At 40.6% G+C, this 119,246-nt stretch overlaps 1 protein-coding gene across 7 annotated transcripts; it reads left to right on the top strand.

Moving 5' to 3' along the window:
* Positions 1 to 57,808: 57,808 nt before the first annotated feature.
* On the top strand, positions 57,809 to 118,788 carry chl1b (cell adhesion molecule L1-like b). 7 transcript variants are annotated; one of them, XM_046384784.1, is made up of 29 exons: positions 57,809 to 57,823; positions 58,724 to 58,899; positions 92,704 to 92,896; positions 94,304 to 94,321; positions 94,906 to 95,014; positions 95,210 to 95,400; positions 95,980 to 96,102; positions 96,473 to 96,643; positions 96,946 to 96,972; positions 97,174 to 97,285; positions 97,478 to 97,659; positions 98,303 to 98,434; positions 99,593 to 99,733; positions 100,636 to 100,747; positions 101,041 to 101,207; positions 101,287 to 101,452; positions 101,572 to 101,696; positions 102,063 to 102,164; positions 102,486 to 102,683; positions 102,904 to 102,974; positions 103,782 to 104,004; positions 105,601 to 105,716; positions 105,963 to 106,167; positions 106,303 to 106,425; positions 109,677 to 109,856; positions 111,993 to 112,064; positions 115,002 to 115,133; positions 116,178 to 116,250; positions 118,081 to 118,788. In XM_046384784.1, the coding sequence occupies exons 3-29, from the start codon at positions 92,782 to 92,784 to the stop codon at positions 118,283 to 118,285; spliced, it is 3,591 nt and encodes a 1,196-aa protein (XP_046240740.1). In that variant the 5' UTR covers positions 57,809 to 57,823; positions 58,724 to 58,899; positions 92,704 to 92,781; the 3' UTR covers positions 118,286 to 118,788. The 7 variants fall into 7 exon arrangements, with proteins under 7 accessions (XP_046240740.1, XP_046240746.1, XP_046240744.1 ...); XM_046384783.1 differs by lacking the exon at positions 57,809 to 57,823 and adding an exon at positions 58,302 to 58,432; XM_046384785.1 differs by lacking the exons at positions 57,809 to 57,823; positions 58,724 to 58,899 and adding an exon at positions 84,594 to 84,843.
* The last annotated feature ends 458 nt before the right edge of the window (positions 118,789 to 119,246 follow it).

Here is a 119,246-nt window from a genome sequence, read left to right on the forward strand (position 1 = left end):
TATCTTGTCATTGGAGGGAACTCACTCCAACGAAATTTGTTCTCTGCATTTAACCCACCCAAGTGACGTGCACACACACACAGCAAACCCGGGGCAGTGGGCGACCGCGTGCAGCGCCCGGGGAGCAGTGGGGGTTAGGTACCTTGCTCAAGGGTACCTCAGCCATGGACACCGGGACGGGGAATCGAACCAGCGATCCACCGGTTACGGGTCCGACACCCTAACCGCTGATCCACGACTATTTTAAGTTATATTAGAGCCTGCAACAGGCGAGACAAAATATTTTGAGAATTTTATAAATTGTTTAATTGCTTAAAATGAGACTTTTTAATATCTTCAAAATTTGCAGATATCCTGTGTAATGGCAGATGAAGGGTCTGTTCCAATTGCCACACTTAGATCTTAACAACATGCAGATTCACATTTGAAAAATGGCGAGGCACAGTACACTTTAGCTGACATTGGATTTACACTTACTGTATTCTCATAGCAGCAGTGTTCAGAGTTAAGCACATCACCGGTCCAGCTGTGAACCTTCCACCGTTTGGCTGGTTTAGGACTGGGAATAATCAGAAGACATAATCTAGTTCCAAAAACCATTAAACATAATATAATGTAGTCTTTTTGTGTTGATCCATGTGCTTCTAGTTACTTCAGTTTAATTATACTACTCCTTCAAGCTCCTGATAGAGCCTTTGTTTTCCATTCTAATCAAATGTGATATTGAATGATTGATTTCATCTCTTTTTTCTCTGTATGGAAATACTCAGAACCAACTCATCATCAGACCTAAAGGGACCCATGTATGTATTTGTGGGAGTGTGACAGGATGTCCCCATCAAGCTGCCCCCATGGGTGCTGATAAACTTCCTTGGCATTACAGGCAGTAACCATAAAGTGATGACTTCTATTTTGTCAAACATGGATTTAAACTGCAACTTGACTGGTGCATGGAGATGAACAATCTTGAATTCTAGTTCAGACTGACAAACAATATTATACTATATAGAGCTAGACAATGGAGGTACAATAATCACCCAGGTTACATTTGATACTCGATAGTACTATAAAAGTGGAGTACACATGGAGTGTCATTTTAAATGAATAACAGGATAACAGACTTTTATTCTTGATAGGCTCTTGAGAAACAGGGATGGCTGAAATAACTGATTCTGAACTATGAGTATGATGTGAGTCAGGGACTGACTGATTTATGATTCTGAAAAGGCAGCGTAAGAACTCCTGGGTTGATAGCAAGCAACTGCTGCAGCGAGTCTATGGATTCTTTCATATGTGCCATATGTTGGCAAAAACATATGCAAATCAGCTGAAAAAAACTCAAAAAGAGGTCATAAGATTTTTAAGCTCAGTGTTCTGAGACACAGCATGCAGGAAGTGCATATGGGAAGAAAACTGTCTATGTCTAATTATCAAATGCTCATGCTACTTTGCATGTTCTCCCTTTTCATGCTGAGGAATGAACTTGTTCTTCAGAAAACACACTGCAAGGGAAGAGAAGTTAGAGGAAAAGAAAACCAGTGGAAAGTGATCAGAAAGAAGAAATTCACCTGAAGGTGTGCACCGCTTCCCAGTGAGATATGCAGCTTTGACTGAGGGAATGGTGAGTTTTTTAAACTCCAGGCTTGGCAGCATGCAGTACTGCTCTCATTGTTGTTACTGCCAGTTCTCTAAAGTTGGAGGTATAACAACATCCACTGGCGAGGATAACACTTTATGTTTTATTGGTGCACTTTGGATCTGTGCTGCAAAGAAAAGCCAAAAGATGTTGGTAACACCTCACCATGAACTTGTCAAAGGTAGAACAAGTGGAACAAGTTGGGAAAAAAAATAGAATAAAAAGAATACAAACCAACATTGTCTTCAATACAAAGGATGCTAAGGAGGAAAATCTCAATGTTTACAATTTCCTCTAAAAGTAGAAAGAAATACCTGACGTAAATTGGCAAACTGAGCTTTTTTTAACTGTAAGAGAAAGATATTGGCACCAGCTGATATTAGCTTTGCTGTGCATTTTGAATAATTTTTTGAGCTTGTTCTTATAGTGACCGAGGAAAACAAAATCTTCAAATAGAGTGACAAACCAAAGGAGAACCAATTTACTCCGGCGAGCCAGTACATTTCAGATTTAAATCATTGCGTTACATGTATGACCTGTTCCTTCTTTGTGTGGACAGCTATTGTTTAAACCAGTACAGCATTTTGGCATTCTTAACATAAACTTTTGGCAATGTGCTGCCCACCTGCTCGGGATCTATCTGTTATTATTATGGAGCACTGGTCAGATTCAGCTCACTCTAGAGTTTGTTTGTTTGTTTTTGTTTTTGTTTTGTTTTTTTCTGTTAAATCAGTATATTCTTTTCCTTCCTGTTACTGTATGCATAAAATATTCCTTAAATCAGTTAGATCTTTACTTTGGAGCATTCGCTTTAGGGATTGTTTTATTCCTGGAGTTACATTGTATGTGTTTGTATGCGATGAAAAAGAGAGAGCGAGACTGCAGGTGCTCAGGTCTATCAGCTCAGGCAGCAAAAAAGAAAAACTTCACATTATTAGTTAGGCCACAGTAATCCTGAAACCCATGAGGAGTTTGTGTCTCTTCTACAAAAATGCTCCATGCAGTAAAGCAGCGAAAACTGTCAGGATGAGTGCTTAAAGTGTTGGAATAGTTGAGAGCGAGTCTCTTGTTTGAGTGCGCAACAACAGTCTGGGAGTTGTTTCATCACATTGTGCAATGCTCCTCACTGAATTTTTGTCTTTATTAGAAACCCCAGTCCCTCCCCCAGTTGCAACAGCCACATAGCCACATAGCCTACTGTATCGCATCCCCTGACCAATTGTTCCACTGACTATGTAGGTAGGAGAATGTGTGTGTTGTATTATTTGTGATTGTGCAAACAGTGGTGGTTAGTGCTTGCCGTTACACATTGTAACTATTTCATAGCTATTTGTTCTTCGAGTACAGTGAAATATTCTCATCTGTGCAAGTGGTGCTGTGAGACAGCTCCACTTTTTCTCTTAGCATAAAGGAAACATCCAGAGAGCCCGTGTATTGTGAACTTCCCCATTGTGGGACAATAAAGAAAATCTTATCTTATTGCTTAACCAAGTTAAAACCCACTATGATATCACCCACTGGTTTGTGGCGTTTGGCCGTCATCATGTTGGTGCACAGGTTTGGCCATATTTGAACAAGATGGTGAAGCTCGGGAGCATATATTGCTATGCCTCTTACCTGACCAGATCTGACGGAGAACCTGAGCACATGCCATGATAGTGATCACAGGTCAATCTGCCCTAAAGCGTCCCCTGCCATTTCATCTATTTTACTCTGAATGAGGCCATAATTTACAAAATTACCATCAGGATGTATTTAAGAGGACTTCAAACTAGCAATTGTGATCATAAACTCATCAGGAGAATGTTTGCTGAGGTCTCAAATCAAGTGATAAATAGGGTCATTTTCCCATACACTTACACACAAACAGACTTTAATGCCCAGTGACAACGGTAGATCCACTGTCATGATCATGAGCACTTAGAACAAGTTAATGTATGAAGCAAAGGAAGCTGCATACCAGCACCTCCAAAGCTCACCAATAAACACACTGCATTTTGTGTAGTTCGTACAAAAGTGTAAAAACAACAGTTTGTGGTTTTACAAGCACTGACGTTTTTTTTTTTTTGTTTTTTTTTCCACTGTTTCTCTCTGGGTGCAGTTGCCAGGTAACCAGCGGATACTTTAGGAATTCACTGCCCAAAGAAATAGTCCCCTCCTTCTAAATAAACACATTTAATTCTCTTTGTTAGATGCATTTTGAGGCAATTAACTGGGCAGCATATTTAAGGTAGAAACTACTCAGATCTTGGACATGAGGACACCACAGTCTCCGGATGAGATCATGTGATTATTGTTTGTTTTTTAACTGACTTGTAACCTCTGTATGAAATGTGACTGAGTCAAATCCACATCAGGATATGTGGTGTGGAATTGTATCTTCATCCTTTTGGAAAAAAAAAAAAAAGAGGCCAGACCAAACACTATGCTGTACAAACAACTTAATTCTTATTACTTATTCATCTCTACCAAGCCAACAATTGTTCACAATAGATGCTGGTACATGTCTTACATGTCGTGCAAAATTAATGTATTTTCATGTGTACAATACAGTAGTTAGCTTTAGGACTTCTAAGCATCTACAAGCAATAGACAGAGAACATGAATCAAGATACACGCAGCCACAGAATAAGATTTTTGAGAAGGGAACGCATAAACTGATTCACTGACATGGTTTCACTGAGCCCTGGGCCATTTTGAACCTTGTTAATTCATTTGTTTTTAATGCCCCTGGGCAGTTAATTATTTCTATTGTATTTTTTTCATTACATAATGCTTACTACATATAACAACCAGTTATTTGTTTAATTATGGAGCAAATATTACCCATTCATATAATGTTGTAGCTTCACCGATGGTTTCATAAATCATACAGTAGCATACTGTACAGCAAAGGCAGAAATAAGTACAAAACCAGTGACACTGAGAGGAAAAAAATGTTTCATATTTTCAGCTTGGCTTGTAACAAATAAGAAAAGATAAAAAGGTTGAAATATATATATATATATAGAGAGAGAGAGAGAGAATAATTACATGTAATTTTAATATTATATGTTATTTAATCTATCTGGTTTACAATTTAAGTCAAAAAGTCAACATTTGTCAAATTTGTTTCCATCAGTGTAGTCTATTTTGTCTGCAATTTGAAGTGGGTAAACAGATTTTTTTTGGATTCAGTTCCACATAAAAGTTTGAAGCTCGCTTGGGGTGTTTTTTGTCTTTATCAAAAGAGTTAACTTTGTATTGCTGAAGACCCAAGAAAGTGCAGTGTCCAGTGTGAAGCTGTCTGGACATGAAACATTTAACAATTTTACGACAAACAACTTAACAGCTCGCTCCTCAGTTCTGTGTTTGAGTACGGCGATGGCTGTTTGATATGATCCCCATCACGTCACAGTGTCGCGGGGCTTCAGGGCTCTGATTAGCTGAGCAGGGCAAAGGTAGGTGCCCTGCTCAGGTAAAAGCACCTACTGACTAAATTAGCCAGTGGTTGCACATACACATTTGACTGGCAGCAGAATCAACCAATGGAAGGCAGTAAACTGCTTTTACGGTACGACCTCAGTTTGGTATCACTGGTGAAGTTTGTCTGGATTTAAAATAGTCAGTTTGTGAATTGACTATACTTTATGATACCTTTGTCACTTGACACATTTAAACACACACACACACTCAAATAGCCCAGTGTTTACTACACTGAGCTGGTTGCAATTTACTGCTTAATATACTTGGGTTTTTTTTCCCTTTTTTTGAAATTCAATAACAATCTTTTTGTCATTTTCTTTAAAATCACACATTTTTATGGCATCATCAGTCATTATATGGTAAAACAGAACATTTTTCTTTGCCGAGAAACATATATTTTTGTAGATTTCTTTAAAAAGTTAGTACATTAGTATTGCACAGCAGTACAACAGAGACATTAAGCTGAGTTTCTCTCAACCTCATCCTCCAGGCAAAAATACATCTACACATGTTCGACTCTGATTCAGTAATACAGCTGCTTTCACTGACCTGTACATGAACTTCAGTAACATGTTGTGATCACTGACCTGATGAAGTGTTATAGTCATGCCGATCAAACACTGCATCCCAATTAAGAGCAGAAAGGAGAAAGAAAAGGGCTGGGAGGTTACAGAGGGAGGTTAGGGAGGCATATAGATGGAGATAAAATGTGGACAAATTGGACTGTCTGGAAAACATTAGCCATGATACACTTCCTTTGACAAACTAATGCACTGCAGGCAGATATTGGAATTAGAGGAGGGAGATTGTAGAAATGAAATGCAGAGAGAAGATATTACTGATGGATGAATACAAGGTGCTCCAGGTTACAGGGTGTAAGAAATCAGATGCCATACTTGGTAATAATTATCACATATTCAGGCTCTTTCCATATGCTTGCAAATTCTAACATTCATATTTTTTTATCACTTTAGGGGCTAATGGCTCATGTTGTCTTTCAAACACACTTGAAGGAAAAGAAACAAAGATAAATTTGTTTTATATTTTGTTAAATTGAAGTGTCTTCTGTTTTTGCTGCTTGCTGCAAATAGCCTGTTTCGTTTACTGGTGTGAGTCTTCGAGGAACATGGCGGCAGTGAGGAAAGCTATTCTCTCCTGCACAGACAGCACCTAACAACTGAGGTGCTAGTATGAGACTTAATTTTAACATGCAGGGATGTGGCTTCCCATGCTCAAATGAACGATGTACACGGTGTTTTTGTTCAATGTTTTTGATTCACATTCGCTTCATGTTTTTATTATTTACATTTCTCTCTGGTGATGTGAGCTGCAAAAGCTGTCAGCAAACCAGATTTCCTCCGCAGGCAATTAACTTTTAGGTGAATCAAAATTGAAATCTTGTCCCATATCTTCAGTCTTGTCATTTGTTGATAAAACTGTCTTGACTGCAGCATAGAGAAAACATAACAGTATGAACTGGTTGTTTATTTAAATGAATGGTGAGGAAGAGCTGAGACCTCTCAGGGAGAAATATAAATAGTGCGCAAAGCTGAGAGCCTCTCAGTGATCACACATGGCCTTTTCTGCCGATGTTGATAGACTGACATTCGGAGATGTACTGCAAGCGAGAGAACCGATGGTGGCATTTATCTAAATATGCCAGGAAGGAAGGATCATGAGGACATTAATTGGTATGATTCACTCCGCAACTGAGCACAATAAGCAGCTGAGTTTTCACATCTGAGTGAGACTGCGATCCTCCGCGGCTGCGGCTGTGCACAGATGTTTTTCTATACCTGTGCGATTTTGAAGGTTGAGCCGGGGATATGAAGATGTTCCTGTTGTTCCATCACATGGCCCTGCCATGCTGGGGCCTTTGTTCCTTGGCAGCATGCCACCCCACAAACCACTGCCAGAGGAACTGTGTCGTGCCCCACTCAGTTTGGTTTGTAGACAGGGAACGCAGGGAATAATCTATTCCATTTGATAGCTCTCTGGCATGAACTTGAGTGGCTGTCATGGCAACTTGAGAAGAGATTTGCTGTCAAAACTGAAATATTATGTATATCACTACCTATCTATCTATAAAGGCACATGCTCACCCCCGGGCCTCCATGCTGCCTGTAAGTTGAGAATAGCTATTTATCCACAATCTCGGCTCTGCTCTGTATGTGTAGCTTCAGCAAGAAAGTTTAAAAACAACACTTCAAATAGTAACTTGCAAGAATCCAATACATCACTCTCCTGTACAGAGAAGAAGCAGGCAGCCTTCAAACACAGTGGCAACTCAATTATCTTGTTTCTAATCAGTCACTGAAAGAAATTCTAATTAGAAGAATTTGGGTGCCCAAATGTAGAAAAGAGGAATTAGAAAAAACTAATCAGTCAGCCAATACACCAGCTCTCAAACATTTTGCTGTAGCAAAGCTGACTGATCAAGGCCAAAGTCAGCCAAGACAACATTGCACAGCTGGAGAAAGAACAGAACTAACTAATTATTCCTTCTATCACTGGCTTTTTCAGTGATGAGAAACGGAGCGACCTGACTCATGTGGGAAGACGCAAGGCAGGTGTCAGGGTTCAGCAACTGAGGGTTAACAAGTGAACAGTTAAAGTCTTGCAACAGCTTAGCAGTAAATTGTCACTTTGCCCTCCTGACTTTGGCCCTCCACCCTGGTCTGCACACAGCCTGTGGTACAGGTAATAACAATCACAACAACATTAATCTCAATAACAGTAGGCTAATGGAACATGCTGGAAACAGCACATTTATCAGTTAAGAAACCACACGGAACCAATAAGGACCAAAGGCATAGCTCAAACTGCTAAACGGTTTTGGTCTCAGCAGTAATTACTGAAATAAGCATGTTCAATTATATAATTCATCAAAAGATAACAGTCTTGGACAAAGGACAGCGTAACAGTGCTAAAACCAAACAAACAAATCCAACAAAAATCTTGTTCTAATTCCAAAAAATACTGTATACTGTCACAGACATATATAGTATATTTTTTCAAAACATCAATATATTTCGCTGACGTGTGCACATCTCTGTAACTCTTTGCTTGAATGAGCACCTGTCTTCCACGACTTCTCGCTCACGCCTTTGGAGGTCCACTGGTATTAATTAAAAGCAGAACGAGCTTCTCAACACAGCTCTGGCACAACCTCAGAGCTCCTCAATTAGCTGCCAAACAACCTTTCTTCTTGTTGGTTTCTGAGGTTACACAATTTCAGTAAAATAAACTCACTGGGGAGACCTTTTGAAGTCCAAAGGAATTGTTTGCAATGTCAACATGATCTTGTTGTTCACTTGTCTCGTAAGGCATCATGGTTTTTTTTGACTCCTTGTTGTGCCTCTTGAGCCATGACTGAGCCAGGAAGCATCAGTTGAAATAAAGTAAAATCAGCTCACTAGTAATAGTTCCCTTGTACAACTTGACAAGTAAAATCTCAAACTGCATACGCTACAATTGCACTGTTTAAATCTACCAGATTTGATGATGCCTGTGTGAAAAGACACTGTCAATTCCAAACAGATTAACATCAATCCTTTCAGTTGGTGCCCCAGAATAACATACCTGCTCATGTTATCATGATTGTCTCACCAGCGGCTGTAGTAATTTAGACTTCAGCAAAAGAGTTAAGTCAATTTTACTTATATAACTTATATATATAGCATTAATAAGCACAAGTTGCCTCAAGGAGTGATCTGAATGAGAGAAGACTTCCAAATAAACCTTTTAACAGATGAAAAAAAAGGTCTGTATTTGTAATTTGATTATTAATGTCTAACTATACTGGGAGGGTGAATTTTTATGTTAACTGCCTCATTTAAAATCACATTAAGGCTTTCAGTTATGCATAATTAAGGGTGTGGCCAGTCTTCACCTCAGCTAATTCAAGTCACAGACTTTGACCTCTCGGCTGTGTTTGGGGTGTTGGTAGATGGTTTCATGCAAATATCAGACATGTAGTGTGATTAGCTTTGTGGTTACTGTACTAACAGACCATGTGAGATGTCTGTGCTCAACTTCTTTGACCATGTTTTGATTAGCAGGGCTTTAAGCAAAGTCACGTGCTGCCAAGATAATGACAGCTGGAACCAACAGCTTCACAATGCCTCTTCAGAAACATACGGACGACATCACAGAGTGTCACGCCTGGGTTTTTGTTATGCTTTGTCTTTTGATTTCTGTCCATGTGTCATGTTCCATGTGTGTCTTGTGCTTCCATGTATTATGTTAAAGGTTTTTGTCATGTCCTGTTTTATTTTGAAAGTGTCTCTTCCCCTGTGTGCCCTGTTTTCATGTAGTTTTGCTTTGGTTTTCTTGATTGCTTTCTCCCTCCTGATGTGTGTCACCTGTGTCTTGTTGTCATGTCTATTTAGTCTTTGTCTTCCCAGTCACCTTTGTCTGAGCGTCTGCGTTTTTTTTGTTTTTTTTTTATCCATGTCATGCCAGGTTTCCTAAACCATGTCAAGTCTTGCCAGGAGTTTAGCCACAGATATTCTAAGATCCTAAGACACAGTAAGTTTGTGCCTTTTGAGTTAGGTTTTGTTATCATTAAATAAAGACTTTTGCTCGGACCTCTACCTCGCCTGCCTGCGCCTATTTGACTCTGCATTGGGGTTCAGCTCACCCCATTTTTGACACAGAGACTGCGTTCACATTTTATGCAGTCTACGCGTATTACTTTTACACACTGAAAAACGTTTATTTAACAAATCTGGTAGTTACATTTTAAAATGTGACATCTCAATATGTGAACATTGTGGGCTTGTCTTTGCCTTTTAGAATTCAGGAAATTCTGACTACTTATTTCTCTTCCATTACTGACAGCAGCACATTATTGATGGAGACAGCAGCACATTATTGATGGCAACAGTAGCCTACAGTGATTGGCTGTACTCTTAAAGACATCAGCCCATGGAAGGCTTAAAGTTCAGAGCATTTGAACTTCAAACTGCATGTAGAAATAAACACACAAGAAAAAAATGACTCCAGTGATGTGTAAGAAAAAAAAAAGTAGAAGTGTTAGAATAGAAGTGTAGGATAAATTAAAGTGTGAGCAGCATGAGGGTTCTACAGATTACAGTATGTGCTATAAGAACGGTATTTAAAGTAAGCACTATGTCACATAGAAGCACATAATCATACAAAGGTGAGAAATTCTTCCACAGTTAGTTATTGCACTTGTGGGTGAGTGCTATTTGATCAGAACACTCAGTAAACAGCAATTTTCATTGGAAATGTTTTCCTTTGAAATCGTTATTCCTACAATATTCATGCATGACATCTACAGTGAGATTAATTTTAGGAAAATCAAATCACTTGGTTCAGTTAAGGAAAAGCTGTATTAAAATTGGACAGCTGAGATTGGAGGTGAACCCTGGGATCAAATAGGTACATGTTACTTTTCTCTATGCTAAAAAAAACACCATTTTCCCCTTTAGTCCATTTATTCCATGGTTTGTGAACAAACTATTCTGGAAGACAGATTGCAAGGAAGAAAATTGGGGGGAAAAAGCTCAGATTCTGTTCAGAGGCACTGGCCACTTGAGAATTTAGAGGAGTTTGGAGGGTTTGATGAGTCAAAGATGATTTTACTCCATGGTCACAGAAATAAGATTTGTAGATGGCCAGAAAGGATTTTGTATAGCCTAGTGGTTGAACTGAACCAGAGTTGAATGGATAAGGTAACAACAGATGTTATGAGGAACTCTTCAGTAGCCTGCCACAGGTTGAATTTCTGCATCCAAAACACCTTGCTGTAGATCACAACAGGCCCAGTTACAGTTAAACCACTGAGGGGGCATCTGAAATGCGGGGGTGTGCTGCTAGATGTTACGGTGCTAAATGCTTATATGCTAAAATAGCATACTGCTGGTACAGTCTGAAGTCTGCAGTGTGTTACAAAAAGGCTTAAGAAAACAGGCGTAGGTGGCGTCACTGCAGCAGACCATACATAACCTTTCTTCACTAACAAATAGATAAGGGCAAGCATATAATTTTAACATAGTGTACTTAACATCAACATAATCCTTTCATTAAACAAAAGTATGAAGCAACATAACCAATGCAAACATAAGAAGAGAAATTGGCACCTGTTCGGGGACCAGTTAAGCTATATTGAAGCAGAGGTGTTGTTTTAGCACTTCCAGTATATCATCATCATCATCATCATCATCATCATCATCATTATCCAGCATTATCTGAGACATGTTGTGTGTATGTTGTATTGTTTGGCTTTTTGTTCCAAAGGCTTCAAGAACAAAGACTAAGTGGCTGGTTTGGGAAATGCATGTCTGACTGATTTCCTCACAAACAGCGGCTTCCTTGAGCTTGCCTATGGAAGCACCCTGGGATGTCTCCCACGCAGTGATGAGATTGTTCCAAATGGGGCTAAATGTTTCTATAGGAGTCTTAATACCCTCAAGCAACTCTCGTTCTACCTGGTTTCCTTACTTAAAAGGAAAAGAAGTTTAGTAATTAGACATTTGTCAGTTTGCAAGCTTAATCCCCGTTCAGATGAATAGAGAAATGCATTTTAACCGTCCTCCCAACAGGAATTTGGCTAATATGAACATAATATCTGACTGATTGTGCAAAGTGAAATAAAACGGCAATTCAGTGGGATTAACAGTCTACTGATGCCCTAAGACACAAGCAAAATGTAATCACTCAAGTAATGAAATTCTAACCACTGAGACAAATATTTAGTTTTTTAAAAAAGCCACAAAGCGACAAGTCAAGATATTATTTATATGCACTTCATGTGCAGCCAACCATGCAGAGCCTTAATGATGTTAATGCAGGTTACTGGGCAAGAAGCAGAAGAAACTGCTGCACTTTGGGTATACTTTCATTGGCTGCCACATTTTATTCACAGAGCATCTATTGTTTAACATCTCCGTGGCTAGAGTTAATATCTTTGCATAGATATTTCTACCCTGGCTGTAAAAAACTCAAACCTCTGCCTTTATGAAGAAGTTAGAAACACACTGGACTATGGCCAGGAATGCTAACTGCAGCAGCTTCCCTCCAGAGCTAATATATAAGCATTATAAAGTCCTATCTCTCACCACTTTCCATTTTAAAAACACTTGGAAATAAATGCTGTGCTAACTCCAGATAACACAAAGCTTCCATGAGTCAGATATTACAAACCCATCAAGTTGCTACAGTTTTTTTTCTTTAAAATCACTGCCAATGCAGTTGTTGAAATATGAAGGTATGTCCTCCCACCACATCTCTAATGCCCAGCGGGAAAGCTAACTTTTAAGTTCATAGTCTTGCCTTTGCATTTTTTCCGACATATTTCTCAGTTGAAGACTGAGTATCAGTATTGCAACATTCTGTGACACCCAGTGCTAATGCCTAGAGCAAGCTGAGACGTGAGGCTATAAACATATCATAATGTCTTAGATTTATCCTTTCAATGCAGGACGATTTACTGACATGTCTGGTAGGGTGACAATACAGGTGTCTTGATTTGTAAATCCTCTCTGCGAACTTCTGACATTTCCCTGCAAAGAAATGTTTGTTTCATTGGCCCCAAACAAACCCTTTGTGTTTTATTGAAAAACGCAAACATCCATCCTCTGTGAAAGATGTCAACATGCAAGTAGAGTCCCATTAGTCCCGAAGAGAGGAGGTGGATGAAACTTATCAGCACTGCGCCATTAACCTTTCATGAACTGGTGCTGCATTTTCAAGACAAAGCTGTTCTGAAACTCCCCTTCCCTGGAGGTCAATTTCCTCACTAGGCAGTTCTTGTCAACAAGAATTTTGTCTGACAGAGCATCAGTAATAGAAGTAAAGAGCTGCTTTTGGATACAGAAAGAAAGATTACACTGTTTGTTAAGTTCTATTCAGAACCATGTAGTATTCTCAGAACGCAGAAGCCAATTTAGAGTCTCAGAGGGATCATAGGGTGATTAAGCTATCACACAGCAGCAGGATCGATACGAGCGTCTCCGAATTGAATGAGTTACTACACACATTTACTCATTTATGTGGCAAAGCAGCGGTGAGTTCATTATTTTTTTTTAACAATTATTAATCATCCCTGCCACAGAGACAGAATGGGTGAGGGTCAAATGGCAAGCTGCAATCTGGGCTTAATTACTTTAGACAGGTAAGCTGTCTCACAGATTCTCAGTTTATAGTCTCCAGTCCAATCATTTGTTACATAGCAGCCATCCCAGCCTGAGCTCCATCAGACCTTGTATTACTTTTCTTTTACTTTTCTTTCCTGTCAGGTTAATTGTTACCAGGTCGATGTTGCTGCTGAAGTCAAATTCAGATTTGCAGTTGTGGTATTATTGTGCACATGGATGCATTCCCGTACAGAGGACACAATGTCTCCAATGATTTACGCTCTTTGTTAAGTTCTATTCAGAACCATGCAGTATTCTCAATAAAATGAAGGCCAATTTAAGCCTCAGAGAGATCATACAGTGATTTACGGCGCGCTCCGTGCTGGGCAGCGCTCATCGGTAGAAGCATTCCGTCATGTTGTAATAGCTGTTGTTGATGTTGATGAGGTATTATTTTGCTCATAAAACACCCCCACATGCTGACTATTTCGATGCTAATTATGTTTGGCTCATTTTTGATGTCTCTGTCACAGTTGGTCGGCTCCACTTGTAGTGCCACTGTCTCCTCGCAGCACGTTCTGACCCATACTTCAAGTTCAGCCTTGCAACAGCGAAAAGGCGTATTCACGCTTTGTTTTGCTCCAAAGGTAATGTCAAGACCTGACTCGAATGGACATGTTTGAAAACTAAACATCTGCAGCATTAGAAAAGATGTGAACTGAACATGCTGTGCTTAAAATATCCCTGCTGTCGTTGGATAAGTGTAGGATAAATACACTGACACACTAAATGTGTTTCAAAGCACTTGAATTGATCCCCGGATGTGTCATTAGAAAGCATTAGTACAATAATATTTTGACCTTTAGAAATTACAATAGCAACAAGCTGGGAAAAAATGGCAACCAACTCAGTATGCAATAGTCTTTTTTACCTACAGTACTGTGGATTCTCATTGGCTCTAAACAGGATTTAGAGCCAATGAGAATCCAGAAGCCAATAATATCCCTATACTTCACTGAACGTAATCCTGTTTTTTCCAAGACAATAGCAGGCCTACTGGAGTTTTGTTTGTTGCTTTGTGGGTTTTTTTCCTTGGAATTCATTAAATATGTGTCGCTATCACACACCAGCAGTATTGAAATAGGTGAGCGTCACCAAACATTTCCTTATAGAAGCAAAGCAGTGGTAATTTTGTCAGTTATTTTTTTTTAACATCTATTAATAACCCCAACACAGAGAGCACCCTGTGCTTATTTTCTTTAGGCAGTCTGACCTCTGGAAAGTCAACCATAGTTTCCTTTTCTGTCAAGTTTATTGCTGCCAACTCTAAGCTACTAACTTTAGCTGCTTAAATTCAACCTCTCAATTTGACGTTTACAGAAGTGGAATTATTGTACACATGTATGTATTTTGTGTCGCTTTACAAGTAAACTGAATTTTATTTGTCGAAAAAGTACTTCAATTGCACAACTCTGTTCAGAATCAGTGCCCAGTACAGTGCATCTGAATACATAATACAGAGAATTAACTGTCTACAATGTTCATTCAAATATCTTCTGCTGAAGAAACAGTCCATATGAACCTTTGTAGAGTGAGCTTTTGAAATTTGCATCTCCTCTGTGTCGAGACAAAACAGAATCTTAGTTCAATAACCCTGAGTTAACCTTAAACACCAGAAAGTGAGAATGTGCAGCACTGAAAAATTTAACACAGGCCACACAAGTTATCTCTCCAGGTAGAGACAAAGGTATTGGGACACTTGATCATTGCACCAACAGGGACTTTGTATTCTAAATACACAGACATCAATATGGAGTTGGTCCCCCCCTTTGCAGCTATAACGGCTTCCACTCTTCTGTGAAGGTTTTTCACAGGATATTGGAGTGTTTCTGTGGGAATTTTTGTCCATTCATGCAGTAGAGCATTTGTGAGGTCACACACTGATGTTGGACCAAAAGGCCTGGCTCACAATCTCCATTCCAGTTCATCCCAAAGGTGTTGGATGGGGTTGAGGTCAGGGCTCTGTGTGGGCCAGTCAAGTTCTTCCACACCAAACTCATCCAACCATGTCTTTATGGAGCTTTGCTTTGTGGGGCACAATCATGGTGGAATAGAAACTGTTACCACAGAGTTGGAAGCATAGCATTGTCCAAAATGTCTTGCTGAAGCATTAAGATTTCCCTTCACTGGAAATCAGGGGCCGAGCCCAAGCCCTGAAGAACAGCCCCATACCACAGCCCCATGCCCCAATACTTTTGTTCATAAAGTGTATGAGCAGTAAGTGTGACGAAGTGTCAGCTGGAAGCAAAAGTTAAAAGCCAAGCACCCCCCCCCTTAACAGAGAATTCTTGCTGTTTGCCTTCTGCACTAGCATGATGGCTTAGACAGTCCAGATATTCCAAAGGTATTAACATAGAAATTCACAGATGACTGCTGTGTACACACACAAAGCTTCCCTCTTAAGAAATTATGTCAACACAGGATTTAACAAATATTATTTTTCAGCCACACAGAAGAGAATCTTTTTTCCCTCTGCAAAACTTGAAGCATAAAGAAGTGATGCATTTTCCACCCAAAGTCACCAGTCTACACCTCTGTCAGCTGTCACCAATCCCACACCAAACACACTGATCACAGAGCCTGGCAAATGTTCGCACTCATCATAAAACATACAGTAACAGTGTGAGCTACCTTAAAATCTTCTTGAGATGTCAAACATTTTCCTTTTTTTTTTTTTTTTTTTTTTTGATTGGGCGACTTTGAAAAGGTATGGGGATGGAGGGGTTTTGGTGCTGTTTAATATTTCAACAACATCTGCCTGAAGCACACTGACCTCCTTAGCTAATAAATCCAATATTTGCCTCCACAAATGCATTTGAATGAAACTTTAGCGTTTTCTATGAAGCACATAACAATAACAAACAGCTACATAACAACCAACAAAAATGGGATCAGCATAAATTTAGCTGTTTGGATGCCATTTGTTTCAGTACATAACAGTGTACATAGTGGCACACTGCAGCATCAGGTCAGGCACTGTGTTGTTTTTGTCTGTTGCAGCCCCCTCAGTAGCTGCAGTGCACTGGTTAAGCTGAGGCTGATTCTCGTCTCTGTGAATGAGTAGATAGGGAGGTGAGTCTCATATCTCCATCCTGACAGGCTCAACACACCCCTGCCTCTCGGGACTCCACACCAACCATCCCTGATAGCACAGGACTCACTTCCATGCACACACACACACACACACGCACGCACGCTCCCACTCGGTGAGACCCGGCACTCGCCTTTTTATTTAAATGCGATAAATATTTAATTTGTGAACGTGTTGTGAAAGATCACACGAGCACGCACAAAGGACCCTCAGCTGAATATGCAACACTCTGATAAATATTTCAGTACTCCATTTCCCCAACCCCCAGTTGACTCACCAGGAACCTGGAGCTGATCCGGGCAAGAATTAAACATGTTTTCCTTGCAATATTTATTCTTTAAAAGGAGCCAGTGTCTTGCTGATTTGCTAATTTCAAGAGGTTACCGTGGCCGGGCTTGATCTAGTGTCCATTTAAAGATGCTCGCTTCAGTGACGTGTTGCCCCAACTCTCCCTCATGTAGGTTAGTAGCACAAGACTAATAACACCAATAATCTTCCCACTTACATTATATCCCTTCACTGACTTCCTGCACCTATAAATAGCATCACACACACACACACACCACAAACTTTCCCTCACTTAATTTCTCACTCACATACAACATCTACATCAAAGTGGCATTACTCCCTATAATTAATTAGAGTTTCCCACTGACAGAAATATAAAGGTCTGAGTTTACGCTTATAATGAACAATCTTGAGTCTCTAATGCTAATTCCAAAGGCTGTATTTGCTTAATGTCACAGCTTTACATTTATGCCGCCACAGGGAAGGTAATAAAAAAAAAACTTGGAACTTGCAAACAACATAAACCATGATTTCACCTCTCCATCTAAAGATGCATTTCATTTTTAGAGACCGGGAAAGAACAGTAAATAAAGAACACCAGTAAAACATTCTCAAGGGCAATCCTCACCGCCACAGCCACCCCGCAACTACCGGTTAAATAAATAAAAAGCCCAGCAATATTCATTTTGCTGTGGTGAATAGTACCATGCCAGCCTGGTGTGGTGCTCTTCCTTGTATGAGCAAAATTCATCAATAAAGCAATTGTTTAAGCTCCCAGTAGGTTCCAGCGCAGGCTGTAAAATTTATGAGCAGCAGTACAAACAGACAGTGGATGGATCGAAAAGGGTCCCGGAGGCAGCCGGAAGAGAGTCCTTAGCAATAACAACACAATCAATCACATCCAGTGCACGTCACATCCAACCCCAGGCTCCCCAGCAGTGCATTCAAAACATATTCCCACATTCACATGATCGCAGGCCTGTCATCACATCTTACCGTGGGAGCGGCTCATTTTATTATATGTACAAGGGTACACAGAGTCCTGCAATCTTGATATGATAATATCAGTCTGTCTGCAGTGTCTGCATAAGTGGGACAAGCTGTTGCTGTCAAGTAATTACATTTTGTGTGGCAGCCAGTCAATACTGTTTATTTTCTGTTTATTTGAATATCAAAAAACAATATGTTTTTTTTCACTGTATTATACTGAGATGTTGAGTGAGTATCTTAAAGCCCTTGAAAACTAACTGATAACCAAAATCGTGAGCATTTCTTTTTTAGTTAGTAGCCTAATCAACAATCAAAGCATACTTTATTTGAATTTACAACACAAAAACAGAGTTGATCTGCTTCTCCAGGACAGTGTAGCTGGTGTGTCATCAGTGGCTGATCAGCATGAATTTTGTGACATCACCTGTCTCCAGCGGAGTCCTGCCCACCTCCCTGTGAAAATAACCACAACTGTTCTCAGCGTGCCAGAAGATTGTGTGTTCAAGTGTGACCACATCGCTCCTAGAAACAACCTGCGACAGAAAATTTGTTTTTCGGGTTCTACAGAGGTGAACAGGTTTGTTAACATTCTGTGTTTTTCATTAAAATTCCTTATGTGTATCCTTGGGATCGAACAAACGTGTTGAATGGAGAGACCTTCCACACCAGGAAAACTACAGCATTGGGTCATTTCTTCTTCTTCTTCCTCTTGTGTTTCTGTTATCATATTTTTTTGATAACACATTTTTTATGGCGTAATAATTATATTACTGATATGTTCGCAGCCAAAGGTTAAACTGTTTTTTTGTTTGTTTTTTAACCCAAACTACTCATAGATTTTGTAGATCATAGATTTTTATCATAATGGTGATTTTGTCATGAGTTTGATGGGCGATTGCAGTGCATTTTTCCGACCTTTTTTTCCACATACTTTTCACATGCGTTTGATCAATTTTAACTGACATCTATCAGTTAAAATTATGTAACCTCAGCACACCTGTTCAAATTGTTTTTTCTTTATCCTAACCACAACCTTTTTGGCGCCTAAACCTAAGCAAACTGCAGCTGTTGGTCACATGACCAAGACAATCAATGTCAAATGACAAAAGTCACCTGACTTGGTGCTTTCCTGCACTTCTAAGGGGGTCCTATCATCAAAACGTTTCTCCATGGCATTGATAGTGGAAAACAAAAATGCACAAGACGCTTTTAAAGCAAGTCATTAGAACAAGTCAATCAAGTGTCTCCTGTGGGAGTTTTAATGTACATTTGAATGGCATTATCATTGCAGTATTAGGGGAAACAATGGATTACGAATCTGACAGAGACTGAATCGAGCACGACTAGACTTGGTTATCTGTCTTTGAAGATGTTTGGCCTCTCATCCATGAGCACCAAACGATGAAGCCTCTTGGATGAGAGGCAAAACGCCTTTAAAGACATAGACAAGTCTAGTTGCGTTCGATTCAATCTCTTTGAGATAGCTATGACCTGCATAAATGACAATATCTACAGACGACGTTTTAAGTCGAGTAGAAAATGTGGTACTTCTATTTTGTTTCAGCATTATCTTCACATTTTAAATGTTGCTATATGTTAGTCACACGGTTACTTAGTGCTCGGTCCTCCTCAGTTAAACGCTATATCTTATACTCACCCAAGAGCATTTTGTAATGCAGTAATATACTAGTTATAGCCTCTTACCGTGTCCTAAAATGTCTCAGACTGCATTTAAGTATCTTCCCTTATGTCCATAATCCCTCTGTGCACTTTTGAGAACTTCCTGTTCACAGTGTTCATGCTTGGAGAGACACATGGAGGGCAGATTTGCCTCTGGCATGCTCACAGCATCAGCCAAGAATCTGCTCATTATTCTTCCCATACAACAAGTATTGTGGACCGGATTAGATCGGCAGGCCTGGACAACAATCTTAGCCCACAGAGCCAAGGCCAGATAGCCTTCTGATCTATGCACATGAATTTACAGTGAAAACCGGAATACAGAAACAGCTCTACACATTCAAATGGATGGCAGGAAAATAAGTACTGGGTCACACCCAATGGTTCACTGCATCTGCTGCAGAGCTGTCTTCCTTTTCACAGGAAAAGTGAGGAGATGGAGCGAAGAAACAATAGAGAAAATGCACTGATGGATGTATAAGCACTTGTAAATGAAACCACATACCATGCCTACTTACACCACATTGCTTTGTCATTATTCATGTCATTTTTGAAAGATTAGCGTGGCACCATTCCTCTGTTCCTTTCACAAAATGTACAAATCACAGCTGACTCTGCTGTATTAATCATTTGACAGTATTCTTCAGATATGAATTGCATTATCACACATAGCCCATGCCCATGCAATATAAATGCTGCAGACCTGACACAACTGCTGAAAAATTTAACACCTGTGATTTTTTTTTTTTTTCCTGGAGCCAAATATCTTTCCCTGACACCATCATGATGGCTACATGCTGTTTTATGTTATCAAGGAAGATGTATTTTAGCATTTGAATGTGACTACCTCAATAGGCACATTTGAATATAAATGCCTGCCTGGAATGATTCACAAGCACAACACAAAACTCATTTTGCAGTGGGATTTTCAAATATCACACCCACACAAAACTCCAAATAAACATTTCAGAGCCTCCACACTTCTGATCAAATGTTGATATCTCACATCACAGTGGTGCCGGTGTTCGCGCCACTTTCACGGCAAGATGTTTCTGATGTAAATCACAGGGTGCTATAGTACTGTTGGCATTTTTAAATGATACAAATCATAGCCCACTCAAAGTACTATTCACGGTCACAGGATAAATTAGACTCTGGAGTTTCTACATTAAGCCACATAGAAGCAGCCTGTTAAAGAGTAACTTTAACAAGTAAGTTATGTTTTCAAAGGTTAATGTATGATTTTTATATTTAGATATTTTTATTATATATATATATATATATATATATATATATATATATATATATATATATATATATATATATATATATATGTATGTATATATACCGTATTTTCATTCAATCAGATGACATGAGGGAGTTAGTTTCCTCAAGGCTCACTGCAGCAGTAGGGCGTAGTGAGTCTGGACAGCTGTCATATATTCACTCTGTCTTTTTTCAGTTTTTCACTTGGATATTTCAGACGGTCCACCGTTTTCCTAACAGGGAAAGGAATGGTGCTAGTTTTAGTGCCTGGCTGCATTTTGTGCAGGTGAGGAGACAGGCCTTAACTGCTGCATCTGTACCTTGTGTGTACCACTTAGAAAAGTGCCTCCATCTCTCCCTCTCTGGCCCCTTTTACACAGTGTTTTCAATGTGTGAATGTTATACTGTTAAAAGTACACCTTGGACGGTTATTGTCACGGGCTTGGCCATCATTCCTAAATATTAATTTTATTGCAACCTGTATGTTCCAGATTTTAGTCATTTGTATCTTATAAGCCCTTTAATCTCCCTTAGTTGAACTATCTTTCTAGCCTCATGCTTTCAAGTTTTCACTATGTGCAGAGCACCTGCCTGTCAACCTTGCATTCACAGAGAGCCCAAGGCTTCCAGGCTGGGAATGAAACTCACCGAGGCAGTGGTTCTTTTCTAACATGACTGACACCTTGGAGACAAGCAAACAGCACTTCATGTCTCATCATTGCTGTTGAACAGACCAGAACCTGCAGGCTGCAGGTGGAGGCCTTGGCTGATTTCTTCAGAAAGTAGTGGGTTTGAAATGACTCCACTTTAGTTTGACATGAAGGCTATCTGTAGCAGAGGGGGAAAAAATTAAAAGTAAAACCAAAAAACCAAAAATAACAGCTTCAAAATCCTCAAGAGATGCTCGCAGATTACAAAAGCGCTTTGTTACAAATGCAATGGAACTATTGCAGTGTAAATTTAAATGAAATAGATACTGATTTGGATAGAAGTGCTCTTAAACAATTTGCATGCCAGTAGTGTTACTGGTAACACTTCTCATAATTTCAAATATTTATTATGTAAGTAGTCAGCAAATTTTTCCTCTTTTAAATTACATCTTAAATGACAAAAACAAAAGCAGTGTGCAGGGAAGCTTTTTGTCCCTCTGTGCTCTTAAAAGCATTAAGGGCTGCAACCAAAAGCTCTCATGAAAAATTGATCGCCCATGGGGAATAACCACACTTTAAACTGCAAAAAGCTGAAAAGTAGCCAGCACTGTATGTTCACTTAGCTTATAAATAGACTATTCACCATACAAGAAGACCAATGGCAAATTAAACCTGAATGCAAACTCTCAATGTTTTTCCTCTTTGATCGTACAATAGACGCATTCAGGAACACATAACCTGCTACATAACAGAAAATGTTGGGAAGGATGTCTCTTAGAGAGGGAAAAAAAAAAATCCTTGATACATTTCAATTAATTCTTTACTCTGAGTAATGATTTAGATGAAATAAATAATGAGAGGTGGGAATTGGAGCTCTCTATTGCAATTAGTCAGTTGATTTCTAAATATAATTTGGCTTAGTTGAAATGCCATGGCTGTAATTTCACAGTGTCTGTCTCCAAAGGTCAATCCAAAGGTTCCCTTCTCTTCTCTTCTCTTTTCTCACCTCTTCCCTTTGTTTCTTTCTATTGTATTTGAATTTCCAGAATTTCAAGGAACACATATTTCTCCCCGAGCAATAGCACCATACTGCCAGTGATCCTGGCGCTCTAACTGCAGCAGTGTTACAGTTGTATCTTTAAAGCAGCCCACACAGGACAAGACTGACTTGGTTGAGTAGAACATGCATAAGGAAATTCCCATATGGCACAGAAAGAATATGACAGAGGCAGAGAGCCGACAGGCAGTATACTAATGATAAATGCCAGCGGGACATGCAGTGTAGGACTACAAATGTGCATGATGCAATGACAGGACTTTGAAATAGTCGCAAAAGCAGAGTTGAGGTCCTAATTTAAGAATAAATTTGGCCTTTCATCCATTTCAAGTGACTACAGCAACTACAAAATCTGACAGATACAGTTCCATCCTTTCACAGAAAAATCCTTCTGGATCTAAAAAAAAAAATAAGTGCATCTGAAAAAAAAAAAAACACCTTATCTTTGTGAAAGTTCACTATGACTTTTAGTTCCTCTCTTAACAATAAACAATTCTCAAAAGCATTCCTTTTCAGAAACAAGCTCACAATGAGACCCTTAGATTTTCCAGCAGTCTCCAGCTATTGTAGCACCATCAGAGCAGCACTGGGGATTACATGGTTTTGCAGTCTCAAATGGTTGCTCTGAGAAACAATTATCTGATTGCGACTTGAGGCGAAGGGATAAAAGGGTGTTCAATCTCCAACAGGGGCCTGTTGTAAAGCAATACTAGGAGCAAAGTCCGCGCCACAGACACAGTGTACAACACTAACCAGTCATATTGTTGCAGATAAATACTGTGAAAATGACCAGTTATTTGCTATAAACAGCTAACGGCTGTTGGACGATGGCTGCAAAATGGCTTCGTCTAAAGGGAGGTCAACAGGAAATGCTGCAAATCCTTTCCCAGATTACAATGATTTTTCTTCCACAAGAAGAAAATCTTGTCACCTCTTAATGCCTGTATTGTCAGCGACTTTGAAATTATTGTTCCATCAAAGTAAATTGAAGTGGCACTCAACTGGTTTTTCACATGAAGATCAGGGGTGGCATTAAGGAGACAATATTATCATTAGGAGTCCTCCTACATGGCACTCAAAGGCCCCAGCTGTGTGCAGTTTTTCATGTTAAAAGCCACTCACAAAGCTACAGCAAGCAACTATGTGTTTTATAAACTGCTTTGTCAGTTTGTACTGAATAGTTATTTCATGTGAGAAATTTTAGATTTTGTGTTTTTTACTGGTTTGCGTGGCTCAGTTGGTACAAGTAACAAAATGCGAATTTAACAACATTTGAATGAAAATCTGACGGCAGTTGTTTTCTTATGTTGTCTCTTGGTTTCAATCAGACTTACACCCGCACAGTCCTGATGAAGAATTTTACTGAGTTTGAGTTTTAAATTCTAAAACATGAGATATTCTTTTTCCCAATTTTAATTTAATTTTTTTTTAATTTTAATTTAATTGGCAAGAGGGTTCCAGGTTCAAATCCCAGTGTAGGCCCTTCTGTGCAGAGTTTGCATGTGCTCCCTTTGATTTTCTCCAGGTACACTGGCTTCCTCCCACAATCCCAAAAACATGTACATTAGGTTAATTGGCTACTCTATATTACCCCTAGTGAGTTTGGTTGTCTATCTTTGTGTGTCAGTCCCACGACTGACTGGCAACCGGTTCATGGTGTACCCAGCGTACCCCTCTTCGGGACCCTGACAGATAAGCAGGTATAGAAAAAGCAAGGACGGATGGATGTTTGGAGGTTTCTCGAAACAGATGGATCAAATTCATCTGTGTTAGTTTCACTTTCTCTCTGCCTCAGCTTTGTATTTTTGTTAGTTTCAACAGCTGACAAGACATCAGCAAGTTTAAGGCCAACTCCAAGCTTCAGAAAGTCCCCACAGCCTATTGCTCAGTCTCGTATGTTTGTACGGTAGAGGCACAAAATAAAAACAGATTTTTTCAGTCCACGTTGCAGTTGGTGGAAGCAAAAATACAACATAGCATCTTTTATCAGAAACATATTCTCATTCAAAACATGGCACGCAGCAGCTATCGTTTCTTTATGTATTTGTTTTCATTTTGGCCTTAACCTTTGCATAAATTTTCAGTTTTGTTGCAGTTTGTAGTATCGAAAATTTAGTATTAAAAAAAGTTTATTTTTTGGTTAGAAGCGTGGTTACGGGGCCCATTGTGATTAGGGCTTTGGCAGCAAATTGATGCAAATGTGCAAAATTGAGATGCCAGTGTGCCAATGAACTGAGCCGGACACACGCAGAGCCAGACGTCACAGTGTTGTGACTGTCCTACACAACCTTCTGTCCAACATAACTGATAAAGTCTTACTTGGTACAGTAAGACGTGACAGCATAACTCGGTGACAAGCAACACACGTGCTGGAAATAAATGCATAAGTAAGAAGTAAGAACAGAGCAAATGACAAAACCTAGCACAAATGTGCCAGGATTGTGTGTGTGTGTGTGTGTGTGTGTGGGGGATTATGTGTGGCATTTCATTGTATGTGCAAAGACCTACTGTAAAGGTACCATCTGGGACAACAGTGTGTAGGAGGTTCTGTGCTCTTGAGTCATCTCGTCTTTGGGACACGCTTCACCATTTGCCTGCTACATGCTATTCTTCAGTCATTCCATTAATTATTTGCCATTAGGCTCTCATTTGGAGCCATATGTTTGTTTGGTTATACACAACTGATTACTTAAGGAATCAATCGCAATAGTGCAGGGCTTTCAAAGGTGTAGAGCTTGAAAGCAGTTTGATTCCAGGCATGAGAGAGTACATATAGCAATTACCAGGCTCACTGATTTGTGACAGACTTTAACAAGATTAAGGACGGAAAAGGACAGATCCAGCACTATTGTGATTTTCAAGTCTTTGTAAGCAACATCAAATACAACAGACAGCTCCCCATTGTTAATGCACAGTTAAAGTTATATTTCCAGCAAATAAAAATAGAGTGAATTTTGAATTATTGCATGATTCTAAATGTGTCTTTATTTACCCTACTGCTGTCAGTCCAATTTATGATGATATTTGTGAGGAGGAGGCAACCAAACACTAAACCTTATCTTGTCATTAATTAATGACTACCCTGTAATTAATTGACTTCTAAATTTTAATTCATTGGCCCCCCTCCCATTTGATAGTCACATTAATCATGGAAGTCAGTGTACCAATCACTCTCTTGGCAGTGTTAATTGTTGAACAGTAATGAAGCTACAGTGGTCTTATGAGAATAGCAGTGAGTTGTGATTGATTCACGGTTAAAGGATCATTGATTTACTGGCCTCTGGGTGCTGAATAAGCACCTCTGACACCATCAAACAGTGTTCTGGGTCCAACCCAGAACCCCCCAACACAAATCTACTATCCTACTTGAATTTATACTTTGAATAGAATTTAAAGCGTGTTTTAGTAGACTCATACTGCTACCATGATGTCCTCTTGCAATGACTTCAGTGCCTCCTTTGCCTAATTCACAGCTTGATTGTTCTCCTGACATTATGCTGTTATAAATAATAGAAATAAGGTGAATTGTACAATATTATGATTGCTTGCAGATTAAAACAGAGAACCAGCAGAGATTAACTTTATTGCCAGATGGAACACTGATGCAATTAACAACTTAAAAACACAGTTTTCCTTCGGTAATAATTTTAACATGCAATTCCAGTGTCACCACCAACATGAGTTATTACTAGAATTTCTGCATACAGCTTGTGCAGGATGGTTAAAGTTTCCACAGTCAGTATTTTTATATTAACAATGAACTGAATGATTACATGCATGTTAATTGGGTCATTCAATTCAATGAACTCACACATAATTATCCCCACAGTACCCCTCTGCATTTCAGCATCTTCTAATCAATTATTTGGCTTTACGGCTCACGATTTCATCTCATCAGCGTTGTTTCTGATTACATCAGGCAGTTGTTTCTAAAAACCGAATGTGTAATCTCGGCCTAGTACCAAACTACAAGAAAAGCTAGCGACTAGTTAGAGGGGACAGTTGATCATTTAGCAGCTAGAGAGCCAGATGTTAAACCGGAGCTAATAGTTGTGTTAGCTGTGGACTTTTATGCATGAAGTATAAAGAAACATAATAAATGCTAATGATGCTTCATTACTCTTGGTTACCTAAACAGGAAGCTGTTTGCTGACAGATACATCAACCTGAAATGTGATATATCAGTGTTGTGTTTCCAGCTTGTTTCTACTGTCCCACCGTGGCTAATGCAGCTTTATGGTTATTGGAATATTGTGTAAAGAACTATGATTACAATATGGTTAAACTAAAACAAATAATTGATTGAGGTTTAAAGATTGGCAGCAGTTTGGCAGCTGAATTAGCTTGGGCTTGTGAAACCTCAGGTTGTTGTTACTCTAATTCTAATGACTTTACTTGAAAGATTTTAATACAGTGTGATACTGGACTTCTTATAACAAGCAGTCAGAGTTCTGAAAGTTTTTCCAGTTTCTGATATTAGGTTGATCCACTCACATCAGCTGTGCAAGTGACAAAAACACTCTGAATCGACAGCACCTCAGAGGAAAATCCGACCATCGCAACTTTAACAGCAGGTGAAAAAAAACGAAAAGAGACGAGTACTCTGTCTCCATGGATACCATGAGAGATCTGATAGAACAACAGAAATGATTCTATGTGGAAAAGCTTAACAGACAAGAGATGAACCTCATGTCCTTCACCAAGATGATCCTGGATGAATCTGCAACTACTATTGGATGAACTGATGGAATTGTGAACGAGTTCAGGGGGTCATATCCAGGCTTCATTTCTTTGAAGCTTGAACTGAAGACTTGAGACAAATGGAGAAGCAAGTTTGTTCTTTTGACTCACAACTGCAGTCCCTTTTCTCTCATGTATGAACTCTTAAGTGAAGACATCATGTCAAAAACTTATTATTTAGAAATAGAGAGCTGACAACAGTGGTGTGATCGGGCAATGCTTCTTGGTCAGATACTGAACTAAAGGTCAGGGATAAATGGGAAAACCCAAAGCCCAAAGGACATTGAAACTGAAGAAGTCCACCCAGCCACCCATCTCACCAAATGATGTATGAATGACACGCCAGTTTCTTAAGTCATCCTGCGTGTTGTCATTTCATGCTTTTTGGGTGTCATTTAATGCTGTCCACATTTAGCTTTTGCTGTATTATTTTTGTTGTGGCAGGTGATGTGAAATAAAGAACAACAAAATCTACACATGGACGAGTCTGGAGTGGTGGACAGGTCAAACTCAGACTTTTCACCCAGGAAATCCTTTCCTGGTTGTCCAAAACTCATAAAATGCTGACATAGTCTTATAACTATGACTGATTCATTGACTTTACACTGGCTACACAAAGGAAATATCACTTCCTGCATTGATTGTAAATCATTCTCTGTCAAATTGTTCAATATCAACGAGATTCCTTTGAGCTGCAGAAATTCCCAAGGAGCAGTAATCTGAGCAGGAAGTGCATTTTTTAAAAGCAGAAGTTTCAGCATCTGACAAAGTATCCTTCAGTCAACTAGGACTGATCAGCAGTCCTGCAGTCAACTTCAAAACAAATACTGTGTATCCCGTTCAGTTTGTACAGTCGAGCAGCAGAACTGTATTATTGCAGTTTCACGAAAAACATCAGAAATGCCATTGTTTTAAATGAATGCGTCCACTGTCACCACCAACGTGAGTTCAGTTTGATTTTTGAACATTAAAAGAGCACAAAGGATTATGTTGTAACCTGCAGTATTTCATGGCACTGTGTATCTTCGTAATTATGATAAGTAGGCCACAGTATGCCAAGACATGGATGAAGAAAAGCTAATTAACAAAATCAAAAAATGTCCAGGGGTGCCACAGTATGGTTCAGTGGTTTGCACTGTTGCCTTGCAGCATTAAGGGCCTGGGCTCAACTCCCAACCCACTGGCCCTTTCTGTGTGTGTTTCTGAAGTTTCCTCTGGATTCTCCTGATTTCGCTGTGTACCCAGAGTCATATAATCCTGAACAGCAAGTGTGATGCAGAGAGAACACAATAACCATACAGGACAGTCCAGGTGTTCTACTGGCGGTTGACCTGAGAATATGAAACGGTAACACAAGGCATTTTCATATTGACAGAGATCTTGTGCCAGTTGCAGTGCGTCATGTCGGAAGCATCAAACAACAAGTCAAAAATTGCATCCGATGCAAAGTGTTAGTGAATATGAGCCATATTTTCCAAAACAGCCTATTTTAGAATTCATATGCAAATGTGTTTTCAAGTTTGTGCTTGTTGACTGTAAGTCTCTCCGTGTTACAGTTCTTCTGACAGCTCATGCCCTCTCCTATTCAGCCCTATGGCGTCAGTTGAACACACCACAGTATCAATCAATATCACATTTCACTCTGAGACATAAAGTGTTTTGTTGTACACTGTCATGCATTTGCTTCTGTAGAGCCCTCTGTGTAATACATCAACATTCCCTGGCAGCAGAAACCGAGAGCAAAACCAACAAAATAAATATTTTACCTGTTGTTTGACAGTATGCAATACATCAAATACTCCAATGTGCCCAAAGGATAATAAGTCAGAAGAGAATTATTAGTGAGTAGCCAGAGGGTGGGAGGTTCCTGGGACTGCTGGGTAATGATATTCCTCATCTGGCTTTTCAGTCCCTGGCCACATGAGCTGGGGCGCTACCCAAATCTTCCAGCACAACAATTTGGGCTTGCCTGGAACATTAACCTCTCTGTGTGAGAAAACCTAATTGATGAAAATAATAGACCTGTCTCACTGCAGTCATTTTGACTTGCCATTGGAAAAACACAGGTGCAACTACTAGAAAAAGATCAGTTCCCTCATGTGTCCCTGGTCCTGCGGGAGAGGTTCATTTGAAATTCTTAGTAATTTAAGCATGTTTATAACATGCAGATTGGTTGGCCTTCATACTGCTGCTTGCACCCTTCTCAAGGACTGTCCATCCAAACTACTTCGCCCTCAACACTGACTGCGTAGGGTTATGACAAAACATTAACAATTTCAAAATAAAAGTCTAGGGCTGCACTCAAAGATTTTTTTTAAAATATTAATGCACATCTGACTGATATACAACTGACATTTAGTTTTATAGGAAGATCTTCACGATATCAAGCCGTTTTTTGGAGCTATTTATTATTATATGGATTTTTTTTCTGCAACAACCAATCAATGTTTGTGCTGGACTCAAAACCAGCTGCTTGTCTTTCGTTGCATTTCTGTGAGAGTAACTGCTCATGATGTGTTTTCTGACCATAGTGGTCATTAAATGTCATTTCATCACTGATTCCTTTTTCCACTAGTGACCAATAACCAAATCAACTAGAATTTATGCTCTTATGCATTTAGATCCAATATACACTTCAGACCCCAAACAAAACACAAACTGTGCATTGATTGCTCCCCCATGCTGCAAATGTTTTCTCCATTTGATTGTGTCTTGTTCATTTGCATGTGTTTTCCTTAACTGCAGTACAATGAGCTCTAAGGTGACTACAGTTTTTGGGGTTTTTTACCTTATTCAGTCCCAACCTGGAATCACATCAGGGATGTGAGACCATCTACACACTTCTCATCTGACGTTGATTTTAGAGACTTCCTACACTGTAAGACCCAGCAAAGCTCTGCCGACTCTGAACACGAGCAGGCCTTAGAGAAGTCAAATTAGTCAGAATAACAGAAAATACCTCTGTGGGTGTCCTAAGCCTTTAATCTCAAATCTCTCTCAGGAGCATGACTAGTGCACTAGATTTAATGTTAAACTAATATTAAGGGCCAGCATACTCCTATAGCCAGAGGCATTGCACTTAGTAATACTTCATCTTCTTCATCTTTCTCTTTTGGTACTTTGTTTATGGCATCACATTGTGTGATGCCTGGTTTTAAAATCTTCGAGCTGGAATATGTGCGTTGTGATGACCTACTGCGTATATTCACATCATATCCTATAGTAAGCAGCACTGCATAACTGCATAACGCACATTCCATATGTCATAAGAATAACTGTTACTATCATGTTGTGAAAGCACACGTTCTTGATGAATCACCCAGAATCAGTGTAAACACAAAGCAAGATGAGTTTACATGAGAATATTTTTGAAGCTAAATGTGTAACTGTACAATGAAATTTGTATCCGTAACAGTCTGTCTGCCCACATGCTCAAAGTAAAGTATTCACACATGGATCATTAAGTTCGAGGCCACAGAACACTGTTTGAAGAGCTGTGATATATATATATTTTTAACACAAACTACAAAAAAAACTCTCAATCACACCTAAAATCTCATTGGAGCCTTTTAAAACTTGTGAAGTTCACACGCTCATTTTTTTTTTTTTTTCCACAAGGGGTGCAGTGAATGTGGGACAAAACATATTCACATGCCCAGATGGTTTGCTGCAAATACGGATTCCAATGTAGTCATGGGTGGTTTGTTACAAGAACACCTTTATCATCTTTGAAGGGTATTCTCAGATGAATAAAGTAGAGTGTGGCATATTGAGCTTATAGCACTTCAACTTCGATGAACTTTTTTAATAACAGACTGTGGCCATTGTGGCGTATATTTCATCTCAGGTTTTATGAAATTCCCTTTCTCTATGAAGAGACTTCCAGATGCTATTTAATTCAGTAAGTTGATATAATGATTGCTTGTTTGTTACAGAAACCCTCAAAGTGAAGATGAAAAAGCAAGTGCAGCCCATTTTTATGTAACTTGAACATTTAGATATCTAGACATTTAGATTCTAAACTTGGTTGAGACTGTGGCACAATGCCACAGTCACATGATGCTTACTGTCACCCTCATCACCTTTTTTTTTTCTTTTTCTTTTTTTAATGTGCATTTCAGATCAGAGCTGTCACACATGCCCAGTCAGGAACACAGCCTCTAATTGGTTGGCTGACAGCCTCTGACTGGTCGACATGGGACGTGGCACTGACAGTGGACGGCTAAAGACAAAGCATTTCAAGGCTGAATTACAAAGCTTCTGAAAGGCATACGGTTGCCCCAGAGCCCTCATTGGTTCAATGTTGTCCTCCTAATGGCAGAAAAGACTAGGTCACCAACGTCATGAAACGTGAAAAGCTTGCACCATTGAGACAGTCTCTTACCTGACCAGTTTCCCGTGTGTTAAATCATGCACTTATTAATATCAGTTCACAAAGGTAAAAATAACAGCTTTGCAGGGAGAGGAATGAATACTACTATGGAAGTTTTAGTGCTGTTCTTTTCTGCTGAGAGCACATTGTTCATATCAGAATAATGTTTTCATATTTGTTTATATCCTTACATATCGGCAGCTCGACTGTGACTCATTGATGTGTTTTAATAATATGGACTTGGATGACAGTGGAGGTCTGTGGCACAGAGGAATGAAATACACACACACAATTTTTTTTGTCATTTTAGCCTTCACAAAAATATTACTACATATGGTAATATTTATGGTCATATCTTTTTAAGGTGCCCATTCACTTAAAATTGTTTTCAAGAAAGGCTTTTTATTCTAATTCTGTTTAAATATTCCATTGCATAGACTTAATGCAGTCTTTCAAGACCCCAACTGCGCCTCACAGAGACTCAAGTGACCATAACGAAACATAGATTGTGAGTGAAGGGGTTTTTACTGTACAAGCAAGGAACAATCACTTTTAGCATTTCTTTATTTTACCGCATGTAAACCCTGATTAACCTAATAAACAGTTTCAAGACGGATAAAAGCTGGTGTGCTGTTCTTTTAAAGGACCTGTTTGACATTTTAGGAAATGTGCTTATTCATTTTCTTGTTGAGAACTAGATGACAAGAATACCATAGCTATACAATACATGCAACTACAGCTGACAGTTGGTAAGCTTAGCTTAGCTCCTCTCAAAGACTCTCAAAGTGCTAGCCTGACTTTGTCCAACAGACCCATCGCATCTCTGAAGCTTAGTGATAAACTAGTTAGATCTTGCATTAAATCCATACAAAAATCAAATCAGGAGTTTGGTGCCAGACTAGTTCTTGGCTGGGAGCAGTAACTTTCTGCAATGAGTTTCAAACTTGATGTGTGCAGATGCTCACACAGGGGCACACGCGATATCTGCAGTCTGCATACTGACACCCGTCTAGCCACCCACCAGATGCTTCAGTCTGGAAAAACAATAATACTTGAAGGATTCAAAGACATTTTCTTTTAGTCTGTGCTTCTTTTCAAAGGTTTACTGTTTCATTAAGACTTTAATTCAGGATTTAGTGAATCAGCTGCCCCTGTGTTGTTTACTGCTTGAGCAATAAAGACTTCACTCGTTTGGTTTTTAAACAAATGTGAGATATCATACATTATGTAGAAGTAACTGGATGTCTACAGCTGTTCGACATCACCCTGGACACTGAGACCTCCACCTAATTAATATGAAATCTGCCTTCCATTATGAATGAGGGCCAGGTGTGCCTCATTAAATCTGGGGCCTCTATTGCCAAAGTACACCCACCCACACGCACATACACACAGAGATACGCAGCATGTCAGGTATAGTGTGAAGTGCGTGCTGCCCTTGACTAGCTGGTGACAGGTACTGAGAGAGGGATGGAGGGGGCTCCATGGAATTCATAACATCAGCATCGTCACTGCACTCTCACAGTGGAGGACATTAATTATTGCTGTTCGCTAACTGCACACTTTAAGAGGCCAGTTTAATCCCGGCGTGTCTGTCGTGAGATATTTGTGGAAACGTTGTCAAATAAATCATGCTCTATGTGCTGACATATTACAGTAAAGTAATTACATTGGAATTAGATGCCAAGACAGTTAAAGGACCACCATGCTCAGCGCTGGTCTGTACCTGCAGTCTACTCCTGCAGCTTCATTTGCGGCAGGCACAAGTGTGTCACACTGAGTGCACCACGACATATTGTGCATTGTCTGTCTTTCCATCTGGAAGAGCAAGTTTTGATTTCACTGGTGGGACCTGCAGCAACAGAAGCCAGATGATTTGGGGATGATTCAAAGCCCAGCTGTTTGATTCCTCTGGAGTGGCTGACTGGGCTGTGGGAACGCAGCTCCGGCTGACATAGTCCTCCATCTGCCATCCTGGAGGAACCACTTCAGAGAGCTGGGCGAGGCCCAGCACAACCCCAGTGCCCTGCCCATCTCGGCCCATCCCTCCTGCCCCGGGCCTCGTCTGAAGTTGTCAGGCCGACCCCTCGGTGGCACGGCGCCATCCGCTCTGCTGGGATCACAGCTGAAAATAGCCCACCAATTTATCACGGTAACTTGCCAACAGCATTTGTGCTGCATAGGCACTTCTCTTCATTTTGGGATCTGTTTCAGAGTGACCGGGAGAGATCGCTGACAACTTCACTAATACCATTATTCAGGGCTTTAACTGTAGACCTCCATTAGGAAACTTAAAAGCCTCAGCATCAGTAGATACAGGTGGTATCTAACTAACAGATATATCACTGCAGAGCTATTAGCATCTGCAGCCTGAGTGATGGGCGACACCTGAGCAGGGTCAAATCTTTGGCTCAAGGTCATTACGTCAGGACTGAGCAGCCAGAACCACGACAGCCAGACTTCTCAGACATCTCAGACTGCATCAGCTTGACCCCAGTCTGTAGCTGCAGCTGTTGCTCCTCCTGCTCCACTTAGCCAGAGAAGCAGACTGCCAGGCCTCCTCTGAATCATCAGTAACTCATCAGGATTTTTTAGTACCCTGATTAAAGCCCTGCCCAGACTTCACATACCCCCCGTTTCAGTGCTGAAGGTAATCAAGCAGTTCACAGGGAATGTACCAGACAAAAAAAAAACAAAAAAAAAACAGAGGAAATATCAAAGAAAGAGAAGAAAGGTTTAGTTTTATAAAGCAGTGGTGTCTACTGATGTAGCAGCTGACTATTTCATTCTCATGATTTTATCTTTGTATCATTAATGGCTTTGTATAAGTGGTATCAATGAAATACTTAACAAACCTAAAGAAAAGGCCACAAAACCAAATTTAGCCTGTATTAGTGCGTTTTTGGACCACTCATCATCTTCTATTTGGAACAATAAAAATATCTAACATATATATATATATATATACTTATTTTAGCATGGTTGAAACTCACTGTGATTCTGTACATACATGCATACATCTCTTCTGTAACACAGCATTGTCTGATACTATTTTTGTAGAGCCTTTTCTTAGGAGAGGACACGTGTTGTTAGCCCTCCCTTCACCCACGGGTGGACAAGTTCCTGCCCCAATACTTCAGTCATGTTGATGAGCTGTCTGCCTTGAAACAATACAACTGGTCTACTGACGTCTGGAAAGAAAGCGATAAAGAACGGCTCTCTTGTTTCTTGCTGCTTTCTAAAATTGGTAATGTGTTTATGTCCTTGTTTTGACGTCTTAAAAGCCACAGAACTATCACTGTCTGACTACAACTGCAGCAAATGATATACAGAAAAATATCCCCATCACTACTGAAAAGCCCAAGATTGCTCTTATTATATTTATTGTGCTTTGCCACAGTACAATAATATCACTCTTGTGATTTGATTTTGCATAAAAAACATTTGACTGATCAGCATTGTCCACTCACAACATTCTAACAGTCTTTACAGTTTGTTTATTTTGCTGAAAGCCAATCAATACTTTAATCAGTAATCAGTTCAGCCCTTTCTATGCAGATGCACCTCCAGTGAGTCCGCCATCAGTCCTGTCTAGTCTTACCCAGCACTCGGCTGAAGAAGGTGGTGAGCAATATTTTGTTGGTAGTTGCTAGCTGGTTTTTAAATAATCTTTGGGTGACAGGAGGCATTTTCAACTCACGACACCCACTTTCTAGTCTGACACAAACATAATTTGAATTATTTCATCAGCCCTTGATTCCAAGGTACAGTCCTCACCTACAGAGCTCTGCATGGTCAGGCACCTGAATACATCAGACAGCTACACTGCACGAGGTCACTGCAGCAGGTCCATCCTCAGATTGGGGCTTGCTGGTTGTTCCTAGGCTTAAAACTAAAGACGACTGTGCTTTTGAGGTTGTGACACCTACATTTTGGATTTCTCTTCCAATGAACTGAAGGTGTGTGGACACCTTTAAAAAGCAGCTCAAGACTCATTTATTCAGACTTGCCTTAACATAATTTTTCTATTTTCTGTCTATTCCTGCTTTTATTGTCTTTTATGTCCACATTTATGTTCATACATTATTGCCTTTGTGAAGCACTTTTCATAATATGCTGTATTAATACATTTACTTACTTAAAAATGTATTGTAAGAAACAGAAGAGTGAAAAAATTCAGAATAAATCACAACAAGCTGTTGTCATTGCTGCCTTGCTGACAACAACACATACACTGATTGCATTATTGAAGAAATACTTAAAAACTGTGTCACATTTTGCTTGATTGTGCTACAGCTTCAAATATGGTTTTGAGTACAGGTCATGTTTCTCACAAGGGAAATAAAGAAATAATACTAAATAAAACAAAAGTCTGGACACACGTTGTCTTCCGAACTACAACGATTTAAAGTCACACCAGTGTGTACACATTTAATAAAAAACAGTCATGTTTCATCAAATATTTTTGATGGTATTTTAAATTTGTCCCTTTAAATGAAGACGTCTTGTTTACTCTCTACTATATCACAAACCTTTGCTCTGATATTAGATACTGAGAACCTGCTGAGCCAAGAACATTGTGGCTGAATTGATTCAGAATATGTGAATGTATCATGATAACTCTACTATGTGTATTTCTACCTACATCTGATCACATCTATGAATGTGTTTTGCATGCTAAAATCTTAATTTGTAAAGAAACTTGTAAAGTTGTCAGATAAATGCCTTGGAGTAAAAAAGTAAAATACTTCCCACTGAAATGTTATGGAGTAGAAGTAGAAAGTGACATAAAAATAAAATACTAAGTTAATACAATACAATCACCCCAAATTTGCCCTTAAATAAAATAATAAAATAACTGTATTTGTTTATGCTGTCAACGGTTTGCATTGGTGGAAGCGCAACACACCTGCAGGGGTGAGTTGTGCACTTGGGTTAAAACAGTCTAATGCATTTTCACGGATCCTTTGTTTTCCTGCTCAATCAGTGGTAAATGAAACATCCTCATAATAAGACAGACCAAAGCACGATGGGCCTCCATCGGATGGCCAGGTCAGGTGTGGATGCACGCAGTGAGGGAGAGGTCATATAGCCTTTATTTAGGTTGTCATCTAGATTGTATCAGGACGGACAACACGAAGGGCTGCCACACTGAAAAGACTAAACTGGATGGTGGAGGGACCGTCAGTAGGCGGCCTGGGTGAAAAATTGTACAATAGACACATCTTGTGAAAAGGATGGTGATGGTCAAGGCTGCGATAAGGGCACCTTCCATTTGTTGTTGCTAATAAAAATGATGGGGTAATGAAGGTTTGATAACATCAGAATGCCCATTCATTTATGAGGCCTTTGGTTAATCTCACAGCTTGCACACAATGAAATACAAAAGTTTGTGTTGCCCATTAATTTTCTACGACTGAACATACAGAATGACCTTATCTTTCTAGTCTCATTCAATCAAGGACACTCACTGTTTTGAGATGTGAAGTTGCTTTTGCTGAAGTGGCTCTGCTCTAGAGGATGGCAGCTGTTATTATTCTCTGTAAACCTGAGATAGCACAAAAGGAAACAGGAGCCAGAAAATTTGTCATCTGTAACATGAAGCCAAAATTTCAAAAAGTGGGAGAAAAGGGAACACTCTGCTCTGAAGCTCCTAAACAAAAAATAAAACAAAACATACTGTTAGAATAGCCTCACACGAGCACCCTCTGAAATGTACACGCTTCAGTACCTGATGTCACTGTGAAAGCTGAATTATATTGTAGAGCTGAACGAAGTCGAATCAGTGCAGAGTTTCAAGTCTTTTGCCCTGAAAGAAGTGCTCGCCGTTGCACTGTGGTTTTATCTTCCTTGTTAGTGAAGGATGGCTCGGTTCACTGTTGAGGTGACCACAATACCACAAAAGCTCCTGCATAAAATAACAGAATTTTAAAATGCTGGAAGAATACACAGAATATTTTTTAACCTGAGGTGATTGTGGGTAGTAGGCTATGGAACGAAAAGTCACAGCTATCACACTCCCTTTTAATCCGTGACAAGACAAGACTTCTGCTTATATCTTTTCATCCATCATAACAAGATACAGAACTTTCATGTTATAATGACATGTTTTTCTCATTATTAAGGCAAACCACAGTATTTCATCATAAAAGAAACTTTTCTTGTTATCATGACATTCAAACTTTTGAAAGAGATTTCTTATGAAAACAATATACTGCACTTTACAAGGTATGTTGTCATGGCAAGGGGATTGTAATGTAGAAATTGGTACCGTATGAATATCAAAAAAACTGAAAAGTAATGATTATGACTGTTGAGAGAGCATAATTCAAGCCATAATTTGAATGAGGGTGCAGGACCACAGACATGGATACACTCTTCAGTTCTTCCACTTTCAACATGAATGGTTTTATTTGATTTTTTAAATAAATCATATAACAATTATTTCCATTCATGAACTGGTCTTAAAACCTCGGAATATGTTACTTTTTTTATTGCTTTCAGTGTGCTTGCACAGAAATAGACATAACAGCCAAAATCAAGAACATAAAGCTGAACAAATCGTGGTAAATGTACATGTGAAAGTTCTTATCATGGCTAATGATACGAGCTAAAGCAACACAAAACACTTCAAAGCTACTGACAATATAGAAAAATGGACCAATAGAAAATGTTTCAAAGCCATGAAGGCAATTGCTAATTTCAAGGCTATCGTGTTTGCATTACAAGTGGAGAAATAAACTGATTTGGATGAGATCTTGTCATGAGAGACACAGTTTGCGTTGCTATAAGAAGAGAGAGAGCAGAAATAGCAGTAGTTTACAGCTCGGTCATACTGTACACACATCATTAACATCAAGACAAAATCCTGAGCTTTTTTTGTCAAACGTGTGAGCTAATTTATTATGTCATTAAATATTTGAATTATTCTCTAAATCATAAACCAAATTGTAAGCGGCTGTGGCCTCTGCAGTGCTAGAACAGTGAGGACGCACGGTGAATAATGACTGTTATAACCTTTACATGATTACAGCATGCGTTACCCATTAGAGCCTGTTAACCCTCATAAACCACATGTTTCTGCAAAAGTCCATTTTATAAATGCCACATAATGATGGTGTGTGTGCTGTGCATCACGTGAGCTATAAATTGAAATACTCTGTGTTGTAGTATTTAAGCTCTGTTAGGGAAGCGCTGCGCCTCTCTGAGGTTTGTGTTGAGCTCCTGAAGAGATGTGATATGACCTTATGGCTCAGGATTGATCTGCGGTAAAAGGATTTTTATAGTGATCTCAAATTTGACTGAGTCAGGCAGTCTGTATCATATTTTCAAAATGACATTGCTGTACTGTCCACGTTAATACATATTCCGTTGCCGTTTTATTTCATTATTTCGACACTATTGACTGGCTGATATTTAAGGCTTGTGAGTGGCTCAGCCATCAGCATATGCCAAGAAGGGACTCAATCACAGGTTTCAGAGGGATATATCAGGTTTGTATTCCATCTTTTTCTCCTTCTCTATGTGCCAATGATGTCGTCAATCTGTCTGTTCCAGGATGCCCTCTTCTCTTTGGAGTTCATTTGATATTCACAGAAGCTATGTAGTTTAGGATAACAAGAGATGGGGTTAAATTTACATGGGTGATCCCTTTAATTTATTGAAATATTCTTTGAAACCCTCCGCACTTCATCCAGTTGTGGTAAACCCGAAGCAGAATGAAATATTCATGTTGTAATATCAAGTAAGGAATTCACTGTACCTCCCAAAATACGTATGTGGGATAATGATGCTTTTTTTGCATCATACTCAGGCAAACCTCGGGAGAATTTTATAACCATGCCAGGGGAGTCTAACGCAATAATAAATCAAATGTGTTGGCCAGTAATTATTGCCTCTGCTCTCTCTCAGGGATTGAGGGATTTCGTTCATGAACTTCCTCTCATTGGGCTTGGGAGCACTAGCCCTTGTGTGTTTTGAAAGAAAAGTGAGCAGAAAGCTGAATGTCAGTTTAATTGGTGTGTTTGTGGCTCCCGTTGCACACTCCTCACCAGCTGCAAATTAGTTCCAGGGTGGAACTCAAGGACAAAGGGCTTGACACATTGATATGAGCAAACAGCCATGATCAGCTACCGTGTGAGTGCAGCGTCTGAAGAACGTCGAGTGCTGCTGTGAAAGGGAACGGCTGTCTGGTGATGCCCTGTTAGGACACTTTTAATGATCCTGAGATGCATGTTTTTGCATCTCAATGTGTGCTCTGATATACAGTACGCACTCTCATGTACATTATGACACTTGGCTTGTGTTTTAATAATAATGGATAATGATGATGCAAATGATGCCGTTTGTGTCAATAGTAAATCTTGAGAGTTATAGGCCAAGGGCATCATGGGTATGCTGGCATTCCTCAAGAGCAATATCTCTGCCTCAGAGTAGCATGTACAGTGCAGTCTCATACCTCAGTCTCTTTGTACACTGTAGTGCGGTGCAGTGCAGTGATGTAGGTGCACTTACCAGAGTTAGCTTTTGACAGCTATAGCTGCAAAACCTGGTTCACAGGTTGACGTGCATCTTTTTGGTCTGTTCTCTTTGTGTTTCCTGGACTGGTTTCAGAGAGAGAGGTGGGGGAGGCTGCTGGACACGGAGAGACTTGAATCCAAGAGCACACAAACCCTGGTAATACGAGAGAAATCCTGTCCAGCTGTGTTGCACTGAATCTGAACATCCATCAACATGTCAAACAGAACTTTTCCCATCATTTTTAAGGTGATTCCAAATACTTGACTGTGATCAGCATAACATCTAATTTCACTGACACCATGAAGAGGAAGTGAAGCAGGACTTTAAGTGTTAATTGCTCTCAAAGAAGCATGAGAAGATATGTGAGAAGAGAGGGAGTATGTGACTCATATGTTGATGGTCTTGTCAGTTAAAGCCCACATTAAAGTCACTTTACTAGTATTACTGGACCAGTATTGACCTCTTATTGACATCTGGATGGAACAATGGAATGTTATCCTCACTGACCCCTGTCTGTAAACCCTTCAGTATAATTTGATTTTCGTTGCTGAATCTGTTGAATTGAAATCATTTGTTCACATTGTCGGGCAGTGTTCTCTGTATGTGTATTCTTGATTTAAAGGGTTAATGTATGCATGCATTAGCATGGTCTGATTAAGTTCCCAGGGGGCCCTGAGTTGCTGGAACCCTATTAACCTTCCTATGTTGAAATACCACCTGTATATTAATTTGATTTGATGTATTAGTTTGTGAATATGCAACATAAGCACAGTCTTCAAAGTCGTAAAAGTAGTACCTGTGTTTACTCTTATTAGGTTAGTAGTTATTAGTGGAACATATTCTGACAAGTTTTCTATTAAATTAGTACAAACCAGTGTTGCTAAATTAATACAGTTCACATTGGTAATCCAGTCGAGATGCAGCCCATAATGTGACTTCCGCTATAAAGGATGTCACGCCTTGTGTTCAAGTTGTGTTCTGTCCTTTGATTTTTGGTCCGTGTGTCATGTTTCATGTGTGTCTTGTCATGTGTTTCCATGTATTATGTTCCAGGTTTTTTGTCATGTCCTGTTTTATTTTGAAAGCAACACTTTCCCTGCGTGTCTCTTTTTCATGTAGCTTTGCTCTGGTTTATCTTAATTGCTTTCTCCTCCCTGAATGTGTTTCACCTGTCTCCCGTTCTGTTGTCTATTTAGTCCTCGTCTTCCCTTTCACTCTTTGTCAGGTCGTTCTGTCTTCATGCCAGGAAATTCTTGTCTTGTCTCGCCATGTTTTTGCCACAGCTTTTTGTACTTTTTGTTGATCCTAGAGCCACAGTAATAGTGTGCCATTTTGAGTTCTTTGATTTAAATTAAAGACTATTATTTTGGACCTTCGCCTGCCTGCCCTTTTTGACTCTTCACTGAGATTCAGCTCTCTGCGTCAGCGACGCTGTACCTTTGTGACACTGGCTACCTTTTGAATCATTGTATTAGAAGGAAATCTCGGGAAAAGTTGGGATGTACTGAGTATAATGCCACATGAATTGATTTTTTCTTTTTTTTCAGCCTCACTAGGGCAACACAACAAGCTATGAACATAACAAGCTTTATGTAGTTACAACATATTGTATATTTGCAAACAGTAGCCTGTTTACACTTGTGGGTGACTGGGAGCATCACTAACATTCATTTAGAGTTGTCTTCCTGGCTTCTTGGAAAAGGTCTAATATTCGCTCTCCTTTCAGCTCTGATTTGGTCTTCAGCGGCAAAATATCTGGCTCTTTAGCTGCTGAAGGCCCCACTATGTTTAGCAGCTCTTTGCTAACTTTGTCCATCTGATGTTTGGTACCAAGTAGTACAGTTAAACAGGTTTATTACTGAAAACAAGTTCCTGCATTAGATGGAAAAAAATGAGTTTGATGAAAGTGGTGTTTGTGGGCAGGAACCGAAACAGTGAGATAAAAAAGGCTAAAATACATGAATGTAAGTGTAAGTATGTAACCTATTTTTCCTTGTTTTGTCATCTCTAATATCTTACGTATAATTTGAAATGCAGTGTCTATTCTCTTATGAATGTATGCAGTGCATATAATGTATTTTTATCCCCTTTTATAGTATTTGTTCTATCGTTCTATGGATATCATGTACTTGTGTACTACATGTTATGGTACCCACTGGAGTTCATTGTTTTTATACACCTCTACATCACCGGCATGATGCTGTTCCGTTCACGCAGCCATGAGGAGGCCGTGTAGAGCACTTTGTTGTAATGCCACGTTGCCTCTGCATGTTTCCCTGCTCTGATAATTGCGCCTTGCATTGCAATCTCTTTGGCCCCAGATCTCATCGGCGAGTGACACAGGTTGTTTTTCACGCCGCTTCTTGGGACAGAACAGGGCTGTAAATAGTGTAATGTTTCTCTCTCTAGGGAGCGCTGAAGCGTCGTTGTATTCACTCTTGCAATCTGGGAGCATCACAACACTATTTTTCACTTGAAAAAAAAAAGAAAAAAAAAAGAATGAATGCCTGGCTCTTTTTGTTTCACTTTTATCCTGCAACAGGTTATTCACTAGCGATATGTCTTCTCTCAGGCAAAGCTGCATTAATTTGTTTTTCTGCATTTAAACTGAGTATATGAGGTAGGCATGGCTGATTCCAACCCATTTTATTGAAGTCTGTGATAAATAAGTACCCAAGTGCCGTTTTCACTACCTCGTCTGTTCCTTACTCCCATTGCAGCCATTTAGGGAGAGTAGAAATGTTATTGCTCTGTCAGTTTTATCTTGCTTTACCTGAGCTGCAGGATGTCAGCAGTAGTACAGTGTCTCAACCCAGTTCTGGGAGCCAGGCCAGCATTCGACAGTGCAGCTGCTAATGTCTGTTTTGCTCAGACACATTTACTTTTTCTTAAAGGCTTGTCTCAATCCTCATTGTGTCACTGCATGAATACCAGCAGGATTTGCACTTGGCTGGTACAGCTACTGTCGTATTATTTACCATAAACACACTCTGAAATATATGAAATAAAATTCTGCAACCCAAAGTGAGGGGATGCCTTGACTGGGAATTAGAAAAACAAAAATTCCAAAGATAGGCAAAAATGCTAACGTAGCTACTTCACTGAAGTGGTTCCAAAGAACACATTAAATCCAACATTCGAAATTAAAGTCACCACTACAGAGTAAGTTCTCAATAGCTGGCTATGAGCTCCAGTCTGCAGGCTGTGGGAGGATAATTAATGTCAAAACAGTCCAGTGGTACAAACAGACTTTGGCTCTGCTCTCAGCCTGACATGGCTACAACGCACGAGCAGGCTTCATAGCCCTTCCAGTGCTTCGGTGGAGACACATTCCAGCAGAGTGCACTGCAACAAGGCGCCTCTGACTAGCCCCCTAATGAGGTTGGTGACTGTCAACAGCCTTCCTTAGTGCTTCTCCAGCCAGCAGAGGTGCTTGCTCCCTACACGCTGCCGGCTCCCTCTGGGCCTGCCATACACTTTACAGTGGCTGCACCGATTAATCAAATAAGGCCTTCTGCTGCTCACTTTTGCAGGGGTTTTTGTTTTTTCAAGACTGCAGCCCTTAAGAAGTGGTCTTGACGATTGTAATAATTGGGAACTCTGCTGATCTTGTTAGAAAGACTAAAGTAGGGTGTTGAATGTGTTCCAGTGCTGTAATTAAATAGCTGCAGCAGCAGTGTTTGCGCACATGCAGATTATAGACATGTTGCTATCAAGACACGTTTTTAAGTTTTATTTCAGACCACATCCTGCAGCCGAGCCTTCCAGATCCATGTTTGTTTCCATAACACTCAGAGCCTGACTACTGAATGAGTGTTTTTATTAAAACACAGTACATTTGTTCTGTAATGAAGAGCAGAATAACATTTTTTTTTACTCCAAGGTAATGATCAGTACTGTTATGTGCTCTAGCTGTAATTTCACTGAGAATTTTCCATTAGGACTAGTGACAAGCTCTCATGTTACTCATGTTTAGTTCCTTCTTTGTATGGGTGCAGTTAATCTTATCCACCATGTAAAACCACACTTTCTTCTCTCTCAGCACTATAGCATCAATTGACCGACAACCAATTTTATTTCTTTATTTTTTTACATAATATGAAGGATGTGGTTACAAGCACAACAAACATTTTAGCTGCCAGTCGCTACTGGCCATACAGATTTTACAAATAACCTTCCAGCCAACAAAGCTGTTTTCATTTAGGCCAGACGAACAGATGCTCTCACTCTCACACGGCCTAGGCATGCAAGTGAGGGAAGATAATCTCATAAAGCCATACAGTACATGTCAAATTTTCTGTTCACAATTAAAAATTGATTTACCTCAAAATGGGATTCAGACCAGTTGATAAAAAGTTTTACTTGTACTTTTTTGTCTTTCCAGGGAAGAGTCCACAGGGACCACAAGCTAATATTTTTTTATGTTTCCTGCAGCAAAAACGGCATTTATTAGAAATAAGTGCTACCACCAGCACCACGACAAGAGAAAGAAAATCCAAAGAAAAAGACATCAGTGTACTCACAAATGATCTGTTAGCCATAATTAAAACACAGAAAGGCAGCTAGATATTTCTCTTAGACCAAAACAGAGCTAAAAGAGGGTGAATACTGGACTTCACCAGGTGGCCACAAACACCAAATGACTCCAAATGAATGATATGTTGCTCTGCTGTATATGTAAATGAGAAACGGTTGCTACCAAAGTCACTAACTCAACTTAAAAGTTGATAGTATATGTCAATATATGAATATGTTTCTTTCTCACCTTATTTTTACTTGTAAAGACGTCCAACATAACTGCATTTAATTGTGCTGATCATTAACAAAATACCTGAAGAGTGAAGCACGCGAGCAATGAACAGAAGCTATGCAGTTTGTCCTATTTTTGACAAAAACAACATTTGGGAGAAGTGGATCGTACTGCTGAACTTTTTGCAGATGTTTTGACACATTTTGTTCAGAGCCACAGACGGACTTTATTACCCATAACGTTTTTGTTTTTTGGAGTGTATCTTTATCACTGTTTGCCCTTCTTAGTTAATTCCACTTCAGGAACATAGCTGTAAATAACGCTTTCAAAAATACCTATTAAAATATCATATTAGTTGTAACACATTTTGTTTGTTGCACGTGATACCTGGTAACTGCAAAGTGACAAAACCAACTGTTTTTCCACAATTATTGTGAGGGTCCCTAAGGAACTTATTATAGCTCACAGTTTATTAACATATTAGGTTTGAACAAATTAGTAATTGCATACAAGTAAGTAAAGCATTAACAATAAAAGTTAAGCATCGAAAACTCCTGTTTGTCTCCAGTGCCAGTGGGGGACAGTGTGGTCAAGGAGGCACAAATACAAATTGGAGGGAGGGTTAACAGATCTACAAAAGTTGCTGAAGAAAAAGGCAAACCTTATGAACAATACAGTTTTTATCATACTCAGTCAGAATGTGCATATATCATGCAGGCTTTACCAAACATAACATGAAACCTCCATGGTCAAAACATTTAAAGACTGTGAGCGCTTAACTCATTAACTCATGATAGCCGTAAGAGCTTTAAATGTTATAGTCTGGTGGTTTTATTGTAAGAAGTGCTGCCTGTGTCTTGGTTGATAACCTGCACACTCCAGTCAGCATTAGTAAAAGTGGTCAATATGTGCAGGGGCGTGAATTGCGTGTTTGCACTGTCCCCACAGAGCGTCCAATGCCAAATTGGGGCGCTGGCGGCAGATGGTGTGGGGTGTGAGATTAGACTGGCATTGACACATGGCAGGAGGCTGCACTAGTGTGAAGTTGCTGTGGGTGAGAGTGGAGTTCAGAGATCTTCTCCATGGGAATTAGCACCAGCGTTGAGGAGGAGTAGATTTACATACGTGTCTGTATAACCAGCTCAGCTTCAGACAGTGTTTATTCAGTACCTCGGGGGAAGAATGTTAAATGCAATTTTTTTTCCTCTCTTAAAAGAATCCAAGCAGTCAGCACAGAGTAGTGTATGCTTTTTATGCTCCATTTTTCCCTCTGGACTGAACTGTGTGCCAGAAGTTTATATATAACAGGATGAATTACTAAGTAATCACTGACCAGCCCTGTTTTGCATATGGCTGCGCTGGGAAAAATAGACTTCTTTATGTTATTGCTTCCATAAAGTAGGATGATACCGCTGCTGGAGCTCATTAATAACAATCCAAGCCAGTAACTCTTTAAGAAATATGATGTGTTGCACACTGGAACAACTGTATTTTTACTGGGGCAATTAAGGACAAGAACCTTGCTCAAGGGCACGAATATGAGTGGCTCTTTGGATTCATCTCCCCAGTGTTAAATCACCAGGCTATTGACCCTGTGTAATACCTCCTGCTGACACAGTAGAAAAGGACTTTAATTATATATTCAAGAGAAAATGGCAGGGGGAAATAATGGGATATCCCAGTGGCAAGGGGATCTCAAAGTCAAGAGGAGCTTGAAAAGAATATTGAATTAAAAACATGACATTTTTTGATGGTGAGAGTACCCCCCTACCTCTCTGTGGGCAGGTGTTAAATTATGACGCTTGATCATTTTCAGGGACTTGAGCAGATTGACACTGGTTGATATAACTGCACATGGTGAGATCTGAATGTTAAACTATAAGCATTGGCTTTTCAACTCCGTGAGTACATTTGTAATTACATGCCATTATTTTGAACGTGCTTGATTTCTAGGAGGTGTGGCTTCTACCATGTAGGAACGAATGCAGCCAGAGGAGGGCGACCGAGGCAACAAAAATCAAAGGAAAATTGGGTTTGCTTAACACTTGTAATTTTTGATGCAACCAAGAGAGGGAAGCAGAGCACAACTTTTACCAGCTGGCTTGAGCTGGCTGCATTTGTGAAATGTTTGACATTTCCACTGAATCTTAGTCCATGAACCAATTTGTATCAGTCACTGACCACTGGGGAGACATCTGAGGTTACCTTTTCTAAGCAATTCACCTTCAAATTCCCATTATCTTCTGAGGATTACAATGATGTTTGACAAAGCAGGCTGCTAAATATTAATCCCCAAGCGCACTGCTGATCTTCCCAGTGATGCAAGGTCACAGTGTGACACAAATTATTAGCACAGGACAAATACGAATCTACTAATCATTTCCTACTTCTTGTTAGAGTGCACATGTGGTGAATGCAACAAGGAATACTCATTGTCCAGTCCAAGCCCATAAGTCTTTAAGTGATATGAAAAACAAAAGTATGGAATAAATTTATGAAATAAGAAAATGAAAGGTCATTTTATTCTGTTTTGCAAAAGATTTCCAGCAAATGCCTCATTAGTTTTGTATTCATTCATTCATTCAGTTAAATTAGTCAGTCTGGTATATTATTTAGACAGATAAGTTTTACTATGTATAACATTTTTTTTTTCCGGTTCAGTTTTCCCCCAAGAGTTTAAACAGGCTACAGTTGTAACTGTAACTGAGTAACCTGTGTTTGTTAGTATTGTTTTATGATATTCTACAGGTCAAGCTGGCAAGTCAGGACAAAAGAGGCTCAGCTTTGATGGATATAAACAATGTTCATTTGGTCTTTGGCAAAGGACCACAAGACAGACAGAATGACACTGAACAGTTCCCATAAGCGCTTATGTCAGATTTAAGAGCTCATTAGATTTTAAACCATCATATGGAGTTTGGCTTTACCAGCCACATCAAGAAACGTGCAGAGCAGTTTCATGGACTAACAGCTTGATTCCACATGTGTCAGGCTCCCACTGAGCTGCCGTTTCAGTCAGAAGTGTTTTGCCTGCTGAGTTTTGTTGACTTGCTCAGACTTTTTTGATATGGTCATCTCTTCCTTGATTTTTGTGTTTCTACCGCGGTAGATTATGCAGTAATATGTGGTTAAAACTTTTTCTTCTTTGTCTAATTTCCTGACCTGCTTCAAAAGGGGTGTAGAGTGGATTGGGATGTTCCTGAAACAAAGCAGGGCGTGACTGGAGAAATCAGGTTTTTGAGTTAGCAAGTGTGAATTCCTAGACCAAGCAATAGACTATTAACCCTAAAGAGCTCGATTTACCCCATCCCCATGCTTATATCTTAGGAACTGTTTTTGATTGGGCATGAAACCATAATAATTACATTCAGAGAGTTTTAGAGTGGGAGCACAGTATGAGATATAACTATTGTAAATGAATTTGAAACAAATACAGTTAATTTGCTGTAAAATCCTAACATGTAAAGTGGCTCATTTTACCTCGTTCTCCCTTATTTATACAGCAACAGCTAGATAGTTAATTCTCATTAATAAAAATAATCTTGACATTGTTGTTGTTATAGCCAACAGTTGTTAATTGGCTAAATCTGACAGGCCTAGCAGTTGTCAATCTTGTATGTTTAAGAGGCATGCAATCAGCTAAAAGGTGAGACAGTGGATTGAAAGATGAGCTGCATACATACGGAGAATCAATTTTACTTTCAGTAAACATCATCTTAATTAGCTACTCATAATTGATATGCTTTTCCTTAAATTGTCCAGTCAGCATTACAACACATGGGTTCTCATTGCTAAGTTTTATAATAAATATTCATTATGTGTACTGAAGCGGGAAATGAGTATACACAAGCAGGGTTAGGGGGTGGTATTCTACATGGAGAAAGGAGGATGAGACTTGCGAAGGGGGGGGACTTCATCAGATCTTCATCTGAACACAAAGAGGCGAGACAGAAACTCGATTACTGGGAAATGGAAGTCTTCTGTCGTGCGACAGTGACAGTGTGGGAGGGGGGCTGTGACTCCAAGATGATACCATCAAAGTCCTCTTTTATTTTCCTTGATGAGGAAGAGATGCTGCATCCCCAGAGCTGCCTGAGGGCATGCTGATGTCATCTGCCTGTCAGACACAATGACAGGAAGTCTCGCCGCTGCTGGGAGCGGCACGTAAATGGAAGAATGGATGAACTCTGCTGGATTCATCAGGTCCTACAATGAAACTGGTCAGAGCAGTGATAATGGACAGCGACCACATTAGCATTTTCCCAGATAGTTGAGACTTAATATGCGCTATGATATATCCTGTGCTGATGATAAGCCCCGCACCGCCTTTGGTGAACTGGTATTGCTTTTCATTAATGCCGGTGTGATGCTGTTTGGAAATCACATTGCAGCATCAGAAGCTGCACTCCGGTGCAACTGGGGGTTGTTTTGGTGGTGGTGGTGTTCATTGCTCATGCTCCGCCCTTGATCCTCAGAGACACAAAAGCTGAAAGACAGAAAAGCAAGCAACTTCTTCAGAGTATTTCTGGAGACTTATGCAAATCACGTCAGGCTATGTGTGTGTGTGTGCGTGTGTGTCTTCTGAGGACTTTGTTGCACAGACAGATTTATCAGCAGGGCCTTTTGTGACTGTCCCTAGCCTCCAGCACCTTTTTGCTCCAACACAGGGAGTGGAGACAAACAAGTGGTGTCTCTCCAGATTATACCCCATTTGAGCTCTACAATAGCCACATTTAGAGCATGTAAATGGTGCTCTGAGTCGTCAAACCTTCCCACTGGTGACAGGTCACAGATGCACACACTGTTAACTGACCACTGCTCCTTGAAGCAAACCGCAGGATAAGACACCCATGACTGCCTGTAAGAGTCATTCTGCCTGATAAGAATAAATCCCAAACTCAACCACTCACCGCTGCCAGACAACATTTAATGAGATGCAGCCAGATTGCTAATTGACTTCCTGGATTCCACGTAGCCTACATCGCCATGGCAACTAAACCAGGACGAGAAAAGTTTTTTTTTTAAGCCTCTATTCACTGTGTTCTCTTTTCTTCCCTGAATAATGCATTGACGATTTCATTTCAACTCTGTACTCATTCCAAACTATTAACTGCTAATGTTATTAGAGGAATAATGAGGTTTAATCAATGCAGCACATGATTACACAGATTATATCTGTAAGGAGCATGAGTATTAATGACTCAGATGTACAGACTGGATTGTGAAAGGAAGAGACTGTGAGGTTAAGCTATTAAAGACAGCAGTGGAGGAAGTGGGAGGAGGAGGAGAAGGGCTTTTCGGAGTGTCTGACTCCCCGCTGACACCAACATGGCCCTCTCTGTTATCTGTCAAAGTGACATCAACCAGGCCTGAATCACTGGCCTCCTGACGGCGCCTCTGTGAATCCCTGTCCCTCCCTGACACACTGACCTCACATAGATCAGATCATATGTCCACATCAGACGGGTAACAAGATCCAGGATGTCTCCTCCTGCTAGAGGGACACAGGAAATAAGCTTTGTAGGACCATGTTGTAAATTGCATGAGAACACACAACAGACACCAGACACACATCTCCAAACAAACTCTTGATTTGTCTTTTTGTTTGCTTGACTTGGCTTCCTCTCCTCATGTTGGATGTTGACATCAGTGTAAAGTCGTAAATTAAAAATACATTTAATATTTCATACAGTTTTTCTGTCCTGTTATCCAGAGCCAGTGGGATTTAAGCAGCGAGGCTGTATGAGTTTTCAAATAAAAAACTATTGAGCTAGACATTTTTAAAAAATGATCCTGACTTTTAGTTCCTGTTTGTCAGCATTAAAGTGTATCTTAGTTGTCTGGATGAGGCACCAGGGGATGTGCCAAGTTGGTGGCATTTGATGCACTGGGAATGAGGCTCCATTAGACATCCATTTGTTTTTAACACAGGTTTTCTGTTAAAAAACAGTGCGTCTCAAGCCCAAGCAAAGATACAGCAAAGCTGGTGCCATTACGAAGCATCATCAGGGTTAGTTTCTCAGATCTGACAAAACTCCTTCAGAGCCGCAGAAGAAATTACGCAGTTGTTTTCATCAGTGTTCATTTAATCAATGAAAACCAGGAAATGTTTTTTTTTTTTCTCATGAAGAAAATAGGGCTAAAACTTAACTAAAAAGTATCAATTACTCCTGAACAGCATTCTGCCTTAAAGGCTTTAATCTAAAAGAGATATGTTTCATGTGATTCATACGTTTTGTGTTCTGCTGGTTTTGAGTAATTAGCAAATCAAATGCCTGGTTAGAAAGGAGGTAATGTCAGACTGATGATGAAAACCCAGTGGAAGGAGTTGACAATTATGTCTGACATCAGGCAAGGGTCATCTTCCAGAAAAGGTGGAGAAATATAATTGCTAAAATCATTTTGCACCTGGAGGAAAATGTCACGTGTCACACTTAATAATGTCATGATAACACAGAGATCTTCATGTCATGTCCTGTGCAAGACCAGCTGCCTGGAATTACAAACAGAGGAGGAGGGGGAAATATTTGAGCAAATACAAAATGCGTTTTTGCCAACACAATCCTTAATCTTCAATTTTTATTATTATCTTAGCAGACAAAAGGAGACTGTGTGAATTTTGCCAGTGAGTAATACTCAGTATATTAAAGGAAAAGTGTGAAGACACGGAAGCAAATGTGACGGATTATTTCTATCGATTTCCATTGTTTCTTTTTAATTAGCTCCAGGGCTTGATTAGATTGGGTTCTGGATCTAAAGTTATTGATTTGCTGGTAGACTCCTTTAAAGCCACTCTGCTGGTTATTATCAATCCCTCCCACTCCCCTGTGGGCAGCGTTTGCCCCTCTTACAAACACGTAGTCACCCCCCTTGGATGACTCCCCAAGACATTTAATTGAAACAGACAAAATAACACCCCTGTTATCCCATGGGCGCAATTCTATTACCTTCATATGCACCTCCCCTGAGAGTGATGTGCAGCAGCAGCCCAAATGTAACACCGGCGCATCATTCACACCTTCAAATCTCATATTGGAATGCTGGTACAACCTGCAGGGCCAGTCAAAGAGAAAGAGAGAGATGTTTTCCTATTGTAAAAGGCCCGTGTATGACATCTTCCTTATCAGAGACATGTTGTTTATCCTCAGCATCCATTCACACAGTCATGAATTAATATACAAACACTGCTGTGTGTATAAATTTGTGTCCCGTTGTGTTCCCGGAGATCTGATCCGGCCAGGCCTGTCGACCTATCTGCCCGAGTACAAGCGGAAAGGCAATTATTTGCATGATCACACAGTCATTGTGTTGCATCCAAGCACACAGAAATTTAATTATCTAATGGTGAATTCTTTCACAGGAGAAGAGCAGTGACACGGACCCTCCCTCTCTTTGCCATAGTGCTTCATTTCTTTCATAGCAATAGCCTGGTCAGTTGCATTTTCAAGCCTTGTGCATAAAATAATCTGCTGTGGAATTCAGGCTGGAAACTCAGCTGTTAGTGGTGTCTGGTGGTTAAGTAGTGTTAATGTCTAGCACATTGCGTTGAAGTGCGCAGCTTCAGCTTGTCTCTGATTTTCAACAATAAGGGATAAAATGATAATGAATTTGTACGCTTTGCTGCAGGCAAATCAATTGTCTCATCTCAGTGCTCACAAAACAATAAGCTGCAACAGACAACCACGTTCATGCACGCTTGCAACAGCCGCACATGCTCACATCTAATGATAACACTCCGTCTTTATCACCAGCACTTATATTACTGTAGGAAGAGAGGGAAAGCTTATTCCCCATTTCCTCCTTTGTTAAATGATTGACGGTCGTTTGGCACCAGTCTCCCATCTCACTTCAAATTTCATAGCTGCAATATTTGGATTGCTATGGAAACAGCTTTCATACTCTGGATGTCCCCCCACCCCTCTGCCTTCCTCCAGACACTGTGGTATCTCCCAGCCTTTATTGGGTGAGAGGATGCTCCTTGTCGCTCTCATAAAGAGTAAATGATTCCACGAAGGCATATGATGAAGCTCTACCAGCAGAGCAATGCGTTGTCTCTGGGGAAAGCGCCTACACACGGCGCAATCTGCCACAGGAAAACGCCCTCTCCCAACCTGCTGCTGATATTAATTACGAATCGAAAGCAACGGCTGTGCCTCTGGCGCTTCCTGTGTGATGCTGAGAGGGCTGAGAGGCTGGCTCGACAGAAGCCACAGGGAAGCTACAGATGTTGCTCACACATTCTTATAGTCGACAGTGGGAGAGGCTCTTGCTTTATTCAGATCTCTTTGCTGCAGGTGGATTGGTAAGAGCCGAGCTATTGGAAGTCTGAACAGAAAGCGTTCATGCAGTAAATCACAGCTGCCCTCGATGATCATACAGCATGTGATCAGCCAAAGACTCTCCTGTGTCGACTCCCATGATGTATTACTGTGTTATAGCCTACAGCACATAGTGAATAAAAAATTTTTGCTCAGAACCTTCATCTGTTGTACAACTGGTTCCTGTAAAGACACGGCAGTCGAACGCCTCGGAGATTAAAACTGATTTATTAATGAATAAACTATATTTGCAAGAGCATACGCCAAATCGGTGTAACCTATAATGTCTGTATTCTCATCTGCATTGCAGGGGTTCAGTGGTATTATTGGATCATTTGGGTTCAGTACCTCCTTATTACTGCAGTAAAGCTTTGGACTACAACAGGCAGAAAAATGCTTTCTTTCTGAGAATGAAATGAGAAAATCAAGACCACTCGCATGTTGGCTTATTAGTTATTGAACAGGAAGTATTTAGCCAGTTTAGCATAAAGAGTGGAAAGGTGTAACTTGTTTGTTTAATCTACATGCAACAAAAAATGTGAAACAATTTTTTGATAAACAGCAGTTTATCCATCAGCCCTGTACTTCTGTACGTATGATCAGGACTTTACCAGTACAAGCACAATGGTGTCGCACCTACAACCTACAACCCAACTGTGGTGACAAGACTTTGTGAAGCTGTGCAATTTCAATGCACTCAGCTTTTGCTTGCTAATGATTAGTTCCAGCATGCAACTCCCTGACATTTGTTAATTTCTGTTTGTTGCACACATGACACAAACTATTAATTATCAAGCTTTGGAGGTGTTTGATCAGATACAGCCTCGCTGTGTGTGTGTGTGTTTGTAAGAGATTTCCCCTCCTGTTCTCATCAGTGGCTTCAGAGGTGCGAAGCAGCATTTTAATCCACACTGACAACTTATTGTTTGTTTAAATCATATGGCAGGTGAGATTTATCTTGTGCGACACTGTTGTGTTTGATTTTTATGGAAATATCCATGTGTTTATTTTGTGTTTGGGCCTATTTTCAGACGTAGAGAGACAGAGCAACTCATCTAATGTCATAACTCTTCCTTTAATCATGAATATTTCAAGTGTGGGTCTTGTACTGCAATTACCGTATATTTTCCCCTTTGCATTGTCTTCTTAGGCGAAACTGATGACTTGCCTGTGTGGTCTGTATTACATATAATGAAGCCACCAACTGGGCTACAAGAGGCTGGGGGAGGAGCAACTGAAGAAGTGGATGATTCACATCAGGAGACCACCACAGCTTCACAAGGTTCAATACCCTTCCTTCCATTGTGATAAAAAAACACATGCTAACTGTGTATTTGTCTAAGTGTGAAATGGCACTGCAAATGCAATCTAACATATCGTATCTTAACCATCCTATTTGCTTCAAATAAATATCAGCAACAAGGATAAAAACACATAAACAAAATGTTCCAAATGAAAGTGAATCCACATGTTAAATCCTTTGAAATGGCCTTTGAATTCCGCTTTAGATAAATAAAACACTGTGCAGGATTGTTATGGGCTTTTGGCAACACAATCCATCTTAATTTTTGATGAAAGCCTATGGGCTGACTGGTATAGAACAGCAAACAGCACACAGCCTGCATATTTACTTCCAGCTCATTTATTCTCATTATGCAGCCCTGCAGACGTCAATGAGGGGATTTCTGCCCCACAGTGATATTCCATGATACAGAAGGAGAGAGAAGGAGAGAGAGGGATGGGGAAACACATCAGGATAGGAAAAAAAAAAAAAAACAAGACGGAAGCAAGGCAATGGGGGGTGCATTCATTCATGCTTTGCCCGTGAACTTTGACACCTTTGACAACGTAGGGTCTGTTTCCAGAGGCTACGTTGACGGCACCAGCTCATTCTTTTCTCCTTGCTCAGTCTCCGTTGGAAATTTCACATTCGCTGTCACATAATGAGGCCCTTCCCTGTCTAGCTGGGGAGGTAGAATGATTTCATATCTTGGGTTTACTTCCCTCCAGTAATTATGGTTTACTGCAACATGCCATCTGAGAAGTCTGAATAAATATTGTTTCTACTGGAAGGAAAATTTTGGAAAGGAAAACAGATTTTGCCAGTTATTTTATAATGTGCATTACAAAAGACAACTGTATTGTGTATGCACATTAAAGTTGTTATTCTAACAAATTCATTGCTAGCTTATTTGCTTGTTGATAACCATGGTGATACTAAAAGTATACAATGGAAGATTAGGATTGTTGTGTCTCCAGCCCAGGTCTGAAATCAGCATTTGCCAGATTCATTTACTGGTTTGTCTACAAACACCAACTGATTCAGTTCATTTGCATAGCATATGCTGTAATGTAATGTTCCTTGCATAGTTCCTTTGTCAGGAAAGAAGTGCAGCTGGTGCACCTTTTTAGGTGCATGAACTCAGTTGACAACTGCGTCACCATTTTTGGAAGATGATAGTGTCTAGCTGTCATTATCTGTCACTGTTACCGCTTGTTTTTCATATAAAAAGTGATCATATGAAATAATAACATACATTTTTACTATTGCTCTGCATCTGTAAAATAGGAACAAAGTGAATCAGCTAACTTCCAGCTTTTAACCTGGGTCTCTACAGGGTCAGTTGAAACCTGGTCCTTAAGCTACTGTATCACATTTACCTCTTATAGATGAGGCAGTTCCTGCTGAAAAAAAAGGAAGCAGATGTTCCACCAAATCTAATTTGATTTGATAAGAGCACTCACTATAACACAGAGTAACTCACAGCGATATCTTGTTACACTTATTGCTCAGTCAAGCCATTGTGTAATCCATTCAGTGAGATTTTGATACCCTAAATCAGGTTATTTGGATTCAAGTCAATCTGTTCATTTCCCTTATTTGTGTTAGAGAGAGGTCTTAGTCTTCCCAGTGTGGTGCCAGGATGGGTTCATGGATGGAGATGAATCCACTGTGGATAGAACAGTAAGGAGGTCTGAACAGATATCGTGCAAAGTGAGAATTTGAAAAGTGATGCCGCTGGGTGTAAGAAAACCAGTGTCGTGGCTGAGTCACCAAACTTTGAGTCCGAGTCCAGTTTCGAGTTCCCTAAATTACTATCTAATCCCTAATACTAACTAATCCCTTATTACTAAAATAAAATAAAAATCTGAGGGCTCATCTCCGATTTACGACTCTAAATGCAGTTAATGCTCAAGTCAAGTCACAAGTCCTTAAAGTCCGAGTTGGGTCCGAGTCCTGGACCCGAGTACTACAAGCCTGAAGAAAATATTAACATTACAAATAAGCCAAGGTTAAAATCCTGGCTATGGTCAGACATGGATTATGACAGTAGTGATGCATTCAACTTTGGAACACTGATGATAGCAAACTAACACAAAACACCAGTAACTAACAGCAGAATATACACCACATAGACGGTCTAGTCTGAAGAAAATAAGGCTGAACAGATTTCAGATCCAAACTGAAACCCATCACAGTCCACAGCACGAGTGGCAGCTGCCTCATGACTCTGACATTCTGTCATAGATATGAGGGGAGGGGATGAATGTGAGCACAGAGAGGTAAAAGCTAGACATCATACATGGAGAAGATTTAAAAAAAAATTGCAATCCCATTCTCTTATTAAATTGAAAAAAACTAAGCCCACTTAATTGGCAGGCTTGTGGTCTGACAGCAAACAGATATAAATTCAATATGGACCACTGAGTCAGAGATAGCAGAAAGTGAGCCTCTGAAAATGACTGGAAATGGCAAGAGGCCCCTCCCACCTCGTCATTTCCAGGTTGGAGATCCACTCCATTTCTGCCTGTGGCTCCGAGGTTATTGGATAAATTGATTTCTAGCCGACCTTTGCGCCCGCATCTCTGATGCAAAGAGTTCTTAATGATCTTGAGCTGTCAGAGGTGCTGAAATCATAGATCCCAACAGAGACTATTAGTCTGCAGTACACACAAGCTGGCATTATGATGAAAGGAGCGAGCAGTGTTGATATACAGCAGGATGACCCAACAGAATGAACACCTGTAAGCCCCACAGTGAATACTATTAAGAGTGAAATGTTTGGCTTTCTAGAGTCTTCGGTAAGGTGTTGATTCAACCTTTTAATTATTGAAGTTCACATTACATTTTAGGTGTTTCTGATTTGTTCATGGTGTCTAATGCATCACCTTAAACTATTATCTAAAATAACGATCATTTATTATCGATTTTAAGGTTTATAAGCTGCAACACATATTTATCTTATTATTATTTTTCTTATTGCAACTCCTGTTAATATATTTGTTCTATTTGTGTTGTTTTAATCCAAACATTATTTCCAGTTAATTGTACTCTTTAATATTTTTCTGTTGTATTTATCAGGTTCAGGACACTTACATATTACAACTCTTAAATGACCAAATTTAACAGATGACACTAAAAAATGTTAAAAGATTACCTTCAGACATGTTTTATGGATCCACGAAAAATTCAGTTACAGAGTTAAAAGTTCCGCATCTACACAAAATTTAGAAAAATCTAAATTTTCAAAATCTCTGAATGTGCAATTTGAACTGCTGGGCACAAGATGCCTCCTGAGTTACTAACAAGTGCATTCTGAGTGTTTGTGCTCTGGGAAGCTTCAACATCACACTTATTTACATTGCATGGTGGGCCACAGTAGGCCCTTTTCAGTGCCGAAATTTTGACATGTCACTGTAGGAAGTCACAGGACATGAAGGTAGTTGGTGTGAGGGAAGAGGATACAGGGGATAAGGCGAGATGGAAGCGGATGATCGGCTGTGGCGACCCCTGAAGGGAACAGCTGAAAGGAAAAGAAGACTGGAGGAAGTCACAGGTGCAATTAGTAAATTCAGTGGTGGTTAGATTGCATGCGGCTGCTTCAGTTTCAGGGTTCTGGTATTGTGCATGCTGGCTCGCTGTTACAGCGACTGTACTGGGACCTGTGAGACCAGAGTGATAATTAATGTTTTCAGTAACACCTGTGCTTTTCCTACTAAGACAAGTCTAAAAATATGTGAGGGAAAAAAAAAAACATCGGTGGTGCCGAATTGTAATATAAAATTGGCCTTAAAAATTACTTGGCTCAACACCTACATGTCATTTTTTTTAAAACCCACAGTGAAGGTTACTTTTTTCTTACATTCATGAATAAGTACATAATTTATTCCCCCGCTGTGTTATCAGTGCCACAGAATAATAAAAAAAATAAAAAATCATAATAAAATCGAAATGTTAAACAAACACGTTAGAAATGAACAATACAGCCTGAACTAATCAAAAACAAGCTACACGTGCAAGCATTAGCTACACAATATAAGCTAGGCTACCGGAAGACCATTAAAGTTCACTACTGAGGATAGCCAGAACACTTACAAACCACGCCAATAACTCACAGGAACTACACTTAATTTTAATTTCCTCTCATCCATATTTGAAGAACATTGTGAGTAGCGGAGCAGTTTAGTGCTCCCCTGTCCTCTGCCTCCTCGCATTAAAAGCTGCTCACTCTGAGGCTTGGGAATAATGTCGCTGTCACTGTGCTGGGGGGCTGGAGGGCGCTTTAACCCGGGCACGACGTGGGGAAGTTGCTCACGGTTTTTCTGCGTTGCCATGGGATTTTGTAAAACCTATTGACTGCGATAGGGTCCCTTCTTTTATTTGAGTCTGTCTTTGTCGAGGAGGAGGAGGAGGAGGAGGAGGAAGAACCCGCTATTACTTTTTTTTTTTCTTCCAGAGGCGGGAGGGAGCGGTAGTAGCATCCCAGGGAGGAGGGAGGGACTCCGGTTCAAACCAACTGCGAGGCAAAGCGGCGTTACGTTAACAGTTAAACCTCCCTCTGCCGTCTTCATCCAGCTGTGGAGAAAAATTCAACTTTCTGAACGGCTGCCACGGCATGAGTTGCACCTGAAGGTGAGTTTCCACTATTTCACTGTCTTCATATCGTCTGTGAAAACAGAAACAATGTTCACATGTTGTCCTTGTTCACTGTTGTTGCACTTGTTACCAAATTTTAGCCCGCTTTGAACACGGGAACCATGTTTTTAGCACGCACCTGCACGGACTGTAGCCCGCACTGCACTTGGCGGCAGGTGGTTGATCTGAAATGAAATTAAAAGGGACGAAATTGAATACAGGCAGACTGTAGTCACCAATCCAGTTTTAATACCTTGAGTTTTTCATGAGTGGGATCATAAGTAGATTTACAGTCCGGTCATAACCAGTGATGTGGGAGATGGATGCAGCTAACATATCTTAACCAGGTTTACCCACCTTGCAGAGGCAGAATAATCCCACTTTATAACAGAAAATATCATCATGGACCCTTCAGGTTTAGATTAACTACATGCTTCAAAGGTGTCAGAGTGAATAATTATAAATGAATGACATTCTGAGTAGTTATTTTGTGAGTGCTTGTGAAGCCTGTGGAGATAAACACTCTGCCATCCGTTATATTTACCACTACACTGCCCATCACAGTGTCATGATCTCAGCATGCTTATCGCCAGCTCTCACGCTGAATGCTGAACCGCAGAACTGGATCATACCTTGTCATCCAGCGTGGTGAAGAATAGCATTATCTCATCCACTGTTGGCAATAAATGCATAAATTTTGCCTTGCATGCGACGTGGCAGGCGCAGGGATAGTTCAACATGTTTGTGTGCAGAAGCCCCGCTGATAGTTGAAGTCATATTCACTCATATGAAGTCATATTTTGTGTGCAGATTTTAACGCAGGGGAAACTACACATGCCATTTCAGATCTGTTCTTGTAGTGTGAAAAGGTAAAAGGGTCTGTGAAAGGTTGTTTTAATCTGGTGACTTTCAGCTGACACCTCTCACAAAGCACTAACAACGCATTTGAGCAACAGAGTGGTTGTTTTCACAGACAAATTACATCATCTTTCTTTAAGTCCTCTACACACTTAAGGAAATTGGTCTTCATTACCAGCATTTCTGTTGCACAAGTGTAAAGCAGGCATGACACAAGATTAGAATGAGTGATGAGGCTTCAGTGGCTGTGATTAAAATCACATTATGGTGACATTTAGAAAGGAAGATTAGTGTTGTGGTTCTTACCTATAGCTTTGGTAACTGGTGGTGCATGGAGGAACTGTTGTGCATTAAACTTGTGTGCTTGACGTGTTGCATTTATAGACCACATATATCTCATACTGGTGATTCCCTCAGTATGAATATTTACAAGATATGCAAATTTGTTCCACAGTGTGTGGAAGTGCTGCAAATTCTCATGTTGGTTTTCTCAGTGTTGTTGTGTGGTGTCTCATTACAGATGATGCCTTTGAGGGAATCCCAGGAAACCGAAATGTTTCATAGTTTACCCATAATTTCATAGTTGTATTCCTTTTGATGCTGTTCTTTTATTGTTCACAATAAACAGCTTGGCCTATATTGTCTGTAACACAGCTTGTGATACATCTTTCCAAAGATGAACGCTTCTGATTGTACTAGCAGTACTGTTACTGCTAATGCTGACTCTTTGGCTGTTTAATGCTAAACACAAAGAACCACTGAAGGTCAGACTGTCATTAATGAATGTAATCATCTCAAGCTGCTCTTCAAGAAGAGCAGATCCTATTTATATTGTCCCCAGTTCATCCCATCAGACAAAGCCATAAGCACATAGGTTCTCCAGTGTTTCGTAGCCAGAATTATCCTACATCAGGTAAGTTGCCTGAATTTAATTTCTAGGCCAAAGACAAGAGCCCATAATGGCACTTGTCATCACACGTTGTCCCCAGCCTCTCTGTATTCAGGGCAGTGGTGCTTTGTGTCCAGAAGTAGGTCGAATGCTTCTCACCAAACAATTTGAGTGAGAGCCAGTAATTGGACAAGCATAGTGTCCACCATCTCTCAGCTGGTCCATGTCAGCCAGCCCTTTCACTACTTAATATGCAGCTCCGACCTGACGCATTTCATGGACCTTTTTCCTCCTTTTAATCATTTAGATTACAAAATGCAGGAAACAGAATGTCCTTTGTAGCTGCAGAGAGGCTAATTCTTTAAATGTTGTGGCTGGAATACTTACTTACTCATATGTTGAGAAACACCCTGTAACTAATAGTCAAGTTACTTTTATTTATATATCCAAGATCACAAATAATAAATTTTCCTCAAGAGGCTTGGCAGTGGTTTTCAGAGATTTAACAGTGCAGGACAAACATGGACTGAAAGTTCTTGGCTTAAGAAATTCATTGCGCCTGAGCCCGACCTGTCAGATGGATAGTGGTAACAGGTGCGAGGCCTGAAATAATCAAAGAAAAAGCCACTAACTGAAATCTGAGGTGAAAAGATGAGTTTTAAGTTTAGATTTAAAGGCATCAACAGAGTCAGACTAATGTCAGCGGGAGGGAAAAGGGAACGACAAAGGGAGAAGGACCAGCTGATGTCTTTTTTAAGACAGGAGTCCTGCAGCCTGAGAGCTGAGGTATATACAGTTCAAGGAGATCAGATCGGTGTGCTTGTTTAGAAATAAAGGTTCAATGTACAGATCAAAAGAGAGGGTAGCATCAAACATAGCACAGATTCTTGGCTGAAGAGCTAGTACCAATCACACAGTCGTCAAAACTGTTGTCTATGTCGAGTGAGGACTGTGTCCAGCATCTCAGTTTTATCAGGCTTTAAGGGCAGAAAACTACATGACGTCCTGTTTCTCACAAGCGGGCCTCCAATTAAATAATTTGGCACTCAGCTGAGTATCATCAGAGTAGCAGTGAAAATTGATTTCATTATGTTCCATCATATGGAGGTGAAATATAAATAAAGAAAAGCAGAGGACCAAGAAGAGATCTCTGAGGTATATATTTCATTTTCATTTCAGAAACTTTTAATGTAGTATTATTGTAGGAAATACAGTGTGTTCTTTCAGATAAGTAAGACATTAAACACTCAAGTGCCAGGTCAGAAATGCCAAATGGATTTTCCACTCACTCTGGGCATATGCAGTGATCTGTTTTATCAAAAGCCATACTAAGATCCCCTAATAGAAGCACTAAGGTGGAATTTGAATCCAGAGTTAGCACAATATCATTCACCACTTTAGTAAGCGGAATCAGGCCCTGAAAGTAAGATGAAAAGGTTTAAAAACATTAGTGTTAGATGTAAGGGCCAAGCGCTGCTGAGACAGTAACACTTTCCAGTACTTTCGAAAAGAATGGAGGCTTAGAGACCGGTCGATAGTTACTCAGAGGTCCAGGATCAAGGAGTGGTTTCTTATGTAGAGGTCTAACAACAGCAGTCTTGAAACTGGTGGGGACATTGCTAGTTGTAAGTGATAAACTGACAATATTCAGCATTGTGGGTCCTTCTGGGACCTGCAGTCCTTCTGCTGAATATCAATGAGGAATCATGGTATCACACAGATTGAAACTCACACAGATGAGTGATAAAAACACCTGAGCTCACACCCCGCTGTGTTTTCTTCCTCTGCACAAGAACGACACAATGAAAATACTTTCAGAGGCCGAGAGTGCAGTGAAGATGTGAGAGATGGAGTCATGCTGTGATTTTGTCTTTTCCTGTTCATGTAGGTGTGTCTTTGCCCTGCAACAGACATGTTTGTACTCACAGTGTGTGTGTTTGTGTGTGTGCGTGCTGTAGGGGTTTGAGAGCGAAAAGGATACACACAGAGAGCCCTTTCTTTGTGCATCTCGTGTATACACCTGGCCTTTAACAGAGCAGACTGAACGATGTATGTATCAAGATTCATTGTGGCTGAGGCACCCAGCCGCAGTGATACGTGGGTGAAAGTTGAGCCAGGGAAGACTAGAATCTGAATTATCCATATTTGATATAGCAGGTTCAGTATCTGATACGTTCTGTTTGCAGATTTGTGCATTTAAGCCACTCGTAACATGTCTTATCTGTGCAGAGTCTGTGGATGCGTCTCTTATCAGCATCAGCAATGTAATTTCAGGCTGTAATTCAGTCTGACGGATGGGATCTGGAGTATCTGATGGCTACTGAAGATTGCAAAAATCAGCCTAACAACAGTGAGCAAGACTGAATTGCTGTATCAGACTAATTGTCTATTTAGGCTTCTCTGTTACCAGCCCATCTATAAAGGTGGTGGTGATGGGGAAAAAAGTGATATCTAGGAAGAGCATGTCTTACAACTTTGTTAAGAAGTATAGTGATCCACTGGACGCAAGGTGTAAACCTAAACTGTGATAATGACAAATATTGTGCCGCTACCTGGCTGTGCTGAGACGTAAGTGTGTGTTTGTGTCTGGCAGACGTGGTTGGAAGGTGTGGAGCCCAGCAAGTACCCAGGCCCTAATTGAGGTTCAGCTCAGGTTCCAGCACTACAAGCAATTACAGTGACGATTCGTGCTCCCTGTGCTGCAGGCAGAGTTGAGAGCACTGCAGTGCCGCCATACCTGAGCCCTCCTCTTTCATGTTTGTCACCGCTGACAGCCGGAAAGACACATTCTAGCCAGTATGTTCTGGAAATGTGTTTGGTTACATGAAATATTCATTTCCTTGCTTGCTCTCTGGCAGTATGCATATTTATTTACTAGATTTTTTTATGATACCTGAGACCGTTTCAGAGGAAAGATATGGGATTGCTGGAAATGATTTCCTCAGTTCAACCTCTGATGGGGGATGGAATTAGAGAGGAGATGCAAGAGTAAGAGGTGCTGATCATCAGAATCAGGGTTTATTTCTTTTTTAACAGGCCACTGCGTCATCAGGGCCACTGGGTGAACATGATCAATGGCTTCTCACACTGCACGGACAATTAATCAGTAAAGTTAATACTGAAGGACAAACCGGCAGTGAGGTCAGTGTTATCTCATCTGCTCAGCGCTTCTTTTCCCAGCAGAAGGGGACGAGAGGTCAGTAGCCAACACTGGCGATGTGTTATGCACACGTCCCTGCCTGAAGGTTTGTCTTGTCGTTATCCCTTTCTCTGCGGTACAGAGATTGTTTTCTCAAAGCTGGAACATTTTATCCAGACATATTGTTGTTTGCTGGCAGCTACAGGACGTGCAAGCTTTTCATGTCTTTCGAAATGTCTTGTGTTTCCATGTCATCATTCAGAAAAAAATAAGACTCCTTATTGTTACGTCCAAGTAACAACATTTACACACATCTCCCACTTGCCCGGTTATTATCCATTCCTCCGGGCTGTTTATGAATGTGTTTTTCATTTTTCAATCCTTCATTGGATTCACTGCATAAACAGTGATATGTACTGTTATTCTGCCTTGTACAGCTTTCAGGCAGTAATTTTAATGTGTAATTAATCAGTTTACTTTGTGCTCATATGAAAACCATAACCAATAAAGAGAACCAATACGGGGGATGCTTTATGAGAATTCTAATCCCACTGTGCACTGCTGTCAGCTTTAAACTCATTTTCCTATCATATTGTTGTGATTTTTGCATTCCTTCTCAGATTTATAACGCCGCCGCTGGATCACAGGATATATATCCTCTAAATTCAGTGCTCATGTTAAAAAACCTCAGTGAAAAGGGCAACACAGCCATAAGGTTCTCTAAGGAACAACAAAAATGACAGCTACGCCTCAAAGAGTAAGAAGTTATTGCCCTTAAGTCACTGGGATACAGGGATGATTTCCATTTCAATTGTGGGCTCAATTTGGGATAACTCATGCATACAGAGGTAAGATGAACAAAGAACGTAGGAATAAAAGTGACAAATGTAGAGAATGGAACAGAGGAGCTTGGTATCATTGGCTTTGTGTCCCTTGAAGGGTATTGTGTGGGGCCGCATGGATAAGGCTGCAAGGGGACCCCTGGGACATGGAAGTGAAGGGCACTGAGGACAAGGGAGGACACATGTGACAGGCAGGGGACGCAGAGGACGTACCAGGACAGACGCGAAACATGCCTTATTCTATGAAGCTGCAATGTCGGTACCATTTGAGTTAATTTGATTGAACTGTCTCAATTTCTCAATGCCCAAATGGCTTGTTTTGTACAAATTACAATCCGAAAGCCAGACCTCATTTAATTTACAGTCATAAAAAACAGGGCAGCAGTTTCTCATACTTGATAAGCTTGAACCAGGAAATATTTTGACTCTTTTGACAAGATTGTTAATCAATTCTCGGAGTGATTATCGTTTAATTTTATGGTATGTTGGCTGGCCAATGTCAGGATACACTGTATAGACAAAAGTATTGGAACATCTGACCATTACATCAACAGGGTCTGAAGCATTAAGATTTCTCTTCACTGGAAGTGAGGAGCTGAGCCCAGACCCTGAATAACAGTCCCAGTCCCTGAATTCAAGAATAAATTGCGTCCCAATACTTTTGTCTATATGGTGTAGCTCACCTACAAAGAATGCTTTTACGTCTAATGTTGCTAGTCACACGTTACCTGCTATGACATTCCAAGATGTCTGCTATGAAAAAGGTCAGTTAAAGTCTACTAGAACCATGTCATAGTTTACAAACTTTAGAAGAAATGATGAATATAGTGTGAAAATTTCAGATAGTACCGTAAATTTTCTTTGCATAGTCAGAAATGTGATGTGGTACCATACAAATCTGTTCTACATGATTTGTATGAGATAAGGTATCCAGTAAGTACTGTGGCAGTCCGTCTGGAAGAAGGTGAGTAATATATGTCAGTGTGACAAGGTAGCAGTGCTCTATGTCCAGAAGCTTCCCCTGGGAGCTCATTACACAGCGTTGGGCTCCGTTGGGTGCTGTAAGTGGACTGCTGGAGGCCCCAAGCCGGTGCAGCTCCATGTATGTTGATTTGGTGTGAACATGAGCCCAGTGTCTGCTTTGCATAGTAAGCGCCTGGCCCAGTGAGGCCTGGAGACGAGCGCAGAACTGTCCTCCAAATGGAAGATTAGAGAGCAGATCAGGCATGATCGGAATCATGAAACAAAGAGTGTGTGCTGCTGAGTGGTCAATTTGCTAAGTGGGCTAACACACGAGCAAGAGGTCTAATCCATTTCGTTTTTCTGTTGCAGCAGTTGCATCGATTCATTTGTCAATTTGTCCGAGTGTCTCTGTTTAGCTTGGATCATAGCTTGTGAATGTGCAGCCAACACATGACCATATTTTTTCATCGTCATGGGAATACTAGATTTTATAGACCTTTATTCACAATATAAAACTTTGAAAAGAAATAGCCTGTCCCTGCAGCATGTATTCTGCCGTCCTTTTCTTGTGCCAGAACTTGACCATTTTTCCCATAACTGAAATCTTAAGCAGTTTTTAATGTTGTGATAGTCTGTGAAAGTCTTTGCAGTTGTCCTTTAGGGTCTTCTACGGGGAGCCAGAACTCAGCATGTTCAGTTCTTAATGTACTCACCCCCAGATAGAGCAAATGTTGAGTGAAAGAATCTTGCCAAGCTGGTAAGAATCCAAATTAATTCATCAGCTTGAGGGAGCTCCACTCTCCATATTTACAAGTGTGACCTGCAGACCACCAACTATGAACTACAGACCTTCTTGACCTCATTATTTTTACAACTCCAGATCTTTTGGGTAGAAACCAAGCCTTCTTGCAGAGCACATTTTTATGGCCTCATATTGGATAGCAAATGATCTCACCTTGTAACATTTTCTGCGGTTTACAGTGGAGTTCCAACAAGTATCAGGGGAATAGTTTTGCCCGCGAAATGAACGAAGACATGATGTCTCATTCCAGTTACAAAGAGCTGTTATGATGTTGAGGCTTCAAGAAAATAGCTTAGTGCTAAATTACTGAGCATTTTAGTCACAAATTGACTCATTTGAGGGGCAGTGGTAGGGATAAATACTGTTTAATTGCATTAGCTAATCAGTGTAATGCAGGCTTTCTGGAAAACAACTACTAGAGTAAGGCTAATACTGAGTGCAGTACTCACTGGAATTACAACCTGTTTAGCTTCTACTATAATTGGAATTATTCTCATTTTAGAAAATAGCATGTAAACACTGTAACATAGCAACTTAGAACACAGGATAGTGTACAAATTAGACTGCATTATGTTTTTACCTTAGTTTTTGTGAATGTTGTATACATTATATAGAGAAAAGTATTGGGACCAACATCTTTATTATTGAATTCAGGCATTAAAGTCCCTGTTGGTGTAATGGTCAGGTGTCTCAATACCTTTGTCTATATAGTGTAGGTCCTTGTTTTCTTTAACCTTACTTCTCTTTTGTAAGGCAATAGAAAGCAGATTACAATGGTTAAAGGTTCTTCCAAAGCCTTTTATGGTCTGTCTTAAAATAGCGTCCATACTTTGTTCCTCAGCAGAACCACAGCTGCAGGGTCTTTGCAGGGCCATGGTCCCAAGAGTGAGAAAACAATGTATTTTGTTCATTGTGTGGACTGTTGTGTCTCTACGGGGCTGACAAATACGGAATATCTGCAGTAAACTAGTATGGTAAACTCAACAAAATGCACAACCTATGAAGAAAGTCTCCTAAAGGGAGGGCTGTAAGAAGCTAATGATGACATTGTTCTGTCACAGAAGTAATGCATGATCAACAGCTAAATGAAAAGTGAAGTATAAAATTAAGTTGGGATGTAATGTAATGTAGTGTAAATGCTAATTTTCTATGTTGAGGAGAAAAAACAGATGTTTTTTTTTTCAGATTGATCCTGTTGATATAAAGAAAAACACATACTTTATAGATAAGAATAGTGCCCTGCAGCTCAGTAATAACTTCTTTTGGCTCGCCTGCATACATTCATCAATGTAGAATCCTCTTATCTAGGGTTCTACTTGTATTATTCTTCCTTGCAAATTTACAAGTATAATGCTTACAGAATGTTAATTAAAAGTTTGACAAAAATGTCAAAACAATTTGGATGCACAAAATTGTATTTTGGATGATATCTGAGATGCTTATATTTTCCAACTCATTTTGGGCAACTGCCGATGTCAGTAGAGATATAAACACATATTTTTTTTTATTGAAGTTATTTCAGAGAACATGAAGTCTCTCCTGTATTGGAATTTATGGCTGACCAGGTTTAGTTATGATACCTGATGTTCAAATCAGTACTTAAACTCTTAGTTTATTTCATTCCTGAAAAGAAGGAGATGTTGGGTTGACTGCACTAAAAAGAGGTAAAAGACAGACAAAGAGAAACAACTGGTGCTGCTCTGTGGTTTTTCATCAGTTTCTAAACCTGCGCCCATAAAAACCAAGCATGTGCGTGTGGCATAAGTGCAGAGAACAGAATCCACAAGCCACCTTTGCTGGCGATTTGAACAAAGTCATGCTGACAGAAATGCTCATTTCAGACCAGTGGCGACATTTCAATTTAAAGCCTTTATCGGCTGATATCGATGCCTTGCCAATATTAAGGTGCTTCTTCACCAAACAACAAATAAGCATAGGAGAGACTGATTTTTTTTTTCCTCAACAAAGAAAATCAAATTGCCTCTGGTTCCTGTTCAACAGCAGGCATCTGTAAGCTATTGTGAGAATCTGGGTTAAATCTGGTTTGGGTTCATTGCATTCTGCCGTAGTTCAGACTCTGGTCAGGTTCAAACAAAATCCACATGGGTCTGAGCCAGAATTTTTGAGCTTTATAAAAATTCTTTATAAAACATCTGTATGAACAAACCCTGCACCACTTCAGTGCTAGAGCTTTGCCAATTTGAAATGGCTTAAAGGCTTGAAGCGATGGCTTTGAGAAACAAAAACAGATCAATAGAGGTGATCCTGGAAAAATCCTTTTTTGATATCCTGGGCTTCAGTCTGGAAATGCTCCCATCAGTCTTTATGTGACACGTAGTGTGGCTTTTTGCTGACCCTTCCGGCTTCATGTGGTGTGTTATAAGCCGGAGGCAGTGCGTCATCTTTCGGTAAGGACATCTTCAACTTCAGCACCACATCTCATTGAGATACGGTACATTTGAAAGCTTGTTGTCTTAAACCTTTACATTTTAGAAGAAAAAGAAGAATTGCTTTATTGGTAGTATATATATTTTTACATATACAAACTGAATTTAACCCATCCTTAGTCGACCACACATCAGCACCCAGCAAATTACGTGCAGTGAAACACACAGGAGCAGTGGGCTGCAACTATCAGGCACCCAGGGAGCACCTTGCTCAAGCACACATCAGCCAGCTAATGGGGGCATTCTTTTGCATTAATCACTCCACCACACCCAACTTTTTCCTGCCCGTCCACTGGGGGAATCAAACCAGCAACCTTCCGATCACAAGCCGCTTCTCCAACCTCTATGTCACAGCTGCCTTTACATTAGCATTTAAATTGACTTTATGCCGTCATGATTTATTTTCTTGAGAGAGTGACAGAGTTTTGTCGGTGGCTTTTCCTCTAATTCTCTTGCATCTGCCACAAGTATGATAACAGAAGCAGGATTATTATTTGTTGAAAGCGCAGTCTAACTTTGTTTCATAGTGTGCTATAGCTACACACCAGACACAGACCACTTGTGTCTCGCAAATTCTCTCAAAACTGCAGATTAAATTCTAGTCAGTCATGCGCGATGACTTTTCTCATGAATTAATTGCAGTAAAGAAATGAAAGGGTTCTTCACATTGGAGAGAAAATTAAACTCTGAGAAATTGTGGTGTTTCTTTTGAATTTTAACCATTTTGCTTACATTTTTAGAACAGAGCTCCGTCACTATATAACATGGGGCTCCTTTGAGACCGCATTGCAGATTGACATGTAATGCAGATTGACATGTCTTCTCACAACATATGCTCCTACACTAAAATGGGTCTCAGTACCACCATGCGTAGCTCCAGTGTCACTAAAAGGGAGACTAACACCTGTTTAGCACATGTTTTCACTTGAAAAATTCATTTGTTATTGCAAAGTTCTTTCAGGTCATGCTGATGTCACTTCTGTGATTTATCCACCTTACAAAAATAGAGGACCAAGAGAGTGCCAGCTCTGCAGGGGTCATGATAATTTCAGGGGCCATGGTGCTCATTGGATGACAGTTTGACACAGCATGTTGGCAGAGATCACCTCAGAAAGCACATATAATAGACACCATTAGCCTTGAGGTCTGTCAGTTTTCTGACAGCTGATGAATTCACGTGTGCCTTCCCTCCACTATAGATAACAAATTCATACCTCCTGTTTTTTTAAACCATTTTACACCTCAGTAATCCCTTTCTAACAGCGACTTGCACCAGCTGAGGCACAGTTTGCACCGTGTGTCATGGATTTGTGATTACCCTTTTCAGAGTGTGAAGTGGGTATAGTACTGGCCAACATGGCCTTGTGAAAGTCTGTCCACAAGTCTGATTCCCCCAGGGTGCCTATCCTTGTCTTGTAGTTGAACTGGTGTTTGTATAGGCCCCTTGGCTCCACTGTGTGGTGTAACTCACCTGCTGGTAAAACATTTGGATCATGTCCCTGAGCACTAAGCAGTCCCTGGTTCCCCATTTCCAGCCAAACCAAAGTTACAGATGGCTATGCTACTTCCTGTGGTTCACCAGTGGAAGAGGTGTGGAGACTGTGAAGGTTACAGGCAGGTCTTCCTCTATCGGACCATGTCGAATGTCGAATGTAGAAGCAGCGCTATTAACCCTGTGCATTGTGCCATTCTATGAAGGGCAGTCCACTGGCAGGCACTTCCCCTGTTCATAATAGAACAGACTACATTCCTTGCAGTGAGCATGGACATACTTTGCTGGCTCTCAAAGACCTTTCATGCAGATTTTTGCAACAGTGGACAGTCTTTTCTTCCACACCCAGCCCTCATTTTCAACCCTGTTTAGAGAGAAGCTGCTCCTCCTTTGAGTTGGGTCAGCTATCTCAGTCACGAAGTAAACAACAGCCTTCGTCTCATTCGCTACGCGACCACATTGTAAAGAACTATTCAGACAGAGAATAGTCTTCCCCTGTGTGTGTGGGAGTGTGTCTTTACTTCACAAAGAGAGACTGATGCTCACTTTGTAAGTTGACAGAGACATGTTAGCATCACAGTGAGGAGAGGAGGATTTTCGAGCAATCACAGCAGTGGTGTTTTGATCTGCCACATCAGGGACATGTAAAGTACTACAGGGAAGCTGCACTTTTTCTGTGATAGCATTTTATACACACAATGTGTACTACTAAAACCTGTACTATTCCGGCGCATTATTCAGATATGTTTCTGTTGTCAGTCACTGTCACAATGCTCACAAATCAAATTTCAAAAACATCTTTTTAACTTGAAACTGTTTATGTGACCAGTTGATTGACTTTTTTAAATATCAGTCTTAGTTATATACAGTGACCCTGGCTGGCTTGAGCTGTAATCTAAATTCTCTACATGGTTATCTAAAGCAGATGGTCGAGCAGCTGCGAGTGAAAGAATTGGTCAAAAAAAGGATAAAATAGTCTATCTGTTATGAGCGCATGGTGACTATGCTGAAGAGATGGAAAAACACTGAATGTGTGGTGTGAGTAATGGATATTAATCCATTGTATGGAGACTGTCTGTGAGGTGATTCATATTATATGTAGCTGGAGGATTGAAGTGTTGCTGGGAGTGTGTGTATTGCCAGTGGAGTCACGTCTGTCTGTCCCTTTTCTGTGGCTTGTGAAATGGGGGTCAGTTCTGATCAAGCCAACCATGAGCATAGCTCTAGTTGGGAAAATCTATTATGATGCTCAGCCTGAAAAGACCCCACACTGGTTTCAACAGGATCCAGAAGGGGGATTTGTTTTACTCAGTAAGTGGTGAAAATGGTATCAACATGGTTCTTCCCCCAACATAGTGTCTGATTTATAAGTCTGTGTGTCTCCAGTTTCCTGCTGCTGCATGAAAGCAGGAGGTGGGACCATTAAACTGATGCCATAGCTTCCATGTCGCTGTCAGTAAATTGCACTCGCTTTGGGATTAATGTACAACACTCCCTCAAGTCGGAACAACAACAAGAACTCAGGAACTTTGCTGAAATTTTGGCGCAAGACTTGATGGTTTTGAAATCATTTTTAATGTTTGATTGATAGTTAATAACTTTATTTACCTTTTTGCATGTCACGTTATGCATTCACGCAACTTAGTAAAATTGGTAATATGGTTTTAAGTTATAACCTTTACTTGCCATCCACATACAGTCACCTAGATTAGTCTGAAAAATATTTCTTTTTTAGAATCAACCCTTTCGAAAGGTCAAGTAAAGCAATATTTTAATGGTGTTCAGGACTGCTATGATACTTATGGGACGAGCTTTAGTCAGCATTCAACATGTTGTTTAAACACTGTGACCAATAAAATACAGCATATTTTCTTTGTAGTATCCATGTGGTTCCCACATTACAACTGGAAAGCTCACAAGCACACCAGAGTTGGAACATCTTCCCAAACATCTGAGGAGCATGTGAATTCAGGGTTAATTTGTAGATGCTTTCTCTTTGCGCAGACTGCTTACATTTATCACAGAAGATAAAAGGACTTCAACAGCAGTGTAAAACATTCACATTAAAGAGAGAGAGAGAGTAAAACAGAAAAAAAATCATTGATTGAAGCTGTATGTGCTTCAGTGCATAAAAGGGATGCTGTTCTGAGCCATTTGGTTCCTACATTGTAAACACAGCAAGGCTACTATCTACAGAAGGGCATGTTGGGGAATCCTTCCCAGTCTGACCAGAGCCAGGAGCTCTGGTGCCCAGAATGCATAGCACAGCAAGTCCACAGCCATCATCATTAGAGCTGTACTGCTGTAGACACTAATGGTTGTCCCTATTCTGCTGCCTCGGCACATTCAGAAGGCTCAGAGACTTGAGGGTGTGAACACAAGAATTAATTCAAAAGAGATGAATTCACTGTCCCTGTTCCTGCTTCAGAGCAAGATGCAGGCCGTAGAAGGCTTTTGTAGCAAAGAGGCACCACAAGTGTGTGACGTCCTCTTTCAACCACCCCCGAATCATCGAAGGAGACTAATTAGAGAGTTTGTCCTCGTTTATCTTTATTTAAGCTGGATAAGATGGCGTTGTTTACTTGTTTCAATATTGAGAAGGGAGGAGCTGAGGGGGGAAAACAGTGGTGGCAGTGTTAAACTGGGGGATGGGGCTGCTAAAATTGATGTGCTATGGATATGCTATCCCTGGACTTCTAATGGCATTTTAAGATATTAAATAACCACATAAGCTTCTTCAGATGGTAAAAATAAATCCAGCATCAAAAGGTGGGGTAGTATATGTCTGCGTGCATATTTCAGGAAAATGAAGATTTATCACCTCTATTTCTCAAGAAAGTGTTAAATGCAATATTTGAAAATCAATACAGGGTCATGACAAGGCACATTCATCAAGTTTGTTTATTTCTTCAGTCATGGTGAAAAGCTTTACATGGCGATTTTTTTCCAATTACATGCAAAAGCAGACATAGACTAACCTTTCTGTTGTTTTTGTGGTGGCAGTATGGATTTTCAGCCATTCAAATGAACTCTTTGCAGAAGAGCCTGCAGACACTGTGCTTGGCCTTTTCCCTTGTTTTTCTGTACAGTCATTGCCTCCTCCAAATGTACACTTCACAAATCGATAAGCTTTCTGTGTGTGCCCATGAGAGCTTGCGGTGAATTAACTGTATATCACAGGCAGAATTAAATCAGTGTGGTCCCCTGTTGCCCTTGCCACTGAACAGGCTGGTTAATTGATGTCATGGCAGAGACTGTACGTTTTGTAATAGTCTCATATGTTATACCATCCTGTGTAAGCCACTTAACCAAATAGGTTGCAGAAAGGTAGTATTATTTTTTCTGTTTGATTTTGGTTGGTTGTCAGGATTTTGCATTCAGATAATGCGTGATTTATAATTAAACATTATAAAGATAATAAACATTTATAATTAAACATATACATCCAGTTTGATTCTGGAAAATAGGGCATCATTGATAATGATTAGCCCAGTGGCTGTGCACTGTCCTACCTGATGTCGATCAATACTCATATTGCATGCGATCAATCCCCCATATGGAGCAGAGGCTGGGATCCTCATTGCTGCTTTTTGGTGGCTGTCTGACCAAAGCTGGACTTGTATAGGGACCATTACTACTGATGAAAATAGGGTAGAATAGGGTGTTATACTGCTGACGAATAAACTTATTTTTCATCCTCTCATCTCTGATATGCTGCTCTTCCAACTCACATCTGTTGTGATACCAATCTGTCTTTGTTAAGCCAATATATTTCAATGATATCAGCCCTCTGGTATTTCAGCTTGGCTCTGATTTTTTTGTTTAAATCATGCTGCCTTTGATTCCTGACCAATAAGGGTAATCTCATTAGCTTTTTTTTTTTTTTTTTTTTTAGGAAATAGCTAAACCAAATACAAAACAAAATACTGCAGTCAAATTATCAGAAGGTGTTTTGTTGCTGTTTGATCTCTGTACACGTCTTTGTTAGTTTTGCTATTTCCGAATGCAGATTGAAAAATGTTTTATTATGGAAGTGGAATATAGGTAGAAGGTTGTTCTACAGGAATAAATTCTTTATCTTCCCGACTTTTAGCTCCATACGTCTGTGCATCACATCAATTAGTATTGAATCTTCTCGTAAAATAGAAAAAAAACAAATACAAATTTCATCCCAAAACATCCTCAGAACTAAATGTACTGCTTGTTGGATAGTTATACTCTTTCCAGTTCACTTGCATTTTGATCAATTCTGTTTTTCAATAACCTCATTCTGGATTGGTAGCTGAGCACTCAAGCACTGCAGACAATTGGTGATAGAGAATACAACGGAGAGGTTTGCACACGTTGCTAAGGTGCTGTGTAGCAACCACTGGTCATCATTAGGCAGGGCTGGGGAATATGCATTATGGATGATGTAGGCATTCTAAATGTAACACATAAACTGTTCAAGGCTTTGAGATGAAAGCTAGGATGTCAGACAGAAGGACCTCCCTCGGACTGACCAGAGAGCTTGCTGTGACCTCAGCATGAGACGGATCCAGAGATCCATCAAAGCCTTCATTAGTAGAGCCAACAGCAGAAAAGAATTCTGCTTGATTTTATCACCATCTTCCTTAAAAGCAACAAGGCTCGAATAGTCTTTATCTCTTTTATCATTGTGTAAATTGGGACTATTTATGTCCAGTAACCCTCTACTAGGCCAAAAATATTTACATACAGCATTTGTATCTGTTAAAGGTGTAAAGCATAAATTTCATCATGATAAGATTCATTGATTTTTTTGGACATCTATACAATATTTACTGATGTCACAATCTGTGTGACATCTGAAACAATACGATTTTGATTTGATTCAATTCAGGGGCTTCACTTACATAAGAAGCTGCAACACCTTTCTTTTCTGTTTCTGAAATTATGCAGTTTGGCTCAGCAATAACTGTGAAGGTTCATAGACAAATTAATTGTTTTGTTTTTTTGCTAGTCATCATTATTAGTTTTAGGCTTTAGCATTTTACATACATACATAAATTAGCCTAGCAGCTAGCTGTGCATGGTATATTGGTTCAGATTGATGGATAATTACCCATCATCTTTCAAGCTTTAACTGGCAGCAAAATCATGTCAATGTTAATAGAAACTTTGTTAATATTTTTACAGAATAGGGGTGGATATTTTTTACTATATCTTTTAATTTTATCAGTGGCAGTGTTATGTGTCTACTACATTCATATAATTTAAAAAGTCAAGAATTGTACATAGTTAATGAATAAAAACAAAATGTTTTCTAGGAAAATCTACTGTCAAGAGTTCCCTTAATTCTGTCCCAACTTCACTATGTCCAAAACAGAGCAATTCCTAAACCTCCCTTTAATAGAGTCTTTCAGGGAGGCACAGGAAGAGGAACAAATGGCTCTATTCAGGAGCGTCCAAAATGCTAATGCCTCCGGCTCTTAACACGTTTATAAGGGTTCCCATGTCACGACATGCCATAGTCCTCCCTAATGGTGGCTGTGGCTGGAGACTGCATGAAAAAAGCCAGACACATTACGGAACATGACAAATATGACAACAAGGCCGCTAGTTTCCTGGGGAACAGGCCATCTGATCCCCCTATTTTCTTTTTTTGAGGATGCATGCAAGCATGTTATGTCACATGAAACATTGAGGTTTCTTTTCTTCACAATGAGTGCAGTCACTGAAACCACTGTTTGGAACTGAGAGCGGACAGTGACATTTGAGAAATCTATTAAAAGTTATTGTGCGGTTTTGTTACTATAACTGCCCACACATCTGTATAGTCATAGATTTTGTGGACTTGTTGTTGAAGGGAGAAAAGAAGCAATTAAGTGACCGATAGCACAGGTGCTGTCATTGAAACTGTTGGGCATTCCAGTGGGTAATATTGAATTCCAGTAACTATGTGCTCCCTTACGTAAATGCTGGCAACAACAAGGTTCGTATTGGAGAAACTTTCTGCAAGCAAACAAATGAAGGGCAGGCAGGGTTTAGTGATTACTTGGGAAAGTAATTACTCCTTATCTGCATGGGTGCCGGAAGGCATCTGCAGAGCCAAGCTCCAGCCTCCGGACCCTTTTGAATTGATAATATGTCAGCTGCTCAAAAGGTATTTCTTGAGTGACATTCTGGTCAACATGGGGAACAGGTTCAGTGTTGTATCGACCACTTTGAATGATTAGCCAACAGAGCACATCAAACTTTTCTCCTAACTCCGTTTTCAATATGTCATTTCATGATCCAAAACCCACAGCTGTTTCAAGCAGTCAAACATTGGATTGACATTATTGAACTACTCAGTGGACGAGATGGAACCTCTCAAGACTACACACTCAACAGTGCTATTGATGTTTTGATAGAGAGTACATGATAAGCATTAGTGTAAATGGACTGTGCAATACAGGGAGAACAGAGTGACAAGCTGTCAGTGACACTTTAACAGACTTGATTCACTTCACAGGACTGATTCTGTCATGTCTTCTCCAGAGCAGTGCAGTTCAAAACATTAATTACGCACACCAGTCAACATTTGTGCTCAGGTGTGTCAAATTTCCACTATCACTTACAGTCATTCTGTCACGGCCGACAGCCCACTTTGTTTCACTGCCACAGTAATCCCTGTCCTCATGTTACCTTAGATAATAAATACGATTTCACTGGCAATAAGTATAGAGATGTACAGATTTGAAAACTGGGCAACACAGTGTATGTAGAAATAATGAGTTGAGATATTGGTATCAGTAACATGAAAATTTGATCGATCCCATCCCGAGTTTATACTTTTTATTCCTCATTCAACCAAACGTTTTGCTATTCAAAATAAATCCTAATAAATCCGTGTAAGTCTGTATAAGTCAATAGTGCACAAGTTTCCCACTGCTGCTGTTTAAAGGATTCTTTAGACCAGTTTGATCAAATGTTTAAGCATGTTGCCATGAACAAATGGGATGCTGTTGTCAAAAAAAAGAAACAGCAATGTACCATTACTGAGTCAATGCTACATCCTTTTTGATTACCCATCCTTGTTTTCATTGTCCCTAAGTTCTTTTCTTACGTAATACTGAGTGTACACTACATCTTCACCATCACATAATTGACATTGCTTTTTATTTGTTGACGTGCACATCAAAAGAAGTAATGGCATTGAGGTTGCTGGTACCTTATGGTCCAAAAGACCTCTTTGTGTTATTTGCCTTTGGATAGCTTGCTGTGCAGCTTACAACGCTGTGTGTTCAATCATCAGTTAACCTGATTAGCCGGCCACCACATGGAGCTACCAGGAGGTCAGTTGCGTGCAGGGCTCTCTGTGGGCCAACCTGTTATTAGGATGTGGTTTAAACCACAAAACAAATCTATATTCCACCAGTATTTGAAATAACCTCCATGATTACAACACACCTTTTTTCCCAGGTCTATAGATACAAATAGAGTGCCAACACTAATGATTTTTATCTCCATTTTCTTCCCTCACTCAGTCCTGTTGTAGGTTCGATTTTATGATTAAGCAAATTCGATTTGAGTGCAGGCTCTGGACCGCAGCATGACTAAATGATGCTGCTGCATCAGTGCCTGGACATATACCGAGGATCTGAGGGTGCCAATTTGCTTTTGCTCAAACCACTTGATAGCTCTTGAGACCTGAATTAACTCCCTCTTTGCTCATTTGAAGTATAGAGCTTTTACCTCTCAACCCCACACAGCTTAACCCCTTATGCATATAATAAAACTCAGTGCACATTTTACTTGGCTTCAGACTTCATAGCTTTTTGTATGATTTGAATTCTCAAAACCTGCTGGAACAAAATGAATGCAAGATGGAAACCAGAGAACTGCAGCCACTGTCACCACTTAAAGACTCTACCAGTCTGGACAAATTATATTGATTGGCCTACAGAGGGGTGTTATAATTATCTAGGGGTCATCAGTTATATTTGTCTGTGGGTTGGGGTATAGGGCTTACTACAAACCATCAAATAATTATTTTATAATATTTTATTCAATAAAATGTTTTTGGATATTGCGGGAAAAAAACAAATAAAAAACAAAACAGTAGTTTGTATGTTTTAAAGGGAAAACTGGGTGAAAACTTTTGCAACAAAATGTATTTTCCTGTATTTTTAATATCTTTTAAATTGCTTCTGCCATGTTTGCACCCCCTCATCATCTGAGCTGTCCTTGCTGCAAGAAGAGCACTTTTACTCTGCACTGCACTTGACAGTGTCTTCCTGCATCAGTAAACACCACACTGTTTGGATGTGCAGGGACATTTAGTTCAAAACAATCTTTATACTGTAATTCTCAAGCTGGATTGAAAAAAAAAAATAACTGTCAAATGGGCAAATTTACAAATAGGCATGATAATAAATATCAGTATGTGAAGAAAATACAGCAGTTAGTTCTCCTCTATGTGACTTTTGGCACAACAAACAGCAGCATCAACCCACACACAGAGGACACAAAGCTATATTCTGTCTTCAGACAGAGCTTTTGATGTTAGCCTGACAAAGGCGCCAACTCTAAAAGCCCCATTCACTGGATTTTTTAATGCCCCATGTGTCCTTTCAAGTCATGAAAAGATAACTTTCTGGGTGTGCCTCGTGTTTCAGTTTGAAGCAGGCATTTGTTTCATTTGTTCGAGCATCCTTTCAAGTGGCACCAGCTCTTAGAAACACTGAGAGCTTTAAGCTCTTGATTTGGTGAGACAGATCACATCTGTCGCAAGGGTTTTATGTTGGTTAGGTATTTCAGCATACCTCCATTGTCCCGTGCTTCCTTTATGATTTCTTTCACAGTTAAATCATTGTACTTGTACCACTGACACACATAAAAAGTAAAACAATAATGGAAACCAGTCATTTTCTTTTTTGGTCAGCCAGCGTTATGAGAAAATGGTAAATATTTTACAACAAGTCACCAGGTGCTGCTTTATGCTCATCCATAAATTTCTCAGGTACTCTTCTGTAATTTATTAACCTGTCTGTGGCATTCATGAGGTTGTAGGCAAATGTCAGGTTCCTGCACTTCCTCAACAGACCCCTCCAGAGACATTGAATACCTTATACTGATTTTAGGTTTTATAAGCCACTGCTACCCTGAGCCCTAAGCGTCCCGTGCTGTGCTTGATTTTCATGGAACATATGTAGAATAAAATTATAACCAGACACTGATAAGCACAATCCATCAAGTTGAGCCTGAAGCGATGTTTGCATTGTAGTAAGGTTCCTGGTGTACTTTATAGAAATGTGCCTGTGGGCTACTACACCTGACATGAGCTAATTGGCTATCAAGAGAGGCTCTGAGAATAATATGGCTACAGGTTTCCCAGCACTGTGTGCAAATTATGTGCTACTGTTGAACAGCATTCTCTCCTAAATGAATGCATTTTGGGATAAATATTGGAGAATCGAGGATTTCTTAGTGTTGCTAAGGCAAAGTAACATTGTCAGCCCACACACACACACACACACACACACACACACACTTAAGTAGAGCTACCAGTGTTCTTTGTATGTACTCAGTGAATGGCCCAGAGGATGAAGCTTGAAAAGTTGTGCAGTCAGCCTATTGACAAGCATGTCTGTGTAAAAACACAGACAGACAAGGCCTTGGCCTCGACCCCACCACAAATACACACACACACACACCTTTAATTTGTCTCATATATTGGTCTTCCTCCTCATCTCTTGCTGTGCTTCCATGTGAGACGGATCCCACTGACATTTTTCCACCACAGGATTAACTGTGTAGCGCGACAGGCTGCTCTGCCTCAGTGCTCCTAAAGGGCTGACCCCGAGATGTGTGTGAAGAGGCGGCCAGCAGGCCACTCCTTAAAAGGCTATTAGATCTTTAGTGCTTATTATGAGTGGGTGTGCAACTAAATTATCTGCTCTGCTTTCCCTTGTCATGGGACTATAGGTGGAAAAAAATCTTGTTTTCTGGAAATAATTAATCCTACTTGTTGGCATAGTAATACTGAGGAGAACACATCACTAGTGTCTTTCCTGATTAACCCTTTTCTGTGACAGGTGGGCTGCTACTGATGGAGACGATCATCTTCTGACTTAGCTTCCTGCCTGCAGGACCTTTCAATCACATTACAGCGGATCCGCCCTCTCGGGAGAAGGAGATTTGATTCAGGCTAGAGTGTGCATTTGTGAAACCAGGTCTGGGCATGGGTGTGTATGTTTGCACACAACATGTGTGTGCTGATCCCTCCAACCATTTGGAAGGCTGTGTGTCCAGGGTGTATCTGAAAGCAAAGCCAAGTCTGGTTACCATGCCTACACATTTTACTAAGAGACACTGCATTTATCTTAATGAATTCATTTTCAAGCTTATGTTTGCCTCTGTAGTCTCTGTCAGCTGTGTACACACTTCAAATAGCGGTAGAGAAGAGGCCTTTTTCATTGCTAAAAGTGACCTGAGGGAAATAGCTTATTGATTCTTGAGGGAAACATGATTAAATTGAGGTCCAAGTGGACTCTTCATCTGAACTTGTCTACACTTGAGAAGATTTGAAAGTAGAGCCAGAGCAAGTCTGCTTTTGTCCATGTTCTCTTTGATCTGGATAAATTCGCTGCTTCCTTCAGTTTTTTTTTTAGAAACAGGTTAACACATTTGCATTGACTTCAAATCTTGAATAAAAATGGGGTTACACAATTTTGGTTAAATGTAGAAAGTTTAAACTCCTGTCACAGTGAACAGTTGCTGCTTGAAGATTGAAGATTAAAATCTTGCAAAAGGTTGAACTTTTGTGTGGATTGTGTCAGACAAGGACTCGCTTTTACTGACAGGCAGATATCCTGAAAACAGCTGTGTTTAATTGGATTTGACGAGTGTAACCTTGTAAAAGTGTAAAAGTTAAAGTAATTAAATGTTAAAAGTGTGCTTAATTCCGTGTTTGTAAAAGTAGCACTATTCCTCTTACCGTAGGTGTTGTGCAGTCTTAGATGGAACAGACGTTGTTGTGCACATTGTGTTCAGTAGGTGTGCTAATCAGGACTAGCGATCCCCTGGTCGCTGCCATGATCACTGAGCACACCATCTGTGATGCTGTGATGGCCGGCAGTCTGGCTGAGAAAGCTGGATGGCGGTCTGGTTCAGGCTCTGACTGTCCTGTCATGGCTCCATTCAGCTCTGCCTTCGCACTCTTCTATCGAATGTGCTCTTCTGCTAGTCCTGGAAATACTTAACGCTTGCTTGCAGGCACTTCTCAAAACTACCCCACTGTTACAATATTAAATATTTTGTAGTTCAGATAAAACACAGAGTGTGTGCAGACCCCCTCTGATGTTTTTGTTGTCGTTGATTAATGTGTTTTTAGATATCTGTTGACGGATCAGTTTCTCTGTACTGCGCCGCACTGAATAAATCAGCTGTCAGTGCGGATCTGGAAATAATTGAGGAGACTGTTAAAGTGCCGTGGATAATGGAGAATTGAACATAAATGTGGGCAATTTTGTTGCTGGAATTTTGTCTGTTTTTCATTTGCAGTCGCAGGTCGTAAACAGTACCAGTCACATCTTGGGCTCCTGCTGAGTTCAGATAGAGTTTGTGATGAAATTCACTCATGTAGCCTGCTGCAGTAAACAGTTCCACAATGCATCAACCCAGGACAACTGTTCGTCAATGCCCAAGTGATCAATGTGAAGATAGAGACACCTGTTGCCATGACAACTCAGAAAGCCATACAGAGAAACGCATTGGTTTAAATATCGATTCAGAGCTCAGAAAAATACAGCACATATCAGCCAGTTGCAGGTTTCTCCGCTTCTTTTTGCAAGTGCCAGGTTAGAGGCTTAATGACCGTTTTCGACAGACTGAGTAACAGACGACGGTTTTGGTGTAATAGGCCTTGTGCCCAAAGTTCAATTAAAAGCCTCACACTGTGTGTAGCCAGCATGTTTGCCAAATGGTGGATAAAGTGAAAATCAGTCTTTGCGCCACCTCAGCAATCTGAGGGTCCTTCAGGGTTATTGATGGCTCTGCCTCAACTCATTTATAAAAATTCCTTTTAATGCTTAAATATTTATCTCATATGGACAGGTTGAAGGAGATTTTTAGGTTTTGCATGAGCGAAGGCTTTGGAAACAAATCGCTGCATTTTAAGATTTTAGAGGGGCCATGAACTCACTGTGTAACCGCCTGCATTTTTCTTCCTCTGCTCTCAAAGCAGATAGAAGCAGCATGGCTTTATTTTTGAACGCGCCTGGTGCTGCTTGTGCTTTTCTCTCAGTCTGGTCTTGCCCAAGGGGGGCAGCAGGTCAAGAGAGCATTTTTTTTAATTCCTCTGACACGATATGGCTGCAGACCTCCATCTTGTAGTGGTCAGATAACATTTAGCGATTGCTGCTTGAGGGAGATAAGTGTCATAAATTAAGGACGTTGTAAACATTTGCGATTAGAGCACAGTGGATTATCTCATTTTAAATTGAATTTCTGAATGAGTCCTACCCATGTGAAGTCAGAGTGTGCGCTCCAAAACCATATCAGCCTCTGAAACGTGACAAATGACACATCAGGTGCCAGTGAAGCATGATGACAGCAGAAAATAAGCCGGTAGAATTTATGGGAGTTTACCGAGCTGCACGTTCTGCTTACACTTTCTCCCTGACTTCCTTTATGGCGTTTAAACAATTGGTTCAAAGTGTGAATAAATGTTTGCCTTTTTGCCTCTGTAAGTCATGTCCAAATCAGTGAATCAACTGAACTGGAAGTGTGAATGAGCCAGAGCAGCGGAGAGAAAAGGGAAGAGGCTTTCCCCGGGGCAGTGCCCAGGACAATGTCAGGTTTGTCTGGCCCGAGTGCATGAACACTAAGCTTTTCGGAACTGGCAGCCTGCCCCGGTACCTACCCATCTCCCCTGGCTTCCAGAGCCGTCCAGCCCCGGAGCACTAAGCATTTGTGCAAAGTTCATAAGGCTTCCCTCTGTTTGTGTGGCCATAATGGAAGCTCCATCCTGCTGTAGCTCAAAGAGTGCTTATGGGCTCTAAGAGCCTTGCGCTGGCGCTGCAGAGGCGTGTGAGTGTTCTCAGTTACTGACTTTGGCTGGCTGCTCTCATCATGAAAAGACCAGCACCCCACTCCCCACCCCCCACCTCACCATCATGTTCTCTGTCTGCCTTTTAAACCCTATTTGCTAAATTAAACCCTCAAGCTAGATTAAAATAAAAAAAAGTCCGTCTGTTCACTTGAGTTTGTTCATTTAGTCAAATACAGAGCAAAGAAAGCTACATCTGCAAGTAAAATTAAGATGATTGTGGATGGATGTGGGAAATTATTATTTAAGTGAATTTCTTCGAATTGCTCATAACAAGATTCTAAATGACTAAATGTGTCCATCCACTCCTAAAAAGATCTCAGAATCTCACCTCTGCCTTTCCCCAGCTGTCAGCATTTGTGAAGCCTGACTGATAATAACCTTGTTATTTGGAGCTGCAAGTTCCCGTCGAAGCAGCCATGCCTTTGGTTGGTTTTTCACCGCGGTTACGACCCACATCAGCATAATTCAAGCATGACCCTCCTCCCCCCTTTCATTTTCTGCCTTTCTCCTGGTTAAAGCCCAAGTCTCAGACGAGGGTCCACACCATACATCATCCAGACTGGTGCTGTTTCCTCCCTTCCCCCTCATGTGTCTTGGGAGTGAGACTGCAGGGGTTTTTGTGCCGGTGCTGGTGGAAGGCTCTTATCGACAGCCACAGTAAAGTCTGTGCTCTGAGCTTTCCCCTGACATGTCGCCCAGCCTCCACTTCAGTCCATCTGTATTGTCGTGGACTCAGGACTCCTGTTCACCAGCGTGGAACAGTGGGATCCACTTGATTCTAGCACCATACTGAAAACAAAATAAACACAGAGTCACTGATTTTTCCATCAAATATCTTTTTGAAATGGGAAGAGAGGAGCGCACTTCAAAGCTCTGACTGTACTGGACTAAATGCTGGGCCACACTCTTCAGCAATGTAAGCAATTAAGGAGATTGTCAGTGGCTGACCGAGGAAGATTGCAGCAGGAGCAAAACTTAACAGATTTTCACACAGCAGGTGATCTCCCCCCTACCTTACTGTTCATATTTTTTCTTCAGTTGATCATTGCAAATAAACACTTTCATTGAGCCCTCAGGTACAGCAGACGTCTTTAATGATGCTGAATTTGGGCAGGGGGGGGGGGGGTTGAGAAGGAGCTCGCATTCCTCCACTCTCCTTTGTACACACCGGGTGAATAGCCTTTAGATCGGGCTTTGTGGGAATGATTGTCAGTGGCTTAATGAGCGTCTTTGCCAAGCTAGAGGCTTTGGCAACATATGTGGCTACAGTGCCTCTGTTCCTCTCCGTCTCCAGCCTGTATGACACAACACAGAACGGACTTAGCACTTTCCATTTTTCTGCAAATCTGGTTTTACATCACTCATAGTTTCCTTTTCTTTTGGATGTGATTACCTGGATTGGAATAGTTGCACCTCTCATGGGGACCAGAGCAGAGAATGAATTAAACTCTTGTAAGTATGCTGCAGTATCTAGGGATGTGTATAAAGCTGTGGGCAGCAGATTTGGGTTAAGCATGTTTTGGTCTTTCTATTTGCAGGAGACATTCAGTCGACTTTCTGTCTATAAAAGCGAAAGCGGAAATCACTGGCTTCTGAGTCTCATTGTGAAGGAGTTGAACTGCCACATTTACGTTAGATTGTTTTCTTGCTTTTTGTAAATGTGACACACTTCAGCATGCAAACTGCTCACTGTAGCATGTTGTAGAAAGAAGTACCTCTGCAGTTTTTTTAATTGATAATTAGTCATTCTTTTATTATCAGTGAGCATGAAATATTTCCCTTGTTCTAGGCCACTTAAGTACAGTATTAAAGTATGGAGCAGAGCCAAATCAGCTCTAAAACTGAACAAACTACTTTTGAAATCCAAATATTTGTCCTAGAAAAATCAGCACTTTACAACAATGAAAAGGTTTCTGCCCTATTTGCTAAGATGTCTGATTCACATCTCAGAGGGTTGACAGTTGTGAAAAGTATGAGTTTAAACAACTGTCTGTTGTATTTGCAGCCATAAATCTGCATACTGAATGAGGAGAACTTTACCAATATCACAGAAGAGAACATGCAAAATACTCCAGCTGGCTTCAGTCTAGATTAAAGCTTATTTTTTGTTCCACTAGATGAGTCAAGACTTATTGAGATTCTAACAAAAATTCTGTTGTCATGCAGAAGGTCTCATAAGCTTACGTGAGTTTTGTGCTGTATAGTTACTGTATTTGACAGTGTTATCAGATTATTTTGATTTGTTTAGAAAGCATTTATTGTTTTTCTGCTTGAAGAGAATAAAGACAGGTTGTAATGTGGCAGACAAAGTGAGCAAAATTTTATTAGTTTTATTTTCGTTTCGTTTTTATGAAAACACAAAGAAGCAGAGTGGAAGAAGAATGATGCTACTTCCTGCCTCTGCTGTCTTCTTTGGTGACAAAAAAAATGTGCTTTAAGATTAAACAGTGAGTGAAATATACTCAGTTGTCAGTTTATTAGGTACACCTAACTAAATCTTCCCTTCATGAGGGTTGTAATATTCAGCTTGTGTTGAAACTGTTTTGAAAAGTGTTTAGTCAACTGAATGAGCATACTGTTGATCTGCATTGTGTTGTACAGAAAGAAGCTTCTGCTTTTTATCCTTGTTGTTTCAGGGACCTTCAGGGGTCCTTGAGGGAGATCCAGAGGATCCTCAGCAAAATTAGGAATCATTTATTTCCATTAGATTTCCATCCATAAGTAACATAATGACAGAATGCATGACAATTTGGAAATGGATTTCATACACTTGGTGTTATAAAACATCTAAAAATTGGGTTAAATTGGGATTTGTAGTTGTAATTTGTGTGAAAGGCTTTGAGAATCGTTGCTTTAGCCACACTGATATAATATGAATGTACAAAACATTAGAAACTCCTGTCAGTGCACAGTTTATTAGCACCACATCATCCAAAATGTTCATACAGTTAAGTCAACACGTCTCTGAAACAGTTTCAGCTCAAACTTATTATAATCTACCCATTACAGGCTTGTTAGACTGCACCGGTGTTGGCTACACATCTGTCACACAGCTGTCAGTTTGTGAGGTACATCACAAACTGACAGCTGAGTGCTGATGCAAGTTGAACTTTTGAGTCAGTGTGAGTATCACATTTTTAAGAACTCAGTAGAAGATTAAATGACTTCTCGAGATTTTTCTTTTCCAGGTCTTATGTCTGTGATGATTCCGCCTTGTCATGTTTAAAATATTTAGCTCACTCCATTCGATTTGTCTCAACAAAACCTCAGCCCGACCCTGTTAAGTGATGGAGAGCCACAGGAACTGGGCCACGCATCCGACAGCTTTGTCAAACAGCTTACCCAAGTAACGCTGTCCAGATGCTCGACTCGAGCACAGAACAGGAAATTCAAATGCTAAATTACAGTCGGCAGAGAGCCTCTCATTTCGCAAGAAAAAATTTTGAATTTTAACTGTATGTATGTTGAACACCTGCAGGGATTAAAAATGGATGAAGCAGCAAAGGTATTTCAGTAAAAATGCAGTTCTGCTGCTGGTCTGTGTGTGCTGTAGGGACATCAGAAATTCTTGGTTGTTGGCAGAAATAAATTGCTTCGGGGTTTGATGGAGGTAAGGATTTGGGATATAAGAGCCATCGATCATGTCTTGCTGTGGCACAGTTTCGTCTGGGGAAATTGCAAGCATCAGTCAGACGGAGTGAATGAATGTGGAGAGAGCACGCTGTGTTAGTTCTCACAAAATAATATTCCAGTCCCTGCAGTCCAACTTGTGAATTCATCTCTCTGCCGGCTACTCAGCGAGGATCACACACTAATGTGATTATTGTCCTGGGCGAGGGGGCACTCCTGTGGGACTTCAAAGAGAGCAGATCAGAGAGAAAATGAAAAAAAAGAAGCTGTAAGCTGTGATGCACACAGGTGCAGTGCACTTTTTCAAATCTTTTCTTTTGCTTTAAACATATTAACAGGTTCAAAGTGAGGACTCTGACAGCATCTGTTATGTAGCTTTAGCCTGCACATTCACATACATGATTTATTATCATGTCGTGTGACATACTCTGGTGATTAGTCTAAGCGGTTTCATTCAGCGTATAAATTATGCACCAGATTGGAATTAAAAGTCATAATCTGAAGCAGAAATACTGATGCTAGTGTAGGTTTTGTTCAACACAGTCTGCATTTCTGCTTGGATATGTTGAGCAGAATTTCATATTTTGCAGAGACAAACAGCTTTCAGACACTCAAAAGAGCAACTAATTAGAGGCTAGGGAAATCCTTCATGCTCTTTGTTCATGAAAAAATGGAAAGCTTTCAGAAAAATGCTTATCGCAGACAAAAGGAAAACTTCTGCAGGCTGTAAACCTCTTCAGTCTGCTTTCTCTTCCTTTTCAACATCCTTTCCTACATCATACATTCACTTGTTCCATGGTGTCCAATCTCAGCTGGTCACATGATCATCTTGCTGTGCAAAGCTCTGCGGGGGTCACTGCAGGTTATGTGTGTTGTGTCTCTGTGGTGAGGAGATTTCACATGGGGTCCTGAGGGTCATTCTTCATTAGATCAAATTGAACGCAGAGGTCACAAACCCCCGCAGTTCATCAGTGCAGGCACTCTATATCACTCTCCATCCGTCCCTCATTCCTCCACACCTGAGAACCTCTCCTCATTCCTCCACCCGCCTCCCCCGCCTCCTCGTTCTCTTCCTCCTCCACTCCTCTGCCCAGCTCTCATCTCCAGTCCGCTCATCCTGCTAAAGCTACAGACCCCTGAAAAATTAATGGTGTGATAATTGAACTGTCATGCATTCTGAAGTGCGGGAAAATTGAACCAAATCTCAATTAGACAAGCATATTATCTAATATTGCTTCCACTTCCTAATCTGTTTCTGTTTTTTTCTCATGCTATTAATGTTTTAATAATAGATGAGTCGCACGGCTAAGCTTGTAGCAGATTACTGATCATGTGAATCATTGCCAAAGGTTAGAATACAAGAGCAAAGAGGAACAACAAAACCTCTGAACACAGAAGAAAATTAATTGCTACATTTAAATAAACAAACAAAAAACTTTTATACAAGCTTTGTTTTCCACTGAGATGCAACCAGTGTCAGATTTACAAGTTAAATGAGTAACTGATTGGACCAAAAAAAAGAATAAAAAAGATGACGGAAAAAAACTGCATTACAAACATCACAAGCAAAGCGAGTCAATTGCCGCTTAGTGTTAATCAGCTCGGCCGTTTAATTGTTCGTGAATGATCAAATGGGAATCAGAGGAGGCATTATCAGGACTGTGAGAGGAGAGTGTGGAGCTGCTGTCTTCCTGTCTCAGGTCTTTAGCAAAGAGAATATTTTAATCCGGCCTGACAAGACGAGGATCTGCTTAATCCTATTACAAGCTTGCATGTTAAACTACAGTAGGCCCAAACTTCTCAGCCTGTTGTCTTTGTGTGAGAAAGAAGCAGATGGTGCCAGCTCAAGACCCTACTGTAGTGAACTCTGAATGGCAGCGCTTTGACCCCACCCCGTTACTAAACAACACATCCACAAGTGTGGAGAATGCTGGAGGAAACAACTTGTTGCTGTGGTACTTTTTTTTTTCTTTTCTTTCATTTGTTTATTTTTTTCCTTCATGTTTTGAATATGTGTGTGTGGATCAGAGTTAAGGTGTAATATTAGAGCAGATGGTCGAGCTATTAGAGTCAAGAAACAGAGAGAGCTTGCCAACACTACCACAGACGTGTGCCAAAGTCAGCAGCATGGTGATCAGACAGATCGCATTATGCAGCAGTCTGAAGAAAGCTGAAAGACTCCTGTACAAGAACACTGAAGTGAAGTAGAGCTGCAAACAATATCAAGGCTGCTCACCAGAGGGAATTCAGAAATGTAAAATAAAAAATTTATCACAGATAAGTTACTTTCTTTCTTCACATTCAGAAATCACTCAGAAATAAAGTTGGTTCTTACCAGTTATGTGGCCTTTTTGAAATTATTACTGCACCATTGGTTTGTTATCAGAAAGTCTGATGTTAGAGAGATGAATACTCCCTGTGAGAAAACGATTTCATGGCACAGAAACCAATAGCTCTAAAATGTTAAGAACTGTTAGAAAGACATCAGACATCAGAGGTGTGATGATACTTTGACTACAAACCATTATAGTTTGCCCTCTCACTGGACGAAACAGTCACAAACTGGGCACAGCTTTGGAAGTCCGACATAATACAGATCCTGTGGGTGATGTATTCTATTAAGCAAGCCAAAAATCTGTGCCAACAAAGATGGAAAATACCACAAACTACATTTATCACCTTAAGCACCATCATTCTGTAGAGCATCCAGAGACCAAACGCCTACACCCTCAGACACCAGCAATTACACTCAAGCCCTGGAAAGAAAATAAACACCCCCTGCAAAAAACTAGAATATTACTGTTGCTGTAAAGTTATGCGTCTCATATATTTTTGATATTTTAAAGGGAAAATTCATGGTGGTTGCTGCAGCATTTAAAGACAACTGACAAGATTAAGAAGATCTTTAAGCTTAGCGTAGAGAGAGATTTCATATATTAGTATCAGCTGCAATGAAGAAAATAATGGTCATCAGTCAGGATTGGGTAAATCTGGAAATGTAAAAACTGTTCAACTTTTCTGTTGTGGCAGACATTAATGATGATGGGGAAAATTAGGTTATGAAGCCTTTGTATCAAATTGGTCTACATTCAAAAATGATTTGGTGTTGTTGACAAGGAGAAAGTTTGTCAGAGTGCTCTACATCTGCCACTCAGAGGGAGCTTTCAAGTATGGAGGCAGATTTCACTTGGCCCACATTGCTTCATTTCCCGCTCCGTGCCCCCCTTCACCGCAGAGCTTCTGTCCCCTCTGAGCCTTGGCTAAGTAAGGTTAGGGTTCGTATTGGCCTTCCCACAGTGAGCAGCTTTTAACCTCCTGCCAGCTTCATCAATCTCAGGCCGGTGTGATCACTGCTGAGAGGGGCGGGGATTAAGAACAGCCTGCAGTCTGTAAATCAGGCGAGCTTGAGGGGGCCCCTCTCGTGTGCATCATACAGGTCCAGTACGCGCCATACCCTAAGACTTCGATGTAGACATTACAACTCGCAGCAGTTAAGCCCTCAGAGCGAACCTCCCTCAACCAGATGGTCGAGCCGGTTCTCAATAACTGTTTAACGAGGGGAGAACAAATTAAATCAGAAGGCAAACAATCAAGCACAGTGTGAACAAAGTGTAATCCATCTAAAGTGGTGTTAGGTTGGTTAAGAACTTTGGTCAGCACAATAGCACAATGAGAACACATTGTCTTGTGGGGATTGTAACCCCTCCTCACTCTCCTCTTAACCAGGCCAATTCTATCAACAAAGCACAAGCCAATTAGCGCAAAGCCCTTACCTTTTAATTTTAATCTACATTTAGCAACATAAATCACCATGTCTGGGAAAGACTGAAACAAAGCAAAGCCGAAGGCATTTTCTGGATGAGTTATAACTCCAAGACACCGATCTTTAGCAAGTCGATAGGCCTGAATTGTGATTGAGTGGGGCAGATGTGTATTATGTATAGCACACTCAGAGTCTTGAGCCTGGTTGACGATGTTGTAGGTGGGTGGGGCAGGGGGGTCATGAGTTGCTTCAGAAAGGCCAGTACTGAGTCACAGATGGAGTTAATACCATTAACGTGAGGCTCAGTTGAAAAGTTCAGACCAGCACCGAATGCATGAAATCGACTCTTTTGTTCCCCAGTCGATTATTCAATTACATCTCCTAGACAGGAGTTTGACCCCAGTGTTTCCTATTGAGTTGTAAAGGTAGAGAGGAGATTAGTAAAGAGTTAGATTCAAACACCACGTGAACTGTGTGCTCTTTTCTAGACACTGTGCACCTAATCGGACGAGTCACTTCATAGGAGGCCATTTGTGATTCATGATCATGTTTATTTTTGGTCAGTATTGAGATCACAGTTATTTAACTCAATTACTGATTGACTTTGGAAATGCATTTACTGAATCTTTAAAAAAAAAACTTGTATTGTAATGTTAGTGTTGGATTTATACCACAAGAGAAAATGAGACGTGCATTAAGCAATGGAATGCGGCATAGTACGTTTTTTATCTCAATTATCTGGTTTTCATAGTCCTTAGAAGCTGAAATTTTAATTGGAAATGACATGTTGTGACTCGCCCAGCCCTACGTTACAGCTCAAGCCTTGGTCACCACACACATGCCTCCTTTGACATCAATTGGGTGCCCAATCAGCACTGATGCAATAATTACAACTATAGGACTTTTATTGGTGTGATGCTCCTGGCATGCAGTTCTGTTTCACATGAGCACTACAAAAATCCCTGTAGACCAACTGCCTCATGATTTCATTTTAATGTAAAGCTCTAATGCTGCGCGGTTATTGTTCCTTTTATTATGGTGTGTGTGTTAGCTGTTCAGCTAATTATTCCACCATGACCCACTGAGCTGGGTCACGGCCAACATGAGGAAGACTAACGAACTGACACCCCAGAGGGCTAACAGAGCCCTGCTAAAGACACTAAGATTCCCATACATCGCTCTTATTAGTCCTCCTTCTTCTGCAATCTCTGGCGATCATGTGCTCATTACGGTCCAGACACAGGAAAATGATCCAGTGCTGTACTGTGCAGCCTGTCAGTGTGTGAGTGCAGACAGCGTACTCTCTCTGACTGTTAACTACGTATGCAGTTTATGCCTAACACCCCTCAGGCAGCAATATTTGCTGCAATAATGGCTAAATGTGTAGCTGCATTGTTAATCTCTTTGAGTCATTGTTATCAGAAACATGCAGGCACAGATCAAAACAGTGCCGTGATTAAATCGGCTGAATCTCAACTTGCATGGTAATGGTAATTTTGATTTCAGTCTTGGCTTAGTTTTGCAGTAAATGCCTTTTCTTCCAGTAATGCTGAACATCTGCCGTGCATTAATAAATCGACAGGCTCCGTCATTTGTTTATTTTTTGTTTCCATTGTCTCATGGAAAGTACACTTTTTTACTACACACTTCCATAAACATCAAAATACAAAACAATTTGAGTCCCAGGGGAAGGGGATGATAGGAAGCTTTAATATGAATATTTCAAAATTTGAACTAGTGCACAACAGAGTCTCTGTTTGATGCAAATAAAAATGTGCGATGTGTCTGGTTATGCCTGGCTGAGCGGAGAGCAGTCGGGCTCCCAGTCACGGGGGATTTGTTGTGTTTGGGGTTTTGCCTCCGTCTGCCAGCACGTGGGTGGATTCATGGGGCCTTCTCCGTCTGTGCTGCTTTCACAGGTACCGCTTCTTCAGCGTGCCAGAGAAATGAACTGAGGACGCAGAAAAGAGAGCACTCGTTTCCTGTGGACGTCTGAGATGCACCGTGAAATCATGAGGTTGCAGAGGAGCCCGGGTTTGGTCGCCATTATGGGCGTGGTCACCTGTATCTGTGCCTTTCATACAACTGCAGCCATCGACATCCCACTGGAGGGTGAGTGCTGATTTGCATATGTCTCAGCGACTGCTTCAAGTGGAGGTCTTGAATAATAATAATAGAGATTATTGTCTATCGAAGAACTAGTCCACATTAAAATAAATCTCAGAGAAAAATATCATAAAATCTGTGTATATCAAACCATAACTATGAGGATAGATGTAAGTGAGAAAACTGTTTTCTTCTTCTTCTGTAATGTGGGTGAACTGAACCATTGCTTGTAAGGAGTGAAACGCAAAAAGTTCCCTCACTGCCTTTGAGCTTATTGTATAAACTCACTCAGCTCATGAGGTGTGGACACTTGAAACCATCTGAATTCAATTCACCGAGCCTGAGTAAAAACAGGTTCTATGAAGTGAACCTGTCTTAATGCTTTTCTACTCTACAGACCACTACAGCATTCTACAGCACAAGCCAGTATTCACTCACGCAATCATGAACAGTTGGCAGAAACCACCATGCAAAGTGCCACCTGCTCATCAGAAATGATAATTATTCACACAAACATACCGATCGGTTACTATCTTGTTCAAGGACTCTTCGACCACCATATAAAATATATAAAATATAAGAGAAATAAAGAAAGAGAGTTTAAACTTCCAAACAATTCATTCCTGCTAATACTGGCTAATGTTGGTTTAGAAACAAAAAATTAGATGAGTTTAGTCAACTTTCAACAGCACAGTAAAATCAGATTTTAGGCTCTCAAATGGTTCTAGTAAAGAATATGTGAATCTGCAAAGATCAGATCATTCCACTTAATTGCAGTTTTATACTTCCTGTGCGAAGTATGAATTGGTTGAATTTTGACACTTCACATAATGGATACTTAACTGCACACACTATAAGCCACTTGAAGACAGTCAGTCACAGAGATACAGAGGATTCAGTAAAGTATAGAAAGAAGGAAAAGTTATGTATTAGGGGTTTCGTCTACAGAAAAGTTGTCCTTGTATTAACTTGAAGTGCTTTTATCAGAAAAGCACTTCTGAATAATGTAGAGGAGAATAAATCGCACCATAGAGAAGTGTTATGGTCATCAAGCATTCCGTGAATGGAATATATTTACAGCTATTATCTTGTTCGAATCTTGTTCTTGTTTCTTTTGTGATGGATCTGCCTGTGTCCCAGTTGCCTTGGAAACGCATAACAAACCTCTCTCTGGAATTATTCAGAAATGTCTTTTGAAGGACATGATACAGTGCAGTTCAGGAAAGGCAAAAGCATTTTGAGCTTGGAGATGTCAGAAAATCTGTTTTTAAGCGAGTCATGTGGTTTGCATTACTAATATGTTAGTTCAGAAAGGTTGAGAAATGCTCGTGACATGAAGGGATTATTTCCAAACTGCTGACTGTTTTTTTGTTCTGTTTGTTCTCCCCCTGCCTGCTGCCATGGATTTTATAGTTTTGGGGCATGTAAACAGTAAGTTCACGCCATATTGTAGCTGGTATTTGTGACATCCTCTCCCTTTCTATAATCTCCTGGATCGCTGTTGAGCCCGGCAGCAGCTTTACTTACAGCCATATGTGTCGGATCTGAATCTCATGTGTCATCAGTCATGACTCTGTAACACTGGTATTCTGGCTTCTAGGACTCATGGCATGCCCTCATTTCCCTTTAGAGTTGGTCACACAGCACTGTTAAAGCTCATTGTTTTCTTTACATGCTTAACACATGTCACAACTGTGTCATCTCTTACAGAGAAAATTCTGTTTTGTTTTGTTTTTTATGAAGTATTGAACACTTCAGCCTTCTTAAAATCCTTCAATCTAAGAAGTAAAAATTACTTTTGAGTTGATTTCACAGGTACACTATATAGACCAAAGTATTGGGACACCTGATGGTGCCCCAGTTCCCAGTTCAAATACTTTTGTCTATACAGTGTATGTCCTGACAAAGGCAATATGGGAGTATCATGTTGAATTTGAGATACTTCTGAATAGAGCTCTTTGTGGAGGCCTGTATTTTGGTTCTCATATGTTCATGCTTGTTTGTTTGTTGCCCAGTTGAGCAGCTGCCCACCATCACAGCTCAGTCGCCCAGCTCTCTCATTGCCTTCCCTTTTGACGAGAGCTTCCCCATGACGTGCGAAGCCAAAGGGAATCCCGAGCCAGAGTGAGTACCAAGCCTTGCATCACTTCATGTCAGAGGAGGCGCAGACTGAGAGCTTGTTAACAGCCACGCGGACACTGATAACTAACAACAACAGTTTGCCATAAACATGTTGTGTTTGGATGCTTTGGTTTGAACTTTGGAAGAAAATGAATACACTGCAGCTTTGACATTTCAATCCTGCCGTTGTTTATGTAGATTCAGATGGACGAAGAATGGACAGGAATTCGACCCTTTTCTCGACCCCCGGCTGATGAAAGAGGAGAATTCTGGGACCTTTGTGATACCCAATAATGGGAACCTTACAGAGTATCAGGGAACCTATCGCTGTTACGCCTCAAACAAACTGGGGGCTGCCATATCGAAGGAGATTGAGTTCATTGTGCCCAGTGAGTAAAATGTGTGTGTGTGTGAGGTGCTCTGTTACAGTTCTTTCAGTGTGATTCAGGGCCAGCAGTCGCGTGTGATGACTGTGCCTCTACATCGCGAGCTTTTCATTGTATTGGACGAGGCAGAAATCCATTGAGGCTCCTGAGCGCCCCACCCCTTGCAGCATCTCATTTATAGCTCTGAGAAACAATGTGATCTCTCTAACATTTCCTTTGCTACATTTTTCATTTTGTTCACAAGTACAGTACATAAATTCTGAGGGAAAGCTACTTGAAAGGGCGATTTTGACTAAATTTGGCTGGGCCCCAAGCACTCAGCAGTGGTGACAAGCCACACACAACAGTAGTAGTGATGTATGTTTTGTTTCTGCAGGCCAAGAATTGGAAAAAAAATAACACCCCATAGAATTCAATCTGCTGACTTGATACAGAGCTCAGATATGCTATGCCCCCCTCTAAATTCAAGAATGATATTACTGCCATCTTCTGGAGAGCAAGAAAACTGCTTAGTGTATTTTCTTTATTCGTGTCTGCCTTCATTCATTGAATGCAGCTTCTGTTTCTTGTTTTTCTTAATAGATGTTCCAAAGTTCCCTAAAGAGACTCTTGATCCTGTTGTTGTGGAGGAAGGACAGCCTTTTACTTTAAAATGTAACCCACCTAAAGGAATCCCTCCCCTGCAGATCTACTGGATGACTATCAGTAAGTGGTACCTCTTGTTAATGATCAATTAGCTTCAAAATATCCCCTTTATCTTTACACATGATATGCTGTATTTACGTATATTTAGACAGCAAAATATTCTTCCCTTCATCTCCAAAATGGTTACTGGTAACTGCTTAAGCCTCACTGATCTTAAACTTCCTGAAGTTCCCAAAGACATGGAATATGTCAGGCTTAATTCTGTGGAAGTATGTACGAAAAGATTTTCAAAAAAGGCATGAGATGCTTGTTTTGAATATTTTGCTCTTATACTCTTTTATGAAGGCAAATGCCCCTTATATACTATGATTTGAAGACAAATGGCTAACAATATAAAGAACAAGTCCTGTCGTCCTCTTTCTGCGCTCAGATCTTCAGCACATTGAGCAGGATGAGAGGGTTTCTACGGGCTTGAACGGAGACCTTTACTTCTCTCATGCTGTGGAGAAGGACAGCAGGAGGGACTACTGCTGCTTCGCTGCCTTCCCAAGGATACGAACAATTGTTCAGAAGACCGCCATGTCTGTCGTTGTCAAGACAAGTAGGTGTCACTCGAGCTTTTTTGTCTTCCCTCGAGTCCTTCTTTCCTCTCGAACCAGCATGATGCAAACTTTGATTTGTTTTCGAAGCACTCATCATTTCCAACATGTGCACTGACGTCCATATTCATAGCTGCACTTCAAAAGCCATCCAGATGTCACAGTGTCTCCTTTTTGTACATATCTTTGGTTTTATGTTGTAAATTTGATTTTGGTGATGTTTCTCGTGACGTTTCCATGCTGTCCTCATGTTCACTGTTTGCTTGTTTGTTTGTTTGTTATGTCTCATCCGCCTGTATTTCAGAAAAAAACGACATGAGTCCTGAAACTGGTAAGTTTTACGTTTTTGGAGTAAAACCTTTGTGTTATGCTTCTTCTATAAACATCTGTGTGCACAAGACAGTTGTGTGAATATAAATGTAATCATATTTATACAATTGAAATACAGAATGAAATACAGAAGGCCTTTTGGGAAACAGCATCCCGTATGTGGTTGTTATTCAACATTTCATCTTCTGCTGCACTTCCTCAGCTAATGCGATCCTTGAGAGAAGACCCTCTCTTCTGACGCCCTCTGGTGACAAATCAGAGACACAGTTGGTCAAAGGAGAGGACTTGAAATTGGAGTGTATAGCTGAGGGATTGTAAGTAATACTGCCTTTCTTACACAAATATTTTATAAACATTTTAGGAATTTTTGGCCCAAAACAAATCAAATCCACTCTTAAAACGGATGTGCATGAAAAATAAGTTGTTTTATTTCAAAAATTTGTTACATTATGTCATTTTTCCCGCCATGGAAACTAATATTTAACTCTTTGTCCCCTTTCTGTTAGTCCAACTCCGCAAGTTGAGTGGGTGAAGGTGGGCCATCGACTTCCCACTAAAACGAAACTGGAGAATCATGGGAAATTGCTGATTGTCCCGAGAGCTGAACGGGAGGACAGTGGGAAGTACATGTGCAAGGCAAAGAACGCACATGGAGAAACTATCCATTATTTCACAGTGACAGTAGAAGGTAACTACATTCTGCTTCTGTGAACTTTCTGTGCTGTTATCGCTTCTAGCTTCTTTGAAATCACTTAATAGTCGTTGTCCAAGTCCTGCTTTCATTGATATGCTGTTATAGTAGTAAGTGTCAATAGTGATGCTTGCATATGTGAAAAGCATTTTATTGCTGTAGCTCATTAAAATTGAGGTCATTTTAAACATTTTGCAGTATATTCTTATTTATTTACTTATAATACCAGTTGTAGCCAACCTAAGGATCCAGCCCCTCCAAATGGTCACAGGATAAATATCTGAGGTCGTATGATGATAAATAGAGGCAACAGTGAATGAGAAGGAAGCCTAATACTCACGTACAGTAGGCTACTTGATGAAGATGTAGTAAAACACTGTCACCCAAATAAACCTGGAGTAGTAAATGTATACAGAATGCCTAATTTGTCCCACCAGTGAATGTAGTGAGACAGTAAGCAGTCTGTCTGTCTGGGGTGGACCTGTAAAAGTAACATTTCTGGCCACGGGACTCTTTGTATTGTATAACATGTATTACATAACAGTTCCTCTGTTTGTGTCTACTCGTCATGAATGCTTAGCATCTTTCTTATAATGACACTCATCAGTTGGATAATATCATGCTGATTGTGCCTTCCCAGAGCCTCCCGAGTGGGTGTCTGAGCCTGAGAGTCAGCTCAGCATGATTGGCTCAGACGTGTCCATCAAGTGCTCTGTCAGCGGGACTCCTCAGCCAATTATAACATGGAGGGTCAATGGCGTACCTCTGCAGGGTCAGTACCACAATAGTCTCACTGTAGACTCACTTCACATACTGCGGGCTAGTCCTGATGTCTGAGCTGTTTTAGATGAACAAAAAGTCGAAATGTTAACGCTGTATTGCTTTCCTCTTTTCACACATCATTTTACATTATGTATAACATGTGGAAAGTGTTCGACTGGTTTGTTGGACCAGGAGTCTGATTCGTCAGCTGTCAGAGGTTATGGATTCTGAAGGAGCCTGGTTCATGTGAATTACCCCACCGGTGACTAGCAAAGCATCACCTAGAATTTGATGTAAAATTGTGAAGGGAAAAGTACTGTTAACTCCAGTCAGCTGGGCCTGAAGACTACAAGTCGAAAAGTGAAAGTTTATGTTTGTGTGGAGTTAGAATAAAGTGACCTTACCAGATGTCTGTAGCCCACCTTTCATCTGTTTTATATTGTGTGTAATGTAGGTGTCAGAATTTAAGAAGAAGAAGAAGAAGAATTCCTGAAATAAAAAGATGATGTCTCCTGTTCTTGTTCTACATTGATTTTGACTAAAACTGCCATTCGTGAGTCTGAAAGTATGACAGTGGTGTAAATCTGTTCAGTTCTCTTTTAAACACTTGATAGAGATTATTAGCTTCTGCAACGGCTAAAAAGTTTTGGTTCTCTCTATTTTTGTGAGCTGGGATAAAATACAGTTTAGGATTTGGATTCAATGCGAACACTGTAGACTGAGTTTTTCTGAAATCCACCGACAGATTAAATAATCAGATTAATTATGGTGACAACCCATCAGTTGCTTTTATTGCATGTGTTTTGTGGATACATGTGAAATCTCAGGTGAAGTTTGAAAAGCTAAAAAAACTAGAAGGGTTTTAAGCGTGAAACTCTGCAGTTCAGGCGAGTCAAACACTCATTCGCTCGTTCCGGCATGTGAGACGAGTCGGTATGGGGTAGAGATGTGGCAGGGATGATGCAGGAAAGAGAGTGATAGTTGACCAGTAAGTTACCAGTAGGGCTGAACCACTGGTAGCCAGATAAGAGACGGAGGATTTTAGATGAGATTTTGAGTCCAGTTATCATCAGCTGTGACTTGTTTTTAATCTACATAGAGTGTTGCTGTGTGAGTGGTGATGATCTCAAACTTGTGTGCTCACTGAATGTTTTTTGGTCTATTACAGAGGCCCCTGCAGCTAACAGGAAGATGTTTGATGACACCATAGTTTTACACAACGCCAAAACATCTGACAGCGCAGTCTATCAGTGTGAGGCCTCCAACAGACACGGAACGCTTCTTTCCAACGCAAACATCATGATCATGAGTAAGTACAACAGTTTTTCTTTCCTAGTTTTCATCAGTTCAGTTTCATGTTTTTTATCAAGTACAAGCTTATGACTAAGTGTCAGACTTTCCAGTGAGTCATCTGGAGACCGCTGAATGATGTGTCGAGCTAGAGAGCTGGTGATGATGTTGGCATATGCCCATAAAACAGCGAGGAGCCAGGGGAAGGAGAGCTGTCTACAAGCTGTACTCCTTCATTCAAGCTAGCGGTTTTCCCTGTGGAGCAACAGGCCCAGTTTCCTGCCATTTATATGCTAACAAGTTCTCCCTCAATTCCATACTGACATCAGGGCCATAAGACAAACATGTGCTGCTTTACAAGTGCAGATAAAAAAGAAAAAGACCAAATTTTGCTTTTCGTTGCTCTACACAAATGTGAGGAGTTTGTTCTCAGTGACACAGGAGTTAATAAAGCTGGACAGTCTCTGAATGCTAAGTCCCAGCTGCTGCCTTTGTAAACAATTAGGAGAGGCAGACTATTTTAATGGGAGGCTTTGGCTACAACCGATAAGGTGCCCGAGCTTGGCTAACTCATTATTCCATTGTTTTCTCCTTTGATTTCATTTTCGTTGACACGTTTCTGACAACCTGACAGCTGAATCATTTCTTGACACAAAGGAGTGACAATTGATGCACAGAGAAGGCAACAGCGTTGTCGCCTTGTTCAACCTACTATTATCTGCCTCATTCCATCCTGTTACTTGGTTTTATAGCTGCTGAACTGCAAACCTAATGCTCAGCATCTTTTTTATTGCCTAAAAGTCCTGAGAGTGCAGGAGTCAAGGGGCCACTCCTCCATGGTGGAACACTCGCATTATGGTATCGTCTGGTTTTCTAACAAGGTTTGATTGATGTTTTGATTCTGCTGCCTGGTCTTTACAGATCTGCCCCCTATTATTTTGACTACGGATGGGGAGGATTACGCTGCTGTTGAAGGGAATGGAGTGATGATGCACTGCAAGGTCTTCAGTTCTCCACCTTCTACTATCACTTGGTAATTTTCCAGTTTGCTCCTGTCTCCCATAGACCAGCAGAGAGCAGTAGATCTCAACTGGTCATCACATACAGTCCCTCTGCATACAGTTGGGTTTCTTATTAAAGACCTGCTGTTTCTTTAAAACTGCTCAACCCGTCACTCAACTATAATGTTCTCTTCAGCAACTTTCATTTCTTCTTTGCCGCCACACTGTAGTATTTATCCATATACACTGCTGCTCTGCTCAAATGTAATTTCACCTGAGAGAACTCTGAGACTTTAATGGGTGTTTCCTGCTGAATGTTTTCCAGGAGCAAAGACGACTCCTCTGAATCCGTGGAGGGGCCGAGGTTTGCCGTTCATGACAACGGGTCGCTGGAGATCTACAGTGTGGAGAAAGACGACATGGGGCAGTACACATGTTTAGCTAAGAACACAGAGGGATCGTCTGCCATCAATGCCATGATCTATGTGAAAGGTACAGTTTTTCCTGTAAAAAGTGTGTGCAGTGGCTCGCAGTCCTTGAAATGTAACTAATACGATTATGCCTATGGAAGATCCCACTAGAATAGTAGTGCCCCCGGAGGACCTGCGAGCCTTAATAGGTACCACAGCCCAGCTCTCATGTCTCACTGAGTACGACAAGTCCTTCCGCGACGACTTTGAGCTCCTGTGGGAAAAAGATGATATGGAGATAGGCCTCAACTACACTGAGAATTCAAGGTAGGATACTGATACTATTTTTTTTTTTTAACAGCACTGCAAACCTAATCCCAGTTGGAAAATCATTTGACTTTTCACTTTTGTCAATCGATATTCTGTCTCCCTCTTTCTGTCAACAGATACTTTGTGGAGGATGGTGTTCTTCAGATTATCAACATAAGCCACAGAGACCAGGGTGTGTACACATGTGTGGCAATAACTCCTGTGGATCGAGACACGGCATCAGCGCTGCTCATAGTGTTAGGTAAGCAAACATGTGAGCCATATTTCTGCCCAGAGCCAGAGATCGGAGACCCTTGGTGCTGCATTAATGTACGACATATCCATAAATGGATCAATATGTCAGGAAAGCAAAGCAGAGCATGAACATGAAGATTATGGCTTTATTAGTGCAGCACTGTGTCTGACAATCACCTTTTTAAGATGTTTTTTTTTTGACATTTTTACTATCTAACAGAAAGAGTGGCAGCCATATGCAGCGATGCAGCTCGTTCCACATCCTCTGGCACTTGGGATGATTTGATTGAACACTTGTTCCTTTGGCCTTTTTTGCTGCAAAGATTGATGTGTGTGTGATTTTCCAAAGCCTTGTTGTTGTGATGGTTTTCAGACGTCCCTGATGCACCTGAGTACTTGGTACTGTCTGAACACAAGAGCAAAAGTGTGAAACTGAAATGGATCCCTGGGGACGATCACAACAGCTCAACCACAGGTAAAAGGAGCATCTGCGTGTGCAGGTGTCAACACATACAGTATATTATGTGCTGAATCTGTACATCCTGCAGCAAATTGTATAAATATGATATTTGGGGCATCCTTCTGCATGTAAATAGATTTGTTTAATACCATCTTGTACAATATGAATCTATTTTTCATTCACCCAAGCTTGAACCATGATTAGTATCCCTGAGGAATATACAAGCCCAGAGCAGGGTTTGAGGAGTTTATGCGCAGCTGGTGGTTAGATAAGCAATGCTTTGGCAAGAGCCATAGCAGCCAGTGGTGCTCTGATTGTCTTTCTGCCTGTCCACAGAGTTTATTATTGAGTATGAGGAAAGCCAGCGGGAGCCAGGTAACTGGAAGGAGCTGCTCCGAGTTCCGGGGAACCACAACTCGGCTGTGCTCAAACTCCACGGCCACGTCGACTATCGTTTCCGCGTGTCCGGTGTTAACGCTGTAGGGAAGGGTCCTTCCAGCGAGCCCACAGAGAGATACAAAACCCCCCCAGCAGGTCTGCGGCTTCCTGCTTTCATTGTTTATTAAACTTTTTGATATGGTCCTCCAGGCCACTTGAGCTGCCAACACAGCTGCTCTGTGAAGTATAAAACACTCAGACCTGCCTCATAATTGATTCCATTTTTGTTGAAAATCTGCTCTCTTGAGTGTCTGTTCACCGTAGATTTTTTTCCGCTAACAATGCTGACAAAATCTATATTCTTTTTTTTCTGCAGCTCCTGACAAGAACCCTGAAAATATCAAAATCGAAGGTCATTTGCCACATGAAATGGATATCAACTGGGAGGTGAGAAATAGAATTTTGTCTTTTATTTTCCTCTTTTTGCAAACTCTGTAACGTCCCCTACCTTTACATAGTTAATTTTTCATCCAGCTAAAGTTTTGTGCAGTCAAAGAATTCCTCTAAGAGAGCAGAGAGAGAGGTTTTATCAATGTTTCATAGTCTATTACCAATAGAAAATAAGAAATAGAAATAGCTCACCTTTATATCTTCTATTCTGTGGTTCAAATCTTTAGAAACACAATTTTCTGAGAGCACTCTGAATGAGTTCCCATTGAAATGTGCTCCTTTGATTAGAAAGAGAAAGGGAAGCTATGAAAAGGAAATTTTTCTTTTAGCCTGTACAGTAATGCATTCAATTTTATTGTAGAAAGATAAATCTCTCCTTCACTTATTATCTGGTTGCCCTGTCATGGTAAGGTAGGCCCACGGATCCTGGATTCATGAGCTCTCCCACTGTTAATGATTTGCTTTTGTGGGTAATGGTATCTCATTCTATTTCTCACGGCCCGACTTCTTTGAGGAGATAAATCTTTTCATCTATGATGTCCTAGAAAGCCCTGTATCAGAGAAGAGCCATCCTGCTAGACCAGGTCAATTGTTCCATTGTTTTATTAGATCGCAGGATAAAACCCTGCCAGTGTTTTGCCAGTGAACTACACAGTTCACTGGGCTAGCTTGTCATTTTAATCCCACAGAGGCAGTGACATTGAGCGATGAAGTACAAGAAGTGTCTTATGCAACTGTGAAAGTCCTCCATGAAACTTTTCACAAAATGTTTCTTTTTTCTTTTTCTTTTTCTTTCTTTTGCAGCCATTGTTACCCATTGAGCACAATGGGCCTGGTCTGGAGTATAAGGTGAGTTACAGGAGACAGGACAAGGAGGAGGACTGGAAGGAACACATGGTGAAGAGGCACTCGTTTGTGGTGAAGAACACTCCCACCTTTGTGCCCTATGAGATCAAGATCCAAGCCAGGAACCATCAGGGCTGGGGCCCCGAGCCCAAGATAGTGACTGGCTACTCAGGAGAGGACTGTGAGTTGTTGTTGTTGTTGTTGTTGTTGTTGTTGTTGTTGTTGTTAAGATTTTTTTCCCTTTATACAGTATTAGCAGTGGATCAAATGACTGAACTGGCAAGGAAATATCACCTAACTCTGGAGCGTTATCGCATCTTTCAGTTCATTTTATTTTCCTATCTGCAACTCTGCTGTCATCAACCTTGTTTCAAGGCGGGGCAGGCAGACTTTTCAGCAAAACATCTGGCTGGCCTCTGCTAACCCACTGCCTGTCTAGCAGCAACTGGTAGACAGGCAGTTAGGAGTTGGTGAAGACAGTGCTAAAAGGAGACAGGCGACTGGACGTACTCTCCTCATGAATACAAAGTTGTATTCATAAGCGATTTAACATATTCAATTCAGTAAGCGCAACACATAGCTTTTGTTGCTACAGCCTTGCTTGCTCTGATATGAGCAGTAACTTATGGTGGCTAAAACTTGCATAGTTTTGGAAAGTAGATAAATCTGTCCCAAGATAATATATTCTGTTTGGGCTACATGTAACGTCATTGCATAATGATTTAAAAGAAAAAAAAAGTGCTTAACTCTAACTTGACTCCAACTGGCTTTGTCTTTATTTATAACTATTGTTCAAGATATTAAAATCTAATTTCACCCCTTAATTTCACATTTTGGTGAAGGCTGTTGTATAGACTATTGAACTTAAGTGTCATGAATGGAAGGGATCCACACACTGGAATAAACCTGTTCTTGTCAGTGTATTTAAACACACTTTCAAATACAATTTCCTGAAAGGTCATAAAATCCAGCAAAACATTTTTCAGTGTTTCGCTGAACATTTGCATCTGATTTCTTGTTGCTGTTTTCTGTGTCTGGAATTTATTGACTTAAACTTGCATAGTTTTGTGAGTACTGAAGTTCACATGCTTTTTACTCACCTCTCACTGCCATTTGGATGTGCCAAAGTGCAAAGCAGCCAGCGTAGCTTCAGGATATGTGATTTTATGGAGATGCGGTTTAATTAGGAAACATATTTTCCCCATCTGCTTAACTCTGATATTTTCAGTTGCAGTGTTCAGTTGGATGTTCTGCAATGATTTATTTATGAGCGTAGTGATTTTGTTGAAATGTTTTAAACTTGGACTTCAACTATCAGTTTTAAGGTTGTGTACTGCATCAGTTACATCTGCGACAGAAAAGCAGTTTGTACAGACGTTTGCTGTGTTTCCTGTGTTTAGCTTTCTTTTGGACTTGCCCCCAGGAAGTCACCTCAGGTCATGGCTCTTCCCCTTGTTGTGTGATGTTATTAAATGCAGTATTTACACCCTTTAGCTCAGTGATTTTATCCATTACATTAGCTTTTGTGACTGTAGGAAGAGTTGGACTCTCTAACATCAGTCCCTGTTCCTGTAAATAGCTGATCACAGTGTATGTAGTTGTATCGTATTTTTGGTATTTTTCATTTTTGATTATTTCTGATTTCATGCTTGAACATGAAATAGTTTGAATTGCTTTGAGGAAAACTCATTTATTGTTGCCTTTCCTCGCTGTTCTTGTTTTTTGCTTGACTCACTTTTAGCTTACTGTGGATTTTGATGTGTGTTTTCCATTGCAGTTCCCTCTGCTGCACCTGATGATGTAGCTGTGGAGGTGATAAACAGCTCAGTGGTCAAGGTTAGCTGGACGCGTGTACACAAGGACAAGTTACATGGACATCTGGGAGGCTACAGGGTAATACCTCAAAAACAGACCTTTGCTTTTAGACACGGCTTAAAAGGAACGGCCCTGACCTTCCTCTAAACGTTTGCTTCTCTCACCCCTCGCTGTCTCCTTTACTTGTCCAGCTCAGTGCACAGAGAGCAAGCAAAAAAAAAAACACAATAACAACTCATTCAGCATTCTCTCACACATATACATATCTACAAAGTGTGATGTCCGCTGCTGAGGATGCCTCTGTGTCTCTCTTTCTCAATGTAGATAAGCTGGTGGCGTCTGCGTAGTCTGGTGCACTCAAAGAAAGCCCACGGAGACAAAGAAATGCTAACGATCCCGGGGGACCGGAACCACGCCCTGGTACCGGGACTAACGCCCTTCTCTGAGTACAGCCTCATCGTCATGACCTTCAATGGTCGGGGCAATGGCCCGGGTAGCCATCCCGTCAACTTCAAAACCCCAGAGGGAGGTAGGATTGTGGAAAAAAAACAGCATGGAGTGTATTGATTCACAACTACTGAAGGGAAAATCTAATAATAGCCAAGGAAACTGGGTTGCAGAATTCGACTGCTTACTGCGTGTATTACCTTCTTTGCCCCCACAGTTCCAGAGAAAAATCCTGTTTTCAGGGTCACAGATGTACAGAAGCACACTGTCTCTCTGGTCTGGGCCCCACCACTGGAGCCTAATGGGATTCTCACCGGGTACCTCCTCGAGTATCAGCTCAGTACGTATCCCTATGCCTCTTGCGTGCCGCTCGGCTGTATTGTTTTTTTTTTTTCCCTTGTGTTTAATGGTGTTTACATTCCTTTGTTCCTTTTCAGCTTGTAGCCTCTTTAGAAAAAAGACAGGGCATATACAAAAAACCGCAGGCCATATATTTCAATTTGGAACCATACCAGAGACTTGAACAGCCTCACTGTTGTAAAAGCCAAGCCCCTACCTCCATATTGCATTGTATTGTCTTGATAGAAACAAGTAGGTACAGTACAGGAGTGTACTGGTAAAAGAAAGGAGGAGGATCTTTTGCTTGCTGGTGATTGTCTAACCCATGGTCCTCAGCACGGAGAGGAAAATCATTGTGCTGCTATAATAGGGCCGGGGTCATCGTGGGATCAGAGTATGTGTATGGGAAAGATGTCAGGGTGATGTCTGCTGCCCTGCGTGTCACGATCGTAGCTCGGCTAGTGCTGACCGAGGCCACTGTGTCACAGTCTGTTAAGGTCCAGTTTTACTGACCCGATCCTGTCCACAATGGACATCTTCACCATAGCTCCTCATGGTCGAGGTGAAAGGAGGAGGAGGAGTCCAGGGGGATAGCATCACCAAGCACATCCCTTGTATGCACACACTTTGCTGTCCTTAAACAAAAGTCAAGCTAATGACTAACTTCCAACGTCTTAGTGCCGCATTTCCCGGCTAATTGAGTTTGATTTGGCAGCTGCACAAGAGGGCCAAGTGTCATACAGTATTTCAGGAGAGGACGTTTTCATTGTGCCTCAGTAATAAAGCTGATGGACTCTTTGAAGTGTGACTTTTTTTGAAGTCCCCTTGAAGGAAGTCATGTGTGAAATGTTGAGTATAATGTAGCCAGCTGTCAGTGGATCGTCAGCAACACAAGTGAAATCTCAAGCTGCAGCACAGCTGTTTTAGGGCTACGCCCATGTTCACAGCAGCGTTTAATAGCTTCACATCTCACAGGTTTCACAGGAGGGAACAACACACTGAGCACGTGTTTAAACAGTTAAACTAACCTGCTTTGAAATGGCACATTTTCCGTGTGAAACCTATTGATCACTGTATTAGCACCAGAGAAGATGGGTGACTTTATCAGCACATTGGCCTGCTGACACATTTGGGGGAATTTTCTGTACCAGTACCCTTTGAGGCGATGATATTAGCAGGTCACTGACCTTGTGCAGAAAGTTTTTTTTGTCAGTTTTGTTTTCTAATTAAATTCCTACATGTGGAGGCTGGATGTATCCCAAAGTGTCCCTCATCATTGAGTGGATGCCATCATGGTCACACTGCCTAAAGAGCTGCTAAGCCACTCTAAAAGCCTGGGGCACAGTAGGCCAGTACAGACTAAACAACTATTATTGTGCCTGTCAGGAAGCAAGTCACACCACTTGACAAGGCAAAGATAAGTGTGTCAGTAAGGTGAAGCTGGGGGCTCGCTCTCGATCCATTCTGTCATTTCAAAATGGATTTCCCATGTTTTCGCAGCAGTTTACTGTTATACGTTTAAGATACACGTTGCATTATGGGTACAGTTTGTAGTTGTGTTGCAGATGCATTTATCTCAGCACATTTTGCAACACGGGATTCACACAAGATTCTGTATTTAAGTTACTATACAGCAACATCTACAGCAAGTGGACATATTAAGTTTGCAGTCTACATGAGTAGGATTTTAAAATGACCTTGTTCTCAGTCTGTCTTCAGTTCTGTTTTTCTTCCCTTCTGTGCTTGTCTCGTACTAATTGTCGGATCATTTTCAGATTTTAGTGCTGGTGAATCTTGATCTCTTTCACACTAAAAACATCCAACCATATTCGGGCTGGCAGGGCTGAAGAATATTTGGAGATTCTGTTGTCTGTTGTCAGTGATAGAGCCAAAGTCTGCTGTTCTTAGCCACTTTGCTCTGTGTAAGATCATGACCACCAGCTGTCAGGCCTGAGTGTCTCTGGATAAGTGAGGAAGTGTCCATCCACAGGGTAGAGCCACGATGCTTCTCTGTAGCAGCATGGGTTGCATAATTTAGAAAAGATGCACTGCTTCTGTCATTAGAGACAAAACAAAATATTAAAAAAAAAAAAAAAGTCTTGATAACCTGTCTGATAACAGTGGGCGGCGTCGAGACAGAAAGAGAGGCAGACCAATACATTCCTGTCATTGTTTCTGTTGCCTCCTACCAGAGAGACGTGGCACCTTTTTCACAGCAAAGGTCACCTCAGCACCTGCTGTGTTTGTTTTTGTTACAAAGAACATAAATGCCACCTCCCTACCTACTGGGCTGCTTTACGTCGGGAAAACTCAGATAGCATCACACTGTGGGCAGAGACAACACCGATAAATTCTAGTTGTTAACGTGCAAGACACAATCTGTTTGGTGTTGTTAAATGCAAAACGACATTGAGTGAAGAAGTGTTGAAACTAAGAAAAATGACAAGTTGTCTTTTACAAAAGCCAAAAAAGGCAAGTGAAAAAACCAAAATGACACGTGACATTTGCTTTCTTTGGCATCACTGAAATGCCTTGTAATTGTCAGCTGGAGGTATTTTGAAATGCCAGTGGTTAGAGTTTTTTGCTCCAAAACAGAGTGCAAGCTTAATGTTAAACATCTCTGCTTTAATAGTTTACAGCCTTCTGTTTTTGTTGTTTTTGTTTTTTTTATTAGGTCTGTGTGACATGAGGAAAATCTGCAATGTGCAATAACATTGTTTCATTTTGCAATGACGTTATGATTGATTTGTAATAAATAGACAAATACTGAGGTAAATAAATCTATCTGGTTGGCTGAACATTCAACTCACAGTAATTGATAAATAATTATGGAACTGATCAAGGTAACTATAAAGAAATTTATGAGCTATTATCTTCCTTCAAAGTTAGTAATTCCAGTTGAGGAGGTGACTGGAGGAGGCTGTGTAGCCGTTGGCCACTGTGAGAGCCAAGTTCATGTCAGTTTGTGAAGTGCCCTGTTGGCAGCGATCAATCAGCCAAACCAAAGAATCGGTTTGTCTTTAATCTTTATTTTTTTACTTCTTTTTGAAAGGCATGCGTGAGTAATTCCAGCTGAGCTTATGGCCATTAGTCCTTAGTGACAACACAATACCATCAGGACAAAGAATTGAACATTTTCTTACCTAACAGCAGCTTCCCAGCATGATACCTCTCATGTGCAGAATATTTACGCTGTTATTTGTTGACTCTAACCTTAAGCATGAACTCCCTTGCTGCCGTTTTTACATTTAGTCAACGACACAGGGGAAGTGGAGCCGCTGCAGACAGTAGACATCAGCAAACCCGACACGACCAAGTGGATCCTGCGCGACTTGGAGCCTCTCAGCAAGTACAAGTTCTACCTTCGCTCCTGCACCACAGTGGGCTGCGGGCCTGTTGTCAGCGAGGAGTGTACCACTACCCTAGAAACAAGTGAGTGATGGAGGGTCCACAAATAAACTGACTAAGCGGTGTGTGTGTGTGTGTGTGTGTGTGGGGGGGGGGGGGGGGGGGGGGGGTGCGCATGTGTGTGCATGTGCGTTTGTATGGGTGGGTGGGTGCTGCTTCTTGGTGTAGACAGTGAGAACACAGACGGGATCCGAGGCACAGGATTGTCGGGCAGAAGTGAAGTCGGTTCCGAAGACATTTCACTATTTCAAAATGGCATGAGCTAGTGGAATATGATAAATGCCTGGTCAGCCAAGCTTTTCATATCACCATGTAAGTCATTTTTGTGGATAAACAATTTCATATGGGTGTAGTGGAGGTTTTCATTTGTCACTGTCATGAGAGAGCAAGTGCTTATTGATTGGACGGAGTGCGTGAGCTATGAAACAATGAGCTAAGAAAGAAAATTGCTTTGAGCAGGAAGGGAAACTATTGGTTTTGGTAGTGAAATTGTGTTATCATGAAAGTGTTGGTTGGTAAGTAATCATAATGAGCCAGCTTGTAGCGTGTAATCTTTTCTTTTCAATTACATATCATTTGTTGAAGACTGCGTGCCATACTTCAGCTGGCTCAGACTCAAGTCAAGCTTCTGCGAGATTGCGGGCGGTGAAACGAATGATTGGATGGGAAATGAAACAGGAAACTGTGCGTGGATTCACCTGACTGTCAGTAAAGTGGACTGCAGCAACAGATACTGGCAGCACAAATAATTGGGTGGCACTTTTAATACAAATGCACCCCAAAGCAATTTAGTGTGTCATTAAAGTTGCGTTATGCAAAAACAAAAAGCCCAACTTAATGTCGAAACACACTGCAGGTGTTGAATATGCGAGCGATTACTTAGTGTTTACTGGAGGAATCCTTACAGTCACAGAAAAAAAACTTAATTGGCTCTTAGGGGTTGTTTATTTGCATGCTGAAATGCCAGTGAAAATGATTATAAGGAGAAAGACTAATTTTTTATGTATTGCAATTTTGTGGAGCTGTTACACGTGTGTGGTGGACACTCGGAAGATTGGAGCGTGAAAGTTGTTTGTGGCAGCTGTTCCATCTCAGTGTGTGGATGTGCCCATGTTGTTTCTGGTAATTGTCCTCTGCCTGCTTTATTCTTCACCACTAAAAAGCACATTGCTCTGAGCAATACCTTTGATCGCACAGTGTGTATTGTTAATGCATGTGTGTGTGTGTGTGTGTGTAAACGTCTGCTTAGCGATGCATTGTTTGTCTTTTTTTTCTTTCTTTTGTTTCTTTTTCCCCCTGCAGCTTCCACTTTGGCTTCCGCTGTTGGCCTCAGTATGTAGATCTGTGTTCATGTAGAAACTGTGGCACATCATACCTACACACACAACCTCAAACTTCCTAGAACAGACTTCATTTTGGAATTATACACTTTTGAGTTTGCTGTGTGTTGGCATGCTGTGTTTAACAGTCCAAATGATTATTTTAAGTAGTGTGTGCATGCTTGAGATTTCGAACTGTGAACAGGTGTGGATGCTACAGGCCTGAATAAATCATCAGATTTTTGAGAATTAAAGAGCTCCGAACACTCGGCTCCTCGGCAGATAATTGACCTTGTCTGCTGTTTGCCCTTGCCATCAGCAGAGAGCACTCTGATGCCTCCTTTCATTAGAAAAATGTCAAGTTCTTTTGGGATAAAGTTTGCGGCTTCATCTCGAAAAGCAAAGATAATGAGTAACTTAATTATATATTCATATTAATCTTGGCTCATTAGTGGCTGTAAACGAATATTGACTTCTATCCTAGCAACAGCAGACTGAGTGCAACTTGTCTAGCTCAAGCTGGGGGAATAAATGACGCTTTAAGAGGCAAACCCAGGAAAAGCATCAGACACATTCTTTATTTTTCTTTTAATGATGTACAAAAAGAAAATTAATTCAGGATCTTGTCAAATTAACAATCACATCTCACCTTGTGTTTCAACACAATGTAAAATGTAGTTTTCAGATTCAAGATTATGTTTCAGTGTAGACACGTAGCCCTCATGATTACCTAGTTACTAATTTTAGAGTTTAGCTGAAAGTAGCATGTGTGCTAACAGTAGAATGTAGCGCCCCGGGCTGTATTCCAATTGATAACCACAAGGTCTGTCTTTCTTTTCAGGCAAGTCAGCCTCCCCCTCACCTCCAAGCACTCCAAAGTCCCCAGTGACCAAACCCACTCGTTCCACCATAGGTAGAGCTGCAGCACATCCTGACACGACAAGCATCAAACCACAGAGACAGCACAGAGAAAACAATTAAATAATGTGAAGTATGGCAAAATATGAAACCAAATGCGTGTTTTGTCAGGACATTTTGCAGTTGCTAGGTGAGGCTGATATGATGATGCTTCTGGACTGATTTGGTTGGGCAGTCAGCTCAAAGCAAATTGATAACACAAGATGCAATGATACAAAACACCTCTATATTACATTACTAATGATCTATTTTAAGTATTTTTTACAGTTGAGTAAAGTAACAGCTCAATTTAATTGTTTGACAAGTGCATACTGATGAAGAGGGGAGGTTTAATATCCCTGCTGCACCACGGGGGAAATCTAGGATAGCAGATCTATATCCCGAGCCGACAGTGTAGCTGTAGAGTGCAGTCACTTGAAGGGGACAAATATGTCTAATTGTCAGTGATTGATTTGTTGAGCCCGAGTTCCCCCTGCACACGTCAGTGTATTGACCCAACAGTCACCTGACATTTCCATGTAATCTTCAACTAGGTAAACAGCAACTCAGCTCTGGGACAAGAGATTGTTCGGGACAGCATCTGAACTGAGAGTAGATGGTGAGGAAGAATGTCCTCTTGCGCCGTTGCAGGGAGGTGTGAGCTCATACTATGGTGGGGGGATATTTACAGGACACTGAGATAAACGCATAAGTGGAAGCTGTTAAAATCTCCTACATCAGAATATTTTCTGGCGTCTCCTTATGAAAAAAGCCTCCCAGCTTTGAAGGGACGACTTTCAGGGCATCAGCTCCCTGCTGGGTGAGCAGCTGCTTTCTGCAGCATTTAATAGCAAGCTGAGGGGCGCTGTGACAAACCACGGCGCCCAGCCTTGGGATATTTTTAGTTCAGGGGCCTATGACAGTCGAAGACACCGTGCAGTCCCGATGATTAGAATTGCCGTTGTTGCAGACTAATCCATCAACATTAGACAGAGAGTGTCATTTGCAGCGGTTGGGATGGGTAGCGCAGACGCAGGTGTCCTTGTGTGCTGAATTATCACCTGAGCAAATCATGCACCTGAGCTGGAGACACAGCAGAAGATTTGCATGTTTGCCATGGGGAAATGAAGTGGATTGTGCTTTGTTGACTCGCTCATACAGCTGCTGTCAGAGCATACTTTTCCCATACTAATGATGCACATCATTCACTACATTATTAGATTTTTCTTCTTCAGTCAAAAGGTATCAAAAGGCTTCATTACATGATATGTCTGAGGTAGCTGAAGCTTAGCACATCTGAAATTTGCTTTTGCTTTCAAAGCAAATGAGCATATGATTATTAAAGCCCACTGATAAAGGGACACATTGCAGAAACAGAGTATAATCAGGGCTGTGGCTACCACTATTTTTCACTATTGTCTGATGTTTTCCTAAACTAAATTAGCAACTACAACAAAAAATAATCAGTAGATTAACAGACAGTGAAAATAATCATCAGTTATCGTTATTAGGCAAAGAATATGAACCATAATTATTTTAGATCATCATGTGAGGAGATAAACATTTCAGGAAATATGACTGAAAAGTAAATTAAATGATTAAGACGAGTAAAAAAAATTATGTTTTCATATGGTGGCTTCTGACTGGTCAAAATCTTGGATTTTAATCCTAAATATAACGGCCAGTGTCTGAACTATTGCTGACCAGTAGGTGTGTCATACACAATGACATAAAATAATAACTATTTAAATATTTTAAAAAGCCACCACATGGTTTTGATGGCACATCTTCCTTAACACCTGAACAGATCCCACTTTAGCTTTGCAGGCTCCACCTGTGATTTCATTTCCATAGCCACAGCACTCATTTTTATTGTTGAGGGATTCACTCAATGTCCGCCTCTGTCAGACATAATTGATGCCTCCTTACACCTGCATTGGAAAACAGAAGAGCACTCTCACCTCTTTTATAGACGGTGAAGAGCCACATAATGAGAACACTCCCAACTCCTCTGCGATGGCTTTGATCTGCTCTGTCCTTTATACTAACCCTTCTTTGCCATTTCTCTCCTTTCTCATCTTCTCTCATTTCTCCATCAGTCACTGCCCTGGCGAATGTTAGCTCAGCTGTTGGCGACAGCTTTGCAAATATCAGCTGGGTATCTGGAGGAGAGCACACAGAGTTTTATATTGCATATATGAACAACCGTAAGCTCGTATTTTCGCTGTTTGTTTCTGGACATTAGAGTAATTTTACATAGACTTTGTAGGAGAGACGTCTAATTACTTTAGATGTGTTGTGTCATAAACGGTCCTTTTTGTCTTTTCATTCATAACCCCACTAGATTCAATGTTTGTGTGTCCTCATGAGGGCTAACCCATCCTGATCATTCACCCTCTGCACAGGTGAAGGCCTCTGGAAGATATCAGAGGCCTTAAACACTTCTAAGACTTTCTACATCATTGACGGGCTGGAACCTGGGACAGAATACACTGTGCGCCTTATTCCTAACAACCGGGTTGATAATTCTAGTATATTTGAAGATGTAATCTCGACCGGGTCCGCAGGTGAGGAGGGAAACCAAAAATAGCTGCAAGTGAAACAGAAAAAGAAAGAAAGAAAAGCAGGCAAAACTAAATGACCTCTCAGTGCACAGAGTGCAGTTGCACTCAGAGTGTCCTTGGGCAGTGACTCAAGCCGCGGTGACACTAGGATTTAATTTAGCCATGCGTACTCGCTGAGAGGAATTACATTTGTACAGCGTTCCTTACTTGATTAATTAGACAAGCAGGATTAGCTGTTAAATATTAATATTGGACCGTTTCCATCAGCAGTGCGCCCTGCCACCTCCTGCCTTTGCATCAGATAGGCTTTGTCGATTGTAAACATTCAATCAAGTGTCCTGATGAAAAGGCCAAGGCGTGTCAAAGTCACCGGGTTTTGTTCTCCTTAGGTCTGGCCAGCATCCATGGAGGAATATCCACCCAGGGCTGGTTTATCGGCCTGATGTGTGCCATTGCTCTCCTCACACTCATTGTGTTGATTGCCTGCTTTGTCAACAGAAATAAAGGAGGGAAGTATTCAGGTAGGTGTACACTTACAAGCACACACACACACACACCTTCCTGCTTGAATACTAATTGCTGCTCCGAGCATCATCACATTTGCTGTTTGTCGCTATAAAAGAAATTATAAATCATCCTGTAAGCCATTACAAGAATATGTACGATGATGTGTTTTTTTTTCAGGCCACAGAATTATTTTAATGCAAATTTATACATAAAAAGGTGCGTGTATTGATAGGAAAATAAGCATTTCTACTGTACGTCCAGGCATTTGAATTCTGCATTGTTTGGACATGCAGCTTTTTCCAGCGACAATCCAAACAAAGTGCAGCCCACAGCGAGACGAAATGCAAATGCTGAGTGATGACATAAGCTCTGTGGCTTCTCAGTGTTATTCCTCCTATTGGGGACATGATGAGAGTCCTTATCGCCTTTATTATTCACAGCTAATGGCCATCAGGTTGTCGTGTGAGCAGCGATCGTTCCACTCGTCAGCAGAAAAAAGAGCGAGACGCGCCTCTGTCCTTTGTTTTCTCATTAAGTTCTCATTATCACCCATAGCTCCCACAACCTTTACTTTCATTTGCCAGGGCCACACGTTTTTTTTTCTGTCACATCACATATAGCAATGCATATATATGTTATAGCTGTACATTTTCCTTTGTACTGTATGTGTTTTTTAACATTTTTATCACAATGCAAACTTTATATATAGAATAAATATATTTTCATACAACAGAAAGCTTGCTTTTATATGATAGATAGATAGATAGATAGATAGATAGATAGATAGATAGATAGATCCCGAGGGAAATCCAAGATGGATTCAGATTTATATTTAGAAATGTGATGCAAAATGTATTTGAACTTATTTGAAATCATTTATTTGACATTTTGCAATCTTTTCTAAGGCTTGCACTTATCTTTCATTCACTGAATAAGTGCAGGGAATCAGGGCCTGAGAGGCAAACTCAAACAACGTAACAGTCAGGGGACACAGTGATCTTCACTGGCTGCCGTCTCTTGTGGAAATCACTGATATCTCCTCTTCATTTTCTGAGCAGTGAAAGAAAAAGAAGACCTTCACCCAGACGTGGAGTCCCAGGGCATGAATGATGACACATTTTGTGAATACAGGTAAGCTTAAGCCTCAGAGCACAATTTCACCACCTCTCTGCAATTCACACGCAACAGTGTCTGAATTTCCCTTCTGCCAGTGGTTGTTTCAATCCTCTTCTCTCTGCATTGCTCCTCTCGCTGAAAAAGACAAGCCAGCACACACGAAGTTCACGTGGAGCCTTACTCTTCTTCTGTTGGAGACATTTGATGGACTGTGTAACGGCAAAGTATGTGATAAACAGCAGTAGCACCCCTGAGCTGTTTACACATCAGTCATGTCGGAGTGCTAGCATCCCTTTGTAGGACATCGTGAGCTTAGATACAGTGTTGTGTTGATGTTTGTGATAGACATTGCATCATAAAGGGAGCTGCGGGGCCATTTTCTGTCCGGGTGGAGCTAAACGCAGGCTGCCCTGCACATAGCAGGAGGCTAAAACCAATCAGTGTAATTGAAAGCAGCTCATCTCCAGGGCAGTATTATCTGGGCACGTTTCATTAATCCTTTAGCGGCCCAATTCATAACAGTCCACCGCAGTATGAGTCCAAGTGCAATTCTCCAATCAGTGGGATCTGCACACCACAACAAATGCTCATGCGATGTAGTCAAAAGTGGCTCAGTGTGACAGGATTTACGTTCAGTCATGTTGACTCCAGGGGCTGGTTGTGCCAGCTGCTAATAAAGCTACAAAAGTTTGGGTTTGACGTCCTTCCGAAGTTTTTTTTTGTGGTTTCAAACTAGTTTTTAACTCTGTTGTGGTTGCGCCATTAAAACTTATTACTCGTCACTTGATGCTTAGACTGACACCGAGACACTCTCGAAAACATTCACACCGAAGTGCAACAGTCTCTCACTAAAGTCTGATTTATGGCAGGTCGTTCGACACCTTTGACAAGTGTCACTCGACAGAAATTGTGTTTGAAACAGAAAAAATCGTCACTCAACACTTTCCTTTCATGTCGCGCATCTGGAAATTTTTTTTGCGTCGTGGACACTTATTTCGTATTTTATATTTTGACGTGCGTTGCTATTAAGTAGTTACTAATGTTGCGATGGAGATAGTTGCTTGCAGTAGGTAAATGCCTGCTGTCAGAAAGCAGAGGCAAAATATTTCTAATTTCAGCTCCACAGGAAGAAATCACCAATGCGTTTGTAGTTATTGATTCACTGACTGTATTTCCCAGCCCACTGTAGAGAGTGAGGGGACTCTGCCACACTGTCAGTGTAGATATGGTTAAAAAGTAAAAACACAGAGTGGGACTTTTGCTAACTGTCTAAAGGCATCAGAAATACGCTCATGCAGGGAGCCTCTGGTTACCATGGAGACAACTTTAAAAATCTTCTGCTGAGGCATAAATTGAGAACAACATGAGACTGTTTAATTTCTGTCGTGCAACATTCACCAAATGTGTCGTGCAAGCCGTCACTAATCGGTCTGAAGGCTCTCTCTCTCTCTCTAACATAACAGGAGCTCTTAACGCAGTAGTCTGTCCACAGCAGAATTCATTTAGAATGGGTTGGCCAACTTCAGCGGCATAAACTTTCTTTATTTGTAGGATGTGTTATTTTTAAAATGTTTACAGGGTGAGCTACGAACAAACTAATGTTTCCATGCTCGGTTTGCTACATAACCGTAAAACCTGCCACTTAAATATTTAGCGCCAACTAACTAACAAGTAACTACCAGCTTGAACGTTTGCCAGAGGTAAATGCTAATGCTACAGACACAGGTATACAATGTAGAGGCGGTGATATCTGGAGCCTCCACGCTCCCACACTCTCCAATAAGCCGTAGAGTGAAGCCATGGGTGAAATGAGTTGATTCTAAATCCACTGCGCCTCTCTCGCAGTGACAATGACGAGAAGCCACTGAAGGGCAGCCAGCACTCGCTGAGCAGAGAGATCAAAGCAGGGGACAGCGGGGACAGCTTGGTGGACTATGGCGATGAGGACGTTCAGTTCAACGAGGATGGCTCCTTTATCGGCGAGTATGCCGGGCGAAAGGAAAAGAGAGTGTCCGCCGAGATCAAAGCTACCGTTCAGACCCCGGCATGAGGAGTGGAATTGGCGTCCGTCGTCCCTGGGACACCGTTTTCATTAAACCTGCTGGGAGGAACAAATGGAAGAGGAAACAGACATTATCCATACAGAGCACAAGTTTTGTGTCAAATGTAATGCGTCATTGCCAACTGCACACTGCCACACTCATTTTATAAAGCTCAGTTTTATCAAGTTGCAACAGAATGACCATTACTAAATACTATGTATATATAGTGTATATTGTATGTGTGGGTTGTTTTTTTTTTTTTTTTTATAATTGTTGTTACACAAAAAAAAAATAAAAAATTAGAGGGCTTGAATTTTTTTTCAGCTGCAGAAGTGTTTGTACAAATGTTCCACTCTCCACTGCGCACCATTAAATGCAGCTTTTGCTTCCGTTGTCATCTTGTAGCAGACCACAGATAAGTGGGGATATCAAGTTGATATTTTACAATTGGAGAAAATATTACTGACCTTTTTATATTTGAAATGGATCATTAAATATGATATAAGATGTGTATAAAGGTTGCTTATTAACTTATTTTTTCCACTGCTTTTATACCTGACAAAGTAACAAGGACATTTACATTTCATATCATAAACACTGCCCCTTGACTCCTGAATCTCCCTGTGCTAGTAGCGACAGTATAATTTAGTTTTTATGTCTTGTTTAGCTTTTAGATACAATTCCACATCACTGCCATACCTGATGTGGAAGAGATTTTCAAAAATATTAAAAAAATGATCAGATTTTGTGGGAAGAAAAAGTACAATTACAGTTCAGTCCACTTTATAGCGGTTTATACGTGTAATCACAGTGTCAAAAGGGCCCAAAAAGACTTTTCTCTCATAAGCTTATATTTTGAAAGAACTGAATATCACAAGAACATCACAACCACCATGAAATGATTCATTTTGCCACCCGAATTTGATATATTCAGTCTGATAAAACATGGAAAGTCTCAAATGTCTTAAA

Source organism: Scatophagus argus, chromosome 3 (genome assembly GCF_020382885.2).
Source record: "Scatophagus argus isolate fScaArg1 chromosome 3, fScaArg1.pri, whole genome shotgun sequence".
In the NCBI taxonomy this organism is placed as follows: Eukaryota; Metazoa; Chordata; class Actinopteri; family Scatophagidae; genus Scatophagus; species Scatophagus argus.

Bases quoted from the DNA above. Each gene is read 5' to 3' on its own strand.
- chl1b (XM_046384784.1), top strand. From the start codon at position 92,782: ATGCACCGTGAAATCATGAGGTTGCAGAGGAGCCCGGGTTTGGTCGCC. The intron at 102,165-102,485 runs GTAAAAGGAGCA...GCCTGTCCACAG, and splicing joins TCACAACAGCTCAACCACAG to AGTTTATTATTGAGTATGAG. The intron at 109,857-111,992 runs GTGAGTGATGGA...CTTTCTTTTCAG, and splicing joins TACCACTACCCTAGAAACAA to GCAAGTCAGCCTCCCCCTCA.